General features: G+C 32.6%; 6 protein-coding genes across 7 annotated transcripts; 2 read left to right on the top strand and 4 right to left on the bottom strand.

The window, feature by feature from the left end:
• Positions 1–988: 988 nt before the first annotated feature.
• Positions 989–7516, bottom strand: LOC132757437 (vesicle transport through interaction with t-SNAREs homolog 1A-like; the record flags this gene model as incomplete). Its single annotated transcript, XM_060748719.1, is given in 7 exon segments — positions 989–1050; positions 1452–1522; positions 2634–2718; positions 3154–3225; positions 4022–4132; positions 5606–5664; positions 7381–7516. Coding segments are annotated over 7 exon segments (554 nt in total), but the record flags the coding sequence as incomplete, so codon positions are not given.
• An 81-nt stretch (positions 7517–7597) lies between these two features.
• On the top strand, positions 7598–18284 carry LOC132757438 (large ribosomal subunit protein eL34-like). The gene is made up of 6 exons (XM_060748721.1): positions 7598–7647; positions 7986–8050; positions 9269–9282; positions 10123–10205; positions 16100–16203; positions 18161–18284. The coding sequence occupies exons 2-6, from the start codon at positions 7986–7988 to the stop codon at positions 18240–18242; spliced, it is 348 nt and encodes a 115-aa protein (XP_060604704.1). The 5' UTR covers positions 7598–7647; the 3' UTR covers positions 18243–18284.
• Positions 18285–19625: 1341 nt separating this feature from the next.
• On the bottom strand, positions 19626–32952 carry LOC132757436 (progestin and adipoQ receptor family member 3-like). 2 transcript variants are annotated; one of them, XM_060748717.1, is made up of 6 exons: positions 32432–32952; positions 28934–29096; positions 28462–28614; positions 27449–27646; positions 26883–26973; positions 19626–20754 (listed from the first exon to the last, which is right to left on the bottom strand). In XM_060748717.1, the coding sequence occupies exons 1-6, from the start codon at positions 32686–32688 to the stop codon at positions 20606–20608; spliced, it is 1011 nt and encodes a 336-aa protein (XP_060604700.1). In that variant the 5' UTR covers positions 32689–32952; the 3' UTR covers positions 19626–20605. The 2 variants fall into 2 exon arrangements, with proteins under 2 accessions (XP_060604700.1, XP_060604701.1); XM_060748718.1 differs by lacking the exon at positions 19626–20754 and adding an exon at positions 25399–25967.
• Positions 32953–34160: 1208 nt separating this feature from the next.
• LOC132757447 (uncharacterized) lies at positions 34161–35880 on the bottom strand. The gene is made up of 5 exons (XM_060748726.1): positions 35788–35880; positions 35604–35654; positions 35193–35317; positions 34709–34855; positions 34161–34356 (listed from the first exon to the last, which is right to left on the bottom strand). The coding sequence occupies exons 2-5, from the start codon at positions 35645–35647 to the stop codon at positions 34265–34267; spliced, it is 408 nt and encodes a 135-aa protein (XP_060604709.1). The 5' UTR covers positions 35648–35654; positions 35788–35880; the 3' UTR covers positions 34161–34264.
• Positions 35881–39036: 3156 nt separating this feature from the next.
• LOC132757434 (uncharacterized) lies at positions 39037–79261 on the bottom strand. The gene is made up of 8 exons (XM_060748716.1): positions 79140–79261; positions 79014–79059; positions 57519–57749; positions 55395–55604; positions 54628–54741; positions 53341–54095; positions 48476–51047; positions 39037–45876 (listed from the first exon to the last, which is right to left on the bottom strand). Exons 1-8 carry the CDS (start codon positions 79194–79196, stop codon positions 44972–44974), a joined length of 4890 nt encoding a protein of 1629 aa, XP_060604699.1. The 5' UTR covers positions 79197–79261; the 3' UTR covers positions 39037–44971.
• A 2282-nt stretch (positions 79262–81543) lies between these two features.
• LOC132757433 (zinc transporter ZIP11-like) lies at positions 81544–123438 on the top strand. The gene is made up of 10 exons (XM_060748715.1): positions 81544–81691; positions 85467–85505; positions 87485–87652; positions 89285–89399; positions 90895–91065; positions 93842–93911; positions 96643–96741; positions 97748–97906; positions 100354–100435; positions 122180–123438. The coding sequence occupies exons 1-9, from the start codon at positions 81584–81586 to the stop codon at positions 100430–100432; spliced, it is 1008 nt and encodes a 335-aa protein (XP_060604698.1). The 5' UTR covers positions 81544–81583; the 3' UTR covers positions 100433–100435; positions 122180–123438.
• The last annotated feature ends 371 nt before the right edge of the window (positions 123439–123809 follow it).

The raw sequence follows: 123809 nt of genomic DNA, 5'->3' as shown, positions 1-123809 counted from the left end.
GGCTGACAGCTTAGGAAGTTAAGATACTGTTAAATAGTTAAATATTTGTTAAGTTTTCTCGAATTCTATTAATTGTTATTCGCTCCTTAAATAAATTTTACTTGTTGAGAATCAAATAACTTTTGTTATTTTCTGGTCGGCTCGGTCGATCGTGACGTGCGCTCACCCGCTACCAGGGGAGAGTCTTTAGTCTACCCGCTACCAGGGAGATATCAACGCCTGACTACGCCAAGAAATAATTAAATTAGTCCAGTATAGTCGGCCCCTTATATGAATATTTAGACTTAGTCTTTGCCCCACCCGCGCGCACGTCGCAATATTACGAAATCTCACTACAGACCGATGCTTTACATTCAGACAAATCCTGATTTAAACACTTACTGAGATTTGGCTACAAACGAAGGAGACCACTGCTCAAAATTGCATTTTTTACAGTCACATCTGGTGTTATGCTTCACATCTGGTGCAGCGGAAATTCACATATAATTTTTACAGATGCTCATTTTTGAGATACATATGGGGTTCCACCCCCTGTGTCAAAGTAAAAAGCCCTAGATATATTTGCATGAATGGCTTTGTGATTACATTTTGTGATTACATAATCATTCTAGAATTGCTGCTTAATTCTTTGAGAACATTTATTTTACAGCTTTTTGGTTTGGTTTTATGTGGCAACAACACAGTTTAGTCATACGGCAACTTTCCAGCTGGTGGAGGCAGACCTCAGGTACATTATTTCAGGCAGGTACTGGTACCTGAGTAGAACAAATGACATTCTGTAAGCAAACTGCTTAGCTTCCTCACATGAAAGAATCCAAATGCCCTAGTGGGATTTAAATCCACTGATGACACATTAAATTCAGAATTCTTGCATAAAATACTAATATACCTTTAAATCTTAATAGAAGAGCAAACAGAAAAAAGATGTTTATGGTATTTGTTATAATTCAAAAGTCATAGAAGACCAAATATAAATTTAATTTGTTACCTTTTGGCCATTCCTGAAAGTACCCTGGAACTTTTCCCCAAAGCTGTGTTAGTTTCCTCAAGCTAGTATATGAAAATAAATTTAATGTTCAATAATGATATAAATACAAGAAACATCTATACATTTTGTAATCTACAATTTCCTTTAAAATCACAGATATCAATTTTTTTACTGAAAATTTAAAGGGATAAAAAGAAATAACTAAACGTTGTATGATGTTACTAATTTAACCATACTTCCTGCTGCATTTCTTGAATCGACTTGTTCAGCTACCATTTTTAGAACTGTTCATTATTGATTTTGGGGGGGTTTTAGATGAAAATTTTAATTAGCATAGCACAGATGTGTAGACTGGGCTGGCCCTTTACTGGTGGAAAAAGGCTGAACAATTTTGGTTCCAGTAAGGTAAAAGTTTAAATGGCTTGGCAGATTTTAAGAGAGGATAAAGATCAATTTATCAAACCCTGTTTCTAGAACGCTGAATTGTTTCTCTTTGGTCTTGTAAATCTGTAAGTATCTGTGCCCCCATTTGCTCTGAAAACATAAAGAGCACAATTCTAAAACAATATATATGTGACAGCTTCCTCTTTTAATCTTACCATTACTTTAAGAGGCATCCCTCTAGATGAATGAAATAAAACTTAAGAAATATATAGAGGATATTTGTTTGTTTGTGTTTAAGATGAAATTTTATTTCATCGAGTGAGATTTAAAAACAGTATTCTCACTAGTGGCGTAGTCATGAGTGAGAATACTGTTTTTAAAGTTCATGAGATGAAATAAAATTACATCTTACACAACAAACAAACAAATTTTCTTTTTATTTTATGCTTAAACACAAGTTGAAACGAAATTTCCTTGATATTAACTTTAATATTAAAATCTGTTTTTCCCATTGGTAGCCTCTCTATTAGTCGATTGTTAACATTCAAAAAGCAGCTATGAAATTGGAACACATGGACTTCCTTACAAACTTACAAACGCTGGGTTATTTACTTATTCTTCGGGCTGATATCTGTCATTGCTTTTTAAGTTATTAGGCAGTTATTGCTCGTAGAATACTTAAATATGCAAGAGCAGTTCTGCATGTGGAAGGAATTAAATTTTTTAGACTGTTAACATGAAACAAAAATTTAGAGATGATATTTGGTGATTGGTAATTTGAATGAATTGAAGTAAGTTTTCTTCTTTTGATTACTTTTGAAATTTCAGTTATTTATTAATTTCAGCTTTGCTTTTCTCTAAACAGCCCTGACAATGTCAGAATTGTCAACAATAATAAAATTGAGGTAAGCATGGGGAAAATCTTAAAAAAGTCTCATCTTTGAAAAGTGTGAAATTATCAAATATATTCTTCACTGTGAAATTATCAAATATAATTTTCACAGATAAATCAGTAATCCATTGAAAAGCATAAAATAAAATTATGTTACTGTTTTTATATTTTAGAAATGTATAAATATTTAAAATCCTGATATAACTTTAATGTATTATGCAAAATATGAAAGAATTTAAAAAGTTCATCACTAGAACTCTACAATTTTAAAAGTTGAATAAAACAACAGACTGACATTTTCTGAGGATAAAAATAATACATGTGATTGGGTTATTGAGTAGATGATAATATTTGTGTATCAGTAAATACCTGTTTCCATGACAACTCTATAGCCATCTTGCAACCTTCTGGATCCTCTTTCCAATTTTTCTGTGTTGTCTAGCAATCTTGTCCTCTGAAATACAAAAGATCAATAATAGCTTAAACTATCTATCTATCCAGCTAACTTAATTAATGAAAAGTTGAATTGAACAGAACAACCCACATGTATATGAAATATTTTGCTGGTTAGATTAATCTTCATGGAAATGTATCAGATATTATCTAGTTGATAATTTCTATTTGCTAAATTTGCGTGATTTTTCTTATTTCATGAAAAAACTTATAAATAAATCATACCAAGGGCAAGAAGAATCCTGTAGCAAAATTACTGGAAAATGACTAAAATGGCTCATGGCCAAGAGGCCTCTGTTAAAGTTTCTCTCTTTTTAAAAATTCTGCAACTAGGTACAGGTTATACCAATAATGTATATCCGTTATAACAAGGGGTGAATGACAACCAGTACTTATCCTTACAGCAAACAAATGTATTTATCAATAATTTGCTTACCTGATCTTCAGAGTCATTGCACTCTTCACCTAACAACTCCTCCCTTGCATTTAAACCTAGCTTAGCTCTTTTCTGTAAATGCAAAGTTAAAATATGATACAAAGAAATTTCACACCTCACGCCAGTTGGCATTTACTTTACGCCACTTTACGCTACTTTACGCATTTTAGGCACACCGATTACTGCCTTAGAATGAGGTTTTTGATTACATTTATGTAATCATGTGTATTTATTTAAATGGACTTTGAAATTCACATAATTATTTATATGTCTATTTCACATAATGCTCGGCTGTAATAATTAAAATATTATAAATTTGTGTTTGTAATCACAATGATATATAACTTGCATATCTTAATAAAGATAGGCATGTCTCCCTTTCAATGTTATTGGCTTCCACTTTGGAGCCATTGGCTCCAACTTTTTCTGATTGGCGAATAACAATTTGGTGGGGCAAACTAAAATTTAAGATTCAATAAAGACTGTAGGTATGACACTCGGAAAAAAAAGTTCAAAAATTTCATTCATGCTAAATAAACCCTTAAATCTATTAACTTTGAGTAATATATTTGCCCTCCTTTGAATTTCCTACATTCCATTTTAATTTTAACCGATTTTGATATCAAAATACAGTAATTGACCACCAACAGTATAGTTCCTGAAGGTGTTACTAATTGTTACACAAAAATATCACAAATAATAGATACAGTCCAAAACCATCAAATTCATGTACACTTATGGATTTGCTCTTACCTATATTGATTTTTTTTACACTAAAAAATCTTTTACTTTTCTAAAACAACTTGATTAAGATTTTTTCCACTACTGTATGCATCAGCAATATCAGATGTACTAAAATACAGCATACCATATCAGCAAGAAGTTTTTTATTCTCTGCCTTGTATGAGGCTAACCTGGTTCTATATTTCTGTTTATCTTTTGCTGGAAGATCTTTAATTTCCAACTCCATCTGTTCCAGCTGAAACAAAGATTAAATATCCAATCAACATAACATCACTAGTATTACCTGTTGTAAACTTTAAAGGAACACTGACAGATAAGTAGAACACTTTTATGGCAATACAAGAGCTGTCTGTAAAAAAGTGCACTCAACTATTTTCAGTGCTTGACAGGGTCATAAATCAGTAAACAGATAACTCAGATGTATTGGCCCTGTGTCCATCATGTTAGATTATCACAGAGAACAAGTGTGTGAAGTTTCAACCAATCCCCTTTAGTAGTTTTATAAATACACTGGAGCCGCGATATAGCGCTCATGTTGGGGTCCATGATCTCAAGACAGCGTTGTAACGAGTAACTTTTTATAACGCTCATTTTGTAATTATAGCGAAAATATCGCATTACCCCACCCACCGCCGAAACATATAACGCTTGTTAGTGGAATTGATTGTTTACTTACCTTCCAATGGATATCAGTCCAAGCTTTTTTTATATATTATTATTAATTATTTTGTAAAGCATTACTGAATATCTTTAATATAAACATGAAATTTACGAATTAAAAATATAAACCACGAATGAATGTTTATAAATTTCCAGTAAAACAGCGGTGTTAACGTGAGTTATGTGTGGTCATGAAAATTGATACCTAGTGGATGGGACTAAATTAATCGTCTTTCCTGCTGTCTCTTGTGAAAAAATCAGTCATCCTCAACAACTTTTTTGCCGATAGATCGAAAGTAATTGCTTTTTAAAATTAATTGTACGCTTGGGTGATTTACTTAACTCGTCGGTGTTTGCATGTCTTAGCTAACAGTTTGATACCTGACTGATCAACAGTTCAAAATGAACAAAAGAGCGGATTAACGCTTACCTGTGTATTACTTCACACCTTCTTATCATGAGTGACGTAATTATGACTGTTTATTGCACTCGACTGACACATTGAACAAGCGTTATAGTGGATAAGGTGCGGTATTGATACAGCGTTCTACTGAGATAAGCGCTATACCGATGAGCGCTATATCGCGGCTCCAGTGTACCAACTTATACACAAAAACTTTACCAAAGTGTGAAAATGATGGCTACAACAATGCTGGGGTGAGTACAATATTCAGTTCTTCCTGTTCTTCAAATAGTCGAGCTAATATAAATAAATGCTATGAAGAAAATTTTTAATAAATTGCATACTGATGCAAATATGTAGACATTAATGACAGGAATAAAGCAAATCAATTAATAATAGCAGTTTTCTATTTTTCAAGACATTTTCTAAAACAAGCAAATTATGGACTTGCAGCAATTTCAACAAATATGCAACAATTTTAACTGGTCTTGTTTTCTTAAAATAAACAATAACAATTTAAACAGACCTATAAGTAAAAAAAAAAACAACAAAAAAAATGTATTTTTTTCGCCCTCTTTTCTTCTACTTTTTCACATTTATTTCATATATTACTAAAGAATTAATTTAAATATTTTTAATAATTACCAACTCAGCCAATTCATCAAATAATTTATCCACATGTCGAATGTTGGCTTGCTTCTCCCCTGTAAATAAAACAATAGTGAATACTATTAAAATATATGATAGGACCGTGTTTTTTGGCAAAATATGCAGGGATATTCAGTCCCATTCCCCACCTTTTTGAATACTGTTTACATACAGTACTTTCCCCCCAAAAAATGGCTAAATTTCCTCACCATTCAGAGAGAAAAAAAGCAAAATTTTTATGATTGCAATCAGTCATTATACTCAACTTTTCAAACATTTTATTTTAATCAATCTAGTTTAATAATCCTATATTTCCGTGCTCAGCTGCAAAATACCAAATATTATCAATAGGTCTAATTAAAAGGCAGCGTTATCAAAACATTACACATGCATATGCTTTAGATTTTTCAAGATGTGATCAACATCACTGAAATTTAAAGATATATGTTTCAATGTTCATTTTAATCAATGAAGAGTTATTAATATTCTATTAATTGTTGCCCACGTCCCGATCAGGGCTCTCGTTGAGTAATAGTGAGCTCAGAGAGCTGGCCCGAAAGGCCTGCTTGCAAAGTGATCTTTACAGTAATGTCAGTACCTGCTTGATAGTGATTATTTTGAAAACTTTCGTCAGAAGTGGGAAATTGACATATCCCAACTTCTCGAATTACAAGAAAACGATAAAAGCCGAGGTATTCTGATTGAAAACAGATGCGTAGACTGAACCAGTATAAACGGAAGCAGTGTATAAAATACCCAATGACAGTTTTAAAACGTAAAATGAAAATGAACGATTCTCATATACTAGATTCTCACATACTATTTCACGAATCCGGGTCAGCTCGGCCCTAAAACGTACTCGGCCCCCGAGTCAGCTCGGCCCTATTCCAACTCGGCACGGGTCAACTCGGCCCACTTTTCAATTATTAATATTTAAGTTTGTGTTATCACTATTTATTGTAATTATTTATAATACACCTATTGACAGTTTCCGAACTAGCAGCAGACAGGCTTTTCTTATCCGTAGAATTGCGAGTAAAGATAACCGATTGCGTATCTCACTGTATTTCTGACTCGTGGTAGGTTTAACCGTAAATTTAAATACCTTCAGTGTCAAACAATGTGTTGAAATATTTATTGTTACGGGCTATTATTATCAATCAGTGTGTATGTTAAGGATACCGATTAATTAGGTGATAATTATGATTGACTCATTCATTCATTTGATTAGTGACCACCTGCAATTAATTCGAAGCTTATGATATGAAGTAAACACGTTTTTCTTTCATTTTGTTTGAATATTACTAAATACAAACAAAATGCATCTAAGGAAACACATTTTTATTAGATCTATATTAATTTTATCGAATCTGCAAGACAAATAAAAAAATAATCTAAATGTACTTATTTCGGCATAAGTGTAATTATATAATAAAGCAAATTTAATACGTTATATATATTTTTGTAAAGTGGGCCGAGTTGACCCGTGCCGAGTTGGTATAGGGCCGAGTAGACTCATTTCCCTATTTCACGGTAAAACTAAATTCTAAATCGAGCTCGCTGCGAGGCTTTGCCTTTTTCATATTAGGACTTCTATAGAGGCTTAACTGTTCTGTCATTCCGGGAAATAATTAAGACTTTCACGTATAAAGCAAAACAAAAAGAATTAGAAGTTAAAATCGGATAGGCGGACGTCCGAAATTACGTCAAGTTTTTATTAATTATAGTGCGAAACGGCAAGAACTTTCAACTTTTAGATGATAAATTAATACCTCCTATAGTATTACTGATTTTACCAATAGAAACGGTAATATCAGCACTTAATGAAGAGTATTGCTGCTCATATGATTCGATTAACGTTGTCATTTCGGACTGGATTTCTGCGCATGTCACTAAAATCCTTGTCCTTCCAGACGCTTATTGAACTGGGAGGAATTAATTCTGCTGGTACCACTTTTTTACCAACTTCCTCAAACCCATAACAGAGGTACCGGTCATCAAGCCAGTTGACTTCCTTTTCCGCTGTGATCAAATCAAAGGTGCTGATTGTAAATAAAACTAGCTCCAAATATCTTTCCACATCATTATAAGTTATGATTAAAATTAAATTTGTAAAGCAGTTTTGCATACAGTAACATATCAGCTATTATGTTAGTGCTATAAAACATGATTTAATTCGTAGTTGAAACGGTTTTCGCAATTTAAGAAGGGTAGCGTATAAACAAATCCATAGATCGCAATTGTATAGTAGTATTGAGTGTCAGTCGATTCAACATTTGTTGTAGGTGTAGATATTTGTTTTCATGTTAAGGTGCTTTTATAGAAATTGTTTGATTTTTTAGCTTCCATTTCATATTGTTTACCATTTTTATCTCAGATGGTGCAGCGACTTACTTTCCGAAGGAGACTGTCCTACAACACAAACAGTAACCGCAGGAAGGTGTAAGTTATTTAAAGTTTGCTAAATACGAACTTAAGACTATCAATAATTTTTTACACCTGTTTAAGTAATGTGAACTGTCTTTGGGGAGTAGAACGCAAGTTGAATTGTGTGACTTGTGTCAGTGATATAGCAAAGGGGTACGGCTCTTTGAATGTTCACAAAATATGTCCATTCCCATTACACTATATACTAATATATAGACAAAGGTAAAAACTCCCATAAGAAGGTGTCTATGCCCAATCAGGGTTTTTGCCTCGCGGTTTTTTACACGATACAGCATAAATAAAAAGGAATTATGCAATTTGTAGTTGAATGATTTATAAATCTATCGAACCAATGTAAAACTTTTCTTAAATCTCTTATACTTAACGAGTACTGGCTGTCAAAGTAATAAAAAACTGTTCATTTTCGCGACTGTTGCAATCGTTATATATAATATCACAAGCATTTATCATGCTGGGCACTTAAAAATACAAATAAGTAATCAAAATATACCAATAACCTATAATGACAATGTGAAACTCACCTGCGGCTTCAGAATATTTCCCTGTTGAAATTTCTATAAAACACTGCCATCTTGACGAATATAAACAACCGTCATTTAATTGGTCGTTTTTTTTTTCGGAAATTTACGGGTATATTTTCGGGAAATATATCGACCAATCAAATGACGTTGATGAGCCATACCTCTTTGTGATATAGTATTAAAAATGATAGTGATCACAAGTAAAGGTGGTCACAATTGAAATAATCCATGCATACAGAGATGTATAGACTTGCAGTAAATGATATAGTAAATTTGTTTTTATTTTGTGAAATTATGTACTGGCATTTTCACTAAATTGATTTGTAGTGCATTATCTTCATAGATATATGATTCATCACCTACTTCCACTATTTTATTCTGACACTAAAATCTTTATACTGATTAACTTATTCATAGGAAACTGGTTGCATCTGCATGTCATTTAATATAGACAAGGCCAGTCTGGATTTTGGTTCCATAAGGAAAAAGTGATACTGGTCTTTTTAATGAAGAATAATATTTAGTTTCATTTCCACTTGCACATAATGCTTATTTTAAATTGACTATAAAAATTTTTATCTTCATTGCTTTCCTTTTTTTAGTAGTGTATTTTTACACTTTGCTAATGAGTTATCTGTTCTTTATCTTTCATATCCTCTCATTTTGGACTGGCTTGTTATTGAATGTGCAGATCAAAAACACCTGGTAAGTAAATGCTTAAGTCATTATATTAGCAACTGTAGTGTGATTGGGTTAACAAAATAAAAATTATCTGTATGAAACAGAGTTTTTGATTGGTGCAATTTGTTCTATTCTAATTTTTTCCGTTCTATATGGGGTGAGTGATTTTGTTGAATTCTGCTGCTGCATTATAAATTCAGCCGATATAATGGGGTTTTTTCACAGGTAATGGACATATTTAGTTTGATGCAGGGTTGTCATTAAAATTTTTTGCAGAAGGTTTGTTTTGAAATTGAGGCGGTCATTTCTGTCTTTATCATGCATAACAAAGAGTGTTTTCTTAATTTTGAGGCGGCCCATAATGCATTTGAGACAGGCATTTTGGCCTCCTGCCGCCTCTTAATGACAACCCTGTTGATGATGATGTTTTTTTTTCTGTATTTGAGATTATAACACTGGTGCAGAAAGCAACACGAGAAAACATAAATCATTAGACTAACTCCGGAATAAGGAAAATTTTGGGTTTTTCCCAGGTAATCCGGGGGTACAAACAAATTTTTACAATTACAAACTCGAAAGAAAGTGCAACAGGTAGGTCCGGTACTGCACTGTGAAGCTATAACGGTACATATTTGTTTGTACTAGGGGATTAGCATGGAAAAACCCGCATTTGCTGAGTTCTGGATTGCAACTATTAAAAGTCAGAGAGTATATACAATGTCATTCAAATAGTTGAAATAGACCTTTTACACTTATGAATACAATATTCATTACTTCAAAATTTTAACAAAATCTTTTAAGTAATTGTTTTTCAGTATAACTATTTTGCAATACAAGATACATTTAATACTATAATTATTGCAGGTGGCAAACTTGTCTACTTGTACAAGAAGAAGTTAGGCAGCATACCAAAATGTGGAGACTGCAAGGCTGTTAAATTGCATGGTGTAAGTTGCTTTAATATAGTTCAATAGATAAATTTGATACAAGTCTATCTCCCTGAGCTAATTGGCTCTGGATAGTATGAAATAATTACATTTTATTTGTTTAACTAATATCTTTTAAATTTAACTTGTTGATAACTCCTTTCCCATCAATTTCAGTGTCTGCAAAATCAAGACAAAAGCTTTTTGTATTTCAATGGTTGTGATGAGTGGAACTTGCCCTCTCTGATATGATGATTGAGAGTTTATTCCTTTTACTGAACCATGTTTTTGATATAAGAAAGTGCAGTTATTGTTGAACGCATGTTCCTAACTAAGTATACCTATGGTTATGATGAACTGAACTTGCCCTCTCTGATATGATGATTGAGAGTTGATTCCTAATACTGAACCATGTTTTTGATGTAAGAAAGTGCAATTATTGTTTTACGCGTGTTCCTAACTAGTATACTTATGGTTATGATGAACTGAACTTGCCCTCTCTGATATGATGATTGAGAGTTGATTCCTTTTACTGAACCATGTTTTTGATATAAGAAAGTGCAATTATTGTTTTACGCGTGTTCCTAACTAAGTATACTTATGGTTATGATGAACTGAACTTGCCCTCTCTGATATGATGATTGAGAGTTGATTCCTAATACTGAACCATGTTTTTGATGTAAGAAAGTGCAATTATTGTTGTACGTGTGTTCCTCATTAAGTATACTTATGGTTATGATGAACTGAACTTGCCCTCTCTGATATGATGATTGAGAGTTGATTCCTTTTACTGAACCATGTTTTTGATGTAAGAAAGTGCAATTATTGTTTTACGCGTGTTCCTAACTAAGTATACTTATGGTTATGATGAACTGAACTTGCCCTCTCTGATATGATGATTGAGAGTTGATTCCTTTTACTGAACCATGTTTTTGATATAAGAAAGTGCAATTATTGTTGTACGCATGTTCCTAACTAAGTATACTTATGGTTATGATGAACTGAACTTGCCCTCTCTGATATGATGATTGAGAGTTGATTCCTTTTACTGAACCATGTTTTTGATATAAGAAAGTGCAGTTATTGTTGTAAGCATGTTCCTAACTAAGTATACTTATGGTTATGATGAACTGAACTTGCCCTCTCTGATATGATGATTGAGAGCTGATTCCTTTTACTGAACCGTGTTTTTGATATAAGAAAGTGCAATTATTGTTGTATGCGTGTTCCTTGCTAAGTATACTTATGGTTATGAGTAATAATACCCGTCATATGTTGCGGTTCGGGTTGGAATATCTGTCCCTCGTGGACCCGCCCATTGGGCGGGTTCCCGAGGGACAGATATTCCGATCTGAACCGCAAACATATGTTTGATATTTTTAACCAGGTTTTCCGAAGGAAAAAACTGGTTATTAGATTGAGGTATGTCGGCGGGCGGGCGTAAACAATTTCTTCTGTGCGCAACTCCTTCTACATTTCTCAACGGATTTTGACCAAACTTTCACAGAAGCTTTGTCATCAAGTGCCCTGGCGCATATTGTCGGGGTTTTGCGATTGGATAATATTTGACCTAATTATGGCCCTTTGTTTTTTTTCCTTATATAGAATATATAGTGAACAATTTCTTCTTTGCGCAACTCCTCCTACATTTCTCAACAGATTTTGACCAAACTTTCACAGTAGCTTTGTCATCAAGTGCCCTGGCACATATTTAAGGGGTTTTGCGATTGGATAATATTTGACCTAATTATGGCCCTTTGTTTTTTTTCCTTATAAAGAATATACAGTCGACATTGTATTAAGAGACCACTCAAGGGACTGCCAAAAAGTGGTCTCTTAATAGAGTGGTCTCTCAATAGAATTCTGGAAAATTCAAGACTTTTTTATATATCAAGTCATAGATATGATAACATCTTTTTTATAAAAACAAAAACTGTACAATATTATGTATGTATTACAGTTTCATAACAACATTTATGCCTTTTTTTAAAAAAGTTATCAATATGTGTTTGTTTTTTAGTAGAAATTTGTGTACAAATGTGATCTACGCTCATAATACTAACATGTCATTTTGACCATGAAACAAAGCATATTGTCTTATATTGTTAATATGTTCATGCACATCTCCTGCTGAACAAACATTCAAATCATAAGCCACAGCTCCAGATAATTTTTCATGCAATGAGTTTTAAAACTTTTTGATTTTTTTCATGCAAAAAGTTTTCACACTACCCCGATTTCAAATTCAATAAGGTTTTTAGAGATCTGGGATTTTTTGTCTTTTTTTTGTCGAAGGGTCATATTTAATGGGGTACTACACGTATTTCATAAAGCATCAGATAAGCATCTACACCATCAGCAACGAAAGTAATGTTTAGTTCACTACGTTTCACGGTTTTATTTCGACTACAAACGATGAAATTTGCTTTTAACTCAGACTCAATTCCATGCGCGATTTCCTCATTCAATTTATCGGTCTTTACTCTAATTAGTTGTCTGTTATTTTCGCTCGTTCCGGCGTCATTTTCGATTTGATTTTCTGGAAGGGAGATCACTCTGAGCACATGCGGTGTTGTGATACGTTATTGCTCTGACAAAATATGTCATAATAAATGTTACGATCGGAAAACTGTTTCTTTCTTCCCGATTTTGAAACGATTGCAATTATTATTCAATTCGTTTTTAAACGACAATTATTTGTAACGGTCGTTTAAGAGATACTTTAAAACTAAACACCATATAATTTGTTTGTTTGTTGTACACATCAAACCTACTCGCTGATTACTCAGGTGAGAATGCCCGTAGGCCGATTGTTTGTCAAGGCCGTTTAATAGATACTTTTAACACTTAATTTTGTACATTTGGGCCGACATTTAGTGGCCGCTGGCCGCGATATAAAATCGTCGTTTAATGGAATTAACTTATATAGTAAAAATCATTGGGAGGGATTTTATGCGGCCGCTTAATAAAAAAGTCGTTTAATGAAGGTGGACGCAAGTACGATGCCGACTGTATAGTGAACAATTTCTTCTGTGCGCAACTCCTCCTACATTTCTCCACGGATTTTGACCAAACTTTCACAGAACCTTTGTCACCAATTGCCCTGGGGCATATTGTCGGGGTTTTGTGATTGGATAATATTTGACCTAATTATGGCCCTTTGTTTTTTTTCCTTATACTGAATATATAGTGAATAATTTCTATCGTGCGCAACTTCTCCTACATTTCTCAACGGATTTTGACCAAACTTTCACAGAAGCTTTGTTATCAAATGCCCTGGCGCATATTGTCGAGGTTTTGTGATTGGATAATATTTGACCTAATTATGGCCCTTTGATTTTTTTCCTTATACAGAATTATCAATATATAGTGAACAAATTCTTCTGTGCTGAACTCGTCCTACATTTTTCAACGGATTTTGTTCAAACTTTCACAGAAGCTTTGTCATCAAGTGCCCTGGCACATTTTGTCGGAGTTTTGTGATTGGATAATTTTTGACCTAATTATGGCCCTTTGTTTTTTTTCCTTATACAGAATATATAGTGAACACTACTCAGTGGCAATTCCTCCTACATTATTCATGTTTTACATTGCACATAGTTACATTGTTTGTTGCTTGTATTTGTATTTCAAATACAACATATTTATCTACAATGGTGATAATTGAAAACCTGGTTTCATGACATTGCCATGTTTCTTGTTTCTTGCATATTCTGCCATATTATTTCATATTTAAAATGGTTTACCTCAATATGATATATGTTCATGGAAATTAAAGTCATTTCATCCATAACTATTTTTTTACAATAGCATATGAACTTACAACTTAAATAACAACGGCGAAATGAGGTCATCCTTAGCACATATTTTCCTTCTAAAATGAAGTCATTTTAACGCGGTTCATTCATAAAGTGCGCTAAAATGATGTTGTTGTTTGGCACGCGACTCATCTGGCACCCCCCATGCCAGATGAAATTTCCGGCATGGGTAAAACTCACGGAAATGCCAGTCTGCTATGCAAGAAAGTTGATTCTGGTTACAAATGTTGTAGCATTCTGCATATAATCAGCATTGAAATATTTTATAGAAAGTTTAAGGATCTGACATATAATGTGTGTTGTGATGAAAAAATACTTTCCCTCAGCTGAGACGTGATGGATTTGTTTTTACTGAAGTGCACATGTTACTAGAATAATGAAATTGTAATTATGTTGTCAGTTAGTTGTATGTAACATATATTTAAAAAAAACAAAAACATTTTAATTGTCTGTGTCTAGCATAAAAACATTGGCATACATGGATACTTTAAACAAACAGTATGAAATTGTGAGCATGAATATGAACAAAAGTTGCATTTGCTTCCATTGACTTGCAATTAAATGGCTTTTTAATTTACTTTTTAAACATTTAGTAACATGAAATTAAATATTTTGACGTTTAAAGCAGGGCTTGACACAAAGTTTTAAATTTGTTTCATATGACTTTTGTGTAGGCAATACGGCTAATGTAGAGTTGTCCTGCTTTGTTATCCCTACAAACAAGCATGATGAAATTGTGAGCACTGGGTTATGATTAAACTATGATTCCAACTGCCACACTGACTTGTTAAAATAAACAAAAAAAACATTTTATCATATCATTTTATAATTTTAAGATATTTGTGAAAGCAGGATGAAATTGTGAGCACTGGGTTATGATTAAACTATGATTCCAACTGCCACACTGACTTGGTAAAATAAACAAAAAAAAAACATTTTATCATATCATTTTATAATTTTAAGATATTTGTGAAAGCATGATGAAATTGTGAGCACTGGGTTATGATTAAACTATGATTCCAATTGCCACACTGACTTGTTAAAATAAACAAAAAAAACATTTTATCATATCATTTTATAATTTTAAGATATTTGTGAAAGCATGATGAAATTGTGAGCACTGGGTTATGATTAAACTATGATTCCAATTGCCACACTGACTTGTTAAAATAAACAAAAAAAAACCATTTCATCAACATTTTATAATTTTAAGATATTTGTGAAAGCAGGATGAAATTGTGAGCACTGGGTTATGATTAAACTATGATTCCAACTGCCACACTGACTTGTTAAAATAAACAAAAAAAACATTTTATCATATCATTTTATAATTTTAAGATATTTGTGAAAGCGTGATGAAATTGTGAGCACTGGGTTATGATAAACTATGATTCCAATTGCCACACTGACTTGTTAAAATAAACAAACAAAAAAACATTTTATCATATCATTTTATAATTTTAAGATATTTGTGAAAGCATGATGAAATTGTGAGCACTGGGTTATGATTAAACTATGATTCCAATTGCCACACTGACTTGTTAAAATAAACAAAAAAAAAACATTTTATCATATCATTTTATAATTTTAAGATATTTGTGAAAGCATGATGAAATTGTGAGCACTGGGTTATGATAAACTATTGATTCTAATTGCCACACTGACTTGTTTGAACATTTCAATGTAAAACAATTTAGCAAATTAGCAGTAGTTAGGTATATTAAAACTTTTTCTTGAGCACATATTTGAAGACATTGTCTAAATAAAAAATTCACAATAGTGAAAGATGATGGTATGAACTGGCTAAGGTGATACATTTTGTCACACTTAAAGTAAAATATAGTAGTTTTAAGAGTTTATACTTTTATTAGACAGAATAATAAAAATTGACCTTGAATAAATTACTGAATGAATAGTGTAACCCTGTTTGAAAATGATGTCTTAGTAATGGTGGTAATGATGATTGGAACTTGCCCTCTCTGAAATTACTTGACTGAGAGTTGTTTTCCCTTTTACTGAACCGCTTTGTCAATACTAGTCAATTATAGATTTTTGTTATTTTTCATGGAAAATATATGTATAAAATCTGTATTTCAGATCACACCAGCAAGACCTAAGGAACTTATGTCCATGTCAAAGAGATTGAAGACAGTGTCCAGAACATACGGAGGTTCACGGTGCCACAGATGTGTCAGAGATAGGTTTGTGTACTTTCTTGTTAATTGATAAAATAAGAAAAAAGTTTGCACAACCTAGAGCCCAACAGGTACTTTATAGTTTGTTGGGTGTAGAAATTGTGCGAAAGCAAATTCTACCCGAAACAAAAAAATTGCCTTCTAGGGAATTAGTTTTGGTTAGTACAATAATGGAATAACAAAAAATTGTATCAAACTTTTGTTATGCTCTGGATGTGACGAGGACCATTTTCAATCCTATTGAGTGATGTTTCTATGTCTGTAAGTTTGTATAGAATGCATTTACAAGTTTTATAAGTATGTAGAATTGTACATTTTGATTCTATGAAGGTCTACAAATTTCATTGTTTGAACTTACAGTGTCTGTTAAGCAATTATCTGTAGAGTGGGTTGGTGACTACAAAATATTCTAATTGCCCCTCACTGCTTTGGATTCAAATCCAGCTAGTGATAATGTAACCTTAGAGAACGTTGGTGGTTTTACTTGAGAAAATAATCGGGGGGGGGGGGGGGGGCACTGGAGCTCATCCAATTATTACCTTTAAAATGTGACTTAAAACTAAACAAAATTTTTTTTAACCCAACAGTTTGTTTATACGTATAATAGTAAATGTGTACGACAGTTTTAAGAATTAAACTTGATGGTTATGATGAGTGGAACTTGCCCTCTCTGAATATAATGAATGAGAGTTGATTCCTTCCAACTGAACCATATAATAGCAGTCATAGAAATAAGGTTTACATTTTATAAGCAGGTCAGACCAGCAACTTTCCTGGTAAATTGGGAAATATTATATACCAATGAGAAAATCCACTAGTTGTTTGCTGTAAGACTAGTTTTTACCAACGTAAAATTTGCTGTAAGACTAGTTTTTACCAACGTAAAATTTAGTAATTCCAATGAGTAGGATTTTTCTTAAGTGACATGAGACTTGTTTATATAGAATTGTTTTATCATTAACAAAGGAATTTTGTTTAGAAATTGCAATATATGGTCACATGGTGAATGATAAAAATACTTTCAAAGCTAAAAAAAAATGTGATGTCATAGTCTGACATCTGTATGACTTTCTTGTGAATTTGTTGTTAACCTGTTATTTTGTTAGATAATCAAAATGTGTGTTATGATGAGAAAGTACTTTCCCTCAGCTGAGTCATGATGGATGTTGTCTTTCTGAAGCACAAATGTATATTTTATAATTGATATCAATGGTTACACCAACCACAAAAAAAAAAAATTGGGAAATTTACACTTGATCATATTTCAGGCCTGCTTGAAAGTCTTGCCTGGTAAATAACCAGGGTAAATGGAAAATGAGCACAACCTAGAGCCTATCTGGTGCTTTTATAGTTAGATAGGTGTAGAAATTGTGCAAAATTAAAAGTTTGTGATTACATGCCAGTGTCTTCTTTAAAAATTCTGGCCATATAATTCACAGAACACTATACAAAATTTAATTGAAGGTCATAGTTTGTAGTATGAGGCTATTTTTGTAAATCTTCTTTTCTGAAAGTACAAGGCTTAAAGCTTTGATATTTTGTGTATAATATCATCGATAAATCCACTACCAAAATTCTTTAAAGTTTGCTCCTAATGTCAAAATTAGCCCTTACACAAATAACAGTCTGTCTTTAGGTGAGCGATTTGGGGCCAATTGTCCCCTTGTTATATAATTTTGATAAACCTGTATGTTAAAGTAACAGTTATAGCCTATAAAAAAAATTGGAGCATGGTGAAACGTTTTCAGGCACACATACAGTTTAGATTTAGACTTCTTTACTTCATGAACAGCAAAATGTTGATGATATTGTGAGCATTGGGCAATGATTAGAGAATGATTACAAATGCCACACTGAATATTGCTGAATACATACAAAATGCTGTAATATACATAAAATATTTGAACATTCTTTTATGTTAAGAATATAAGTCATTCTAGTAACACTTGTAACTATGTTTCAGGATCATCCGAGCTTTCCTTATTGAAGAACAGAAGATTGTGGTACGTGTACTCAGAGCACAGGAAGCCAGCAAGAAATCTTGATCATGTTACTTGTAGACTTGGTGTAAATAAAGAGAAAAATCCTAGTTAATCTGTTTGTTGTTTACACAAAGAAATTGGTTGAACATTGTCTCACTTTGCAAGTATTGGGACAGATATAATGTAAATCACTTTGCAAAAGCCACAACATAATTTACTGAAATTTTGATTATCTTTGAATGTATTATAATGACCTTGTGCATGACCACAATAATAAAGAAAACAGAAATTTTTTGAGAAAACCAAATAAAATAAAAGCATTTGTGTCAGTTAATAAGGCATAGAGGCTTCCTTCACTTACTTTTGAAAGTACAAATGTCTGCACATTTTAAAAGAGTAAGCAAAACCTTGGGGATAGTTAATTTGCAATGCTTCAGATATGATCAACAATATGTCTACGTCTTTATAGCCTTTAAGCTTTAAATTTGAAATGTCAATAATTCAAGAAATAGATAATTGGAAAGGCATGAAATTTGTATACATGTATTATGATGTATAAAGTACAGAATGCTAGAAAATGTGGAAAAGGGGCGTTTCCATGGAAGCAGTACATGAATATATAAACAAAGACACTGGCTAAACATGTATAAACTTTATTATTCTTTGAGCACTTTCATTAGAAGTTGATACACATTTAAGTTTCTAACAATCCTGAAAAGTTATTGAAACACTCACTAATAGGGTAGTGGTTAAGGTGTCTGCCTCTCAATGCCCAGAGTGCTAGTTCAAGCTTCACTGGGGTCAAGACCACAGTACTTGTTGGGGACCACCAAACCCGGACAGCCTGAAAGTGCTTAATTAAGTAGTTTCTTTGTTCAGTGGTTGTGATTCACTTTTTGTGTCGCCTCTACGGAGTAGTGGCGACATATAGGGATCACTTCTCCGTCGTCTGTCTGTCCGTCCGTCACAAAACTTGTCCGGACTACCCCTCATAAACTACTGGTGCAATTTCATCCAAACTTTACAGGAATGATCAGTACCAAGTCTAGTTGTGCATATTGTCAGCATTTTCCGGTTCAATGATTTTTGTCAGTTATTGCCCTTTAATAATTTTTATTTTTAAAGTTTGTCCGGACTAGTTCTCTTATACCACTTATGCAATTTCAATGAAACTTTACAGGATTGATCTGTAGCTCAAGTCCTTGCGCATATTGCACGGGTTTTCCGGTTGAATGATTTTTGGCTGAGTTATGGCCCTTTGATAAAAAGGTGTTTTTTTCTGTGTGTTGCCAGATACACAAAAGCTTGTCCGGACTACTCCTCATAAGCTACTGGTGCAATTTTATCCAAACTTTACATGATTGATCAGTACTTAGTCTAGTTGTGCACTTTCCGTCTGTCACAAAATTTGTCCCAACATGAAATTGGCCATTATGAGGCGACACATGTGATTACTGATCGCTCTTGTTTATCAACAATAAGTGCATATTTCTTTTAAAATTAAGTAAATTTATTTCAACCTTCATAAATGGTAATATTTTTACGCTATTTCAAGAATGTTGACATTGAAATTTGGGGGTCAAGAAAGCAATGCCTGACCTCATATACCAGCTATAATCGGTTGCCGAGTGAATAATAGAATATCCAAAACTAAAGCATTTGTTGCCGACATATTGTATAATTATCATGTTAAAAATCAAAACACCCAAGCTTTTATCTGAATTATATCAAGTCGTGTACATATCTGTCCGAACACATGGTACTGTAGTGTGGACAATTCAGGTAATTTTGATACCCTCCTTGTTGAGCCTCGGATACAAGTGTCAATACAATCGGAAATAAAGAAACTAGTTTGTTAGTTTGAAGAACCTAGCTGAACTGTGTCAAATGTTTTGGTCTCTAGGTTAAAAATTATGAAATCTGTACGGAAAAATGTTCCAAGTGTAATTCTGAGATTATAGAGACAGAGCCAGTCCATGTTAGTTTAAGAGGACTCCGGTGTGGTATAAGAACTTGCCATGTTTTTAGCAATTTGTATTTAAAGATGTATTCCTTGAATGTTAATAGTAAATGCATAATGATAGCATCATTAAAAGAACCTTTTAAATTATAAATTTTCATGATTTAGGGGACAGTCTTCTCTGTTATGTTTGGCAATTGATGTTTAAAGCTGTTTTTGAATCCAGATGGTGTTGTTCAAAATCTTTAGTTGTGGACGCCCCATAGGGAAACCACTAGCATCCAGCACTGGGCAATAGGAGCCTGCTTTGTTTGTTACCCAATTGTTTTTGGAATCCTGTTTCGATTTTGGGGTGCATTAATGAGGCACAGTAGGGCACCTGAGGTGTTCAGTAAATCTACAAAGTGACCATATGACCTTCAGTGTTAGTGTGACTTGAATTCAACCAATCAATCGTTTGATTGTTTTAATCTGTAGAATCTTGTATAAGCTGAAAGCATGGATTATGTTTACGGAAGGAGAACATTTTCCAAAGACTGATTTGCATCCACACAAATGCTATAACTATCCCCGCATGCCACACATTATGACTTGAGCCAATGAAATTGAAATTTCCTGAAAATACAGCAACATAGATAAAGTTAATTAATACATTTAAATACAAAATGAAAATCTTTGAGAACTTGAAGGCTTGCTGAAGCAGTTTTATGATGAAATATTGATTTTTTAATGTAAATAAAAGCCCCACAGTTAGAATTCAATATCCATTTGCATATGCTGTCGCTGTTGACAATTGGGAAAAAAAAAATATTTTTTTTCCTTTCAAAGGCATTGAAATGGATTTTAACTTTTTCTGCGATTGACCTTTTCAAAAACCTAGCTAAACACCATTTTCCAGTATGTTACGGATTTAGCTCTGGGGAATTACACCGAATGAAGTACATAACCCAATTACATGATATTTCTGTTTAAGGTGAAAAAAATTGATGTGTTTGAAAATTATCAATATTCATTTAATATCTATTGCAATTTTTTCAAACAATAAATTGTTTATTATGAAAATCAATTAAATTAAAACAGTCGTAGTGGCATCTTCCATAATAAATAGAGATATTTTCTGCGAAAACTTGTGTATATACTTTATTTTTTGTACGGAATTATTCATACAATAATATTTAATTATTTTCTTACAAAGAAATAACTGTTTTATTTCACTTTAATTCAAAGAAGGCCAAAACATATAAGAGTTCATTATTACACTCCATTAGGTGAATTCCCCAGAGCTATGTACAGAAAGTACAGGAAAACCACATTCAGCTAGGTTTTCGAATTCCTGAATTTTGTTGTGCTAAACTACAACATGTTATTTCATTTTGCAGTGTTTGTAATTAATTCACTGTGCATCTGAACTCCTTACTGTGCAATATTTTTCTGACAATGTACCTGCTTTTTTTTAAATAGAAATACAATGTACACATGCACAGGAAGTATATATACTATCTAATATACAAAATAGGCCAAATTTTTTTATAAATTAAAGAAAACTCAAAATAGATTTGTATTATAAAGTTTATTATCAATAGATGATAAAGAAATTTGAACAATGGTTAAAAAAGTTTGTAGTAATATAAGTATATAAGTATAATTCTGTGTTACCTTTGAGACTTAAAACATGTGTATAACAAACAACTCCTATAAATTATCTTCTTTATAAAATGTTCATAGATCACATAATTATGTACCCAGCTTTTATAATGCCCAATCACACCATGTAGTCAGTAGTATATTTCAAGTGATGGACACAATTAAGAGAAGTTTTTCATTAAGAAATTGAGCAGATTTCTTTGATTCATTACTAAAACAACAAGATTACAATGGGGGAAAAAATTCAGTAAATACAGCAGCATGAATGTTGAGGATAGCAACATTATGTATACTGATCAAATATATGTATAGTAAAAAAATGTCGGACCAACTATTTCAACAATGTGATGGGGGTATTAACTACTGAATGGAAAATATTGAAATAAAAGAAAACTTCTATATTCCATGCATCATCAGATTAGATGGACTTTTGTTTAGTAAGAGATGGTTGAATATTGTAAATAATTACTTGACATAAACACATAATATTGAGTTATTGTACATATATGTGTAAAATAATACATAGAATAAAAATGTAAAAAAAAACTAAAGAATATCTACTGAGATGTAACAATTGAATGATCCTATACAATATTTAATCTAATACAATTTTATTGGATAAATGCAAAGAAAAAGGTTGATTTTGAAACATGTTTACACTCTGAAACTAGAAAAATAAGTTTGTCTAGGAATATTTCTCTCTATCAAGCTTACAGAAAAATTCTACAATTTTGACCAACATGGTGTATAGCTACTGTCAAAATGTTCATGTTTTAGTGAAGCCATGTTTCTTCCAAAGTTTGTCCGTTATAATTTAATGCCAACTTCCCTTTCTATCTTTAGGGGTGCTGAACCTTTTTCTTTGTGTTTATCTTAAAATAAATTTTACTATTTTTATAACACATAAAAATATCACAGTAATAATTATGATTTAAAAAAAAGACGCCATATGTCTTTATAATTTCTCAACAACAAAAAACTGACGCAATGTTGAACACACATAACTGACTTTTCTGCTTTTTATGCATGAATGAAAATGAGATTATCTGCAATTTTTAACAGAATAATCACTCTCAGCAATATTATGTCAACATCAGCTAATGCCTCTGACATTTCTTGGAGTATTTGGAGAACATTCTATTCTGGATGTGATATTATACTGATAATAAATTAAATAACAACAAAGATTTACAACATGAACAAAGATGTACAGTCAGTTATTGTCATAAATCAATCATTGCCTCAGTCTGTGTACTAACAATAAATTCAGAACAATGTCATCATATACCACAATATAAAAACAGTCTCAAATTACATAGCACATATTTAAAATGGCACATTTTACTATACTTTTTGAAAATGAGTGAACTTTTTCATTTTGATAACATACTAATTATGTAAAATTATTGCCATTCTTATCTTTATTTTCAACAAACTTGTTACTATAAATAGTAACAAATTTGACTGATTTAAACTAGTTATGAGTGTCAAGTAAACAATTATTTGTTTGCAGCACGAGACCAAAAAGTTATAATCATAATCAGCCTGCATGTGCCAAAAAAAGAATTGTTACATCACATCTGACATCATCAAAAGAAGCTGGCTGTAGGTGGAAGTAGGCTTATTAGTATGGAAGCCTAGATTTTATGATTCCAGATGAGCCAAAATATTTCAAGAAAAAACAATGTTCTAAGATTTTAAGAAAATTCAAAATATTAAATATTCAAGTAATAATATACATGTTATGTGCTATCAAATAAATGATTTTTCATTATTGATCACCATATTTGTACTGTGTTACTAAAGCAGTAAGGGCTAATTTTGCATAATTTGACCCTGTTTGGTAATTTCTGTGGATTGTGTCATTTCCAAGTGTAAATTACTTTACCTTGTTCTTTTTACAACATTTTACTTTCAAATACATTTTCAATTTTTTTTAGGAAAATAAGCATTAATCTGGAGATTTTAAGTCTAGCTTGTGGTCTGAAGGCATGCTTCTTTAAGCCTCACTTGTTTTAGACAGAAATATCAGTCATAAATCATGCTACTTTATTTATCAACATGTGTATACACGTGTCAGAGATGGGCCAGAAAGTGATAATCAGCACTTTTGGGGCCATTTTTCATTTCACTGGCAAATTATCATCTTCCAGCCCTATTCTGCCATATTATCTGCTTATTATCGGGAATAGTTTTTTCAACAAAAAGAATATTGCCAACAAAAAAGACTAATGACATAATTTAGGCATTTGTGATACTTTTGTGTTCATGACTTCATGTTTGATAAAACTAACCACAAAGCACCAGCTACAGTGGTTTAATTTAAAAAGACGAAACCAGTAACAACATATCATCATAAATGCCTGAATAAACCGTAGTTATGTATATTTCAGACTGATATATTTTAGTACAAAAGCACACAACATGAACATTTTAAAACACAATCCACACCATTTTCAGTACAATACTTTTATTGCAGTTTTATTATGCTAAACATGGCACTTTTATACACCCTTGTTTAAAAAAATTAAACCAAAGTAAATTTGATTTTCACTTGAGGATGTTTATGTACATGTATTTAAATTGATAATACTTATACCAAAAATGAATGCTGATTCCTTGTTTCAGACCAAGAAAATGAAATAAAGAAAATAGGAGATTCTCTTAACCAATTTCCATGATTTGATATTTATGATATAATACTTTTTTGTCAAACAAAAACCTATTTTATCAAAAAATGTCATGTTTGTAATGTCAAAACCACTTTTTGGGGCATAGCACTTATAGCCTAATGATTGCTTCCTAGTGTCTTAACCAGTTATTGCACCAATGTGTATTAAGGAAGCCCAACCTGGTGGGATTCAAACCAAAGATCATCAAGTAAGGAGTCGGACAGTCTAAACCTACACCCCTCCTCTTATAATAGAATAATACTTAAATTGGACCACATGAGTTTATACATACTGGAATGTAAATAATAAAATGATTATGATATAAATGATAAGTTCAATAAATTCTCAAAAAAGCCTCTACATTTTGAAACTAGAGATTTAAAAACAAGAATTTGCTGATAAAATTAACAAATAAATCATCCTATTGAATACTGGTACTAATTAGAAGAAAAATACGACAAAAGACTTGAAATATATTACAGATACAAAAAATACAATATTGAGTAATTTATTGGTCAACAATAATGAGTATTGACTTTTACCATTTCTCATTACATAAGCATTTCATGTAGAAATTGTTATTAAGAAATATATAATAACAATGCATATAAAACACCGGTCTTTATTTCTGACATAATATCTTTTTTTCTTTCAAACAAAAACAACAAACAGACAGCTCCAAAAAGGGACATAGTGTTAGATCACTATCAACAGATCAGGACTGAATGTGGGAGGTTGAATGATTCTGAGGTATTCTTTAATTAAGTAAACAACTAATTATCCTGATTTTAGCCAAACATAAAAATGCCATTTTGATAAATATCAAGATATATCTATTCATGCCTTTAGCGTCTCATTTAAATGGGTAGTTTCTTTGCCTGCCATTCAGATACATGCACATTTGTAATTCTGCATATCACATACATGCACAAGTTTGAAGCTACACATGCCATTTATGGCATACCTGATGTGTTGACTACAACAGATAACAGTCATGTCACATTTGATGATCAGGATTCTTCACATGACATTCATGTCACACTTAAGGGTTTAAATATTACAAATTAACTAATGGCATTCATGTCTGCTGAGCAGCTATTTATGACATCACCTTTGAAAGTTTATCTATTACAAGTTCAAATATAACATTCATGTCAGATCTGATTGCAGAGCTACTACACATGACATTTGTGTCATATTTGATGTGTGACAACAACACATAACATTAATACTACTTTTGATGGTTAAACTATTGCAAATTAACGGACAACATTCATGTCAAATCTGATTGCTGAGCTACTACACATGACATTCACATCACATTTGATGGTTTAACAACTACCAGTTGACAATGACATCAAATCTGCAGCTGACATTTGATCTACTACACATGACATTCGTGTCTCATTTGATAATAGAGTAATTCTCGTCCAGCTGAATGCCAGAAAGCAAAGGCTACCACAACAATTATATGCCACCACTGATGACTGCTACCAAGAAAGTTGAATGCCCCTGAAACAGATAATATCCCACATGTAATCACAACAGACACATTTTCTTCTTTGTCATTAATATTAAGAAATACATGACAAATTTTTAAAAGTAAAATAGTTATTAAACTGTTTCATGTTTTATCAATATATGAACCATAGGAAATCTGATAAAAAGATAAGTTGGTAAAATGTTTAATGAAGTTATATGATGATGTATGTATTTAAGACTTATTGTAATAATTTTGTGATATATGACTTATTTGGAATTACTGTTTTCTGTACCTGACAGAATGCATGCATGAAAAAATATGTTCTGTGTGAATCACTGTAGTATATTAACATATTTAGGGGCACTGGATATTATGTACTGATTTTTAGTGTAAAACTCACAGAGACTATGTTAAAACACAAAAAATTTGGGTTCTACATAATATTACATGTATAAGTGAAGGATTCACATAGGTAAAAGCAGTAAATAAATTAGAATATGCAACTAATCTATTGATAATCATTATATGAATAAGAATGTGTTAATAATGAATAAGAATAAGTAAATAATAAAACATATGAATATGTGAATAAAATCACAATGGATTAAGAAATTAGAATATATTGATAAAGAAACAGAATGTTTGAAAACAAATACTAGTTAGAAAAGATAACCCTAACGGTTCATATATATTTATTAGAATAAGTTGATAAATGAAGGAATGTATAAATACATGAATAAGAATATGCTGATATTTGAATAAGAATATGCTCATATATGAAAATGTTCATATACCGTATGAATAAGAATATGTTGTTGTTGAATGAATTAGAATATGATAATACATGAATTAGAATATGTTCATAAATAAACAGGAATATGCTGGCTAAAGGATGACATTATGCTGACAAAATGATGATGAGAATAAGTAGATAAAAGAATTACCTGGGAAAAATCTTTCAGGAAATTTTGTAATGTAGAATGCAAACGCCAGCATTCCTAGTGAGTACATGGTTACAACTTTTGGAATAAACATCTGAAATAGTAAGATTTTTATCTTGTTAGTCTGAAAATTATCTATGTATAGGACTGTTTAAAAAGTCATTCTTAAATGTTCTTGATACAAAAAATAAACAAACTTATCACACAACTGATATCTGATATCATGAAGTTCAAAATGAAAGTGAAAATCTTGAAGTCAATATGTCGAATCTAAAAACTATGGACCTTGTAAATTACAGCATGTAATTACATTACTAGTTTATATAGATAAAGACATGAATATTGATAGATATTATCTAAAAGCTTTATTCACCAACAAGCACACACAATCAAATATAAACTCGAAGGTATACATGAAACTGCTCTCTCTCTCTCTCTTTGTCTAGAACCTTTTGTCTGATTATTCAAATTGTTATGTTTCATACATGTAGGATACCAAGTCAGTAACTAAATGGCAAGAGGCTTTATGATATCACAAGCTAAAAAAATCTTGATAGGAAGTAACTTACTCTAACAATCTCAGCATTCCATCCACCATTCAAGATAAACCAATGGGTGGCTGGTATAACACCATATGCTACAAGACCAATATAGATGGCTATTCTTTGACGAAACCAATGATTTTGAAAATATTGAGGATGGAATTGCACAAATATTATCAAGCCTGTTAATACTGCTACGGTAAATAAATAAACATCTCTCCATATCTGAAATATATTGTAAACTTTAAATATTCATTCTGACATTTTTTTTCCAGCTATTTTGTCATTTTAGATATACATGATAAAGGTAATGTTTAATTCCATGTATAGCTTTCATGTCCCTTACATTGTAACTTTTGTCTTATAAAAAAACCCATGTTTTTAATATTGGATTTGAATAATATATTTATAAATTATCAAACATATTCAACTGGTATGCTAAATAACTTTTTATTATATACTTATATATGAAATATTGAGAAATATTGATGAAATAAAATGTGTATTTTCATTTTCCGTATTTTCACTGTAAAAATTTATTTTTCACTGCAGTGAAACATATTTTCCGTATTTTCACTGGTGTCTTGCGGGACTACTTTCTTTTAAATTCTGCCAGTACACAAAATTAAAGGGAAAGTCTTTCAAATTTTATCGCAAAAAAAGAGAAATATGTATATAATGAACAGAAAATTCAAGTTTTTTCTATAAATACATGATTTATTTTCATCTTGTGGCATGAAAATTATCATATTTCACTCGTGGCTACTGCCACTCATGAAATGTTTATTTTCATACCACTCGATGAAAATAAATCATGTATTTATAGAAAAAACTTGAATATCCTCTATCTATTTTCTACAATGTATCTTCAAAGAAAATTGAAGAGCTATCTTAATATTAATAAAGATTATCTGCAGATTAAAACAGTCACATCAAAATAATCAAATTACAATTTTATCAATATTTTTAAAGCATAAAATCTATTTTATTCCAACAACAACTCATGGAATTCATTTCAACACAAGTATGTGCAAACTTACAGAAAGACAGTAAAATGCATAATGTACAGCTGGAAGGTAGCACCCTACAACACCAATTAAAATGCCTGCCAAATCTACTGCTAACCATCTTTTACTTGCTCTCTCTGAATGGCAGCCAAACATGTGAAATCCAGCAGAACACAACATACAAAACTGAAAAAAAATCAATCATAAAAATTAATACTTTTTAATAAAGATAAGTCTGAATAGGGGATGTGGGACATTTTGCATTAATCTAACAAAGTCTGTAATTTTCATTATCAGTTGAATTTTCGTTTCTCTTGAGGAATCTGAAGACTTCACAATGTCAGAAATGTTTATGTATGTATAAATGATAATTAAATCTAAGATACTTTTTAAGATGTTAACTTAATCATAATGAGAACCTTATGCTTAAATTGATTTGTTCCAACATATATATCTAATTTAAAATATTTTTTTTTAAAGATTTTAAAATGTTGAATTTACATACCTGATAACACAAAAGTCCTATTGTTACAATAATATGGTCTGCCACAGTGCCATCATTTCGTGGAATTTCAATTATATTATCATATAGCATGAAGAAAATAAACAGGAAAAATCCTGCAAGATGTGACCAAATATTTATTGTCTCGTTGGTCCATACAAACATACTGAAAAAAAATGTATAATTAGTACAGGTAGTACAGGGAAGATACAACCTCATGAATACTCGCAAGTATTCATGAGTTTCTAGGAGTTATGATAAAATATAAGTAATTTTTCATGTTACAAAAATGTTACTAAATAACAACAACGTTTTAAAAGTTTACGGTTGCTACAAATGTGTTATAACTGAGCATGAAAGTGTTCTCTTACAGGTCATGAACATTATTAAAAGTTAGTACACTGTATACCAGTTAAATGAGCATACTCTTAGCCGGTTCAGCGAATTTAATTTATGAAGAGGTGCGAAAGCGGTTTCTTCGATCTTATGTCAGTGTCTATTCTAGGAGGGGGGCTGTGGGGATTCACCCATATTTTTGAGAATTCCCCCTATTTCTACAGAGGCAGGGGGAAAATTTTACATAGAGAAAGAAGGAAAAAAATCAACAAATGTAATAAATTCTCACTTTTCAATAAAAATTTCCCGTTTTTCGAATCCTAGAATAGACACTGTTATGTTATATAGTAATTAATGCAAAGTAGACATGGTTCATATATTTAAAGTGGTTTTTATCATCAATATTTTGTTATAATTAAATTATGACGCAAATGTCATTAACAAATATAATATATTGAACAAGAATGTCTATATATTATACTTATTTTGATAATGATTTGTTTGTTATTTGATTAATTATTTTTAAGAAAAAAAAATATTTAAAAAAAAAACAAGAGCTGTCGGTAGGACAGCAACGCTCGACTATTCTTAGTGCTTGATAGTAAAAAAAGCCTTGATTAAAAGGTAAAATTTTCTCAGTAAAGAAAAAGGCAAAATTTTTCTTTAAATCCATATTACAGTTATAGGCCTTGGAGAGAGTCCTATTATGCTCTCAAAGAAGAGTATAAAATTTCAACATGTTTCAAAGCCTTATGTCAATGAACTTTGAAAATATTTGAGGTATTACAAAAACTTTAACGTAAATTCTAAGTCGAAAAAGGGGCATAATTCTGTCAAAATGCTTGATAGAGTTACCTCCTCCTGTTTACAGGTTGGGGTCATGATGGTCAACAAGTACATGCAAAGTTTTAAGGCCATATGTCAATGGACTATGAAAATATTTGAGGTATTACAAAAACTGTAACGTAAATTCTAAGTCGAAAAAGGGGCATAATTCTGTCAAAATGCTTGATAGAGTTACCTCCTCCTGTCTACAGGTTGGGGTCATGATGGTGAACAAGTGTGCAAAGTTTCAAAGCCATATGTCAATGGACTTTGAAAATATTCAAGGTATTACAAACACTTTAACATAAATTCTAAGTCGAAAAAGGGGCATAATTCTGTCAAAATGCTTGATAGAGTTACCTCATCCTTTCCACAAGTTGGGGTCATGATGGTGAACAAGTGTGCAAAGTTTCAAAGCCATATGTCAATGGACTTTGAAAATATTCGAGGTATTACAAAAACTTTAACATAAATTCTAAGTCAAAAAAGGGGCATAATTCTGTCAAAATGCTTGAAAGAGTTACCTCCTCATTTCCACAAGTTGGGGTCATGATGGTGAACAAGTGTGCAAAGTTTCAAAGCCATATGTCAATGGACTTTGAAAATATTTGAACTATTACAAAAACTTTAACATAAGTGGTTACGCCAACGCTCGGGTGACTGCTATAGCTCTACTTATTCTTATCGAATAGTCAAGCTAAAAACAATTTGCAAAGTATTTTAATTTTTTTCTTATTTTAGATTTTTTTAATTAATTTTTTTATATGTTTTTTTGTCTTTCTTCGTTTTGTGTATATACAAATGTATTTAGATTATAAAATCCATAGTTAATTCTTTCTCTTACATGTTTTATATTTTATTTATAACAAATGTTTTCATATTTTGCAGACTTCTGTGTAAACTTTAAATAGGCCTAATATTCTTTTTTTTCAGGTTTTACTATCGTATATACATATAAATATCTTTATGATGTGATCTTTTGTATTGTGTTATGCTTTTATGTAAATATAATTATTCTACCTAAGAAAATAATGAAATAATAGAAACGTTTAAATTAAAGTTTCATATCTATAGGTGAATAAAGAATAAAAACAGATTGTTGTTGTTTATTACATAGAAATCATGCTGTATTCTTTTGAATAATATGCATGTGTCAATTGTTTATATAGAGATAAATTAAGTATTTTCTTTAAAAAAGATGTGTTGTTTATTACGTACAAAAATCTTTGTACAGATTTTTCTTATTTTGGATTTTTTTTATGTTTTTGTCTGCCTTGTTTTTGTGTATATATTTAGATTATAACAAAGTGAATTAATTCTTCTCTTGCGGGTTTTATTTTTTTGTGTATATATGTCCATTTTATTCCGTTTAAAAACATTGCTTCTTCTTTTTCAACTTTTACTATTTGTGAATATAGTTTGACATAGATAATAAAAAGAATGTTTTTTTATACTTTGCAGGCTTCACTTGATGTGTATATATTTGTGTAAATTTTAAATCATTATTCTTTTTTTTTTTAGGTTTTACTTATACGGGGAAGTCAAAGACCGGGCCCGCCAAGCGGGTCCGGGCTTTGTCTTGCCCGGCTATAGACTACACGTGAATATTTAAAAGAAAATCAAATAAAAAACATTTAAAAAAATATATAGAATTCTATACCTATCAATGAAATTTTCAGTGTCAGTTCTAGTCGGGCGCCGCCATTTACAATGTAACTCAATGATAAAAGGCGGGGTATTCCGATAACGGAACAAATCTCAACTTTTCGGATAAATAATAAATGTCGAGTGTTCCGAGTGAAAACGGAAGCGGTGCATGTAATACCGAATGACAATTTTAAAACGGAAAGAATGAAAGGAATTTTTTAACGACTTCCCCGTTCATAGGCTTTGCCTAATTTCATATTATACGTATATATATTCTATGATGTTGTTTGTTCACCGAGATCTTTTGTATTGTGTTATTCTTTTATGTAAATATTACTATTATACTATGCTTTTATGTAAATATTACTGTTGTACTAAAGAAAATAATAAATCATAGGTTTAAATCTCAATATCTTGTCTTTAATTGCATGAAAATGTGTGATAAACCACACATTAAGGCCCACTATAATTGCATGACGTGCCCATTATACAATAGATATTTTTTGCACTATATAAATTAGGTTCACCGAAACCACTACCTGTTTTATTATATAAGATTAGTTCCCTGCACCAGTAGTTCGACAAAACCACTCTCACCCCACAGAAATAGTAAGAGATACAAAATCAGAAACTTTGCTCACACTGAATTTAAACAGCATGTATCATATTTTAATAAAATAACAAGTAGTATACCTTTTCAAACATAAACTAAATGGAAGAGAAACTCTGTATCCTTCTGTTACAAATGGATTTCCTTGCAGAAATTCTGGAATATCTTGGTATTTGTGTAATGTAATGTCTTTATCTTTTAAGTCACAAAGACCAGAACTTAGTGTTTTCTCGAGACTTTCATCAATTTCAATATCAAGAATACTGTAACTTTCATGACGTGTTATCCCACACGTCTGTCGATTTTTCACGTTTTCATATGGTCCTTCGCGTCCCATCATGACTGCACGCTCCACGCTGCAAATAATCCTTTAAGTTCTTGACGGCAGGTGATGTCTTAAAAGTTTCCTATCCTGGTTAAGAACGATGCGTTAATTTTATTTACTTCATTGATCGTTGGAAAACAATATGTAAAATGATCAGTTAACATTTGAATATTTGATATGTCAACCTTATGTGTTACTAACAAATTACAACAATGGATTAAAGTTCAATATTCAAGCAGGATCTTGTTTGTATTTGTTGTTTCGCCATGACACCGGTTACCTCTAATTTGGAGAGTATCTAAGAGAAGTGCTAAAAACCGTTACAATGGTTTTCCGGTATAAGCAAGGTCGACAACTAATTTTTTAATCTTTTTTTTCGTTAGTTAAGAACTATGTTGACATTAGTTTTAAGAATATAAAATGTCCCTTTTCTTACCTATTGTATTTCAAGTATTTGAAATGTAGTTGCACATTGCCACAAAAACAACATTTTGAAAATCTATGTAGACCTTTGGTTTGATCGGCAGTGCTCAATCTAACATATAAATTTGAAATACCCTATTTTATTTACTTATTGTATATCACTGTGTGTTTTAAGCCTAAATGAAATCATTCAATCAATCTACTTTAAACACTTCCTTCTTTTTTATTTATTTGAATATGTAACAAAATATGTTTATGACTTATAAAATACATAACAATAACAAAATGAAAATCCAATACCATCATAATTCCATGACAGATTACAGTTTCTTTGACGAGAGACATATTTGCCCAGCCCTAAAAGATCTGATAGTATATTTATGTTATCTTATAAACCGTAAAGAGACTTTTTAAGTTTTTTGATAGTTAATCAGAGATGAACTTAGTCGCAGAACTTTTGTTATTTGTTTACACATATTACACACGCCACACGTACATTATTGCACGAGTAACTACATGACCTAACAGAAAAGAGTAATAGGATTTTTTTTGTTTTTTCGCTCCACGTCATTTTTTTTTTATAATTCGTGTTCTTTTTCGACACCAAGTACTAATCATAGTAAAGCTAGGTCATGGATAGTTAATTAGTTTACTTAAATTGAGCAAGGACTTGCTGAAGTGAGCATTTGACCGTTTATATGCTATCACTTTCACGTTAGCGGGTCTGAGTGTGCAAACGAAACATTATCTGTCTAAAATAAGTATTTTTTATTTACAATGAGCACTACTCAGTATGTATTACTAGCACGAAAGATTTCGCCATTTTTTTCTGAAAAATCATTAACACTTTTCAGTTTTTATCACTCAAAAGTGGCGAGCCATTTCATAGATGGCTGTGATAAGTGCACGCCGCCATTCACCAGCACCGGGTTAAACAGAACTCAACATTTATACTTGAAAATGATGAAATTTAAGAAATAAGAAACATCCACAGATCTGGACAATTATAGAACCTTCAAACTGACACTTTCATGTCAACTCGATTAAAAGATATCAACACATACTTAATTTGATACAGAAACTTTATTTAAAAAAAACTTAACAATAATTCGATTATAAAAAAATAATAATGAAAAAAGTCCACCCAGAAACATTTGTAATTCGTAAGTTAACGTCCCTGGTGACCAAGATGGGGAAATAATTTTTTTGTTAGATGAAGGAAGTATTGTTCCCATTCATGAAGACTCACTACATTGTCGTCTGTAATAAAAAAAAACAATAACATTAGACAGAAGGTTGACTAAACAATTAAGTATATATATTTTTTTGGAAGAACTTCAAACTTGATATAAAAATAGAAGAAGAAATGTATACTGTTTCGTAAAATTCCATGCACAAATCTGTTACATTTTGTGACGCATTTTGTGACGTAAATGTTATATCGTACAACATAATTTCTACAAATATGACCTGAAGCAGACCATTACTCATTTAGGCAAATTCATTCAAATCGAATCGTATACATACGGAAAACTTTGCCGATGTATGACGAGAAGGGCCGAGCAGTTGCGATTCATACCAAACAAATAACATCTGAACATAGTTAACTTACGACTGTGATCTATCATGTGGAATTCCTGAGACATGTCGGCTGTGTTTAGGCAACCATCACTATCGTGGTCGTAGTGGGCATATAATGTGCTAGCAACAGGACAGGAATGGACGCTGAGATATTCTGCTAATGTTACACATGTGTCGTCTGCAAAATTTAACACGTGAAATACGATGACAAAAGAACCATACCATACCAGTGACATAATTTGTACGATTTGCTAAGTTCCTGTCGAACGGTTTTAAATACTGATGCAAAATAAATGTGTGCTATTTAATTACATGCACATAATTCTCTTCATTAACTGAAAAGTTAAACAAAATAAAGCTTAATCAGCAGAAACACTTAAAGTTTATGCTTGCATAAGGAATAAAGCAATTGTTATTCTTTTTTATTTTAACATATTCAGAAACTATAGCTGTTTATAACAATTCAAGAAAAAAAGAATAAGAAAAAAGACCAGCTAGATTTCTAAATTGCTCACTATTAACGTCTTCCCGGTATATAGTAGCGTCCCATTCTACTTCCATAACACTACCATCCTTTGGGGAGTGATCATATCGGGCAAAACTCATATCCAAATAATGTCTCTGTTCATTCGTATTTATTCTGATAAACAAGAAATTATATAACTGTAAAGACAACAGAGGAAGTAATGATATAAAGTTTTACACATTTTAAAATAAACTTGAATTACCGTACAAGAGCATTATTCAACTTGGCTGCATGTGTCCTGTAGGCCTGCTTTAGTGTTCTATGTGTTTAGCAAGAATAAAATCATAAATAAATGATCGTGCCACCAAACATGCACGTGAAGTATAATTGAAATATGAAGAGGTTCGTGTGCATTAACTTTGAAAAAATGTTGTTTTTTTAAATATAAATTGATACTCACGCATTAACTGCCGAGAGGGCGCAAACCAATAAAACCACTAACATCTTTTAACTGGAATAAAAAAGAATAGCTTTTATTTTTGAAAGTTGTAAAAACAGAAGAACAAAATAGAATAAAAGCTTTACAACATAGGTATTGCTAAAGTTACAGCATTCGACAGGACGAGATTGGAAAATAAACTTACTTTGTGTAGATCTTTCAGTCTTAAATGTCATGTTCAGAGATAGAAGTCCGCTTTTATAACAGAACTTATCACTGGTGGTCACGTTTTTATGTCCACACAGCAGAACAACTGTTCGTCCTAAACACGTGCCAATTACTTACATAATGTCTATTTCAATCTTTCTCACTTCAAATTTTTAAAAAAATAAAATAAAAAGAGTTGGAGAAAAATTGTCAGAACATATGAATATGAATGAGCACTTGACATTTCTGCATTTGGATATTCAAAATGTGATCTAATTCTTATAACAGTGTATAAAATAATGTATATTCCGCCCATTGCAATAGTAAGTTTCAAACTTCGGATAAGGTTATCAGCAAGGTGGTTCGAATGCACGCATCTTCACTTTTTTACAGGAAAGCATAACAACCGATTGCATAAATAAATGTTCGTGGATTTCAAACCACTTGTAACTGTTGATTATCCTGAATCTATTAATTTATATTTTACACGTACATTCCATATTTTTTTCTTCAGAACTAATTAAACACATGCATATATAAAGTCTTTTTTTTTTTTTTTTGACAAGACGGGACTGAAAATACTTTTTTATGATAAATGTTTCATTTGATGTAAATTTAGACCAGTATCTTATGTTAATCTCAAATAATCGCTTAATCCGTTTTCCAGAATAATTATTCTAATTGTGAAAACAACGCTTTCCATTCGATCGGACTGAAAATGACACAAATAGGAATTTCAATTTATTTCCGAGTACCGGTATATTTCTTAATTACCTTTTGCACATATCTTTCTGTTTTAAGTGCCCAGGCCAAACTTTGTAGGAATTTCAAATTTATGTGTCCTCAGTGTAGGTCCTTTAAATAACAACTGGTCAATAACAGCATTTATACAGCTGGAATATTAGTAGACGTAGAAACAGTAGATTGTGCATGTGCTGCTGGTTTGAATAAGTGGTCTGATGGAAACTGCTTTTACGGCCGGTATCGAACTTAAGTCACAATGATATAGTTTAATTTCTATAGATAAATTATCTGTACCAGTTATACTGGGCACGTTACTATTGTAATTAGCTAACTTCAAATGCATGATACGGGAGAATAACCTTGTAATAGTTAAGGAATTTGTTTACAAATATAGGTACATTTTCAAACGTAGTGCTGATAAACTAAGAATAGCATCACGTTGAAGATTTCTTATCTTTGACCAAATGTGACCATTGCAATTATATAAGATATACATTTTAACCTTAACTGACAAGGACAGGAATTGTCACAAAACAAGGTTGAAATCCTGCCGGAAGTCTCAGTTACTTACATTTGAAAAATCAAATAAAGATAGGAGATAAAGTGCCCAATAGCAAACTCCTCCAATATGCCAGTGCACTTGGTGACAATAGGTCTGTGAACATTTTGTTTAAATCCCATAGGAAATGTAGGGGGAGAGTTGCAAACAAATGAATATTTTTCTTTTATATTAAGTATGACGATTATAGTATATCTTAAATTAGACAATATGCACCAGAACCATTTGGGAATGTTTGGAGAAATGTAGGAGAAATTACGCATTGATGAGAATTTTCCTTAAATATCACATACCCGGTACTAAAAAAACACAACAAAAAACAAAGGTAACAAATATTCTATCAAAATGATCAAATCACAAAACCACGACAATATACGCCAAGTTACATGGCTAGAGCCAGAGCAGCCTGAAAGGCCGTGTAGTCTGATCAGCAGATACCTCTAAATTTCATATTCAATTACTGCGAGTTTAAGAATCTAGAAGGGGATACATGTATTAAAATTATACATGCGTCGGTTATTTAGAATTTTGTAGTTGTTTCAGCAAAGCGTTTTTTTAACGAGGATTTGTTAACTACGGATAAACACACAACCATGTGCATGAAGTTCCTAGCTATCACTCTGCATAACCAAAGATGAACTGTTTCGACGTATTATTAAAAGTATGCATTTACTGTCGAGCTTGACGATTTGTTCCAATTAATAAAAATACGTCCTAGCATTTTAAGCCCATTATGTAACACCATTTGTCGTTAAACAGCTGCATTTTATACCATTTGATAACTATGGGGCACCAGATGGCGCGTACCAATATCAAGGAAATGGCGCACAAGTTAAAGTTGCATGCCTCCAGATGAGCAGTCGATCTTGTGAAAATGTATTAAGATTTTAAGAAAGGTGCTGTATAAATATTTACAATTAAAGTAAAAAATTACATGTTACATGCAATAAATGACTGATTTTGCATAATCTACCACATCTACTGCGTTACTATAATGTATGTATATGACATTTACAATAGAAAGTAACGTAAATTACTTAATTATTTGTGTTAATTACTCTCTATGTTCATTGAAAATTGTTGACTTTTTAATACATTTTCAAAATTTTAATGAAAAATAGCATGCGTATAGGAAATAATGTATTTAATTTATTCTTTTTAATGGCGGTTTAGATATTGTTTATTCTGACGATTTGGTTATCTGATAATTCCGTCCATTTGGTCTGATATTTGCACCACCTGTATGGGATTGGTTCTAGGCATGTTTTCAGAAGGAATACATGTACGTGTGCACGCACGATTTTATAATTAGTATCGATTGTATACCGGGTAACACTCATCTAATTTTCTATTGACATAAAAATAAGGTTTCTTCAGTGTTACCGCTTGTGGCAAATGATTATAGCAAATGCATTTAGCGATACTTGGTCTACAAGGACTTGTTTCAGCAGCTTATAAAAAGCCCTTTTATATACTCACGTGCATCAACTCAATCATGAGAAAAATCATCATCAAAAATGTCGAGATTTACAGAAAAGAATAAAACAAATTCAAACTATGAATCTTTTGACCAGCTGGCGGTGTCCGAACTGATTCTGAAAGTATTGGCCTCATAAAGTACACTCGGACGACGAGGACTGGTACAAGGATAAGTAGCAGGAACGACAATAGGTGCCAGAGCCCCAGCAACAAACAAGACCTTTGGCGCCCATAGCTGACAAAACAGGCTATTGTCTCATAACTTTATACATATCCTATACATAATTTTGATCATGCAAGTCTTTGTGCGTTTGATTTCGATGGTTTATAATCTTTTTTAAATAACAAGACATTTTTTAAAGTTTACATTGCTGGGAATATATCATGCACAAAGCTTTGGTACTTTATTTTGTTTTCCTCCTTTTAACATTAAGTATGGTTAAATAATAAATCAACACTTTTACACTATTTTGATTATTTATTGCTGACATAATATAAATATATTTTATATATAAATCTACAAGCATTTTTTGCCTGGAAACTACACTATCTGTGTGAAACACCAGTTTCTAGACTAATTGGCACAGCAATGGAAAATGCAACTTAAAAATCAGCACTGGTTTTAACATGATCATCTCCGGAGCAAAAGAAAAACAACAAATACACAAAATTTGAACTCAGAACATGCGATTTAATTCACATTTAATTTTGTAATTTTCAAGATTCAACATATGGGTGACATATCTTTAATTACTTAATAAATACAAATATGGCTGAATTTGCAGATGTCAACAACTGTGTTAAGCTTTAGTATCTAAAGAAGTAGAAGCTAGATCTGCCACAGAAGTGATGAATAGGCCTACCCCCATATCTCTATAACACAAATTAATATGAAGGTTCATTCATATGATTTTTGTAGGTGAACATTTGACCTAAATCTGAGGGAGGAAATTTCCTTCAAGGGATATAAAATTTATACTGCATACACAAAATTTCAAATGTGAACATGACCCAAAACAGTAGTGACATTGCTTCTGTATAACAATTAACTGATATCATATGAGCCAGATTTGAAGAAAATCCTTCAAGGTGTAGGCGGACAAGATATTTTATAACATTTGACATTCAAATATGACCTTGTACTACTACAGCATGGGTTTGCATATGACCTTGTTGATGTCAGAATTTAGGGCAATATTGAAGAAAGTTCTATAAGGGGTAAGGTATCTACAGAGTGGACATGAAACTGTCTGATCTCTGACCTTCACATGACCTTCATCTTGAGCAGGCACAGTGGTGACATGGGTTCTACATATTGTTGAGGTCAACAACTGAACCCAGTTTGAACATTTATATTATGAACATTTCTGACCATTAACCTTCAAGTGTGACCTTGACCTGGCACATATGTGGCATGGATCTGTACATTGCCCAATTGAGGTGGACACTCGAGCCAAAGCTGGAAAAAATCCTTCAAAAAGGAATAGGATTTATAGTGGACAAGGTGGCGATTCAGAGACTGACAGACCAACCAACACAACTAAGTGATTCTAGTACAAACCCCATCCATATTTATGTGGTAGGGGCAAATGAATTAGTCACGATTTAGCCTATAATTATATATATGATAAAAACAGGACATCTATGACAGCATAGAGACAACATGTTTGAGCCAGTGCATACATAAACAAAATAAACTGCATTAGATAACATTTCCATACATATATTGCATTTCCTCTTACAAAGTGATATAAGATGAAATAAATTTTAAAAATCTAATTAAATGAAAACTGGTAAATTTTATGAACATATTGTAACTCTATGAGCAAAAATCATGTATGAATATATGAATAAAACAAACACATACTGGTTATAAATTCTGAACATAAATTTTTACTAATGATACCATTCTTTGGTATGGGAACAAAATTTGATAATTTTGTATACCATTCACTCAGTAAAATAACATTTATAACCCATGTAGCATTTTTAACTAAAATCCAAATGACAAATTAAATAAACTTTCATATACACATGTCTGCGTCTTAAAGGGCTTGAACATTTTTGTCTCCTGTTGTAGTGAAACATAAAATCACTGTGTAGAACATATAAGATTCATATGATTTTATATAAAAAACAACACAAATTGACAACATATAACACCATACATACTGTAAATCTTAGCCAAAAAAGTATAACAAAATCAAACTATTTATTTGCCAAGCATATATGACTGGAATAGCTACAGCAGTAGAATTTTTAACTTACAGAAAGCTAAATAATTGATCTCTATTTTATTGATATGATTTTTACTGGTCAGACATCAATTCCAACTAAATTCAATTAAAAACAAGATATTTCAGAGCCTAAAAAATGACATACCTATGCTGAAATGTTCACATGAGCTTACTATACTTATGCAACAAACAAATAAAAAAAGTGACAAAGAATATATTGCATGAAAATGAAACCTTAAAGATGGCTCTAAAATGTTCCATGTTAAAAAGAAGGTAAAATTCAATGTATTCGTAACACAAAACTGACTTCGGTCCCATATCATAATAATAAATGACAATTAAATGACGAAATTTATTTAATTTGAAAATTCCAAGGTCAATGTCATTAGGGGAAAAAAGGTCATGTCTACATGAAGCTCTCATTCAAAGATTATAATGTTGTATTCAAGTATAAATGCTCTTAAATTGTCTGTTCAGATACAAAATGATTGATGGACAGACAGAACAAATGAATAAACCTTAATCTTTTACCTATGTGTGTATGTGGGTATAAGTAAGGGGATGGCAGGGGTTTGTTTGCAGGCATAAAATCATTATGAGCAATACATACCTGAAAATAGTATGCAAAAAATGATAACAGGAATAAAGCTGTTTAAGAATCAAAAACACTTTTTTGTACACGACTAGCAGTGACACAGAACAATAACTTAATATAAGCATTTAAAACTGTATAAAACAACAAAATAAAAATAAACAAACTTAAAATTAACATAAGATAACACGAGTGAATAAAATGTCTTGAGACAATCATATACCCAAAAATACAAATTACTGGATCACATCTTTACCTGAGAAATAACCTCTATATAAACCTCAAGTAAAATCCATACTTCTTTGTGCAATCATATAGATGAGTAAAAAATCTTTCTATGTTCACAAATTGCATATATACAAATCTAAAAACACCCACCATTAAAACATGTTGGCATCATGAATTTGTGTTAGGACTTAATAAATGCGTTGACAAATATTCTAAATCAGAATTCATAAATTTGACAATTATAATAAAATGTTATACTGCAGAAGAAAATATTTTTTAAAAACTTAATTTGCATTTTACTACTTAAACTGTGACTAAAATAGTGTTATTTAATATGAATTCACCAAAGAAAAAGCTAAAGTAGGAAAGTTTGACCCTCAGGTAAATGTATGTAAAGTCAGTGTTTCACTAGAATGTAATACAACAATATTTGCATCAACATTATACATACTCAATTTTTACCCTCCACACTTCTCCCTACAGAATATAGGCTTCTGACTAAAGAATCCATAAAACCATAGACTTCTTTCTGATTAAAAATTCCATAAAACTGACAAAAGAGAAAAAGTCAAAGCACAGACTAGTGAAACAAAAAAGGTTGTCTTTATTGATAATTTTGGTAGTTCTTCTTTAAAAGATTATGTTACACTCTAATATTTGTAAAATGAACCTCAACTTTGGTTTACACACAAACTGTACACAATAATAAATAGATGAAACTTATATCCATGAGCGAGAGATCAGAATCTACTTGTACTAAGTAACCCCTAGCAAGCTTGCAGCAACCAGTATAGAACCAGGCCTGCCTGTATGACCATACAGTCTAACCGTAACCTATTCTGTTGACTATTAACACTTACCAGGCTAAATATCTCAAATGAACTTGTCCATCTTTTAATCTGAACAGAACTGTTCATTAATCTTTAGGGATAATTTCAAAATAGTTACTGAAATACAAACAGTGCAGAATGCAGAGTGCTCAAATGTGCCCACTGATCATGGTCTGCACTGGTTGCATGGGTAAATTTAGTTGCTGCCAGGAGGCTAAAGGTTAAATTCTATCATTTTAATATTGCAATCCTCCAACTAACAACTCAAAGGAGGACCAGTCTATTAAACTAGTGATGAATCATGACCATGATTAAAGCTACTGTATGAAAAATAGATCTACCATATGACACAAGATTATATTAACAGCACCATTGGTTATGGGTAATAATAATACAATCAATACCATAAAATCCTTTTACATAAATGTACAATATGCACAGTTTCTGTTTAAAGCTCTAACGAAAGAAAAAGATTTAGAGTATTAAAACAACAAACAGGCATATTGGCAACATCAGTGCAACACTGTCATTACTTCTTTTCTTTATAAAAAAAGCTAACCTATGAAATCAGTTTTTTATGTATTTAACATTTTATACATTTTTTACAATTGTAACAAAGAGTGCCTTAATTATTTTAAAAACATGCATACCTGTATTCAAAGGGTTTACCAATGTTTTAGTGCATGTTTCATTAATTTTCACCAAACCTCAAATTTTCATATACATGTATGTTTAACTATGTTGCTTTGGTAAGATTTTTAGCCCTATCATACATTTATTATGTTGTTTTCAGACAGCCTATATCTAGTTCAATAATGTTTAACTCTTTCAAATGCTATGCACAATAGTCATATTTGCTTTGAAATGCCACCAATAGAATCAGGTCTGCCTTTGTTTTGTCTGACAGAACTCGATACTGTTGGATTATTTATTTTTTTGATAATGAAACACCTCTAAAATAACAATGTACTGCTCTTAATACAAAGCAGGAACAGTTCATTTTATGTATTTTGTGGAGTTAGGTTGAATAAATGACAGTGTTGCAAAGAATATTTAGTAATTACAAGTGTAACATGTTTAATGACAGTAATGTTACCATGTTATATAACTTTAACCTTTATGACCCTGACCTTCATGTAATCAAATTATCTCCCAGTAACATTAAATTTCACATTTTTTTTAAGTTTATCCCCAAACAGATCCAAAATCAATAACATATGAAAAATTTGAATCCAATATATGAGGCTTATTTTCCAAAAATATAAGTTGTTATATGAGTTTTTTGTGATGTATCAAAAAGTCTTAAGATGGTATATAAAAAGCTGCATAAAACAATCAAAATAAAATTAGGATCATTCATTCCTGTGAACACATGGCTGCCAGAGTCTTGAACATATCTTGTACAATATATATGTACTTTACAAGACATGATAAAGGTATAGTTCCAATATGTCAAACAAGAATGTGTGCAATCCTATACATTTCTATCACAAATACTAAAGTCTGAAAATAATTCCAAGTTTTATGCCCAGCATAAAGTAAAATTTATGACATTTTACTAGCATAAAGTAAATTTTACAATATTTTACTAGCATGAAGTGAACATTACCACATTTTACCAGCATACAGTAAATTTTACAATATTTTACTAGCATGAAGTGAACATTACCACATTTTACCAGCATACAGTAAATTTTACCATATTTTAGCAGTATAAGTAAATTTTACCACATTTTATCAGCCAATTCAGTGTTTATTACTACATAATTCTGATTAAAGTACATGTACATGAATTATTACTTATATTCTCTATTCAATGCAGAAAAATGTCTTGACAAGCAGAAAACAATCCTTGGTATCTTCTTACAAAATCTCAAAACAGGGACATTACCCTGTACACGTTTTTATACTTTTTTATTAAATCCAGAAAAACATGTGAAAAATGTTGGAACTAGGTACTGTATGAACATAATATAAACTTCTCTGAAAATTGAATGTGTGAAAAAAAAAAAAAAAAAAAAAAACACGTATAAGTATGAAAGAAAGACATAACTCACAACTATATCTCGTAAAGGTTAAACTACTCTTTCACATAGTCTCACAACCAAACTGATATATAAATGTCACAATTGTAAAGCATGTATATAAGAAAAAATATTTTTAAAGCTAAGTTCATTAAAAAGAGAAACATGAATGGATAGGCCCGTAGGTAATGTTTTCCCCCATACACGTCAATAAAGCCATTGCAAAAATACATGTAGTTTGGAATATATTTTAGATGACATAATGATTTGAATCCTGTTACAACTCACTGTAAAGTAAATAAAATCTTCATCGAAGATAAAAAATCATTAACCTTTACAAGCCACCAAAAAAAAAAAAAAAAAAAAAGCTTTGATCAACAAATGTTTAACCCAAATATAAAATATACAAAAAAATATTTATCGCAAGAAATAAGTTAATTGTTACAACGAAATAGCACATTTCACATACCAGTATAAAACAGCTACATTTTAAATGTTTGTAGAATCAACAGAGCTTGTACTCTGAGCTGCAGCACTTGCCGAACTTTGTTTACGATCAAACGATTTCAGAGAGCCAAGCCTTTCTTTTGCACTAAATGAAGGTACCGACTGAAATCTGTCACGCCTTAAACTACCATCTCTGCTTATAGCATGTTCTTTTCTTGCCTTCTGAGCTGCCCTTGTAGCAACCATATCAATCATTGAGTATTCAATAGGAACAGGTTCGGGAGTCTTTTTACCTTTTTTTGTCTGCCGTACACTCGCAAATCTTGGACTATCTGATGTAGTAGTCAAGTCCATCTCGGCATAATTTAACTTCCTTAGCTGTGAAGCATTATCATTCTTCCCTGACTCACTCAGATCAATCTCTGCATAGTTTAACGATGATTCCATCTGGTCAAACTGAGAGCCAGAACTTGATGGCAGTAATGGAGATTCTGGAGGAGAGCTTTCTGTAAAATCTATATTCATATATAAAGCCCTTGGTGATTGCAGACATTCACTTCTCAGACTAGCTGTACACAGGCTCACCTGTTCCGAGTGTGATAGTTTAAACACTTTAGGAGATTGAGGATCTCCTTGACCACTGACCCCGCTGCTTAACGATGCAGTCCCAAAATTGTCAAATGTAAACACTGAGCCTGTGGCAGGGGACTGAGGAGTTGTTAGAGGACTTGTACTACTTTCATCAATCGTTCTACGACGCTCAATTTTCTGGTATTCCTTACCAGACCTTGGACGTAGTATGGTGGAGGCAGGACTACTCCGTACAACTTCCTCACAATGGCAATAACTATCCAAAGAGGAGAGAGAAATGCTGTCACCTTCTCCGACATCACTGATATCTACAACCAGAGTGGAACTTTTAGTCTCAGCAGGCTGCTCTACAATCTCTGTAAATACACAACAAAATATCCTAGAACATCTACAAAGAAAAACAAACAGGAACATCTTATAAATTATATCACACAAATCATCTTGACAGTTGGTTCAACAACAAATTGATGCTTCAAAAATAATTTTCAATTTATTTTAAATAGAAACAGATGTACTCCATGCAATTTAGTCTAGAGTAAAGCAATAAATGTTTTATTATGACATAAACTTGCTGCAAACAGGTGCAAAGTTTATGCGAGTGCATCAGATTCTGTAAATTCAGCTATAAACCAGATTTATATCAAACTCACTTATAAACTTAGATAAATTTAATTTCAAATTTAATTCAGAGAAATTTTATTTCAAATTTAATTCAGAGGAGGTCAAACATAGGTTGAAAAATTTTAATTATAAACCTACAGCTCACTACCATAATCTCTTGAAAGGGACTGTCTAAATTTGACAAAAGATTAACTTAGATCTGACTCAGCAATTCTATGATTATGATCACAGACTGATTCTGTAGCTGGCTTTTACAAAGGGCATTGCTTTTATGTTGTTTTTCTTTTTGGTTTTGAGTAACATTGATACTGTTAAGAGAACACAACCGCAATAACATCTTTCCTGATGGAGGTTAACCTCAGGTTCCCCTTCTGGTATTGTTTTAGGTATGAAAGAGTGGGCACCTGGCCAGAACCACCGGCCGTCTATGTGTTAGCTGGATAATTTATGCATATGACAAAATTAAAAGCTCCAGGCAAGATTTGAACCCAAAGAAATGTGGATTTGTTTTTATTATTAGAGACCAAAATTCATATTAAATCCTAATTGTATTCAATTAAGAAATAACATCGGCCTGAGAGGTGTATATCGGCTATTTAACACCGGTTTGGAGTTTTGATGCGTAGGCATTGACCACGAAGGCCGTAGGCCTGAGTGGTTAATTTTGTCGCATCAAAACGACAATACGGATTGGCGCCGTTTTGTCAAAATATTTATTAACTGATATGGATCTAATATGTGGCGTTAGTGTATGTGAGATATTATTTCGGTATTGTATGAAAAGAAAACATTATAGCAGGGCTCACGCTGTCGGTCGCCATAGTCGCCATTTGCGATTATTTTATAAGATTGGCGATTATTTTTGCATTTTGGCTACAAAATCTGGCGATTATTTTTTACTTCCAACAGTGTTTATATAAGGTGTAAAAATCGATAATGAATGCAGTAGACCCAATTAACACCAGCGGGGTGCATTTAATTGAGTGTCAACTTTTTACCGGTCACGTGCTGCTAACTATATTGCCCGAGGTGATAAAATACATGCGAGATGTATAATTGTATAAGTACTTTAAAGATATTGTCCAGCATTTATAATAGCCATCAAATATCCGTCAATTAGCCACAAAAATCGTTTTAAAATTGATAAACTGGATATTGACTTACCCAAAATTTACCGTGAATTCAAGTAATTGCAAATTTTGATTTTTTTTTGTTTTAAGCTACTTGACTAAATCGCCAGTGGAAAACAATGGTAAAATATTTAAAAAGTATTAAATTCCAAACAACTATTTGCACAACAACCAAAATTATGAATATTTCTTCAGAAAACAGGAAAAATCCGATTGTCACATATTTTCGCGACACCGATAATTTTGATATTTATTTAAAGGTGAAATAAGCTATGTTCTGTTTAAAAATCTTTACTACTATGGCAGAAAATTTGTATTACATTGGTGATGATGATATTTTTCAGTAAATTATTCAGAAAAAAGGCTGCATTCTGTGAATGAGTTTGCAAACTTGTGTTATTTCTATAGGCTAATATGACCTAGATCTACTCCAGTTCTGTGTGAAATGTGGAAATTGACAGTGGTTATAGCTGACAAAATTTGATTAGAACAAACAAAAAAAGTTGTCTGATAACAGCATTATGTAAAGTTATAATGAATTTTTAATATTATTGTTATACAGTAATTATACTAATTATAACTTTTTTATTCTGTTCTATAATAACAATTAAAGTTGTGGTTCTATTTAAAAAAAGGTAGTTATCAATATACACAAATGTATTAGTTTATTTGAGAATCCTTATAAAACTGAAAGATATAAATGTAATGTTTATTTAATCAACTGCTTATGTTGTTAATCGCTAATTCGTGAATAGTCCGCTGAACTTTTGGCTATTATTTTTTTAAGTTGAAATTATTGGCTATTATTTTATTTGAGCCAGTGTGAGCCCTGATTATAGGAACTGAAAATATCAATAAAAATGTTTTTTATTGTTGCTTTAAAATGCTTTGTAAACTATACAATCGAGGGTGAAAACATAACAGCGCATATACAAGTAGTCCCTAACCGGTGTTTATTGGCAGTTTAACACCAGTTTTTTTCCTTCTTTGTCTATAGTGACAAAATCACGTGAGTGTTAGAATATAGGTTTGACAGTTGTGTACTCAGCCTATAGAATTCAGTTTTGTACTCAACAATGTTTAACAACCTCAAACTATCTTATCATACTTAGTATATTATATTAATTAATGTTATTAATAACATATTCTTATATCTCTGTTAGAAGCCAGCAATTTTTTAAAAATACCAACACTTAAAATTTACCTTCAACATCTTGTGCAGTTCTTGGAATCCAGATTTTCCCGTTCTCATCTTCTGAAGGCGGGGTTATTCGTAATGTTGCCTTAGCCTGCTGCTTCATCAGACTTGGACTCAATACCGGAGATTCTACATTACCAGAACTGTATAAATCCAATGGCTCTGGTCTTTCCTTCTTTGGCGTTGTTCTTTCTAGCACCGGAGATAACTTTGTTGGGTAGGTTTTCATTTTTGGAGGAACGAAGGGTGGCAGTGAAGAAATATGGCGGGCAATTGCATTTGCTTTCTCATCTGGGGAAAGTTCCTCTAATGGAAGAGTTAATTTTGACTTCAGATCTGAGATTTTGTCGCTCTTCTCAGGACTTAAAGAATGAGTTGAATGCCACAAGTCAATGAGTTTTTCATCATCTGTTTTACATGCATTATTATCAAAATTACCACCTTGTACATTAAGCACTGTAAACACTTTACCAACAGCTTGGTCATCAGAACATTTCTCAACACTTGTTTCACTTGTCTCTTTATCATCACTGTCATTTACATCACAACATTCACTGTTCCCCATTTTCTCCTTATCTGTTTCTGCACCATTTGTTTTATTTTGTAGTGGACCCATATAGAAGTATGAATGCTCATCATAATTCCCTTTAGCTACCTCCTTTTCAGAATCACTTAATACATTTTCACTAGTGTTCATACTTTCGTTAAGTTGTCCCTCATTGCTACTTGCTCTTGTAGACACTGTGCCACAGCTATTTAGTGAAGAATTTGTCGCCCCAAGATCTGACTGCTGAGATAGTATTGATATCCCAGTAGAAGAGCTTGAGTTACTTTCATTCATTGCGATATAGCTGGAGCGATTTGGAAAGCTAGATGACCGATTCCTGTCTGTGGGTCCAAACACAAGATCTTGCTGGCTCTGGGCTCGACTGCTTTCTTCCGAGCTCGAAGAATCGGTCAACGCTACCATCACTGCATCCTCCTTAATTGTTGGTTCACTAGAGACTGTTGACAATAGATTTTCATGACTCTGAGAAACACATTTCCTATCTTTGGAATTACGTCTCATTAATCTAGAGAAGAACCCTGGAGTTTTTGTGCTTGAATTGTCATTTTTCTCTGTTGTTACATTCAACTGCACAGTTTTTAAATCTTTAACATTTTCTGGAGGTAGCGTGAATTCTATCAAGTTGTCAAAAGGCATTTCTATACCTACAGGTTTATCATTACTCACATTTTCTAGATTACCTGTATCACCTTGTCTAACACTATCATTAAAATCATCAGCACCAAATGAGATATTTCTTTGAACACTTGCACAATCAATTACAGAATTCTCTGACAAACTAGAGTTTATTTTAGAACTATTCACATATTCTGATAATGATCTAAGATTATCTATTACTGGCCTTTTAGGACTCACAGTGGTCATAAGCATGTAATTCTCCTCTCTTATAGGAATCTCTCGTCGAGGTTCTTTAGGAGAGTTTCCAGCACTTATTGTCTCTGGTCTTGGCAAGGCCTTTTGAGAATCAACTGAAGGGCCTACCACTCCTGAAGCACTATATGACCTCACATACTTTGGTCTTGGTGAAAGGTCACAATCCACTGACCTTGACCTTTCAAGGTCATTTAACCCTGTCATATCCATGTAACACATATTTGGGTCCATTTTTGTAGAGTTTTGGTCCCTTGGTGGCAAATTCACTACAGAGCGGCCACTTAAAGATTCATTTAACCTTTGAGATTCTGAATAGTCAATTCTACAGTGTGTGGGCTCTCTCTCAAAATTTCCCATCAGGAAATAATCCTCTTGTTGACTAGAATTCAATGAGACAGATGTTGGTTTGGGACTCTGATACTGAGATTTTTGTTTGTTTTGACGCTGATGCCATGATGGTTGCCTGTCTGGTGGTCTGGGTGGTGCAGGTGGGCGTGAAGCTGCACTCAATCTCTGCTTACTCTTCAACATTGGTCCCTTTGGAGGCAGTTCTGGAGGAGGAGTTTCACATCGCTCATTTGCATAAATCGGTTCATTTGAAAAGCTATGATTACGGACTCTTCTGTTTACTTGTAAATCTGATCCACACATCCCTCGTAGATTTTCACTACTTCCTGGCAGTGATACTGATATTCTGTTATTCTCCTTATTCGAGTCCCTTTCACATCTTACATTATCATAACCTTTTGACCTTGCCTTCTGAATGTCACTCCAAGAGTTACCCCCATCTGGTGCAGAGGTTGAGCCAGCTCGTATATGAACATGATTTGTATCATAATCAGCACCATCGTACTTTGATAAATTAACATAAGGAAGTGGTGCGCTCATTTTTGACTTTCTTGGGATCTTCTTAAGTTTATTAACAAGATTGGGACTAAGCAGAATGCTCTGTGAGTAACCTGAATGTGGTGATGGTCGGCAGTGGGTGTTATCAGATGAGATACTTAGGTTGTCCAAGGATCCTCGAGCATTCTGTCCCTCTATGAAGCTACGTAGCTGTGACAACTTAACCGGAAGTGGTGGTGGTTTCTGGTTCCCTTTACCATCCTCACAATCAACTTCAGATCTTTGGCATATCTGAAAAACAACAAAACAGGAATGGAAAGTAGAAAAGAGCTTTTTGTCTTTGCAACAGATGTGAACACATAACTTCCCAGTGAAAACCTTGCTTTGAATGTCTTGCACCTGACATACTATTATACAATGATGATCCTTAACCTGCTGGAACTGAAAATAACTAGAGGATGCTTTTGTAAAAAAGCGCATGTCTCCCCCACTGCACTGTGACCTTGACCTTTGACCTACTGACCCCAAAAACAATAGGGATCATCTGCTCTATAAGACCAATCATCCTATGAAGTTTGAGGGCTGTAGGTCAAAAGGAACTCTAGTTATCATCCGGAAACGAGAAATTGACCAACGGTCACTGTGACCTTGACCTTTGACCTACTGACCCCAAAAACAATAGGGATCATCTGCTCTATAAGACCAATCATTCTATGAAGTTTGAGGGCTGTAGGTCAAAAGGAACTCTAGTTATCATCCGGAAACGAGAAATTGACCAACGGTCACTGTGACCTTGACCTTTGAACTACTGACCCCAAAAACAATAGGGATCATCTGCTCAATAAGACCAATCATCCTATGAATTTTGAGGTCTGTAGGTCTAAAGGAACTCTAGTTATCATCCGGAAACGAGAAATTGACCAACGGTCAGTGTGACCTTGACCTTTGACCTACTGACCCCAAAAACAATAGGGATCATCAGCTCTATAAGACCAATCATCCTATGAAGTTTGAGGGCTGTAGGTCAAAAGGAACTCTAGTTATCATCCGGAAACGAGAAATTGACCAACGGTCACTGTGACCTTGACCTTTGACCTACTGACCCCAAAAACAATAGGGATCATCTGCTCTATAAGACCAATCATTCTATGAAGTTTGAGGGCTGTAGGTCAAAAGGAACTCTAGTTATCATCCGGAAACGAGAAATTGACCAACGGTCACTGTGACCTTGACCTTTGAACTACTGACCCCAAAAACAATAGGGATCATCTGCTCAATAAGACCAATCATCCTATGAAGTTTGAGGTCTGTAGGTCTAAAGGAACTCTAGTTATCATCCGGAAACGAGAAATTGACCAACGGTCAGTGTGACCTTGACCTTTGACCTACTGACCCCAAAAACAATAGGGATCATCAGCTCTATAAGACCAATCATCCTATGAAGTTTGAGGGCTGTAGGTCAAAAGGAACTCTAGTTATCGTCCGGAAACGAAGAATGGACGGACGGACTGACGGACGGACGGACTGACGGACGGACGGACTGACGGACGGACTGACGGACGGACAGGGCAAAAACAATATGTCTCCCCCCGAGGTGGGGGAGACATAATTAGCTTTACCACCAGAATAAGAGGCAGGGCCAGTCTGTATATAATTTAGTATATTCATGAAGTCTGACTAGGCTCTATACTGTTGGTAGTTCAATATTCAATTTTGTATTTTGATATTAAAATCTCTTTACCTTCTAAAGTACTGTTTAAAATTCAAAGCTGGGCCAATCTTTTTTTAATTAATTCAGGAGGTTATAGTAAACAACAATTATTAAGTGTACACAAGATATTGACTTTCAAACTCAGTGTGACCTTGATATTTGATGTTTAGACATATATATTGTTCTAAATGCCATACATTATCTCTGTATAGTTCATATTTGCACCCCCTATGATGAATAAATCATGAGCAGACAAATGTTTTTATAGGACACACATGGTTAATGTTTGGGCCAAATTATTTAAAAATTTCCCAAAGAATGGTGGATTATTGAGAGCATTTAAAACCAGACAAATGTATGATCAGATGCTTACATTACATTATCAAATTAGAAATATGTGTACTGAGAACTCCCAGGTTTTGATGGTGTGTGTGTGGGGGGGGGGGGCTATAAATATCTATTTTCCCTGACATTGATATTTAATGACCTAACATTGTACCTCGAAATATCATTCTAAAATTTAAATATGACCAACTGTTTATATACCATATAATACTTGCAAAGTTTAAATATCATATACATGTATGTAAATCATAAAGGATTTTTTAAAAATGATTTCAAATAAATAAAGGCAGTAACTTTTTTATAATAATTTACATTAAATTAATGGCTCTCAAATCTTAATCTGTTTACTAGTGCTTTTCCAATCTGAACAAAAATAAGACAAAAATTAAGAAATAGAATTCTCAAAAAGTTTATAAATTTTGACTTTATATTATTTTGACATCCCCATCCCACTCCCTCAGAAAAGATATGTCAGTAATCAGAAATGTGATGCACTTCCCTAATACACAATACTGTTATTATACAAACCTTCAACATTTCATCAAGAAGTGACATCTCTTTCTCTAAATCTTGTTCAGTTTGGTTTAATCTTCTCATTACCTCGTCCCTTTTTTCATCAGTCATGTGACTGCCGTCTCCTGCAATCTGATTGGGTACTGACTGACTTTGTTGTTTATAATGACTGTTAAATGACTGGTTTCCAAAACCACATAGAACAGGGGCACTTGATGACATGTGAACCGTGCCTTGTGATGAGCTGATGCTTTGTAGAGACTGAACACTTCCGTGAGACGAGGTTGTGTCAGATAAATTACTAGCTGTTGTAGTGGTTTCTGATTGGTTAGTAACAGTGGTTGTCGTGGGAACCTGGTATGACATCACATTGTTATTGAACTCCCCTGTCCAATTAAGATAGTTCTCATGACCTTGAGAATTCTGAGTATTTAAATTTCGTAAAGCATTAAAATTCACATCGTAACTCCTAACAGCAGATGTGCTATCACCATTACTTGATGTGTGTTCAACTTTCCTTATTCTTCTTGGTGGGACATCATAAATGGCCATCAGACGTTCTTTTTCTACATTTTCTATACTCTGCAGACGCTGTTTTTCTGTATAGTTTTTGGCACGTCTATAATCTGTGAAGCTAATTGAATGACGTTTGTAGCGTGGCCAAGAATTGTCCTCCTGGTAGTTCTGGTCTGCAAACACTTGGGTGTTATGGAATTTCTTGAACACGTTGTCACTGACTATGTTTTTGACTGGGTCAAGGAATTCACTCCCTGCAGAAACAAAATAAAGACTGGTTATCATAAAAACTGCTTGTACAGCAAAAATGATATCTATGTATCTTTATGTAGAATATTTTGACATTTTCTTTAGTTCATTAAAATTTATACGTCTTTTTTTTCCAATACATACTCAAATAATAGGAGTATTTTTCATCAGTTTATTTTTTCCCTTCAATATTTTTCTACTGTAGTATTTCTTTGAATGTTCACAATAATATGAATATTACATTTACTTGTAACATTTTTTCCAGTAGCTAAATTTAAATTCATTTAAATTATTAGACTAATTGGGTTATGACAAAAATACCTCTTTTGTTCTCCCTACAGCTTCAATTAACTTTTATTTGCATAGGCACTTAAGTATCCTATTGTTGGTGCAGATATGGATGGTTCAATTACAATATGCAGGGGGCTTAAAAATTCTTGTTTCATAAGCTGTATACAGAATTTTCTTTCCTACTGACATTATATTTGAAAAAGTACACTTACTGAAGAAGTATAAAAAAGTAAAAACATAACTTACTTCTTTTTCCTGTTTGTCTCTTGATAAGTGGTGCAGACTTGCCTACACTAGCATGGGATATTATCTCTGAGATCTCTTCAACCTGATCTGTTTGTAACACATGTGATCCCTGACCTGAAATATACATTATTACATGTGATCCCTGACCTGAAATATACATTATTACATGTGATCCCTGACCTGAAATATACATTATTACATGTGATCTCTGACCTGAAATATACATTATTACATGTGATCCCTGACCTGAAATATACATTATTACATGTGATCCCTGACCTGAAATATACATTAGTACATGACATCCCTGATCTGAAATATACATTAGTACATGTGATCCCTGACCTGAAATATGCATTTGCACATGTAATTCCTGACCTCAAATATTCATTATTGCATAAGCCATAACTGTCAAACTGTCTTTTTTTCTATTGGATTTTACGTGGCACCAACACAGTACAGGTTATATGGCGACTTTTCAGCTTTGCTGGTATAGGAAGACTTCAGGTGCCTTTCCATGCATTATTTGAGGCACAAACAGGCACCTGAGTAGACCCGCTCACGTTCTGTAAACTAGCTGGATAGCTTCCATGCATGAAAGAATCCAAGTCCCTCACGGGATTCAAATCCTAAGTGGTCAACGACTTTAACCACACGGCGAGGGACGCCCCTCTGTCATATTTTGTCTAGGCCTTATCTATGTGTGACAAAACAATAATGGTCTACACAACAGTAAAACTGCATAAAATAGCTCAATTTAAAGTTACCTTTGCCACATCTAGAGCCACCTTCAAAGCAGAATTTCCCGTCTATAGTTCCAAATCTTCTAAGTTCTGAAACCTGCCATGAACACAGTATTTTTGGTGGAATATGACCTGTCAGACAAAATTTCTGACCATGTATGTGCATACGCAGTAGATCTAGAGGCAGCTTGCTGTGACTCGGCACTTTGATGGTTCTCACTGGGAACTGATGCTCTGTATAACATAGAAAATAGTATTTTTATTTTAAATAAGCTAATAAGAAACTTTTTTTAACATTTGAATATATAAGTTAATAAAGTCTTTAGTTTACCAAATTTATTAAGCTCAATTACATTACAAGTTTTTGCAACTCATATTATTCGCTACCGAGTCCACTTCCTGGAACTACTGGTGACATATGAGGAAAGTGAGGCCACGACATCAAGTAGGACTTACACCTATGATCCATGGATAGACAGCCAGACACCTCATACACTAGACCACCACATCTAATAAAGATACAGTAAAATGTTTCTATACCTGGGTGAAAAAAGAAATGTAAAAGAACAGAAGAGAACCAATGTAAGCAGTTATACACAATACTTAATAATAAAGTATAAAAGTGTACAAATAACAAAAAGCTCGTCTTTCCTATCAATCCCATTTAACCTTATTAAAGAGAATTTATTATAAACATTTTTTATTTAGTTTATGATCAAGTTTTTTGTGTGTGTATTTTACACATCTCTCTCTCATTTCCTCATTGAAATACCAGTGATGTTGAGTATAGGCAGAAATGTCGGGAGTTAGCATGTGTTTGTATATACTGCTAAATCAATGCTAGACAGGTGGGGGGAAAATAAAACCACAGCAGCTTTTTTCTGAGTGATTGTGCCTCTATACATGAATCAAAACAATCCTGATCCAAAAAGACATGTTTTGAAAACTACTGTAATTATCCCATGTATCACATTTCTATCTTGATGATGTGCTATGAAAACAGCGAAAACAGAAATATCTTAATTTACCATATCTGAAGTAAAGAAATCTATAAAAAAAGTTCTATATTTCTCCCACATTCATACTGGTTTCTGAATGTGAAATTGTAAAAGTGTGAAAATGTCGCAAATAAAGAATTTATAGATTATTAGATACCAAGCAAAAACTGAAACTAAAATTATCCTTCATTTCTGGCTTAGTGTAAGTTACACTGTTTTTCTTGTTTACAATAAATTTAATCTGAAGTAACTGAAACTTTGTGTTGTTGGGTTTTGTTATTTTTCAGTTATTTTCATACTTACTATAAATTTACTATGAGGTCAGACATTTACTGGGTTTATTTTTCACAGATGTATGTCTTGATGAAATTCTTGGTGAAAAAAAAATCAACTAACAAAAACATATAAATGTCTAAATAAATTGGGTTTAAAGATTTAGAGCAGTTTATTTGCACTAGACTAGAACAGGTCTGTGAATTATATAGAACAGGGCAATCTATGACATGTGTTAACCCCAAAACTTGCAATAATCCATTGCATTCTGAGTAAAAACTCTTTCATTTCCAGCCATTTATTTGCAGCAGTATACAAACAGATGTAGCATCCAGATATCAAAGAAAAAACCTGCTAGCATTTTGTTAAATGATGCTGCACAGATTCTCTGACAGGAAATAAAATGTATTTCAAATAACTTTCCTTACAATGACATCCATTATCTTATCCGGCAGAATTTATTGAACAAAGAAAAAATAATTATATGATGCAATATTAGCCATTATTAGAACAACTGCGCTGCATATAAAATTTAATGTTCTGTCAAAATTCCAAAGAAAATTGCAGGTTAAGTTTTTTGTGTCTTATTTTAGTTTAAGAATTTTGGAAATTAAAGTTATAGATACAGAAGACAAGATGCCAACACATAGAACAATCTTACAAGCTAGCACAGGCCATTTCCATAGTGGCCTCCCTGGATACGTGGTAAAGATGCCTACTTTCAACCTACTTGCTAGTCATAATTGTTGGTTCAAATCCAGTCAGGAAATTCTTTCATGTAAGAAAACTACACAGCAAGCTTGTATTGTGGTCATTCAAAGCTGACAAGTTGACATATAAACTTTTGTATGATGGTGTAACTTAAATCAAGACCAACCTTCTCCGAGGCTTCTCCTAATTTTGATCTCAAATTGTATTAGAGTCTCTCTGGAATCAAACGCCAGTAAAGTAATCAGCTTCTGACAAATAATGGCTAGAACACTAGTCTCCTTGTCGTAACAGATTCCAGACTCTAGACCATAGAAACCATCCAATGGAAATGTTGTCTTTGGATTGCCTCCCTTTACTGACTCTTTCACGTCCTTGAATAGATGGACAATCAGGCGATCTGGAAATATATAAATATATCATACATAATTCAATGTTGCTCATCAAAATGACTTTTATAATATGTTTGTATTATCATTCACTGCATTCTGATATATTTTAATGTTTTTTTCCAAAGTTAGATAGACATAAATCCCAAAGTTAGATACTGATAGACAATCTGCATGTTGAATTTAAACGACACTGTGAGTTACTTGTAAAAAAAATCTGCATTTGAAAATTTCGACTGATATATGTGCAACATAACTCTGTTACAAAGGGCAAAAGAAAACTTCACACTTAGAGGTAGAGAAAAACAACAAGGAAGTACAAATATTTACAAATGTTGGTAAATACAAAATCATATTAAGCACTTGTCGTCTTTAAAACTATCCAAGAACATCACAAACCTGCATGTATTTTTATCAGCAATCAGTACAAACTATGAAGCTTTGAAGAAATGCATCTCTTCATTTACGCTCATAACTTTCAAAAATTATAGTTCAGAAAACATCTTCATGCAGCCAAGATGACTACCAGATACCTTTTTTACAAAATTTCTGAAACTCGCAACAAGATACTGACAAAGTAGCTTCAAAAACGGCAATAATTACCTCGAAATAGTCTCTAATCTTATCCTTCAAAAAGATTATATATAAACTCTCTACACTAAAATAAATACTTCCTATAATAAAACTAATAGAGTACCCACAACTGTTTCATTGAAGGCTCATTTGCCAGTGAAATTATCCTCAACTTACATCAAAAGCTTCAAACACTTAACGAGCTTCATTAAGACAATGAGAATCTTACATTTATCATTCGCTTATAATTCACTGTTAATTTTTTTGCCGGAAAACAAAAGTTGGGGAGTTTTGTTGTCGTTTTTTTCCATTCTATAACTTTGCTACTGGGGTTTTCTTTTTGCTACTGGGACTGTTCACCATCACATGTGTTCTTTTGTTGTATCAGCAATTAATGACTTTATCATGCCCAATAAAAAACACACATGACTACCAGGTGGGAGTTACCTGTTTTATCTTTGATTGTTTATAGTTCAGATAAATGTTTGACATTTTTTTTGTTTCCCTCTAATTAACAGAGCTATCCTTAATACAGTGGTTTAATTACATAACATTTCTTAGAAACAATTGAACTAATGAGTTTCTCTATTCTTTTATCAAATGTCTTCTTGCAGAGAGGAAATGATTCAAACCACCTTAACATAAATGGACTTATCCAGGTTCCATGTTTGGAACTGTCCATTACTAACTTTAGGGATATCAGAATGAAAATTTCAAGTTGGTCAGCCAATATAGAACCAGTTTTGGTTCCAACAGATTAAGGGTTAGGGAAATTCTAAAATACAGATAAAATGGCCACATCTGAAATCATATATGTTATACTATGTTTTTAAGCAATTAATTTCAAGCTACATTTCTAAAGTTTGAAAATATCTTGAGCACACATTGGAAGATTAATCACACATATTCATAAGTCTGCTTTTGTCCCCCCATAGTCTCAGTGTAGTTGTTTTATTTTCTAAAACAATACCTAAATTAGCCTGATTCCCATATCCAATATCAAAATATGTATTTTGTACTGGCAAACTGACATACTGTATTTCAACATTGCTTTTTGCTGGGAGAATAGATAATTTTAATTTTTATCTCATTTGGTTTCTCAAAATTTATGTTTTGGGGAAACTTTCTGCATTCCACCTTAGAATTTGAAGCATATTAAGTGAAAGCTATTTGTTTACTTTCTGTTCTAACAGATAAGCCAGTCATTATATCATATTCAAGGATGCTATACCACTACCAGTGTACAAGTTATTGCCAACTTCTTTACATCGAAAGGGAGTGTAGTCATCTATAACTGAAGCTAAATATTTGAAGGATATGACATTTGAAACAGATGCAATACACGTTTATATTGTTACAACTAGACGCAGTAGTTCTTCCTGTCAATGAGATACTTGTATTCAGCTACATCAAAGTGCATAATATTTCATATTTGAAGGTTACAATATAGAATGCCTATCCCAGAAATTGTGGCAACTTTCTGATTCAACAACTGTTCAATCCAGCTCCAAACCTTCTTGAAGACAGGTAATGTAAAGTGAGAGTTGAAAAGGAAGAAAAACCATCTGAAAATGAGTAAACTTCAATCAACAAGAACTCATTCAGAAGGTCAAGACTTTACCATCTGATTTCCATTATCAAAACAAACAGACTTCCCTGAAAAATATTTCCACTTTCTGTCAAATAATTTAAAGTAATTGAAATCAGATGAGCCCAGTTTTCAGGCAGCTTGAAATGAAACAAGATATGTTTGTAAAACATGTATGCCCCCTATCAGCAGCCAATTAGTCATGTGATAAGGTTATTATGCATGACTTCTGACCCAGTGATCAAACAATTAATAAGGGTTATCAAGTATCTACTGGTCATGACATTAACCTTTGACCCCTTGACCCAAAACTCAATAGGGGTCATCTGCTGGTCACGACCAATCATCATACAAAGTTTGAAGTTCCTAGGCCTAAGCGTTTTTAGTTAATTGATCGGGAACCGTTTTAACATACAAGGTCAATGTGACCTTGACCTTTGACCCCTTGACCCCAAAATCAATAGGTCATCTGCTGGTCATGACCAATCACCATACCATGTTTGAAGTTCCTAGGCCAAAGGGTTCTTAAGTTATTGATTTGAAAGCATTTTTACCTACAAGGTCAATGTGACCTTGCCCTTTGACCCCTTAACCCCAATATCAATAGGGGTCATCTACTGGTCATGACCAATCACCATACCAAGTTTGAAGTTCCTAGGCCTAAGGGTTCTTTAGTTATTGATCAGAAACCGTTATTGCTTACAAGGTCAATGTGACCTTGACCTTTGACCCCAAAATCAATAGGGGTCATCTACTGATCATGACCAATCACCATACCAAGTTTGAAGTTCCTAGGCCTTAAAGTTCTTTAGTTATTGATTGGAAACCGTTTTTGCTTACAAGGTCAATGTGACCTTGACCTTTGACCCCTTGACCCCAAAATCAATAGGGATCATCTACTGATCATGACCAATCACCATACCAAGTTTGAAGTTCCTAGGCCTTAAGGTTCTTTAGTTATTGATCGGAAACCGTTTTTGCTTACAAGGTCAATGTGACCTTGACCTTTGACCCTTTGACCCCAAAATCAATAGGGGTCATCTACTGGTCATGACCAATCACCATACCAAGTTTGAAGTTCCTAGGCCTTAAGGTTCTTTAGTTATTGATCGGAAACCGTTTTTGCTTACAAGGTCAATGTGACCTTGACCTTTGACCTCTTGACCCCAAAATCAATAGGGGTCATCTGCTGGTCATGACCAATCACCATACCAAGTTTGAAGTTCCTAGGCCTAAGGGTTCTTAAGTTATCACTCGGAAACCATTTGGTCTACGGACCGACGGACCGACAAGTGCAAAGCAATATACCCCCTTTTCTTCGAAATGGGGGCATAATAAAGACTGACATGCTAGAAAACCTGGGCTGGACTTCAAGCTCCAGAATCAATATGTTGATGAAAATACCGTATATTACATATATAACATACATGTCAATGTACATTTTGTATAATTATTGACCAGAAATAAGTGATTTCTCAAAATTTAACATTGCAACTGTTTTTGAAAATGTTTGATAACTTGAAAACAAGCTGTGCAATCCCAATTTTTTTTTTACTAAAAAATGATTTTTTGGTTAGATCATGAAAATTTCTATTTCTGCGTATATGTCTATATTTAACAGTTGCATACACCTTACATAGAGCTTGATAACAATTCATTTTGTTCCTTTTACCATTTAATATCTGACCCTAATAATTGCTATATAATGGTTAGAAGTTATAGAAGTAACACTAAATTTAGTATTTTTCCCTTCTTATTCGTAAAATTGTAATATTTTAATATCCCATTGGTTGTGAAGTTTAGCCCAGCCCAGGTTTTCAAACATGCTAAAATGATTGGAGCCAGAGGAGTATATAGAATTATCAGCTGTAGCCAGCGCTCCTAATGCTGGACAAAGATTAAGCTCAGATTAGCAGACGAAACATTAGAATAATTCAATTTATTAAAAGCTGCTCAGCATGCTTTTGTTGTTTTTTTTTTTTTACATTTTCCCCTAGGATGAAGTTAATGTTAAAGGCGCCTAGAGCCATCTGTCTCCCTGCAATAAGCCAGGACTTTGAAACAACAGCTGGATATAGAGCATGCTGTCTTCCTATGGTTGAGATATTATAGAAATATTGTTTTTTGTATTTACAATTTGTTACATAATACGGTAACTGATATGTTTTATTGTTTTCACTGAACATTCATGTACAATGGAAAATGATTTATTTAATTTCATTTCATATAAGTACAAAAATAATGGGAAATTTCAAATCTGTGCGGTTCATACCTTAGATCATAAACTATCAACAGACACAAAAATGTATTCAACACCATAGACAATAATGTGACAACTTTAAAATATACAGAAGTTTATATCAATTTGAATGAAAGAGCCATTTTTTTATTATATGCATATATTAAGAAAAATGGGTGTTAACAGACATATTTTCATAAATGTTTCAAGAATTAAACTCATGTTGCCAAGAAAAAATGCTTTTATATACCATAATTATACTGTATATTATAGCAATATTTTATACTAAATGTGTTTTAGTCCACAGACAATGCCTGCAATTATTCTGGGAAATAATATAACATTGAGCTATGTTCATAGACTATTAAGTACACTATCGTGGAGCGAGTATCTCAACAATATGTCTTACAACATGCATCATTCCATGTAGAAATGTTAACAATTTTTTCATTTTTGAATCAGAAGTACTAGGAATCTGGCCTGGAATGACAGCTATTTCTACACTGCAGTAATGTCTGCACATCAAACATGTTGAAAAGTCAGCAGTTATGAAATTCAAGACACCTTGAAGCCAAGGTAATCTACGAACACAGCTGCCTCCTGCAGAAAAATTCTTCACAGACATTTCCATGTGTAAAAATAATTACAAATAATTAATTTTACTTGTAAACATGGCCCTTATTTTCATTTTCTTTTGTTGATGTATAGGGAATACTGTACCTTGTAGTAAGGGTAATGCATTCAACACTTACCTGTCTTACTTAATCAACTGAAAACCTTTCTCAAAATGAAACTTGAAGGGAATTCTAAATTTTCACTATGAAAAAAAGCTTGTTTTTTCTAAGTTATTATGTTATTTGGAGTAGACACAGCTTTATCATCCTAATAGAGGGACAGTCTCCCACAGACCCTGTAATCTTCACATCAGCATTAAAAGAACATATTGCAGACCTTTGCCTCCAGCATAGGAACTAAGCCAGACTATCAGTCAAGCCAAAGCAACAACCTAAACCTATAGCCTGTTGGTACCAACACTTATTCTACTCATACAACCAGTGCAGACCAAGTTAAGCAGACACATTCATGCTGAATGATCCTGGTCTGCACTGTACACTATTCAAACATATTTCGACATTTTCCTTAAAATGATCTTTCGACATTTTCCTTAAAATGATCAATAGTTTTGTCTAGAGTAAAAGATAGACAAGTCAGAAAGAAAAGGGTAAAGATGGATTTTAATATTGATATCCTTAAAATAACCAATGAACAGTTTCAAAGTCATCATTTTTAATTTTTTTTGCATCAGCCCACCCCTCAATGCACAAGATAACTGACATACAAAGTTATAAAAGTTACTTCACCGGATATAAAACAACAAGCAGTTAGATATTAGGTCACATGGAGGAATTGTGCTGGAAGGGAGAAAAAAAGATTATCATCTGTTAAATGTTTTCTTATCAAGAAAAAAACCGTCTGCTGTGCCTTGGAAACAAATTAAGATCTTCAGATATGCTATCTCTACCATTATCTACAAACAAAAAATAAATCTAAAGGGAAAATAAGCCCCTTAACATAGATATAAGCAAATGCTTGTTTTAGAGGAAGAATAAGAGAAGACTAGACTAGTACCGGTAGTCTCCAGCTGTATCATAATATGTAACATGATACATACATTCTTAACTTGCTCCCTCCTGAATTTCTGTACATGAACTTGTCATGCTTTCAATTTGGAACAGTCTATTCAAAGTTTAGGGGATTTTAATATCAAAACTCGGCTACCAACAGTATATAACCTGGTCAGGACTGCACAGATGTCTCATCACTTTCAGAGTATCAGTTCAAGCAGGCTGAGAGTGAAAATTAGGAGAAAAACATTATAATAATTATGCAAGTTTGAATGTTTTCTGCTATTTACGACTAATTCATGGAACTTTGGCAACATCATCTTCTTAGGCTGTTACATCAAGAAACATTTTAGACATTTATGACTGAAAACTTTTTCTTATAGCCTTTGCTTTCAATTACAGCCATTAAACCAATAGTAAGATTATTTGCAAGTGGAATGAAGCAATCCTCATCAAAAAGTCAACTTATATGATTCCACATGCTTTGAAGTTTTATTCAAAAATGGAATCCAGATAAAAAGACAATTCTTCTCCATAAACATACTAAGTAAAGGTTGCCTTCTTTATACCAGTACTTGTTTTGCAAGTTTCTCATGAATAAGCTACTACTCCACAAATGACTTCCAACTTTGCTACATTGGTATCTCTTTCAAAAGTCTTGCAAAATAAAAATTCCTTTTATCACAATGTTTTAGACTTAAATTTTGTTCATAAAGACAATAACGCTAGTTTTTTTGTCGTTCCTTCTACCAGAAAATTTCATCTCGGTGCGGAGCATATTTGTATATGTTTATATCATCTCAAACTGATATTGCATGTAGATGCAGATGAGAGAAGCTCTAGGTGGTAAACTGGTTGGATCTATTATAATACAATTAGAAGATATCACAATACAATAGTATCAGAAACAGGGGACATTATCTGGCAGCAATCTAGCAGGAACACACAAGTGGTGATATACCTGCGAAATAGTTCATGTTAAATACAGAGACAGGTATATCACTACCTATAATATAACCTTTGAAATATTTCATTTGAATATCACTTAAACAAAGTATGCCTTTTTCTCCCTTCAAGGCTTCCTCATGTAACGGCAGGGATTCCCAAACACAAACAGTAGTTTCTACTCATTTATCAAAACTTAAGAAGTAAGTGACAAACAACTGTGTTTTGAATGTATGTCTCTTAAATTTCTTAAAAGGTTCCAGTGCATGCAAAGAATATAGCATTTAAATACAGAACAAAACTTCTTCAAAAGATAATAATGTAGTTTCCTAAATTGTAAACTTCCATGTCTAGAAACTTTGCAATTCATTTTTTCAATCAATGCTGGTTGTTTTCTCAAATGTGCTGCAGTTTTATGCCAATCTATGTGGTAATTATAACACACATCACATAAGCAATCTGAGTGCCGAGTCAGAAATTTTCAAATAAAAGTTTTATTTCTTTAATTTTACAAATGTTTCTGATCACATAAACAAAATGACCATATAATTATGATAAAACACATCTTTTATCAAGCCTGAACATGCATGCAATCACAGACAGCTTAAAACAATTAAAACAACAAAACTTTTCCATAGATTTTGCTGATGGGCTGTTTCCCTAAAGAAGAAATAAATCAATTTTATAACAATTACTTTGTGCACGGCTATATTTGGAAACCAAATCGCTGCATGCTTAACTTCAAAACTGCACTGTCTTCGATTTCATTTAAACATAAATCAAACAAGATTCTTTGTGTGCCGTTTTGTATCTGCAATAATTAAATATGCAAAATCACAGTTCATTATGTTTTCTCCATATCTGCCCCGAGATTTAAATTGATTTTTACTTGATCAACTCTATAATTTTTCCTTATCTCAAAACCACAAGTAACATTCAATCAATTCCGTTTGACATAAAACTGAATGCTTTTCAGATTATAACTCACAAAAATTGTCCACATTTAAATAGGGGTAAAACAGCACTTAAGAGTTAACTACAAGAAATTAACAATGTAGAATGTCAAACATTTATAATTATATATTATAGACTTTGAGCCCAATCTCTGAAACTTAACCCTTACCTATGTCTATTTTGTTAATCGGATGAATCCTGTTTCTTTTTTAATTAAAACAGCCACATGTAAATTGAAGGGATTTTAGTATCAAGATGCTAAAAATTAGGATCTTACATTATTATAAGGGCCTGGTCAGACTACTTGAACTAAGCAGTTTATTTTCCTTTCCTTATAATGTTTAATACAATCCTTGGCATACCCAATCCCCAGATTTTATGGAAACATATGACTATGTTGAAAAAAATTATCTTTTCTATTTCCTCCTGACCAATTTCCTTTGTAATAATTGACTTCTAGACTGCACAGATATATATAGGCTGGCCTGGTTCTATGGGCTAATTACTTTAAGTTGTAGAAGGTTAGGGGTTACAACAAATTCTAGATAAGTCAATGTTTTTCTATTCATTATTCCATATATCATAAATCCAGACAAATTTAAAATACAGTAGCATTATTTTTTTTAATTTCACATGCTGTAAAGCAAGTCTCAGGCTGATTAAAGTACATCTGCCCTTGTTTTTTACCTTCATTACAATGTAAACAGGTAGTTTGAACAATGATTACACATTTTTTGTAATTGTTTTACTAGTTTTACAATGACCTTACATTCTTTCGAATGCACAAACTGGAACAAATTCAAATATTTTTTACTACTGACGCCAACTAATATGTATTCGTAAAACTACAATTATGATAAGGGTTATAATATACCCCCCTTGGTTCGCTTTTCCAAAACAAACATCTTTAATTTTTTTCTAAAATAACAAGAGCTGTCAGTAGGACAGCATGCTCGACTATTCTAAGTGCTTGATAGTAAAAGAGCCTTCATAATGTTAAATTTTTTAAGTTCACTAAAGGGCCAATTTTTTTTTATAAATTCATGTTATAGGCCAATTATACAGTATTGGCTTGACTATTCGGAAGGTAATGTCACAAGGGTGTTTTATTGAGTATAATAATACTAATAACCTATGAATACATAAATTTGACAGAAAAGGTACAAAGGCTTGTTATTAAGATGTTTTATCAAGTAAATCACTGCTTTATTATTATGAATGCATAAAATTGTCCCAAAAAGGCACAAACCCTTCAGTAGTTATTGAGATAACAGCTTACAAGCAAAACTTTACCATGAATTTCTAAGTTGAAAAAGGGGAGAAAAATCAGCCTAAATGCAAGATAGAATTATGGATCTTTGTCTGTGACCTACAATTATGACCCTAAATGCATATGTGAAGTTTTAAATAAATATCTTTAATAGTTATTGAGATATGTAAAACTTGCATGTAAACATTAACCAAGAGACTAAGTAGAAAAGGGAATATGAATCAGCCTTAATGCAAGATAGAGTTATGGAACTTGGTCAGTGACATACAATTATGACCCTCCAATTATGACCCTAAGTGCATGTGTAAAGTTTCAAGTAAATATCTTTGAAGACCTTTAACCTTTAACCAAAATTTCTAACTTTCAAAGGGGCAAATAATTCTGCAAATTTTGCAGACAGAGTTATGCAATTTTGCAAACTGATGTACATTGTTACTATAAAAAAGTATTTTAAATTTCAATTGAATATCTCAAGCAATAATTGAGATATTTGACTTTATAAACAAGAACTGTCGGAGGACAGTAACGCTCGACTATTCGAAAATTTGTCACAAGGGTGTTTCATTGAGTATAATAATGCTTACCTATATGAATACATAAATTGTCCGAAAAGGTACAAACTCTTCAAGTTTCAATACATTCCCTTTAGTAGTTATGGAGAGACAAGCTTACATGCAAAAACTTTACCAAGAATTCATGAGTCGAAAAAGGGGCATAATTATGCAAAAAAAGCAAATCAGAGTTATGGGACTTGTACCAATCATCTTAGATAATCACAGAGACCAAGTGTGTGAAGTTTCAATCCATTCCCTTCAGTAGTTATGGAGATACCAGCTTACATGCAAAAACTTAACCAAGAATTTCTAAGTCGAAAAAGGGGCATAATTATGTAAAAAAGCAAATCAGAGTTATGGGACTTGTGGCAATTATCTTAGATAATCACAGAGAACAAGTGTGTGAAGTTTCAATCCATTCCCTTCAGTAGTTATGGAGATACCAGCTTACACGCAAAAACTTAACCAAGAATTTCTAAGTCGAAAAAGGGGCATAATTATGTAAAAAAGCAAATCAGAGTTATGGGACTTGTGCCAATCATCTTAGATAATCACAGAGAACAAGTGTGTGAAGTTTCAATCAATTCCCTTCAGTAGTTATGGAGATAACAGCTTACATACAAAAACTTAACCAAGAATTTCTAAGTCGAAAAAGGGGCATAATTATGAAAAAAAGCAAATCAGAGTTATGGGACTTCTGCCAATCATCTTAGATAATCACAGAGAACAAGTGTGTGAAGTTTCAATCAATTCCCTTCAGTAGTTATGGAGATAACAGCTTACATACAAAAACTTAACCAAGAATTTCTAAGTCGAAAAAGGGGCATAATTATGAAAAAAAGCAAATCAGAGTTATGGGACTTGTGCCAATCATCTTAGATAATCACAGAGAACAAGTGTGTGAAGTTTCAATCCATTCCCTTCAGTAGTTATGGAGATACCAGCTTACATACAAAAACTTAACCAAGAATTTCTAAGTCGAAAAAGGGGCATAATTATAAAAAAAAAGCAAATCAGAGTTATGGGACTTCTGCCAATCATCTTAGATAATCACAGAGAACAAGTGTGTGAAGTTTCAATCCATTCCCTTCAGTAGTTATGGAGATACCAGCTTACATACAAAAACTTAACCAAGAATTTCTAAGTCGAAAAAGGGGCATAATTATGAAAAAAAGCAAATCAGAGTTATGGGACTTGTGCCAATCATCTTAGATAATCACAGAGAACAAGTGTGTGAAGTTTCAATCCATTCCCTTCAGTAGTTATGGAGATACCAGCTTACATACAAAAACTTAACCACAGGGACGCCGACGCCGACGCCGACGCCGACGCCGACGCCGACAAATGGGTGACTGCATTAGCTCGATTATTCTGCGAATAGTCGAGCTAAAAAACTTTAACCAAAATTTCTAAGTTCCAAAGGGGCATAATTCTGGTCAATATTGTAGGCAGAGTTATCCAACTTGTCAATCTGATGTAGCTTGTTACTATAAATAAAGTATTGTAAGTTTCAATTGAATATCTCAAGCAATAATTGAGATATTTGACTTTATAAAAAAACTTTAACCAAAATTTCTAAGTTAAAAAGGGGCATAATTCTGTCAATATTGTAGGCAGAGTTATCCAACTTGTCAATCTGATGTACCTTGTTACTATAAATAAGTATTGTAAGTTTCAATTGAATATCTCAAGCAATAATTGAGATATTTGACTTTACAAAAAACTTTAACCAAAATTTCTAAGTTAAAAAGGGGCATAATTCTGTCAATATTGTAGGCAGAGTTATCCAACTTGTCAATCTGATGTACCTTGTTACTATAAATAAGTATTGTAAGTTTCAATTGAATATCTCAAGTAATAATTGAGATATTTGACTTTACAAAAAACTTTAACCAACGCAGACGCCGACGCCGACGCGGACGCCGACGCCGGGGCGACTACAATAGCTCTCATATTCTTCGAATAGTCGAGCTAAAAATTAACTCAAGTATTTCAACAATAAGAAAGAATTACATATTTTAATTTTCTTTATTAAAATAATCATAATGCAAAGCAAAGATAACTCTTTTAGAGAACCATCATCCTTGACAAAGGCCTAAATTAAATGGGGTTTTAAATCATAAACTGCATTTAAAGCTATAGTGTACACTTTGGGAGAATTCAATTATCATCTAAATACTTAAATAACTAACCATCTTGCCTTGAAGCATTATGGGTAATTGAGGGGTTATAGGGCAAAAAATGACCTTATCAGCTTAAATCAGAAGAATGAACTCAACCAATCATCATTTCTCAGGTGACGGACATTACAGGATTGGTGACACTATACAAATGATGGGCAAGAAAACAAAGAAGAAAATATGTACCCCCTGAGGACAAATATCTGTACCACACCCTCACTCTACAGCTTCTATCACCAAGGTTATTATACATGCATGACAACCACTTTGAGGTTAGACAGTGACAAGGCATTGACAGCTTAATTAATTAACCTTAACCTTGCTTAATTTGTGCAGATCAACTTTTCTTTACAACCAATTAGAAGGTTTTAATGGAATTCAGTATCATAATACTTGTAAATTAGTCACAACAGTCAAAGAACTGCATGGATGGGCAGGTTGTCCTGGAACAATAATTGTAGCTAAGGACTGTACCACTCATACATGAAGTGTTTAAAGGCCAATCATTTATTGGTTTGTAACATTTTCTTCCCTTTTGCAATTTCCGTAATTTTATGTCTACCATACCCTTAGCACTTCTAGTATCATTTCAATCTCTGGGCATAAATAAATGATTTCTCTTAGCATTTTAAAACTACAAATTGCAAACTTTTAATACTCTTTGCCTACCCTGTACAAGATTATAGGTCTGTCCATACAGTAGTTGTAATATTGTGACAGATTTGAGTGTTGAAGGAGATCATTATCTAGTATAAGCTGTTTATTACACTAATATAACAATGTTGACATGCTGTGTCACTTGAAAAACTACCACCACGACCATTCAACACTGTACCACTACAGTACTGTCAAAATTGAACCACATACATAGATACATGGGTTACAGGTGGGGCAGTTTTTTTTATGAGAACAGTTCATTTATCATAAAGTATGAAAGCTAAGTTTCCAAAAATAAAGTTATTTCATGAGTTAACCTTTACCACATTAAATATCTTAAATGGACTTGTCCATCTTTTAATCTGGACAAAACTATTCATCATTTTAGGGAAACTTCAAAATTAGACCTCCCTGGAAAAAGGTGAGTGCATACCAAGATCAGATGGCATAAATGTGTCAGGCTGATCTTGGTTTGCACTGATTGCATGGTTATATAGATTCAGTTGTTACCTTAAAAACTTAAATCTAAAATAGATACACAGTTTTTGAACTCACTCATCAATTATTAAACCATCATATCATCATTTAAAATGCAAATTTTATCTCAAAGAAAATAAAACACATAAAGCATAGAAAAACTCAAAACTATACCTATTAATGATGGAAGATTAGTCAACTTGTTTACGGGCCAAGCTACTGAAGTTAATCTTGGGATAAAAAAAGCCCACTTCATATAAACGCTGAGATATTACTAATTTAATAGCTGATGATCACTTTGGTATTTCCTATCCCAGCAAGACACCTCACTGTCTGAGGTTCTACAGAAATATATTTTATCTATTATACATGGAAAGTTTTGAATCCCATACATACCTGCCAAAGTCATTAGAAAAAGATCAAACAATAGCTAAAGGTGGATAAACAATAGCTAAAGGTGGACAAACAATAGCTATAGATGGATAAACAATAGCTATAGGTGGACAAACAATAGCAATAGGTAGACAAACTATTGCTATAGGTGGACATAACAATAGCTAAATAACCATGAAAAATAGTAACTTCAAACTCGAAGCTTCTAAATTGTTAAGCTTACTCGGCAAATTTTAAATTGCATCTGTGCATTCAAGAATGTTCCAAAAACTGTTTTATGGTAAACTTGTTTTTTTAACATTAAGGCAATAATAAATAGATTTTCCATCTCTCACATAATTAAACTGGTCTCCCTCTCAAGCAGGAAGTATTTAGTAGTTTATTATTAACCCTCAACTGGAAACCTTCCAATAGCTGTTCATCAAAACTGCCAAAATGGCATATCAGTCAATATAAACCATTTACATTACTAATCATATCATAAATTGGCCGAGAGTCTGTGAGAAATTAAGCTAGAAAGCATAATTGTTTCAACTAGGAGTCAAGAGTTATCATCAACTGCCGACTTTATCTACTGGTAAACTTTTTTCCGCATCAATTCCAAATTTTTCTCTGAGAAATCTCTGACAAACCGATGACTAAATACATAAAACAATTGAAAAATCTAAACATTTTGCCAGCATTCAATCAAACTTGGCATGGGTGTAAGTTTTTGTTGTTAATCAGGATACAGACCACTCCCTCAAGTATGGTAGCCGGAGAAACACTTAATTGAGAAACATTTAATTGGTTTCATCAATTAAAGATAACAGTGACAGGTTTAAGATTACCTCTTTACTCTAACTAGAATACTCAGTACACTATATAAAATAAAAAGACAAAAGAAATTTCTTCACCTCTTGAGAACAGTAACATTGTTGTTTCATACATGAAGTTCAGGGTTTAATTGGATAGATTTTCTGCTATAAGTTATAACCAACCATCAAAAACCTGATGTAAACCATTATTCTTTAAGTCTACAAACCAGAAATGTACAGCGTGCAATCTCTACGATCCAAAAAATAATTATACAAATAAAATCATTCAAAGCATAATGATATCTATGAACTTATAATGTTTATTATCTTTTAAATGATGTATTTCAAATAGACATACATTTTGGGTTGAAGAGAGGAGTTGGGTGAAGGGCTGGCTACCCACCATACACCTGTGATTCAAACATACACTAATTCTTTAAAGTTCAGTAAAAATTTAGCCAAAATTCACTGTAAACAACCAATTCACAAGAACAAAATACTCAGTAATCTTAAAGTTAAGTCTACAAACAGTAGCATTATCAAATATGTCAGTAGAACTAATACTGCCCTCACACATATCTCGCGACCTTACTGCGTCCTTACTGCAACCCAGGACGCAGCACAGTCGCCATGGACGCAGCAGGGATGCAGCGAGGTCGTAGCGAGGAACCCAAGGACGCACAAGGTCGCAGACCGTCTACGACTATTTTGAACATGCACAAAACAGTCGCAGAAACTCTGCGTTCTTGCTGAGTCCTGGTTAGGTCGCCGTGGGATCGCAGTGGAGTCGCCATAGTCGCAGCAGCATCGTAGTAAGGACGCAATAAGAACGCAATAGACGTAGTACACTCGTACTAAGGACGCCGTAAGGTCAGACTCAGAATGAAATTTACTGGTAAAAAGTATTGTTTTTATAGACGTAGCAAGAACGTAGTAGGGTCGTCGTACAGTCGCAGGACAGTCGCCGGACAAACGCAATAGTCGTCGTAGAGTCGCCGTAAGGACGCAGAGAACATAGCACAGTCGCAGCTGGGTCGCCGATGATCGCCGTGGGGTCGCCTTGGGGACGCAATACAGTCGCAGTGGAAACGCCATGGACGTAGAAGGGTCGTATTGAGGACATAGAGAAAACGTACTGAACACAAGACTGCAGAGCCCCGGACCGTCTGCGAGAGAAATTTGAAAGAAAACCAACGATTTTCGAAAGAAAAATGCTATTTTACTAGTTTTCAGGGCGCAGGAAGGTCGTGGTTTATGTGTGAGGGCACCTTAAACTAACCTTTCCCTAAGATTTAGTGCTCTCTCTTGTTAAATTACCTGGACCCTGTGTTATATGGACAAGTCTGTTTCATTAACATAATTATAAACTATCTGATTGGCTCATACAAAAGTAACAATTCTGTCATAGACTAGTATTTTGTTGTGTCAAACCATTCAGATTTTCGATGCATACTGCTAAATCACATAATTTATTTACCTGTTATATACAAGATCTTGAATTACATTGATACAATAGAAAACAGCATGCAAATATATCATTAAATTACAGTGAAAATGCAGTAAATGAGAAAACTGTTAAGTAATCCGCCCACCTATCCACATACATCACTCACAGGGCTTCTTCTACCTGTTTTTTCTCCCAGCTGACTCATAAATTTTAATTACACTCTTCAAACTGACTTAACGATTTTGTGATTCTAGGGCACTTCCTCAGGATTATCCCATTAGACAACTGTTCACCATAATTACAAACAGAACTCTTTTATTTACAGGCATTGATGTACAACCAGAGCCAACTTGAAAACACAAAAGTCATGATTTGATACGATTTTAAAAAGGCAAAAAACTATGCATTTCTTCTTTTGATTACAATTACATGTGGATTCCATAAAAACTCAAAAGCTTAGAAAATCAATTTAAAGTTAACATCCCCCCACCCCCTCCACTTTACCTCTCAGAATTTCCACACACAAGTCCTAACATGCCAAAATACCAAAAAAAACAATTTTAACACAATAAAATACCAATAAAATTTGAAAAGTTTAAAAAAACACATAATTAGAAATTTTAACCAAAAAAAACATGATAAAAATAAAAAAGGGAAAAATTTAAGCCCTATTCCAAAAAAATTTCCAGGGAATTAGGTTTGTTGATAATATATTTCCAATACTTTTTTTATTTCCCAAAGTAAAGTACCGAACTTGAAAACCAAAACTTTGTTTTAATCAATATTTAAATTTATTTTTTTTGATAAATTTTGAACCCAATAAAAATTTATGAATACTCTTTTATTTTTAAAATTTATTCTAACAAGATCTAGCACAAAGTTAAAACAAAAAAACAAAAATAAACAAAAAAAGGCATATCAATTAAACCTTAAAAAAAATGAACGCTTTCATTTTTGTTAAGTAAGTATCATATCATTAAACCCAAAAGAAAGTTTAAATAAAAAAATTAATTTTCCAGCAGGGGAAGCAATACCCAACTTTATTTAAAAAATCCCCTTAAGTTTTAAAAAAATTGGGAAGTTCAGCAGAGAATAGTGGACGACTTACCGGCCCGGGATGGACAGACTCTTTAATTAAAACAGGGGGGTTTTGATTTTACGGGAGGTTTTTGGGGTTCCCCAGAAACGAATTTTTCCAATTTAAAAAAATTTTTTTAAAGGGTGAAATTTTTACAGAACACCCCTTAAAAAAAATTAATGGGATTTTCAAAAAGGGTTACAAATATAAAACCCAGAGCAGACAAGATCAACTGGCAGAAGTTCCAAAATCTTTGGAATCACTATTCAGCCCAATTTTAAAAAATTTTCTTAAACTTTTAAAAAATTTTTAGCCCAATTGTGAGGGAAAAAAACTTTTAAAAATTTTCGGGCAGGGTAAGGACTTTTTCCCAAAAAGCATTCTTTTACTATCACTGATTTTTTTAAAAATTTAGAGGAGAATTTAATGCAAAAAAAGGGCATCCCCCTTTTTTAAAAAACTGAATTTAAAAAAAATAAACACACATTAAAAAAAAAAACCCTGCAGAGAAAAAAATAAAAAAACCCTGCCCCTTTTATTTTTTTCCTTCTTGGGTTTTATAAAGTTTTTTTTATGAAAAATTATTTTTCCCAAGGGAAAATCAGTGAAGCCTTTAAAAATAGCCAAAAGGGGGAACTAAAAACTGAAATTTTTTAAAAAAAAATTGTTTTTATTTAACTTATGAAAAAAGGTTCAAAGCTTTTTTTTCGGGTTTATTTTTAAAATTTTTATACTTTTTAAATTTCATCACCCTAGGTTTTAGGGGACCTCCCAGAACCTTGAATTTATATTTTTAAAACATAGAAATGAATTTTAAAGGGCAAGACACTTCACTTTTTAAAAACTTTTTAAACAAACGGGGTTTCAAAATTCCGTGAAGCTATAATCTAATTCTAGAATTTTTAGATAGAACCAAAGGGGTTTTGGCAATCGAATTAAAAAATAATTTCACCCTTTCAATTTTTGGGAGTGTAACAAACAGTACCACACAGACATTGCCCTCTTACAAGAGCAGCACAACTGCTCAATTTTTCAAAATGGTTACCATGGCAACTGAGCTAGTAAAGAAGTAATCGCATTATGGCAAAAAAAGTTTCTCTGATTTTAAAAATGAAGGGCACAAAACAGCTCTTTAAAAAAAATTATTTTAATGGTTACATCAAAAAGGTTTTAAAGAAAAGGGAAGGGGTTTCAGAAAAGTTTCCCAAAGGGTTTTTTGAAAGAAGAAAATTTTTATGAACATTTTAATGAAAAATTATACTTGATTTTTTTCATTTTCAAATAAATATTTTGGCCTTGTCAATTTCAAGGACAAATTTATTTAGAAAAAATTTTTACAAAATGAAAAGGGAAAATTATCCCCATAGAAAAAATTCTAAAACAAGAAATAAAGTTTTCTGAAAAGTAAAAAACAAAAGTTTTTTGTTATAAAATTTTTTCGTTTATTTTTTTTTGTTTATAAAATTTAATGAGATCTTTAAATTTTTTAATTTTTTAAAATTTGTTACAAAAAGTTTTACGACATAATTTTTTTAAAATTTTTAAAATCCAATACTGAAATTAGTGTAATAAATTTCAATTTAATCAAAATGAATATTGCACACAAGAAAAATACAATTAAATATAACAGAAACAGTCCTCATTTGACTTAAGTAGTTAAGAAACAAATTCGTTCTTGAATGGAAAAAAAATTGAACTTACTTTGTAAAGGTACCATGAAAATCAAGAGAACAAAGAATGATCTTAACAACATATCAACAAATAAAAAACACTATCTATAATATTCATTTCTTATTAATTAAGAAATTAAAACAAAATTTAATTACCTTTTAACAAATGTATGGAAAAAATCAAGAGAAAGGACCACTATAGGTACTTAGTACTAAGCAGACTGTCTCAGTGTCTGGCGGTTACAGATATACTATAGATAGAAGCTATATCAGCACTAATAAGATCAGATAATATCAGCTGGCTGCGCCCACATCCTGTGTCCTTACAATACCCTTTATTGACATAATGTATTATTCCAGATCATACAGATACCTCTATAGTGACAGCTAAAAGCTTTACCAAACAGTAGTGAGATCAGTGTAAATGAAAACACCTCTACCTCTGTCTATCTAGATTAGGGCATTTACAGTAAAGCAGGAAGTCCTTTAAGTATAGATTCTTTAAACACTTTGTTAAATGAATATCTCTTAATCTCGTTGTACCACTTTTACCAAACTAGATTCTATAAATTCCTTTTTTAACAAGGTTAAAAATGCTGTTAGTTTGCCTGGGGCATCATAATATTGAAATAAAAGAATCATGAACAATATATGCTGAAAGATTCAAACTATTAATTACATAATGATATCAGTAATTTTTAAGCATTCAGAAAAATCTTTTAGATGCCTAAAGTAACAACTTGATAAATAATCTGCCATAACTATACTAATTAAACAGCAGACTAGTAACTAATACATTAATTCAGAAAATAGATGAATATCTAAATTAGAATCAATTAAATATCATAAATAACACTTCATAAATGAGAAAGATTCCATGTACATCTGACATGATTTAAATCACAATATTTTACAAATTTTGACAAGAAAGATGAAATCTTAACACCAATGTCCATACTTGAGATATTTTCATTATTTTGCATTTCCGACATTGAAACATTTGAAACAAAATCATAACTTTTTGACATAATCACATTTTAACAAATTTTAGATATCTGACATTTTCTTTTCTCTCTAACCTATACAACAATCATTTAAAGCTTTTGCTGACAAACAGACTGAAAACTGAATTACTTTCCAGATTAATTTTTTTTTTTATGTGCAATGTACTTTAAACAATTATTTACTTTATTATACTAACTCTAATCCAGCTTGAATCAAATGATTAATTAGCTTTTGCTACCAGTATAGCATCTGGTCAGACTGCACAGATGTGCTTTATTCATAGCTTTAATTTTTGTACATGAACTTTGTTACTAAAATACCTAAAAATTATGAAAGACTGTTCCAAACTCAATACTGTGCAAAACTTTACATATAAACATTCAGTTGTTGAATGTTTGAAAGTTAACTATTCTTTTACAAATATTACTGTCCATCAAACTTATATTTGGATTAAAGTCATATGAATTTGTAAAAACATACAAGATGACGATGGTAATAATACTTGATAATATTCAAGACTAAAAACACAACATCCGTATTAATTTCAGGATCTTTGACATATATCCTGGTTTTTGCTGGCTCTCCCATACAGCTTTTGTTTAAATTATGACATTGCAATTTCTAAATTAAAAAAAAATATTTTGAAGCAATGTTATTTTGAGAGATACTAATTTGTATGTCATGAATCATGTCACTGAATAAAGTGCTATCTTTAACAAATTCTCATTGTTTGAGGAAACAAATTGTGAACACTGCAGGAGTGTATAAATCTGTTTATCATGAATATTTACAAAACATTTAAGTTTCATGAAAATGTCAATTTCTTCTCCTTCAACAATGACATGAAATACTTACAGTTCATCTTCAGGTATCAAGTTATAAAAATGTTTAGCTCAAACTGTTTCTTATAATTAATCCTTTTGATTCATTATAACTTATATATTCCAACATTTAAAAGTCAAATATTAGTCAAAATATATTGACGTGCCAAAGCTTGATTCTGAGATATTTTCGTTCTGGGGCAGAATCTCGCTTTAAAGGCGAGATATTGCCCAGACACAAAAAAAGCACAATATCTTGTCGCGCAGTACAATTAGTTGGACTAGTCAAATATCTGATACTTTTTGATGAACAACATTTACACTGCATTACAGATGAAAGGAAAATAATGGTTTAGGAGAGACTAATAGATATTTCAAGAAATTAGCAATGACAATGTATAAAAATAAAGAATATTATAATCATTTTGCAAAGAAATAGAGAAGGAAAGGCATGTCATTGTGACCCAATGCCCCTGAGCCTCAGTTGAGAAATAATAAACAGTATACTGAAAGAAATAAACTCAAAATGTTAGAATGAATGATAAGGCACAACATGTATTCAGGAGACACGTCAAGTAGTACACTTGCTGACGTCGTATGGTCCTTTTTTTATTGCGCGCTTTTCATAGTATAATTTATGTTTTTGAACGTTATTGAATAATAAAAATTGTTTAGTGATATATATTTCACTTGTAACACAATATTTTCATGCCGAAAACTTTTGCCACTGTAAATATTCGATCTTACAGAACTAAACAAAATATTATGCATTGTGAGGACCCATGTGCCCTGACCTCAGTGGAAAATAATAAACAGTATAAAGAAATAATCAAAATGTTTGAAGAATGGCATGGCACAACATGGTATACCTTACTGTAATTATCAAAGCAATTGATGGCAATAAATTTATTAACCATATTGAATCAAAACAAGGCACAGGACACTTTTATCTGATCTTCAGGCAAAATAAAAAACTTTAAAAACTTTTATAAATTCACTCACCCGCAACTGGCGACGGTTTTTTCATAACGCACCATCTTGGTTTCCACTAAAATAAACAAAAGAAATTATCAGGACTGTTCTTGCATAAATATTGAATACGAATACATGTTCCAGAAAGTAAATTACCTTTTTTCCGTCCCTATATTTAACGTTTCCTTCCACTATCGTACTCATTTCAGCCATGTCTGTCCATGTTTTGATCCAGTTGACCTGAAATGTTACAGTAACTCTGATTGGTTGTATTTTCAGTGTACCGAGATAACCCATCAAATGCATGTACAGTTGAAATCTCTGTAGTGTTCTATTTGTGTACAAACGTGGGTGGGGTGCACGTGTTAAGAACTAAAATATAATATTTGTATACTGGTATTTTAGATGTTAAAATGTAAAACTTTTTTGACACAATTTATTGAAATTGTACATGGACAAAAAATTCCTGAACCTTTTTTCACCAAAATATGAAAGATTTACAACTCTGTAAAATATATGTATGTACATAAAATTATCTGAGACATATTATTTTATAGTCTAGTGTCTCTTATATTATAGAAATTTATTTGAAAGACCCTGAATATATGTACTGAAGAACTAGCTGTTTATGAAAGCATATTTTATTTATCTCTTTTTTTAATGAAATTATACTTGATCATTACAAGGCCTTAATTACAATTAAAGCAGTGATCATTATAACAGTATGGATCAGCAATAAAAATATATTTTTGTATTTTTACAAATGTAGGCATCTTCCCAGATACAACGCAAAGATACATTGTAGAAAAAGAGATACATAATCATTATTCTTGATATTGTCACCATTTCTTTTTTCAAGGTTAGTGAAAAGTCTTTAAAGTATTTCCTGTACTGTAATATTATATTGGCTTTAAAGTATGCATATTTGTTGCTACAGCAACAACATTTGTTGATATGGCAATCATCTACTACATTCACCGGTATCAGGTTCTGTTTGAAAGACCCTGCTGGTATATACTTTTGACTTATAAAATCATAAAAAAAATGATGAAAATTTTAAAGTAATATGTAGCCTACAGTAGGATCACTTAGACCAGGGTGAAAGACCCTAATTAGAAAGAAAGGTGGCAATCCTACATTGTACATTATCACAAAATGAATACCAAACCTGAATTTATCAGTGTATATTACCAGGATATAAATGTCTACAACAGTGTCAATTTATGATTTTTTATGTTCTATCTAAAACTTCCGTAATAAAGTTTTGTCACACTTTGACACTTTCATTATTGAAATAAAACAAGAGCACTCAGCATTGCATGCTGTGTTACTGCTTGTCTATTAAAATTCTAAGTTAAAAGGGGCATAACTTCAAAAATGTTACTTTCAGAATTATACCCCTTATCTAACAAGATAAGCAAGTATTCAAAGTTTCATGGTGATGACTTTTGAACTGTTTGAATAACAGGCTACATTAAAGTTTTTTTGCAAGATGACAATGACAGCAATGCCAACAATGCCGCAGGTGAACAGATAAAGCATGTTTAAATCATAACAGTCTCACAGTTTGGGACTGGTATACACCAAGTTAGCTCTAAGTATTTTTACACCTTTGCAACAATGAATTTAGAATTTCATCATATAAGAAATGTTTTGTTGTACCAAATCCTAAAATCCTTATAACAGTTACTGTAAAAGGGTTTAGCACTTTTTGGTACACATGATCATGGAAATATTTGTTAACATATGACAGTCAACATTGAAAGTTGAAATAATGCTCTATTTCTGAGATATTATATGGCACATCAAATTAATATCTGGGATCTTCAATTCTCATTTTGAAAAAAAAACAACAAAAAAAACTTTGTCAATATATAGTTTTGGCTTACAAAACTTTATAATAATATGCTGCTTCTTTTTTTCTTTCATCCGTTAAGGCATTTAAGGTCTTCAGCATTCCTTCAGCATACCCATTCCGTCATAGTGTAAAAAATGGGTATGCTGGAGACCTTTAGCTAATCAATATTTTTCTTCTTTTATAGCAAGCTCAAAGAGCTTGCCCGAAGGGCATGCTCGTAAAACGAGCTTTACGGTAACGCGAGTACCTGCTAGATAGTGATGGTTTTGAAAACTTTTGTCCGAAGTACTGAATTGAAACATGTCAACTTTTCGAATTACAAGATAAGGATAAAAGCCGAGGTATTCTGATTGAAAACAGAAGCATAGACTGGTGTCCTACGCACTTATATGGGAACCATAATACAACAGGAAACCAGAATAAAGGGAAGCAGTGTATAAAATACCGAATGACAATTTAAAAAACGGAAAATGTAAAATAAAAATGAACCATTATTTTATACTATTTCACAGTAAAAGAAAACCAAGCTCGATTTGAGGCTTTGCCTTTTTCATATTATTTCAAATGTTTGTTTTTTTCAATTTTATATTTTCATCAGAGTAACTGTAATGTAAATTAAATTTTTTATCTTAGTCCTTTTTCAACTTTCAGTCTTCGAAAATTAGGAACACTAATATGAAATCAGCTGTAACAAAGCAGAAAATACTCTTCAGGTTAGAGATAACACATCACTTCCGGCAAAATGATTGCAGACGTTCATCCACTGTTTCAGACGTTTTTAGGAACATTATTTACATGGGGATTAACTGCATTAGGCTCAGCATTAGTCTTTGTTTTTAACTCTGGCCAGGTACATAACTGTCATTCCATAAACACTTGTATCGACTTCGAATATCATGTATATGCATTTTCAACGTTGAATGTAGTGGGTGGGGTATAAGATAAACAATGTCTTATGGTACAATAAAAGTACCCCAATTATATATCTGCGTGTATCATGATATAATCTACAGTGATAAACTGTGTTTTGTCATTTAGTATAAATGTATAGCACATGCATCTTCAGGCATTCAAGGATTTGAATAGTAGAATTGTTAAAAAGTAAAACAATTAAATCGCTCATTCTCAATAAAACACAGCATTTGATGTTCCACTGGGTAGCTCTTGATACGAAGGTTTTTCTTGAGGTCAAAATGTTGATAGAAAGGTGGTTGCCACTTTGTCTAGTAATAGGGACTCACTCAGTTTTATATTTCTATCTGATATTTTTCTTTTACAAGTACCATTAATGCCCTAAAATGTAACATACGTTACTGTCGCCACCTAGAATTTTCAACTTTGAAATTGTGTTTCAGAAAAAAAAGTTCCAGAATAAACGAAACATGTGCAATTAGTCATTGCTGCGTGTATATGCACTTTGATTATTGGTAAAAATTATATTTGACTGTTAAAATCTCATTGATATAATGGATGATCAAATGTCGCAAAATGCCTATAAATAAATAGTGACAAACCTAAAACAATTAGAAGTGAAACCGAAATTACATAATTGAATTGATGCATGCTTAATAATACAGCATATATATAATTATAAGTAAAAATAAGCTTGCAGCCTCTCAAATATCATTCTATATTTGGAAATTTTCATTTTTATTTCAAATCTTTTCAACAGCATTTTAAAAAGAAACATACGTTACCATCATTTAAGAGCTAATCCATTCATAGAAGACTCCAAACAAGAAAGAAAATTAACATGTGTGTAACTCTGATATATTTATAATATTAACCACAAATTACGGCGGGTTATACGCTCTTGCGTCATTTTTCAACCCACTTTTAATGTAAAAATGAAGCATACGTTACAGAAACATACGTTACCAACTTTTTAAAGTAAGTTTATCAAAAGGGAAATTGAAGTCAGAAAGCTCGTATAACAGCAACATTAACTTCAATTTGACATTAGTAAGTAAATTTTGTTAACTTTGGTGGAGTTTTAAATTGTTGAAGTAACCACATTGAAACAAACGTTACTTCTATCAAACAGACTTTATATTGTTTACACATGCACATATAAAAACATAAAATCACATTTTTATGACAAAAGAATGATGTACATTTGATTCCTAAATAAAAATGTCGATTTTATATGTATTAAAGTTTCAATACCATGATAAAGTTCATAAATAAGCCAGTGTGAAACATACGTTACTCCAACTAACAATTCAACAATTTTTGAAAATTAAAGATAAAGTTGGGATTAGCATGCCTGTTAGTAAAGGTTACCTTGTATAAGATGTAAGAAGATACAAAAGTGTTTTTGCAAAGGAAAGATGTTAATAATATGTTGATGTACCAGCAGAAATGTTAAAAATATATTACAAGATATTGAAGTTCTCAGCAACAACTAATTCGTTGCTGCAAAGAGCTTACTGGCCGTATTTCATTCTATATATAATAATGTTAAAATAATATCCATAAATATTAATTACTTTACAAAAAAAAAAATTCTTTTCTTAACCTTTACTTGTATTTGAATAAAATGAAACATACATGACATCCTATATGGGGATAAATATAGAACTGCTCAGCAATAAATTTTCCAAATATGAAGAAAGTGGAAAGTTGAATGTTTTGAACAAAAATTGCTAAATACATCATTTGTGTATGCATTCAACTTCTCATATATTATATATGATATATATCCTTTGAATGAAGACATAAAATAATCATTTCCAAAATTGACTCTTTGTTTTGTACGAATATTTAACTTTAAAGAAATTAACTGAAAATTAGCAAGGTACCCAACTTCCTTGAATTTTCCTGGGTTAGAAAGTTCCTCTAGATAGAGAATTTACAGATTTTGATATATTTTACAGACTGTAATTAGTTATTTATATGCAGCCAATATGTTTCATTATTAGATCTGAAATCTACGTTACCGAGGAAATACAGTGTCATTACCGAAATAAATGCCATCCCGTTATATAATAGTTTCTTGTTGAAAATATTTCTGGCAAACTTGCAAAATACCCTAAACTCTTACTTCAGCAATAAAAAATGACACAATGACAACATCAAATTTTTAATATTTTTTAACCTCAAATGCTTTATTTTATTGAGAATGGGCGAAATGTGAACTGCTGGTTAATACAAATGTAGTGGTAGAAGAGGAACAGCTGATATTGTAGTCCTTATCAGTCACCATTCTAAACCTGACTGATATAAATATGCAGACTTAAGATGAATTGAAAAAAATGTTCTTGATTCTTTAATAGTGATTAAAGTTTAAGACTAACTGTTAATACTAGAACATTAAATCTGCTATGATATTTTATCTACATTTGTAAAAAATAAGACTTAAATGAGCCAAAGAGTAGCTGGGGGCATCTCAAAATAGTTTCAATCGAAGAGAGATTTGTGATTCAAATCAGCATTACTCCCTTACCTTTTAAGGGAAAATAGTAAATGTTATGTCATTGGAAAGTGGCGTACCAAGGCGGCAAAGCTTTGTCTTTTTCATTGGTCCATAAATGAGATAGGTCACTGCATATCAAAAGTATATAATTATGAAAATCTGGCAACGGTTCAATCCTTCGGAGGCACTAATGACAACAAAATTACAGACTCTATCGATTCAAAGTTTGAACCTTTATAGCTTGTCTGTTTTGGAGAAAAGTGGAGCTATTATGATTGCTGCAGCATCGTCATGGTTGTTTACATTTTGACACTGCATGCGGTGCTCTTGTTTTAATTTTATTTGGCAAAAATCTAAAAAAAACTACTTGGTTCATTTCAATGCAGTTCAAGAGTAGTTTCACACCTTTAGGCCTATCTTATGTTTAACCAAGTAAAGTTTCACACCTTTAGGCCTATTTTAAGTTCCATAAGTTTTCCTAAGTAGGCAATAAAACAATAAAAGTTGTTGCTTAGTTAAATTTGACAGACAATATCAAGCATGGTGCCATTTTCAAAGAATGATACTTGTATCCTTTTTATTTGTGAACAAACTGAGACGGTATTTGCAAATAAATAAGTTTTTATGCCCCCGGGCATATAGTAATTGAACCGTCTGTCCGTCCGTCCGTCCGTACGAACCCAGAGGTACTTGTGTGACTTGGCGAACAATGGGTAACAGTAAATTCTCTTTGATCCTATTCTTTCCGTTTTTACTTGTGTGTCTTTTTTTAAGCCTTGTGTGACTAAAAATGGCTAAAAAGATCAAAGGAAAAGTCACTTAAGTACTATTTCGTAAGTACGTCCGTCTGTCCGTACGAGGTTAACCTAGAACGGCAAGTTGGATTTTTCTTAACATAAAATTGAGGTATTCTCATTTGAATGGAGGTAGGGGTCAGTTGGGTCAAGGTCACCAGTGCTAAAAATAGATTTTTACACTTTTGCTCATACAGCCTTTATTTATTTTTTACTATTTTCCTAAAGGTTATTTTTTTTTTAAATATTGTTACTGACACAAATCTGAGCCGGGGGCATTTGTGTTTAACAAACACGTTCTTGTTTAAAAATAAAATCCTCTTCTACCGTTACTGCTTATGGTTAATTGATATGTATTCACAAACATGATTTTGAAGCTTACATTGATGAAGAAGTCAATTTCTGTTTCATTTCAGAGAAGAATTCTTGATGGCAGTCTAGGATTTGCTGCAGGTGTAAGTAAAGTAGTCATATAGATTATATTATGCTCCCCGAAAAATTTCAGGGGAGCATATAGTTGCCGGGTTGTCCGTCCGTACATATGTACGTACGTTCCGAATTCATGTCCGGCCCATAACTTCGTTATTTGAAGTCGGATTTTACAACTAATTCACAGAAATGATCACCATATTGAGACAACGTGTCACGCCCAACATTTGGGTCGCTACCTTGAAGGTCAATGTCACAGCATGACCTTGAAGCAAAATCCTGTCCGGCTCATAACTTCGTTTTTGAAGTACAATTTTACAACTATTTCACAGAAATGATCACCATATTGAGACGAAGTGTCGCGTGCAACATCTGGGTCACTACCTTGAAGATCAAGGTCACAGCATGACCTTGCAGCAAAATCGTATCCGGCCCATAACTTTGTTATTTGAAGTCAAATTTTACAACTATTTCACAGAAATGATCACCATATTGAGGCGCCGTAACGCACGCATCATTTGGGTCGCAACCTTGAAGGTCAAGGTCACAGCATGACCTTGCAGCAAGATCTTGTCCAGCCCATAAATTTGTTATTTGAAGTCCTATTTTACAACTATTTCACAGAAATGATCACCATATTGAGACAATGTGTTGCGTGCAACATTTGGGTCGCTACCTTGAAGCTCAAGGTCACAGCATGACCTTGCAGCAAAATCGTTTCTGGCCCATAACTTCGTTATTTGAAGTCGAATTTTTCAACTATTTCACAGAAATGATCACCATATTGAGACGATTTGGGTTGTTTTTACTCTGACACTACAATCTTGAGGTATACCTTCCTGTGTCCAAAACCTATACGGGGAGCATCACCCGGTTCAACCGGCTCTTGATAAGAGCTGTCGTTGATTCAGTGCAAAGCATATCATTGATATTTCAATATCAGATGACAAATATCAACGATACACCGATATTTCGATAATTACCAATAATTATTTGTCTATCATTCACTATCATACCTGTTTAAATGACTTCAGTTAAAAACATGTTCTGTTCAGTGTCTTGTTTATAAAAGCCCATTGCATTATTTTTCAAGACCATTTTTTTGTCATCATTGCTGTGAAATTTTTCCACTATATAAAAACAACATAATGTTACACATGGATAACTTCTTCTGTACATGTTTGGGTGAATTTTCATAATTTCTAGACATGTAATATTATCAATTCGTCAAAATTATCGACTTTTTTAAATGTGTATCGATTATTGATCGGCAGACAAATATCAACAATACATTGATATTGTTTCTATTGATGAGGGCTCTAATTTTATTCCAGTAAGATTTTAAAAATTATTCAAAATTATTCAAATTTTGATGATAATTTTGTATAACAGTATGAACAGATATGTAAACAACGGATAGGAAACTCCGAAAATAGACGAGAGTCCGATTCAGACCCACAATCCTTTGCGCGCTTCGGTGATAATCAGGCTTTCCCACTAGTCTCCGATTTTCACGCTATCGTTAAACTTCTGCAATATCCGTGAATTATTGCTTGCATTGCCGACATGGATTTTCATCGGAGAAATATTTGTGTGGAAAAGTGTGTTTTGTACGTTTTAGAATAAATAACAATTGCTTCTTATATAAGTAAAAATGTTTAGTCATTTTTGTAAATGTACCTTCGAGAATTCAATATGGCGGTATTTTGGCTACTTTTACCCAGGATGCATCAAATCTTGCAAAATCTCGCAACATATGATAACACAATTCCTCTGATACTGATTTTAACTGTGTGACGTCACAGTCTCTTCTCAATCTTATATTTAGCTCCATGCAGTATGTAACAATAACTATATAAAGTAATCAAACTTATATTAATTTTATGTACAATATTGTTTGCAACATTGGAATTAATTTAGTTTAAATAGGGTTGACATTTATTATCGAATGTTAACCTGTATTTTAAGTAGTGATCTATTTTTTAAGGATTGACCTATATTTCAGGTAATGACAGCAGCTTCATACTGGTCACTGTTAGCTCCTGCTATAGAAATGGCTGAGAGGTCTGGTAGTTATGGTGATGATGGACAGTGGGCATTTATACCTGTTGCTATAGGTTTCACCCTTGGGGCTGCTTTTGTGTATGGAGCTGATGTCTTTATGCCTTATTTGGTAAAGAAAAAAATGCTGGAACATTCTAGTTATATTTTCTTTTTATCTAATTATATGAAGCAAGTGAAGCTGTATGAGGAATCTGTATAATGTTACTAACTAAAGTACAGCATGTAGTGTATATTTCGTCCGACCTATAAATAGTGATGATTTCTCACTGTATAGAATATTAATCTGAAATAAATGCAAACATTTCAGTTACAATAATTTTAGTCCTAGACTTGAAAAAAGAAAACCTTGCTTATAACATTTCAATAATATTTTATTGCTCTTTGATAACAATTTAAGAACATTATTAACAATATCTTTTTGGCAATTTATGTGGATTGCAATGAATACATTTTTAAAATTTTCATAAAAATTTGCGTGAATCTGGAGGGAGGTATGCTGCTTTAAATATTAAAAGATATAGAAAACAAAAACATGTTGAAACACTGTACATATAAGCAATAATAAAGATTAACCTTTTCCCTTATATAAGTGTGTTTTGACGGCTTTTTGCCCCCCCCTTTTGAGGCCTCAAACTGTGAAAAAATGCCGTATTTAGGCCCCAAACACTGTTTTTCATTTGAGAAATGTTGTTAAAAAAGTGACCACATTTTCGGCGCCGTCCCTCATCCAAATGTTACATCAGGGGGTTGCCAGAAGAGGGATGTGCCCCCTTCTGTTTGGGGGGTTTGAAGGGGGGCAAAGTCCCCCTCATCGCCAAGAAAATTTTGGACATGTGACAGGCTAAAAATGGCCTCAGGTCAATCTTAGGGTAAGTAGTAACCGACGCTGAAAAGCCTTTTACTCTATCTTAAATTATTGAAAAGTTGCAGCACTTTGAAATCAGTTTTGATGGGGAAAAAACAATGCAAAATAGTGATTTTTAGCAATTTTGAGACGTCCCCCTGTTGCCATGGTAACAGGAAATTTAGGATTCAGCATGCTGTTACAGAGGCTATGGTCTAGTCAACATTTGTGCCAAGTTTCATCAGTATTGAAGCATTTTTCATAGTTACATAGCAGTTTGAACTTGTTACAGGAGGCTTTTCAATAAAAACGGTCATTTTTCACAATATGCTCATGGGGTAAAAGGTTAAGATAGATACAAATATATAAAGTAGCAAAAAGAAATCAGCCTTAAAATGAGAAACCTTGAAGTGTGTTAGGGGCATGGCCTGATTGGTTCAAGAACGGTGCATGGCATGTCCTGGTACTCCTGAGTCTCTGATCTGTTGTTATTGCATATAGTATATTCAAGGGTTAATTTAGAAGTGTAGGTTTACTGACATTAGTTTTAAAGACTTTTGTATATAAATGGGACATGTGTTTTGTCTAAAGTCAGCATGTTTTACACAAGGCAACTTTAAAATCAGTTTTAACTGATTCATTTGAACAAGTTGGTGGTTACTTTTTATTGATAAATTAACTTTTGTACAGAAGATAATAGCATACCAGTATATAAATTAATATTGTAATGCTCTTGTCCGGTTTATAAGTAAACATCTTATCGAACATGTGCATGCACAGCTTTATTAAAACAGTTTGGCATGGTGCACCCACATTAATTTAGTTTCTTTGAGCTGTTTAAGTTGTCTAAACATCTTTAACCCATCAAGCATACAGATATTATTTTAATGATTTCAGGGAGCTGATAGTACCACAAGTTTAGCACTTACGCTGGATACAAATACAAAAATAGATAAAGATGGTCCATCTACAGATTCTAGTATTCAGATGCCAACATATGATGATGGATTAGGTATTTCATTATCCACTCATTTATTTCATTATTACACAGTGTAAACTGTTGGATGAAGAAGTTTTACTAAGTAATCAGGTTAAGTTTAAACATTATTTGAGCCGCGTCATGACAAAACCAACATAATAAGTTTGCGACCAGCATGGATCCAGACCAGCCTGCGCATCCGTGCAGTTTGATCAGGATCCATGCTGTTCGCTTACAAACCCTATTACAAGTAGAGAAACTGACAGCGGACAGCATGGATCCTGATCCGACTGCGCGGATGCGCAGGCTGGTCTGGATCCATGCTGGTTGCAAACCCATTATGTTGGTTTTGTCATGACGCACCTCATTTATTTAAGCTTGATAGTAAAGAAAGTTTAAAGCTTATTTGAATGACAAGTTCACATCATGGAACTAACCAGTACTGGTATGAAATGAGGAAACATGGTTCTGACCTCAATAGGACTTTAACCCTTGATGCCTGAGTTGAGAGATGGACACCTTAATCTCAAGGCTACCTCTTCCCAGGTTTATATAAAACACTCTAGTCTCTTAAAAGATTCTTGAACCACTCTAAATTCTACTTCCGTAAAATATCCAGTACTGGTGTTATAAGAGGAAACATTGTGACCCCCTTAGGGCTTGAATCCATGATCCCTGGTTTGACAGGTGAACATTAAATCACAAGGTCACTTCTCTTAAGGTTTATATTAAACACTGTTAAAAACATTCTTGTGAGTTATTCATTTAACAAGGTCTCAGTAGCTGATTGGTTCAGGTTACCGATTTCAAAATTCTTGCTCTTCGCTTCTTTGGGCGTGTAAGTCAGTTTTGTTGCTTGTAGTTGTTACATGTGAGGGAATAATCTCCAGATTTGAGAAGGTTGGTCATTCTTCCCAGCTGCTATCTTGTACTAATGATAATGCAGTAAGACACACTGGAGGTTTTCTTGTACCAGTTAAACTGGATAATTACTGTAATATTATTAGTGCTGATGGGACTAAATTACATGTACAACTCCTTAACTGAAGCTATTCATTAAGGGTTGTAGGGGGAGTTTAGCAAACTATTCAGTTCACCTATATTTTCATTTAATTTTAATATATTCATTGATCTGTTCCCCCAACTTTTTTATTAATTTTACGACATATCCTCTATATGCAAAGAAAAACCCAAATCAATTTACTTTCCTTATCTAAGTATTTTTCTTTCCAACATTGAACAATATGTAGGATTACATCATGCAAATCAAATGAAGTAAATAAGTCACATGTTACATGTTAAGAAAAAATCGCTTAATAGAAATATTTAGACATCTTTCTGAATTTGATTGATATACAGTACACAAGAAGAAATTCTAGCTGCTGGCACAGAGGGGAATATTTGTCTCTCGGGTACCTGTTTTTCAGAAATATGTCATACCCTCATGACTGCCTTGAACAGTTTCCTCGAAGCTGGATATTCCTTTCTGTACCAGAGGCCAATGTCACATCTTTATATTCCTTTACAGGTTATAGTAACAAATCATCCGGTGCAAAGCCCAGAAGACGAGGAGGTGATCCAATTATACCAAGCACAACAAATGATGATATAGGAAGATCAGGGGAGGGTAGCTCTACAAATATAAGCTGGAAGAGAATATTGTTACTAATAATAGCTATCACTATACACAATATACCTGGTATGATGATAATTATATAGACAGTCGTATTGTAAAATCTTTGTCTTGACTTTTTCCATCTCCATGAAATCTTGTTTTTAGCTTGTCTGTTTCAAAGAAAAAGTCAAGCTACTTGTATTATGATCACTGCATTGTTATCGTGGCCTTTGTGCATTAACTTTAATGAAGCCCATTATTCAAACATTTTAAAAGTTATCAACATGGAAATTGGAATACTTACTTAACTTTACAAGGTGCAGTTGTTAGACAGCGGGCATAGTTCTGAAACCTTTTTAATTTTTGTCAAAAGTGTTTATTTTAATACCACATGCAGTGCTCTTGTTTTTGTTCTGATTTTTATGCCACCGCAGCATCTGCGATGCGGTGGCATATAGCGATTCACCTGTGTGTTTGTGTGTGTGTTCTATAGATTATATAGTGAACTTAAAAAATCTTCTTGTGAAAAACCACTAGTCCAATTTCAATCAAACTTGGCAGGATTGATCCCTGGGTGAAGGGCTTCCAAAGTTGTTCAAAGAATTTCATTTCATGCAGAAATCTGGTTGCCATGGCAACCAAAAGGAATTAAAAGAATAAATTTTAAAAATCTTCTTGTAAAGACCCAAAAGGCCTAGAGCTTAGATATTTTGCATAAGGCATTGTCTGGTAGACCTCTACCAAAATGTTCAAATTATAGCCCTGGGGACAAAATCGGCCCTGCCCTGGGGGTCATTGATTTTCACTATATGTACATATAGTAAAAACTTAAAATACCTTCTTGTAAAGACCCAAAAGGCCTAGAGCTTATATATTTAGCATAAGGCATTGTCTGGTAGACCCTTACCAAGGTTGTTCAAATTATAGCCCTGGGGTCAAAATCGACCCCGCACCGGGGGTCATTGATTTTCACTATATGTATATAGTAAAAACTTATAGTAAAAACTTCTTCTAGCAATTGACAAATGCTAGAGGTTAGATATTTTGCATGAAACATTGTGTAGTGAACCTCTAGCAAAATTGTTCAAATTATAACCCTGGGGTCAAAATTGCCCCCGCCCTGAGGGTTATTGATTTTCAATTATATACATATAGTAGAAATCAAAAAATCTTATTGTCTGAAGGTACAAGGCTTAGAGCTTTAATATTTGTTGAATAATATCATCTATAGGTACTCTACCAAAGTTGTTCAAATTTTGCCTCTAGTGTCAAAATAAGCCCCGCCCTGGGGATCATAGGTTTTCCTTATATGTATAAAGTAAAAACTTGAAAAATCTTCTTAGAGGTTAAATATATGGCATGAGACTTTGCGAAGTGAACCAATATTGTTCAAATTATAGCCCTAGGGTCAAAATTGGTTCCGCCCCGGGGGTCATTGATTTTTATTATGTACATAAAGTAAAAACATAAAAAATATTTTTGTCTGAAGGTACAAGGCATAGAGCTTTGATGTTTGCTATATAATATCATCTATAGGTCCTCTACCAAAGTTGTTCAAATTTTTACCCTGGTGTCAAAATTTGCCCTGCCCGAGGGCAGTGATTCTCATTATGTACACATAGTAAAAACAGAAAATAAAACACGTTTTCTGAATGGGAGAAAGCTACAGCTTAGATATTTGACTTGAAATGTTGTTTGGTGGACCTGTATCAAGATTATTTTGAATTAAACCCTTGGGTCAAAATTTTGCCTTGCCCAAGGGGACAGTGACCTACTTTCTTGTCCTTTGATGTACAGCAATGAAATTTTGTTTGACCATGTGCACAGTTTTAGTTGTAAAATTGAACTTTGATATCAGGTGACCTAGATTTTGATGATGTGACCTACTTTCTTGTCCTTTGATGTACAGCTATGAAATTTGAACCATGTGCACAGATTAAGATGTAAAGTGAACTTTGATATCAGCTGACCTAGATTTTGACAAAGTGTCATACTGTATTTCCTTTGATGTAGTCATGAAATTTAGGCTGTGTGAAATATGACCTTCACCACCAAATTCACTAGACTCAACTGCATTGATATATTCCTACTCTGATCTTTTATTGGATTAACAATAGATTTAACCACTAATCTGATAATAAGAATTAGATAGGTCAGGGATCTATGCATTATGACAATCTTCAATTGTATAGAAAAAAAATCTGTTCCTACACTACTATTTAGTGTTGTATAAATGCGGTGGCATAGCATTTTTCTCAAATGCAATCTTGTTTTGGCCTTATTGTTAAGGGTTGTGTATTCAGCAGAGAAATTTAGTCAGCTTGCGCAGTAGGCCTGCTTCACTTGTTATGTTGAAAAATTGTCCTTTGTCTAGCCTGACATATTAATTCATAGATAGAAGAAACTAAGGTTATGTGAAAAATGCTTTCAAAATAAGTGAAACTGCTTACTGGCTGTTTTTATTAAGTACATGTATGTACTAGAAGCTTAAGTATAATTTGTGTTATGCCACTTGAAGGTCTTACATACATTTTGGATGATCATATTTTACAACTGATAGACCATAATCCTTGTTAGCTGCTCAAAGGTCAATGCCACACTGAAGGTCAAGATTATAATAATTTATAGACTCGTTTTCTAGTTCTTAGTTTTATCCAGTATATTATATTGTGTATTATCAGGACAGGGTCCTTGATAACAACAGAGGTTCCTGATAATGTTGAAATGTCTTTTTTGCCTTCCCTTTTGTATATTGTATAGAAATGTACATGGATATTTGATTTGTGTTTATATGTGCATTTAAATATTTACTAATACTAGTATGTTAGAAGTATATTGAAAATTATTCATGTTATTTTAGAGGGTCTAGCAGTAGGTGTTGGTTTTGGTGCTATAGGAAAATCACCAGCAGCTACATTTGAAAATGCAAGGTATTTTGTAAGATATTTTTGTAATTTATACATGTACTTATTTCAAGGCTGTATTTCTACCATTTCTGTCTGTCTAACCTCTCATGGGGGTAGACCATGAGACACCAAGCCTCTTGCTAAGGGAGGTAAAAATATTATTAAATGGACACAATAGGAAATATCGAGGATTTAAAAATAAAATAAAATGGCATACATGAGTTTGCTTAAGTATTGTCGTTGACACAAAAACATGTCTTGAGTCTTGGACTAGCTACAAAGCTCCTTGTATAATTGAAGAAAAAGTTAGTGTACCAAGGAAAGCTCAAGCCAGCAATATCAACATTTTAAACAGTTTCATATTGTCAAGACAAGGAAGCTGTTTTTATTTTTGCCTATAAAACAAAAAGGGAAAGAACATAAAACTTGGCAATCTGATTAATACTCTGAGGCTATGCTCGCTCGTACAAATCAGATAGCCTTGTGTTTTAATGTTTTTTCTTTTACATAAACCAATGTTTACTGACCTGATATCAAAAATAATTATCAGGCAAGTGTTATCGGGCAGTTACCATAGCAGTTGCATGATAAATAGAGAATAACATGCTACTGTCTTTTGATATCAATTTTATCAGGCAAGGCTGATATGGGCTGGAAAGGGCGAGGCTTGCCGAGCCCTTTCTGCCCATATCAGCCGAGTCTGATAAAATTGATATCAAAGGACAGTAGCATGTTTTTCTATTTATCATGTAACACATAAAAACTGTCAAAATAACAAAATAATCTACTTAAAATAGCGAATTTCGTAAAACAAGGGGATTATTGTTCAAAGAAATAATTCTTGAAAACAAATTCCTCCGCCCCTGAAACTTAGAATTTGTAAATGGCGGCCATTTTTTCTTTCGACTCGGATAAAAGATACAACAGAATATTGGTCTAACACGATAAAATTCTTACCTTTAATTTAAACATCGATCCAAAAATTCCCTTAGAATCACATTTATAAACTTTACTGCACTTTTTGTCTTGAATTGTCAAATTCAAAAGTTCACGATAATTTCAATCAAACAAAAGTCAAATCGGCAATCAAACACAAGCTACACAAACATGCGTCTTATTTTTTAAAGGAAACAATTTGTTTATTTATTAAATAATCCGGCGAAATCGGTAAACATTCACAAGTTCTCAAAGAAAATCGTCTGGCCTGTTTGTTATGATTACATGTATAGTACGACGTGAACATTGATGATGTCATTTGCAATATAAATTATGACGTCACTTTATTTAGTTGGTGCTAAAACTATTCGCTATCTATTTTATTCGTATTTGAAATCGAAATAATAAATATCGCATCTTGATTCAAGACTTGTAAGGGTATGAGATTACATTGTAGAATTTACATGCTGATAAAAATGAGAATATAAGCAATTGAAAAAAGTCCGTTAAAATGGGCGGGGCTTATTTTTGATATCAGGTTACTGACCTGATATCAAAAATAATTATCAGGCAAGTGTTATCGGGCAGTTACCATAGCAGTTGCATGATAAATAGAGAATAATATGCTACTGTCTTTTGATATCAATTTTATCAGGCAAGGCTGATATGGGCTGGAAAGGGCGAGGCTTGCCGAGCCCTTTCTGCCCATATCAGCCGAGTCTGATAAAATTGATATCAAAGGACAGTAGCATGTTTTTCTATTTATCATGTAACACATAAAAACTGTCAAAATAACAAAATAATCTTCTTTAAAATTGCGAATTTCATAAAACAAGGTGAATATTGTTCAAAGAAATAATTCTTGAAAACAAATTCCTCCGCCCCTGAAACTTAGAATTTGTAAATGGCAGCCATTTTTTCTTTCGACTCGGATAAAAGATACAACAGAATGAAGGTCTAACACGATAAAATTCTTACCTTTAATTTAAACATCGATCCAAAAATTCCCTTAGAATCACATAAACTTTACTGCACTTTTGTGTTGAATTGTCAAATTAAAAAGTTCACAATAATTTCAATCAAACAAAAGTCAAATCGGCAATCAAACACAAGCAACACAAACCTGCGTCTTATTTTTTAAACGAAACAATTTGTTCACTTATTTAATAATCCGGCGAAATAGGGTAATTCACAAGTTCTCAAAGAAAATCGTCTAGCCTGTTTGTTATGATTACATGTATAGTATGACGTGAACATCCATGATGTCATTTGCAATATAAATTATGACGTCACTTCATTAAGTTCGGCGAAATAGGGTAATTCACAAGTTCTCAAAGAAAATCGTCTAGCCTGTTTGTTATGATTACACGAGATTGTATAGTATGACGTGAACATCGATGATGACATTTGCAATATAAATTATGACATCACTTCATTTAGTTGGTGCTAAAACTATTCGCTATCTACTTTATTCGTAATTGAAATCGAAATAATGAATAGAATCTAAAAAAATATCGCATCTTTAATTGATTCAAGACTTGTAAGTGTGTGAGATGACATTGTAGAATTCACATGCTGATAAAAATGAGAATATAATTAAGCAATTGAAAAAAGTCCGTTAAAATGGGCGGGGCTTTTTTTTGATATCGGGTTACTGACCTGATATCAAATTATCAGGGGCAAGTGTTATCGGGCAGTTACCGTAGCAGTTGCATGATAAATATATTTAATTTTTAGGTAAGTATTTTTTGCATCTTCATAATAACCTTTTTTTATTTTTCGTTTTCTGGTGAATTAAAGAATATTTATTTATTTTCAGAAATTTAGCTATAGGTATTGGTATTCAAAATTTTCCAGAAGGTTTAGCTGTCAGTCTACCTTTAAAAGGGTCTGGAATGTCTACACTAAAATGTTTCTGGTAAGACTTTATCATAAACTGATATTTTCCTCATATCTTTCTCAAAGATAAATGATAAAAGAAACAAAAGATAAGTTAGATGAATAGGAATTATTATTTGATCTAAATATAGCTCATTGGCCAAAGAACTATTTGTAAAATCATATTCAGGGCGAAGTATCATATTCACTTGGTAAGTTGGATTTCCCAATCTTAAAATAGATTGAGACTCATATTCAATGACCATACATCATAGACGGTTAATTACAATTTGCGAATAAGAAAAAAAGTGTTGTGTTTTGTTCTTTGATTAAATTATCATTACTTTACTCTAATAGTTAGTAGATGCACCACAATGATGTGTATAAGCTTGAATTACTTTTGTTTGAGCAGCGTTCGCATAGTCGCTGAACGCCTTACGTCATCTTGTTTACGTCTTTTTTCCCACGCTTCAATAAAAGCAAGGAAAGGTTGTGTTTTGTTTTATAAGGCTTTACTTTTTGTGTGTGTTTTTAATCTTTGCCAATTCATATAATAAACCAATTTTTGACTAGTGAGCCATTTAATATGATGTGATAATCACTGGCAGAAAATTGTTTAACTAGAAAATATATGATACTATGTGTCCGGTCTAATTGAGAAAAATCTTTGTGTGTGATTTTAAGATCTGGCAGTTTGAGAAAAAGTGAACACAGTATATTATTTGTTGTTTGATTTATCTTTACAATTATTTTACATGTTTCATCAGTGCATTCTAAATTTTTATAGGACATTTGTGTGTGATTCATTACTAGGCAAGAGTATAATTTCAAGCATACATTTTAGGAATTTATAAGGTAAAAATCAGGGGGGAAAATGTCTTTATTTTTGCAATTCTTAGGATTGGTTGATTGAATTTTAACAAAAATTTAAAAAAAATAAAAAAAATAAAAGTTGCCAAATTTGTACTTAAGAGAGTACTTCCTGACTAGTTGCCATATATATGTATTAATATATTTGAATGATTAATGTAATATTTTGTATGTAGGTATGGTCAACTAAGTGGTATAGTGGAGCCTATAGCTGGTATGTTTGGAGCACTAGCAGTTGTGATAGCTGAACCAATCCTTCCATATGCTTTAGCATTTGCTGCAGGGGCAATGATTTATGTTGTTGTTGATGATATTATACCAGAGGCTCAAACTTGGTATGTATTTTCTGCTGTATTGTATATGCAAATTACTGCTTCTTTGGAACAAAAGTCCTTAAAAGAAAAATACAAACCTGACTTCTTTCTAATTCTATCATTCTACTTTTAATATCTTTGCTGGAATTATTTCAGCACATATTACCAAGAAGAAAGAAATATTTTAATTTTGGAATTATTTGTTCATTAATTTTCTCCCTAAATTAAAACTTTGTGTATTTGCGATTTACTTCAGTGAATTAAGTAAGTTTTTATATGATCAAAAGTCCCAAAGTCAGTTCATAAAAAAATAGTTCATCATCAAAAATCATTTTACACAAAAAATTAACTGATGTGCACACATATTATTTTAAAAATGAAATAGAAATCAAAAAGATGTGCATTGCTGTTCCTTATACTTTTCTGAAATTTTTCTGAAGTGACTTGATTTAGCTCCCCTGTCTTACTGTTTAAATGAAAACAAAACAATATGTTAGAAAATTTGGTTAACTAAATGATATAAGTAGAACCGTCTTAATTGGAAAATTGAATATTTTATCCACTTTTTAATTTAAACTCAATTTAATGAATAATTAAATTTTTTACATCTTATATTGTTTTTATGGAGAAGAAGGGAAATAATTTGTTGTATAAATCAATGTTCTGTCTGTTGTATTTGTCTCCCTTCCCTTTCTTTGATTTTTTTCTTCAATTTTCAATGGTTTAAGCCTTTTTTACACCATTTTCTCCTCAAAATAGTTTAATTATTAAATTTATCAAAATACAAACCCTTTCGATAATGAAATATTTTGCAAAGATTACAAGCCTATGATACAAGTGTAGAGTGTTAAAAACAAATAGTATGACTAGTCTGTGTATTTGACTGCATCAATTTCTCAAAACCCCTTTAAGTTAATAATGGAATGTTCCCAAATTTAAAACAGGACAAGTCCATTCTGATTAAAAGGTAAAATAATTGACCAGTGAGAAATTTTGTTGTTGACATAGCAATCTAGGTTTCACTAATGTAATGTCATACAGAGTTATTTCCCCATTGGGTTTGATGTATGTGCATGCTTTTTCTTTGCAACAGTTTGTCACAGTTCATGAGTACTCACTTGTATGAGTACCTGTTACAAAGGGTACTCATTTATTTGGTTTGAAGCTTTATATATTTTAATTTGAATTTAGTTAAGTTTAGTTGAATTTAGTTAAGTTGTACTTGAAAACTTTTGTTTTACTTTACAATGACAGGCCAGACTGAGATTTAATTTCATTTGAAGAAAGTTTACTAGCTTTCTTACATTTTACCTCAGAAACAAATAAATATGTCTTTCTTCAGAAAGGGCAAACACAATTTTTTTTAGATGCTTATCACCTGATGGAAGTAGCACTGAATGTGAAATTATTTAAGTAGCAAAATGTAAATAAAGTAGTATTTTGACTTTCATACAAAATTTCCAAATCACTATAACAATACTTATTGACGAAAAAGCAACAGAATTGAAAGATAGTAAAAGTAATATACATATGAGTAACTTTTTGGAAACTAAAAACACCAAGAATAAGTAATGATAAAAGCATTTCTAGGGCATAATGGACCTTTAAAACAGATGGCTAGTTAAGAAAATAATGTTGTAGTCATTTCTTTCATTATCCCTGCCTAGGTAGAAGAGGGCATTAGGCATAGGGGCTTTTTTTCCACCAGTTAAAGTTGGAAAGTTGCCATATGACCATAATATTATCTGAGTGACATCACACCTAGTCAGCCAATTACACACATTGTACATTCAGAATGGATTACATTCAGTATATATTGTCAAATTAAAAAAAAAAATCTGGATTTCAGATTTCAGAATTTGTCTTTTCTATCTGTTAACAAGATTTGCAGATTTGCTATGGGAGCATTTCATGTTGTTTTATACATACTAACATCATATTTTTTATTGTATTCCTAGAAATCTGTCTTGCTGATTTTTATTGTCACTTTATTATGTATAGCAGTATTTTGTCTCATGTGCTATATGACATCAAGAACTATTTTTGTAGATTTTCTAGGTCATATACATTTTCTGCTAGACAGTATAATTACTATTATTAGCTATTTTTTATTAAAATACATACCTGTACCGAGGTGAATGTATTGTTTGTAGCATATGTAGGTCACACAAGAAATAAACACCTTTATTACTAGTTTGGAAGACCTGGACTCAATACTAGTTTAAAGACAGAAAGGAAAAGCATATACATATAGTATTTTGTTCAGTCTAGAAAAAAAGAATAGTTTTCTCCCTAGAAGTATTATAAATTATGCATAATTTTGTAATTAAATAAGTTACCATTTTATTTCTATGGTAAATATAATAATATTTGTATTATTTCAGTGGGAATGGTAAGTAAATATAATAATATTTGTATTATTTCAGTGAGAATGTTAAGTAAATATAATAATATTTGTATTATTTCAGTGGGAATGGAAAGCTGGCATCATGGGCCTCCATACTTGGTTTTGTTGTTATGATGACATTAGACGTTGGTCTCGGATAATTTGTAAGTATTTTCCCCCCATTACCCACTTACCTTTACTTAAAGTGACAGTATTGCTACCATGTGTTTATGGTGAGCATTATGGAGAAAGTCATAATAAGTTCAAATTTTGTCAAATTGTTTTCAATTCATTATTATAAACCATAGTTCAAGTGACCAACATGAATTTCTATAAATATCTTTATTAAGTTATCAATAACATTCATTGCAAAGTCTTTTTATGTTTAAGGTAGTTTTTATACAATCCCCATTATAATAGTCAATCTTTTGAAATATATAGCTTGTTCAGCTCAATTTGACAACAAAAATATGACCATAATGTCACTTTAACTTGCTTGGTTCAAGAGTGGTCTTTCAGTGTCTGGTGGGCAAAGTGACAATTGAAGGCACTGTGTCTTAACACTTGTCATACTTCATGCCTTATGATAATTTTATTGAATTATTTAACTTTTCACATTCTGATTTTCTTATCTGGATATTTCCAGCTTCCATTTTTGAACTGTTTATTAACAACTTAAGGGAAATCAAGATGAAAATATAAAGTTGGTCAGCTACCAGTATAGAGGTTGTTCAGACTGTAAGGATATGCAAGCTGACCTGGCTCATTACTGGTGGCAAAGGTTAATCAGTTTTGATTCAAGCAGGGAAACAGTTCAGGGACATTTACTTGTAGAAGAACAGGATTGTCCAGGATATAATTATTTATTATACCCCCGCACAACAAAGTTGTAAGGGGGGTATACTGGAATCAGCTTGTCCGTCCGGCCGTCCGTCCGGCCGTCCGTCCGGCCGTCGGTTTTTTCTTGTCCGCCCAATAACTTAAGATTCCTTTGACCCTTAGTCTTCATATTTGGCATGGAGGTTAGTCATGATTAGTAGATGACCCCTATTGATTTTGAGGTCACTAGGTCAAAGGTCAAGGTCACAGGGGCCTTGACTTCAAAAAGCTTGTCCGCCCAATAACTTAAGATTCCTTTGACCCTTAGTCTTCATATTTGGCATGGAGGTTAGTCATGATTAGTAGATGACCCCTATTGATTTTGAGGTCACTAGGTCAAAGGTCAAGGTCACAGGGGCCTTGACTTCAAAAAGCTTGTCCGCCCAATAACTTAAGATTCCTTTGACCCTTAGTCTTCATATTTGACATGGAGGTTAGTCATGATTAGTAGATGACCCCTATTGATTTTGAGGTCACTAGGTCAAAGGTCAAGGTCACAGGGGCCTTGACCTCAAAAAGCTTGTCCGCCCAATAACTTAAGATTCCTTTGACCCTTAGTCTTCATATTTGGCATGGAGGTTAGTCATGATTAGTAGATGACCCCTTTTGATTTTGAGGTCACTAGGTCAAAGGTCAAGGTCACAGGGGTCTTGACTTCAAAAAGCTTGTCCGCCCAATAACATAAGATTCCTTTGACCCTTAGTCTTCATATTTGGCATGGAGGTTAGTCATGATTAGTAGATGACCCTTATTGATTTTGAGGTCACTAGGTCAAAGGTCAAGGTCACAGGGGCCTTGACTTCAAAAAGCTTGTCCGCCCAATAACTTAAGATTCCTTTGACCTACAGTCTTCATATTTGGCATGGAGGTTAGTCATGATTAGTAGATGACCCCTATTGATTTTGAGGTCACCAGGTCAAAGGTCAAGGTCACAGGGGCCTTGACCTCAAAAAGCTTGTCCGCCCAATAACATAAGATTCCTTTGACCTACAGTCTTCATATTTGGCATGGAGGTTAGTCGTGATTAGTAGATGACCCCTATTGATTTTGAGGTCACCAGGTCAAAGGTCAAGGTCACAGGGGCCTTGACTTCAAAAAGCTAGTCCGCCCAATAACTTTAGATTCCTTTGACCTACAGTCGTCATATTTGGCATGGAGGTTAGTCGTGATTAGTAGATGACCCCTTTTGATTTTGAGGTCACCAGGTCAAAGGTCAAGGTCACAGGGACTTTGATTTCAAAAACTTTGTCTGCCCAATAACTTTAGATTCCTTTGACCCACAGTCTTCATATTTGGAATGGATGTTGATCATGATTAGTAGATGACCCCTTTTGATTTTGAGGTCACTGGATCAAAGGTCAAGGTCATAGGGACTTTGACTTCAAAAAGTTTGTCTACCCATTAACTTAAGATTCCTTTGACCCACAGTCTTCATATTTGGTATGGATGTTGATCATGACTATAAGGTGACCCCTATTGATTTTGAGGTCACTGGGTCAAAGGTCAAGGTCACAGGGACCTTGACAAAGAAAAGCTTTTCTTCTCAATTGCTAAAGAATGTCCTGTCCGCAATGTATTGATTTTGACATTTTCACATTTGAAGCATGTAGAATACATAACTTAGCAATGCACTGGCTTAGTAACCTCAGATTTGGCAGGGAGGTTGTCCTTGAGCTCTAAATGGCCACTGTTGATTCTGACAAAGTGGTATGCGGGGGTATTCACGCCATGATAGTGGCAGTTCTAGTTTTAAACAGAAATAATAAGGAATGTCTGTAAGACAATTTTAATTGATATTTCTTTTTTCTAGGTGGTTATTTGATATATTCATGATTTTGCTTACATTTGTAGAACCTAACTATTATGATTCAGTCTTTCTTCTTGAATTAACAAAATAATAATAGTTGTAGAATCAATGTTTAATGACATGAGAGAACTTTTACAGATATTTAGTTATTATATTGACCAAAGCTTTTACCAAGAAATGAACTAGTTTGGGGAGAGAATTCATACGTAATGCCTTTATTTTAAGATACACATGTACTATAAAACATTTCTAAAACATGTATATAATGTAAACATTTCAGAGACAAAGATGTTTTAAGAACAAGCAAAAGACATGCAAACAAAGCATAAACATTTCCAAAACAAGCAAAACATGTAAACAGTTCCAAAACCAGCACAATTTATGAGCATTTTCATAATAGGCAAAACATGTATACATTTCAAAACAATCACAACTCATAAAAATTTCCAAAAATAAGCAAAACATAAAAACATTTCCAAAACAAATACAATGCATAAACATTACCAAAACAAGCACAATGCATAAATAGTTCCAAAACAAGCACAATGCATGAATAAACTTAAGCAACCAGTAAAAATGTCTTGATTTTTCCATTATTATGATAAGATTGCTTTTATATGTTTTTGTTGATAGACCAGACATTGTCTTACCATTGATTTTTAGGTTTGTTGGTCAAAGGTCAAGGTAAATGTGACATTAACCAAAAATAGCTTGCCCAACCAATATTAAAACTGGAGAAAGCTTTGCCCTACAGTTGTTTGACTTGGTGTGGAGGTTCATCATGACTTGTAGGTGGCCCCTATTGATTAGAGGTCAGTAGGTCAATGTTCAAGGTCACAGTGACATTTAGTTGAAAATCCGTGACAATGGACCACAAAAGTTGAAAATCCGTGACAATGTACCACAAAAAACCTGTCTGACCAATTTCTTGAGATCACTTTGGCCTACAGTCCTTAGATTTGGCTTGTAGATTTTTGTAGGTTGGTCTTGTAGATAAACTGTATAGATCTTGAGATCACAGTGACCTTGATGGCAAAAAGATTGTCAGATCAATAACCAGAGAACTTTTTGGCCTACAGTCCTCAGTTTTAGTGAGGAAGTTGGTGAAGACATGTTGTTTGCTTATAATTACCTCCCTTGATTAGTGATTCAGAAAACCAAATGCTATTATTCATAATAACCGCAGAGTTAATACACATTGAAAATCGTTTTGAACAGAAACAGAGAATGTAATCTGTGATATAAATGTATATAATTTATGTGACATCCAAGGAAAATAAAGTCTATTTCGGTACCATTATGATTGAAAATATATCTGACAACCATGTTTTAGCTTGACTTTTAAAAAAAAAAAGTGGTATTGTTACAGTCATGGCATTTGCAAACTTGTACCTTGATTATAACTTTTTAAGTTCTTGGTGTATTGTCTTCATAGGAATAATTGTGCAGTGTGAAATAGATAGCCGGAAATTTTCGAATTAAAGCTTTTTATTGGAAGAAAAAATGCTAGAAATATGACATAAGTTTGTCATACATTATGCCTAAGATCAATCAAGTAAACAATATAGAGAAATCCCTGTTTTTTTTAGCTCAACTTTTTTTTTTTTTTTTTTTTAAAGTAGAGGTATTGTGATAGTCCTGGCGGTGTTGCCGTTGGCGGTGCCATTGCTGTCCGCAAACTTGTACCTGGATCATAACTTTTTTATTTCTTGGTGTATTGTCTTCATACTTGGCCACAACAACCCTTGGGACAAGACCTTACAGTAGACCAAACCAACCTTGACCTTCATCCATAAATGACCTTGACCTTCAACGTCAAATGTCCAAATTTTGCTTGTTCTTATTATTATTGGCTGTAACTTTGTTATTTTTGAATGGATTGTCTTCAAACTTGAGCCTAATAATCTTTTTTGATAGCCCTTTAAGTTAACCAGACAGACCTTGACTTTCATTCATAAATGACCTAAAATTTGAAGGTCAAATTTTTGAAATTTTCATTTTTTTACTGTTACTGGCTGTAACTTTGTTATTATTGAATGGATTGACTTCATATTATCACAGAACATTCTTTAGGATAAAGTCTTCATGTTTATCAATTTCAAATTGACCTTGGCTCTTTTATGACCTCAAGTAAGACTGTAAGTATTCAATTAAATATAAAGACTTTTATTAAGCTTAAGCTATACCTCAAAAAATTGCTGACAGTTTATCCCCTGTAACACCATTGTAAATTAAAGTTTAATCAAAACAAGTGTCTTAACGATGACGGGGACATTGAATTTTGTAAACAAGTTCCTATGTAGATTGTTTATGTAATCTTTGTGATTCTTCTTGGAAAAAAAACAAAAACATAAAGGATTACCTGAGGTCTACTTACACCAATAAAAGCTGGAAAATCACCATAGGAACTTAACCAATGTCATTACGACTTAAAAAACAACCCATTAAAAATTTATTTTATTAACTTTTCCATGATTATTTTAAACAGTCATGTTTAATTAAATGTTTGCACCTTTGAAATGTATTTCCTTTTACTGAGAATTCAGGGAATGTCTGTCTGAAAATATGACATCGTGTGCTGTACAGGAAGATTTGTATGTTATTGTGTGCTAATTGCCTGGAAAAAACGGTATTAAATCTTCTTTTTTTGTCTTAGGTCATATTCTATTTTATTATATGATGTAAAGCATTTCTTTTCTGACATAGAATTTAGAAAGCAGATATATTATCTAGTGAGGGTACATAAAAATAAACTCTTCTACAAGGCACTGCCACATTATTTTTTTCTGTTAGTGGGTCAGTAGTGCCGAATTGCGTACTGCCCTAATTTTTTCCTGATCTCACAATTGATACTGTTTGATTGCTTTAGTAATTGTCAAATGGCCCAATTCAAACACACTTTACAACAGGAAATTTACACTCTGCGGTATTTAGTGAGGAAATAGTTAAAAAGATTCATCAGCCAATTTAATTGTCTCAATTGTGATTTGACGTGTAATAAGTCTTATCTGTAAATAAACATAGGACATTTTGACGCTTTTTTGAATGGTTCTTATTAACTTGAAGTAGGGATTTGTTTATCAGATCTAATTGGTTGAAAAAAAGATACTATCTCAGTTCTGATTGGTTAATTTATTCAAGGAGCATCTTAACCCTTCTGTGTACGCAAATTATGTATTTAATTGATTTCTTTGTGTTAATCAGCCAATCTTCTTTAGATTAGCATTCTTAGAAAATTAAGTTCGGAAATGATACAATATGATTAAGTAGGACTTGATGGTGTGTCTACAAGATATATGGGCAATTGAAACAGAAGTCTTAAATGAGGACATCCTTGTTTGTATTTTAGATTGGTAATAGAAGTCAAACAAGTTCAAGTATGCTTGCATGGAAAAGGTGGTTTTTAGCGAGAAAAGTCATTTTAATCATTTTATTTACTGCCCAGTTTGAAAATGATTTCTGACAGTGTTTAACCTATCTTAAGCCCTCTTTGTGAATTTCTTATTTAATCTTTTTGTTTTTGGAACAATTCTCAAAAACTCAACTAAAAAAAGATATACACTTTTAACTTTGACTTGTTGTTCACTTTCAAAGAACGAAATGTTCTGGAACAAAATATCATGCTTCTATTTAAACAAGGGTTTTAACTGTTTAGCAGTTATGTCATGCATGTGCCTTTCCCTATTAGGGTTTATATTACTGACATATTTCTTTCATACAGACATTTTGGAATTATTCTTTTCCAAAATTCAAACAAAATTTTTTTTATCCTGCAGGTAGTAAAGACAAAGCTTTGCACAATTTAAGGGTTAAAAGATAAAAGTCAATACAAAACTATATACATATAATAGTAAATGAGTTGGCCTTGTTTTGTTTGCTGCATGTCAGGTTCACATGTCAGATGCCAGCAGTTTCGTCATTCATTCACAAGTTATAAACTGAAGAGACCATTAAGAACAATCAAAGGTCAATTATTAATCATTTCCTACAATACAGTAGTTATTTCAATAATGCATGCTTTCAGTTGAAGCTGTGGCATAAATAGGTCTATTACCATACTTAAAATACAGGTCACATAGTTCAGAGAGGAAGCTGTTGGAGGAGATCAACTACGCAAAATATCACTGCGTAAAAGGTACCGAAATCACATGCTATGTCTTACAGATGTCGGTCATTCTAAAATCACATGCTTCTGTGTAATTGCTTAAAATAGGAATATGTTCTAAATATAGACAGTCATGTTTACCGTACATGACATATAGCTAGTATCTACAATTATTGCCATTATTACTGCTATTATCATTATTGTCATAATTTATTTGTGTTGTTATTTATTTACTGTATTTGATTGTTAGTATTCATCATTAACATCGTTACATTTATTGAAAAAATAACATTTTGTCATTTGTAAGCAAATGTAACTCAAAGAAAGTTTAAGGAAAATATGTCGAGCTAAGAAGTTTAAGCATAGCAGTGGTCAATGTGATTTTCTTGAACATCAAATATAATTTAAATTAAACAGTTACAATTTCACATTTTTATGGAGAATGTATGATGTAGATTTTTAAATATTACTTAACAGAATGAGTGTACTTTTTAATATTTAAGGATATTTCAATTCAGGTCTTCAAAAAATTTTGAAACACAATGTCCAGTAAATTGAGCTGTCTACACGATTTTTTCTCTCTTATAATGCCCTACTTTAAACACTCATTTCTACTGTCAAATGTTTAATTTCATGTTTGTTAAAGTAATGTTTACTTGTATTAAGAACCCAAAATTATTTAGGTAAAATTCCATCTTTTTTATTGTTTTAAATAAAAGTTACAGCAAAAAAACATCATATTTTGTCCGGTAATATGTAGGATCCCAGTAACTGAACTTTTGAAATGTCATTGTTGTAAAGACTTCAGATTACGAAAAAAAATAAAATAGAAAAAGTAAAGTGAGACAGTCTTTCTAGTTATGTGTGTCAGTATGTCATATAGAAGGGAAAGCCCATGCATACCAATGATAGAGGAAATGTCAGATATATGTACTTATATAAGATGTTTTTTCCTCACAGTTGGGTATCTTACATTAAGCCTACTTTTTCATTGACTCTGCTTTTAACATGACCTGTAGAAGAGGCTTTTCTGTTATTAACTGCCTACTTTTAAATCATGAATATATGCAAACCTGTCTCTTAAAAACATAGCAATGTAACTTTTGCTGACTGATGGCTTCTAGAAACAAATATGTTATATCTATAAGTGATCATAATTGAAAATAAGAAAGCTTACTTTTAAAGATAGGTTTTCTTATGGTCTTATTTTTATGCCCCCGCCATATAATGGCAGGGGCATATAGTGTTACCCTGTTCCGTCATTCCGTCATTCCGTCATTCCGTCCTTCCATCCTTCCGTCATCATCAGTTTCCGTTCATTATCTTAATAACCCTTGCACATATTGAACTCAAATTTGACATATGGATATGTCATGAGAAAATACAGGTCAAGTTTTCGAAATTGGTCATGGTTCGATGATTTTTTGGCAGCAGTTATGCCCCTTTTACATTGAAAATAATATGAAATTTTCAGTTTCCGTTCATTATCTCCCAAACGGTTCAAAAACATTCAATTCAAAAATTGACATATAGATATGTCATGAGAAAAATACAGGTCAAGTTCGGAAATTGGTCATGGTTCGATGATTTTTGGCAGAGTTATGCCCCTTTTACTTTGAAAATAATATGAAATTTTCAGTTTCCGTTCATTATCTCCCCAACGGTACAACACATTCAACTCAAACTTGACATATGGATATGTCATGAGAAAATACAGGTCAAAAAGTTCAAATTTGGTCATGGTTCGATGAATTTTTGCAGAGTTATGCCCCTTTTACTTTGAAAAATAATATGAAATTTTCAGTTTCCGTTCATTAAACTCCCAATAGTAACACATTCAACTCAAATTGACATATGGATACGTCAAAGGAATGCGCAGGTCAAGTTCAAATTTGGTCATGGTTCAATGATTTTTGGCAGAGTTATGCCCCTTTCACTTTGAAAATAATATGAAATTTCAGTTTCCGTTCATTATCTCCCCCAATCGTACAACACATTTAGCTCAAACTGACATATCGATACGTCAAAGGAATGCGCAGGTCAAGTTCAAATTGGTCATGTTCGATGATTTTTGGCAGAGTTATGCCCTTTTACTTTGAAAATAATATGAAAATTTGAAAATGATATGAAATTTTCATGTTTCTGTTTATTTTCTCCCCAACAGTATTAAAAACATTCACTCAAATTTGACATATTGATACGTCAAAGGAATGCGCAGCGTCAATTTCAAATTTGGTCATGGTTCAATGATTTTTGGCACACTTATGCCCCTTTCACTTTAAAAATAATATGAAATTTTCAGTTTCCGTTTATTATCTCCCAACAATATTACACATCAACTCAAATTTGACATATGGATATGTTTTGGAATGTGCAGACCAAGTTCGAATCTGGTCATTGTTCAATGATTTTGGCAGAGTAATGCCCCTTTCACTTTGAAAAATGATATGAAATTTACAGTTTCCTGTTCATTATCAACCCAACAGTGTTACATTTTCACTCAAATTGACATATGGATATGTCAAAGGAATGCGCAGGTCAAGTTGGAATTTGGTGCATGGTTCGATGATTTTTTGGCAGAGTTATGTCCCTTTCACTTTGAAAAATAATATAGATACATCTTAGGAATAAGCAGTTTAAGGTTTGAATTTGTCGAGGTTCAATGATTTTAGACAAAACTTATCTTCCTGAATGTTGGAAAAATTTTGAACTTTCAGTTTCAGCACTCATACTTTTGTGGAAATGTATATAGCCATTATGTTGGCTACAAATATGCAATATGCTATTTTTTAAAAAAGGTTAAGACTTGAAATAATTTCAGTGCCTTGAACATTGTATAATAATAATTTCAGTGCCTTGAACATTGTATAAAAATGGTTAAGAACTGAATAATTTCAGTGCCTTGAACATTGCTATAAAAATGGTTTGTGTTAACATTGCAAAAGTTTTAAGGCTTTGAACTTAGAATGAAAAAAATAATTTGTGCAAACAAATTTGGAACTAAATATTATAACATTTGAAATTTTGGCTGCATGCGGGGGCATCCGTGGCATGATGACACATTTCTAGTTTCACATAGGTGTAATTTTTTTATCTGAAGGTTGTCTTTAAGTACAGGTTTGACTTTTTTTTCTTTAGATCCACTAGTCCATTAGTATAGGTTTGTTTGTTTCATCTGAAGAAATTCTTTAAATATGGTTTCATTGTTTCATCTGAAGGTGATTGTTTAACACAGGTTGGACTGTTTCATTGTGTACTTTAGAGAATCTTTAAGATGATTAGTAGCTACCACTGAGACAAAGAAATGTGATCTGTTTCTGAAGTAAGTCTATTTTCTTACAGATTAATTTAGAATTGATTGACATCAGACAATTTTGTTATATAATATGACACTATCATAATATTATCGTTATTAGACATTATGATCTTCATTAGCCCAGAAATACCAACCTTCACCATGTATATGAAATAGGGAGTGCCCAAGGGGTGGCTGGTTTGATCCTTTGGTAAGGTGAAATTTCACTGTAACAATTGATCTCTGACTCTGTGTCCAATGGTCATTTGTTGATGATTCATACATAAATCATTTTGGACAAGTGACGTCACTTGAGTAGAAATTTATAATTACTGGTTAGTTATCCAGGAAAGCCAGTTCGGTCGATAGACAAATGAATTATATAAACATATTTTAATCAGCATAAAAAAGATAAACATACAAAATATATGAATGCTTTTCTTTAAAATGTATAATGCTACACATCTGTTGTGTACATTGTTTAAATTTTGAGGAAAATTATTCCAAAATACATGTATGAAAGAAATATGTTTGTACATTTCCTTAAGAGAGATAATCCAAGCTCAAAATTAATATTGCTGAACAATTAAAATACTACGTAAAATAGCAGCATAGTATTTTATTTCATTTACTTACACAATATTCATGTGTAAGACATAGGCATAAATAGGCATTCTATGTTACACCTCTTGATAATTGACCATAAAATTATGGAAAGAACATAATTTTACTATTTATTAATTTTACAAAAATATTTCATTCAATATAGCTTCATTTCCATTAACTTATGGAAAAAAAACAACATTTGAAGTGACTTTAGTAGCACTCCTGTTTTTCCTAGCCGTGCCTTAGTAATCAATGGGTTTTACTGATACCTTGTGATTTATATCAAGAGCTTTTGACCTTTTGGTGAATGTCATTGACTTGTTTCTTGACATATTTGTCACAAAATATCATCTTATTCCTCTATGTCATTAATTTGTAAATATTCAATTTGCTCCATGACTTTGTTGTAAATTACATTTACCTGTTTGTAAATATAACTAACCTGTATTATAACAACCTTTTACAATTTAATATTTGAAAATGTCCCCTTATTGACTTATTGGTAAATGTTTGACTCATTGACTTATTGGTAAATGTTTGCCTCATTGACTTATTGGTAAGTGTTTGACTCATTGAATTGTTGGTTCATGTTTGACTCATTGACTTATTGGTAAATGTTTGATTCATTGACTTATTGGTAAATATTTGACTCATTGACTTAGTGGTAAATGTTTGATTCATTGACTTATTGGTAAATGTTTGACTCATTGACTTAGGGTAAATCCCGGTAAATACGGACAATTCGGTAAATACGGACGCGACTAACATAAATATCATTATTACCAGCGCTTGACAAACTGTAATGTCTATTAATGACGATGTCGCTTCTTTTAATATTCGTGTTCGAATATATTTAACAGTGATGATGTCATTAGGTATGTATGACGTCATTTCCTTTCTTTTAAACCAACCATCTACGCTTCCAGGCTATTTTTTTCAACATTTAAATCGAAGATATACCAGTCACCTTGGTTTTGAGGTCTCAGTTTTAAATTTATTGTATAGCCTTCTCTTTAAATTTTTCTTAAATTACATTTATTTTTTGAAAAATGTACTTGCACAAGACATTTTAAGATTAACTAAATAGATATTTGCAAAAAATAAATCGTCCGTATTTTTCCTACGACTTTTTCCTTCAGTACTGAAAATACGGACAACCTGATCGAAGAGCAATTACGAGATTCAAATAAAAAAAATAAAGGCATTTTCTCAATTTTCAATGCATAGAACTGACAATGTTTTATAACAATAAACAACTACTCTTAATCTATCTTATAATCATTGCACACGCGCTGAATTTCAAAACCTGATCCTTAATATGGCTATAATTACAAGGCCACTTCCTCAAAGGCGACTTCATCATGCTAATTTATACCATTTTAATCTGTTTCTAATTTAACCTATTATTCAAACATATCTTAATCAAACCTCTTATATCTTGGTCTGTCAAAAGTACATATTATTTTTCCTTTGCTCTTCCCTTTTTGACAATTTTTCATTATAACTATAATTATATTATTTCATCATCCAACCATTCCTTCTTTTTCAGGATGCCTAAAAGTTCCCGGGGTATACTTATAAAAATAGGGGAAAACTATGAAATATGAACAAACGTCCCTAGAAAATGCCGTTCGAGCTGTTGAAGCCGGGATGTCGGTACGAAATGCCGGCAAAACAGTTTAATGTGCCGAGGTCAACCATCGGTGACCGCAAGTCCGGAAAGCATGGTCTGAACACAAGTCATGGCAGACACCAGCATTACCTGCTTACAGTAGAAGCAAAAATTGTAGGTAGCATAAAGGCAGCTGCTAAACTTGGAGTTGGCCTTAGCAGCCGTAAACAAATCTTGAGAAGAACACATGTGTTTGTGCGGACCGGCTTAAGATTAAGTCCAGTTATAATGACTTCAAAGCTGGAAAAGCATGGTTTTGAAGGTTTAAAGCGCCGATTCCCGGGCCTTGTTTTTTGAAACCCGAAAAAATTCTTCGTAAGGGCACGAGTTAAATCCCAAATGCTTGGGAAAACTTGATACACTAGAGCAGTTGTTGCGCAAATAATCGCTGGATAATCGCAATACATCTGGAATTTCGATGAATCCGGGTTTTTATGGGCATAATCCATAAGATTTACGCTAAAAAAGGGGAGAAATCATTTGAGCGGGCTAGTTTAAAAAATCAAAAATTCGTTTTGGGTTGCGTTAACGGCAGGGATCGCATGCCTCCATGTTATTACCAAAGGAAAACCAAACGGTCTTTACTCGGTTTAATACCCTGGGGGGCGCCTGTAATTCTGAGACGTTTAAAAGAATGGATAAAACAGATGACATTGCTGAAGATGGGTTTTACACAGTTTTTTTTGAAACATTTTGGTCCTGATCGCCCCAGCTATCATAATGGATGGCCATGGGTCGCATGAGAGTTGGCTATAATAGAGCGGGCTATTGAAGAGAATATTGTCCTCCTGAGTTTACCACCCCATTGTACACATTTTCTCCAACCTTAGACCGCACAGTCTTTGGGCCGTTGAAAAAGGCATACAATGATGCATGTTCTTCTTTTTGCAGGAAAATGTTCTACATGTAGTTGACAAATGGACATTTTCCTGCTCTATTCTCGATTGCTTGGGAGAAAGCTGTGTCATCAACGAATGTACAAAATGGTTTTAGAGCCTGTGGTATTGTACCTCTCAATAGACGCGCAGTGCCAACAAGGGCTTTCTGTCCAAGTAAGCTTACTGATCAACCCGTCACTCGACCTGTTTCAGCTTCAGCAAATGTCTCCTCTGAAGACGTTGTAAGTCCGCCCGAGCCTGTATTAGCATCGCAAAAATATGCCCGTTAAACAAGTTGTTAGTTCGCTTAAGTCTGTTATAGTTTCGGAAAATATATCTTATGTACCAGTTGTCCCTCCACCAGAGCCTGTTTTAGCACTAGGCAATATTTCCATAGAGGAAGTGAGTATGCCGGCTCCGACCAATGAATCCCTCGAAGAAGTCACAATGCCTTTTACAAGTGTCTCATTCGATGGTGACAATCTGTCTTCTTCTGACAGCTCACTTGCTCCAATTTTAGATATAAGTGAACCTGGTCAGTTAATGAGTCTACTTGCTACCGGCGATGCCATTGTCATGGATATTATTCCTGAGGAAGAGGAAATTTCTGTTAACAGCAGCATCGACGCACTTTTTCTACCACCACAAATTGAAAAACGTTCAGAGTCTGTAGAAAAGCGTCGCTCTAAGCCGACAAGTCATAAATTGCTTACCAGCATAGAGGTTTTGGAGCAGAAAAAGTAAATAAAAAGGCAAAAAGGGGCCGTGCTCTGAAAAAAATTACAAAAACTGAAAAAATAACTGACATTTCCATACAGTTTAATCCTGGATGAATCATAAACAGATTGATAATGAAAAAAAAACTTCCAAAGAGGTTGTTTTATTATTTAATAACCATACTCTTGTAGTACACATGTTTAAACTTTTACCCTGCGAGTGTTTTTGTACAAATAATTAAATTATTTGTATATTTGATATTTAAGTCTAACAGGCATATATGAATTACTTTGCCTATAGTCATAGTTGTATTTAACGGACAAATTAATGGGACTTTATACTATAGATGTTAATATTTGAGTAAATAATACTTTAGTAAATGCACACAATTTTTATGTTCTAACAAATTTTTTATTGTCAATGAAATTATATATCTCGTGAATAAATGTTGATGTGTTCTTATTTCTATTTCCTATTTTTTTTTAAAACGACCAATGTGTCCGTATTTTCCCTAGCGCTAAGTACTATGTCCGTATTTTACGTACCACCTGTCCGCATTTTCAGTACTGTGTCCGTATTTACCAATTTCTACTCGGAGCATAAAAAATATTAATACCGCAACGTTTTGGTCCAGAAACGTATTGGTTCAAATGAAAATGACCGAGGAATATGTATTTACAAATAGTAACATCAACGAATAACAGATAACGTTACTCTTCTGCCTATCAGAAAGCTTCTAAAGAACGTCATTCAAAATCTGTCCGTATTTACCGGGATTTACCCTATTGGTAAATGTTTAATTCATTGACTTATTAGTAAATGTTTGACTCATTGACTTATTGGTAAATGTTTGATTCATTGACTTATTGGTAAATGTTTGACTCATTGACTTAGTGGTAAATGTTTGATTCATTGACTTATTGGTAAATGTTTGATTCATTGACTTAGTGGTAAATGTTTGATTCATTGACTTATTGGTAAATGTTTGATTCATTGACTTATTGGTAAATGTTTGATTCATTGACTTATTGGTAAATGTTTGATTCATCTACTTATTGGTAAATGTTTGATTCATCGACTTTTTGGTAAATGTTTGACTCATTGACTTATTGGTAAATGTTTGATTCATCGTCTTATTGGTAAATGTTTGATTAATTGACTTATTGGTAAATGTTTGATTAATTGACTTATTGGTAAATGTTTGATTCATCTACTTATTGGTAAATGTTTGATTCATCGACTTTTTGGTAAATGTTTGATTCATTGACTTATTGGTAAATGTTTGACTCATTGACTTATTGGTAAATGTTTGACTCATTGACTTATTGGTAAATGTTTGACTCATTGACTTATTGGTAAATGTTTGACTCATTGACTTATTGGTAAATGTTTGACTCATTGACTTATTGGTAAATGTTTGACTCATTGACTTATTGGTAACTGTTTGACTCATTGACTTATTGGTAAATGTTTGACTCATTGACTTATTGATAACTTTTAACTTCCAAGTACTATGACTTAGTGTAATGTAATGAAAGTGCCTAATTGATAAATGTTTGACATGTTTACTGACCATTTGGTAATACCCCGGTCACATATTCACGGAATACGCCCACGGAAGAGCCACTGATTAATTCCGGCATCGTCCGTAGCTATCCGTACTGGTCAGTAGCTCTCCGTATTGTAACCGTAATTAATCGTAGTAGTCCTTGTATATCTGTAGCGATCCTTGACAATTTTTGAACATGCACAAAAATTTGCTACGGAAAAATCAACCGTAGGGTATCCCTGCTAGTCTGTATTAAACCGTACTAATACGTATTGGTCCGTACGAAAACTGTACTAGTCCGTACTGATTCGTAGACCACCAACTTGTCAAGGATTTCCACGGTTTGGTATGGAGAACTACGTATTTGTACGGTTACCCTACGTATAAGCTACGGTTTTAATACGGATTAATACGGCATTGTCACGGAAAGCCACGATCGTAATACGTTGTACTACGGAGAGGCAAGGATTAGCACGGTCTTATACGGTTTATTGCGTTGCAACACGAAACGGTACGGAATGGTACGGTCCACCACTGTTTAGTACGGATAAATTAAGTATCATGTACTTTTTCAAGGGTATAAATACTACCTTCTTGTTAAAAACAGACATATTTGCGGGAACATTCAATAAATGATAATTGCCATTTACTGGCTGCAACTTTATATTGAAATGGCTCAGAATGCAGAGGCAGTGGTCGAGCTGCTTGATGACGTGCATAGAAGTAAATCTATATATTAATATCGTACTACAATTCATAAGGAATAGAATAACATTTAATGTTACATATTTTACAAACATTGGATCGTTAAATTGGAGTAAATATGTACAACAACGAAGTGTCTCATAAGCCTCGGACGCTGGCCCTTGAGTGATAATTAGATTAATTGTCACGGTTCAGAACTGTTCACTATTTAGGGGAGAAGATGTGTAAGCGGCCGGATAGCTCAGTCGGTAGAGCCGCTGAACGGTATTCCGAAAGTCCCGTGTTCGAGTCCCGGCCAGGCTGCACATTTTTCTCACCCTGTGACAATTAACAAGCTTTTTATATATTTTTAAAACATAAACATTCACAAAAATTAATGTAAGCAAATCTTAAAATTAAAACAGAAGCAGTATTGATCAACATTTTTCATTAATGATTACTAGTCCATATCTAATAAGGTAAGAGAAGACAGACGAGATGGTGGACTAGAGATGGGCTTTTACGAAGACCGCTTCATGTTTAGTATGAGGCTTTCATGGCCGAACTTGTTGAGGATCCAGCGTCCTTCAAGAAATTCACTTTAATCGGACCTGATGTGTCTGGGGAGTCACGCGATTAGGCCGAATCCTCTCCGCCAAAATCATCCAACTCTACAATTCGTTTTCTAGGTGTTCTTTTCTTGTGAGGCATTTTGAAAATGAGCAAGCAATAGGTTGTGGACGGATGTATTAGGTACGTATAGATCAGTGTCAATTCGTTCTTCTCCGTATCAATTTGTTCTTCTCCGTATCAGACCGTACTTATTCGTACTAACCCGTGCTTATACCGTAGCAGACCGTAGTGTATCCGCAGTGCGTCTGTCCGGATTCGTGTCGCTCCGTATCAAACCGTGTCGGTCTGTAACATTCCGTGTCTCTCCGGGGGCTTTTGGTGGTAAATCCGTCGGACTCCGTACTCATACCGTTGTGTGTCCGTACTGTAACCGTAGCGGCTAACGGAATTTCACATTTCCGTAGTAATCCGTGAACGATTAGACCGTAGCTCTTCCGTGGCATTATCCGTGAATATGTGACCGGGGCATAAATGTCACATACTTGCTTATTGTCTTATTGGTAAATCACTTATTCCTTGACTGAGTGGTAAAAGATACCTTTTTATTCCCTTACATATTGTTAACAAAAGGCATATAGAAATGGGCTTCGTTCATTTGTCTGTCCACCTCACTTTGTGTCTCAGCCATTCATCAATTTATTTTGAAATGACTTTGTGTAACTTTTTCATCCATCAAGGGATTTTGAAATAACTTGGCATAAATGTTAACCATAGTATGATGTCATGTATTACTTAAATTAAGGTGCTTCTAACTTCTATAAATATATGTCTTACCATTTTAATGTAAAGACGTAGGGGTATTTATAATTGCAAAACAGTATTGGACAAATCAAGTTAAGGAAGTAATTGCCTGGTCTTTTTATTCTTTTGAGGACAATTCTGACCTCGTCTTTATTTACTGTTACCTTACAAGACAGCAGACAGACATTTCAATGAAGGGTAATTTCATTTCTTGTTAAAACTGTTGGACTTTAGTTTCCTGTCAATCTGATATGTCAGGATTCTAAAAAAGGAATGAAAAGTAGGAATTAACTTTTATAGCTTTCTGAGATTGTCTCAATGTTAGCACTACGTCTCTTGACAAATTTAATTGTGGAACTCCTGGCGGATAAAACGTATTGTCTTTTTTTAATTTTGATTTATTCTGATTTTAATCGGAGAGAAAATAGTGTTAACATTTTAAAGGAGTGTTTTTTAATAAAATTATACTTAAACAGTACCTTTTAATAATAAAAAAGGAGTTGTTTTTATTTCGTGTTGATATATATTGGAGGTTGATGTGGACTGGATGTTTTTGTTTGAATTGTTAACTGGCCAAATGTTCAGTGCTAAGAAAGCAAGTACATGTATACTGTTTCTTGCTCTATTTAAGCATTTTGAAAACAAAAATTCCCAAATTAGTCACAGGATTAATTATTGACCTAAATTTTGTGAAAAAAAAAAAAAATTTATAAATAACAAGGTTTGACATTAAAGGGATATTCAGGCAAAATAATGACAAAAATATTAAATTGATCTTACGTTCTCAAATCACTCTAAAATGTCATTTCGAAACGTCCTAGCATGAATTAATGAATAAACTCTGTATATTTTGGGTTTGAAGAGTAAATATATCTATATATGTGAAACGAAATTTAAAAGCAAACAGAAACACCGAATAGTTTTAAAACAAGCCAAGTGACTTTAACAAACCCTGGAAGTTACAATAACAGATATTGTGGACATTGTATGATTGAAACAAGCCTAAGTCATTCATTTGATTTGTTCTTAAACGTTTCAATAGTTCACTGTGACAACTATTGTGAAATCTAAACACTCTAACCTGACCCATGTGGGTCAAGTTAAGAAACCACCATTTCATTCTTTATAAAGAGAAAAGTTTTGTTCCTGTGACTGTTTAGTGTACATTTACAGAATAATGAATAAAAAAATTCAAAACGAAGAAATGAAAATTTTGCCTGTGTCTGCCTTTAAGGGGGGTAATTCTTTCTTACAGGAAGAATGATCATTTTGAAACATTGAATGTAGACAATTATAAAATGTTTGCCCATTAATCCCTCTTTAAACCTGTGATTGCTAATTGCCAAATTGACATGCCTAAGTTGAAACATATTAATGTCAGCTCAGATTTGAAAAAATAAGTTCTTGAATCATTAATTACTTTCAAGTCCACTATCAGGAACAATCAACATTTAACATTCTGTTTAAAAATAAAATGGAGTCTCAACCAAAACACGAACCCGCAGTCTCTCAGAATCTCTTTAATCTTTTAATTTTTAAATTTCAATAGCAGGGCAAGACCATTTAGATAAAATAATTGGGGTTGTTGGTCTCATTTTGGAGTTATCTCCCTTGAATTTGCAAAACCCTTTCATTTAAAGGAAATTGGAAAATGGTTAGACTATAGGCAAGGAATGAAAAAAAATAACCACCCACTGGACTTCTGGGCCCCCACTCTGAATTGATATGCTTGTGTGGTTCACTATGATTTGTGACAGCATTTGTGACTGAGTAATTATTAAATTTAAAAAAAAAAAAGAGTTCACTGTACTCCTAGTATAAAATTAAAAACTTTTATGTCACTGTGAGAAACTAAATATAGTATTTATAACACCCACTTTGAAATAAATATGATACACTTTTAATAAATCTTTTTAAAAACATTTATGTGGAATACATGAATTATAAGCATCTTTTCAGCCAACGCCCACATATTTTATAGTTTTTAATATCATGATCTTTTTTATCTCCTTATTTAGATCTTGGCTTATAAATGTCCCTTGTGAATGGAACAGGGAATTAATATTATAAAAGAAAGACATGATCTTATGTAAATATTACTTTTTTCTCTTTTATGAATAGACTGTGGGATTTCTTTACAGGATTGTGCTAAATTTGCTAGAATTTCCCTTAAAACTTGCACGATTTTTTATATGATACCAAATTATTGATAGTGTTAGTTTGTGTCAACAATAGTGTTGATATTAACTTTATTAAATAAAAATGATTTTTAATTATAACTTAACAGTCATGTTGTTTATGATATTTAATCTTTTTAAGAAAAACAAAGAAAATGACCTATTTTTACATTTTGAGAGATTTTTTTCATTGCTTTCCTTTTTTTAATGGAATCAAATTGATTCAAGATTAATTCTAAAAGTTTGTCAGAGCCTCATTTTGGCTGGTTGCCTTGTTAATGATCCTGCCTGACATGGTGGTCAAATTCTTTAAGTTTAAGGAAATTTTATCTAGTATTGCTATTCATCAGTAGATTTGGGTTGGAAGCATTATCTTGAAAAGTAGTAAATTAAAATTTCTGTTAAAATCTGTAATTGATAAAAAAATTTGAAAACTCTAAAAGATACTGTTTTGTATTTTTGCATACCTGCTAATATAGATATTCGGACATCTGTTGGAAAAGGGACATAACATAATGATCTATATTTCTAAAGTTATGATTCTTAGTCCCTAGAAAAATAAAGCTCCTTACTTCCTCCGAAAATAATTTTGTATGAATACCAATATCTTGATCAGAAAATTATTCCTCTTCTTGAAAAGTGAAATGTATAACACCATAACAATCTTGGATTGATTTTTTTTTCAATTCTTACCCTAACCTGTTGAGCATTATATAATGTTACCATGGTACTACATTGGGTGCTCTTGTTCTTGTTTGTTTTACATATATATCATACTTCCTTCAATAAAATCATGGAGTTTCAATTAGTTTAAAGTTATTGTATTTTATTTTCTACTGTGACAATATCCTTTTATTAAACTCATATGAGTCTCTCATTTCATAAAACATAAATAGACTAAGTCTTGAACTAAATAATTATAAAAACACGGAAGACGAAAATGATGTTTAAATGAACATCATATAAATTTTATTGTACAAATGACACTTTATCCCAGTTGTGATAAATTATTTCCTGGTTCCATCAAGATCATAGATCTCAATGTTGCAGATTGAATACTGTTAAACCTGTGCTAGAGGACATTCTAAGAAATCTCACATTTTATTTCCCTCATGAACAGACTGTATCATTTCCAACACTTAATTTTTTGTTTAATTTGCTGTCAAAATATCTCCGAGATTTGTTATACAGCTTGTGAAAACAGAATGTTTCTTACTGTTAAAATGGATGTTGGACTAATTAAGAACTTCCTGTGGATCATAGAAAGTAATTAATCTTTCATCTATGTAATGTTAACCTTTTCAAATGGATATAGTACTTATGAAATAAAGACCTTTAAATACAATTAAATTTGTATATTAATGACTTAGTCATTTGTACTAACTTACTTGTACTAAATCATGAAGTACTAAACATACTTATACTGCACTTAAAATACATTAATGAATATAACTATGAAGTACTGAATATACTAATGCTGTACTTTACATACATTATAGAATATACTTGACATGCCTATACCGCACTGAACATAATTATACATAACTGAATATATTTCACTAATATAATTATACCTCACTTAATATACTTATACATTACTGAATTTATTTACTCAGTATTGAATGCACTTATACCACATTTAACATTCTTATACATTACTGAATGAAATATCGCAATACTAAATACACTTATACCACACTTAACATTCTTATACATTACTGAATGAAATATCGCGATACTGAATACACTTATACCACACTTAACATTCTTATAAATTACTGAATGAAATATGGCAATACTGAATACACTTATATCACGCTTAACTTACTTATAAATTATTGAATGAACTATTGCAGTACTGAATACACTTATACCACGCTAAATTTTACTTATAAATTACTGAATGAAATATCGCAATACTAAATACACTTATACCACACTTAACATTCTTATAAATTACTGAATGAACTATTGTAGTACTGAATACTCTTATACCACACTTATATACTTTTAATATCACTGAAAATACTGACACTATACGGAACATGTTCATACCAGTCTCTTTTAACATACTTACACTTTATTTTGTGCTGAACAATTAACCTATTAATTTTGTTGGTTGTTTTATCACTATATCATTATAATGTTTTATTATATATTTACAGATTGTGTAAGAAGCAACTATAGGACATTCCAGATTGTTAACATTGTCTGTGATTGTTCATCATTTATATACAAGAATTCAGGAACTGCCAAAATAATCACTGCCAAAACTATCCTGATGATCGGTAGAGGGAATGCTCATTTTTCACAAATTTTTCTTTTGATTGGAGGATAATCTTTTCTAGATTTTAGTGACTCTTTTATGTATCTTTTTTTGTTTAAAATTTGTTTTTATGTCATATTTTCCTAATTTTTAAGGATTAGACAGATTTAGTGCCAAGGGACCTTTTTGTGTGTCCATATTAATTATCAAACAAGTGTACTTTTATGTACTACTTCATTGCTGCTGAGATGCCAGTAACTGCTTGAAATGATGCATGTTTTGGTATCTGAGGTTTTTCCTCACCATTGCAACTGAAAAGTTGCCAAATTACCTTAACCCTTATCCTGCGGGAACGGAATGTGTGGCCTTTGCTACCAGTATATAGCCAGGCTAGCTGGCATGTCTGTGCTGTCTGACTAGGCTCTATACTGTTGCGTCATTTTGAGATCTCCCCAAATTGATAATGGATAATTTCAAAAAATGAAAGTTGGACTAGTCCATTTAAGAATTTCGGCATTCTAATGGTAATCGATTCGAATTCTTTGACAGTCTGACTTAAAACATAATCAAAATAAGGATGATAATCAGTATAGTATCAAACGAGAAAATTTTTAATCATTTTAAAGGTAATATATATCAAATTACAGCTGGATGTCTCATGGAGCTATCTCCAAGGTTATGACATTCAACTTGTTTATCCTTTTATTAATTTACTGTCACAGAAGTTCAGTTTTCTGAAAGAAAAAAAATGGACAGCATTTAAATGTACTTGAAATGATATTGTAAGCTGATCAAGTTCATTAAAAAATTGTAGACATTTGTGGTTGATTGGACTCCTTTATTCATGTAAAAATATACAAGACAGAAGAAACAGCGAAACAGTCTCATATTCTTACAACCTATAAACTTGAGCCCTCCCGTGAAATTAACAAGGCGGACAAAAGCCCTCCCCTAACTAAAATAAATATGTATGTTGAATACCTGTGTTTTTTCAATGCACTCAACATATTAAAATTGTTACATATATTTCTTGTTGTTTTCAATTGGCCTAAGTATGTGTATGAGCTAGAACTACCTTTTATTCTGAATTTACCTTCCTGAAATGTTTAACAAGGTAACTTTTTACACAAATGTCATTAAAAATAAAGTTACTTTCAAGTCATTTAAGTTAAATAATTTTGACTTCTTTGCATCATTTATTACTCTTCACATAGGAGTAATCCTTCATATCTACGTGAATAAATATGCACTTACAGATTTTAGCACTAATTTTTCAGATGCCCCTCAGGAATGTGCTCAAGCTCATACAAACATGCTTATGCCAATGGAAAACAAAAATATTCATGATTACAATTTTAATATGTTGAGTGCATTGAAAAGACAATATAAACTATTCAACAAACATATATGTATTTGCTGCGGGAGGGCTTATTTCCGCCTTATTATTTTCACGGGAGGGCTTTTGTCTGCCAAGTCATTTTTACGGGAGGGCTTTTGTCCGCACTGTCATTTTCACGGGAGGGCTTTTG

The sequence above is a fragment of the Ruditapes philippinarum genome, unplaced genomic scaffold, assembly GCF_026571515.1.
Source record: "Ruditapes philippinarum isolate M1 unplaced genomic scaffold, ASM2657151v2 ctg22_1_1_1_1, whole genome shotgun sequence".
Lineage (NCBI taxonomy): Eukaryota > Metazoa > Mollusca > Bivalvia > Venerida > Veneridae > Ruditapes > Ruditapes philippinarum.
This window is presented reverse-complemented; position numbering and strand designations above follow the sequence as displayed.

What these genes read in the sequence shown, in the direction of transcription:
- LOC132757438 (XM_060748721.1), top strand. Translation starts at nt 7,986, where the DNA reads ATGGTGCAGCGACTTACTTTCCGAAGGAGACTGTCCTACAACACAAAC. An exon ending in AGGCTGTTAAATTGCATGGT is followed by an intron (nt 10,206 to 16,099) that starts GTAAGTTGCTTT and finishes TCTGTATTTCAG; the next exon opens with ATCACACCAGCAAGACCTAA. An exon ending in CACAGATGTGTCAGAGATAG is followed by an intron (nt 16,204 to 18,160) that starts GTTTGTGTACTT and finishes ACTATGTTTCAG; the next exon opens with GATCATCCGAGCTTTCCTTA.
- LOC132757433 (XM_060748715.1), top strand. Translation starts at nt 81,584, where the DNA reads ATGATTGCAGACGTTCATCCACTGTTTCAGACGTTTTTAGGAACATTA. An exon ending in GTCTAGGATTTGCTGCAGGT is followed by an intron (nt 85,506 to 87,484) that starts GTAAGTAAAGTA and finishes CCTATATTTCAG; the next exon opens with GTAATGACAGCAGCTTCATA. An exon ending in CACTATACACAATATACCTG is followed by an intron (nt 91,066 to 93,841) that starts GTATGATGATAA and finishes ATGTTATTTTAG; the next exon opens with AGGGTCTAGCAGTAGGTGTT.
- LOC132757436 (XM_060748717.1), bottom strand. Translation starts at nt 32,688, where the DNA reads ATGATGGGACGCGAAGGACCATATGAAAACGTGAAAAATCGACAGACG. An exon ending in TTTAGTTTATGTTTGAAAAG is followed by an intron (nt 29,097 to 32,431) that starts GTATACTACTTG and finishes ATTTTTTTTCAG; the next exon opens with TATGTTTGTATGGACCAACG. An exon ending in ATGCATTTTACTGTCTTTCT is followed by an intron (nt 27,647 to 28,461) that starts GTAAGTTTGCAC and finishes AATATATTTCAG; the next exon opens with ATATGGAGAGATGTTTATTT.
- LOC132757447 (XM_060748726.1), bottom strand. Translation starts at nt 35,647, where the DNA reads ATGTTAGTGGTTTTATTGGTTTGCGCCCTCTCGGCAGTTAATGC. An exon ending in ATACCGGGAAGACGTTAATA is followed by an intron (nt 34,856 to 35,192) that starts GTGAGCAATTTA and finishes TAAATTTTGCAG; the next exon opens with ACGACACATGTGTAACATTA. An exon ending in CCACATGATAGATCACAGTC is followed by an intron (nt 34,357 to 34,708) that starts GTAAGTTAACTA and finishes TTTTTATTACAG; the next exon opens with ACGACAATGTAGTGAGTCTT.
- LOC132757434 (XM_060748716.1), bottom strand. Translation starts at nt 79,196, where the DNA reads ATGGCTGAAATGAGTACGATAGTGGAAGGAAACGTTAAATATAGGGAC. An exon ending in TAGGAGAAGCCTCGGAGAAG is followed by an intron (nt 55,605 to 57,518) that starts GTTGGTCTTGAT and finishes TATGTTATACAG; the next exon opens with AGCATCAGTTCCCAGTGAGA. An exon ending in AACTGCACAAGATGTTGAAG is followed by an intron (nt 45,877 to 48,475) that starts GTAAATTTTAAG and finishes GTGTATTTACAG; the next exon opens with AGATTGTAGAGCAGCCTGCT.